We start from the raw sequence: 125,789 nt of genomic DNA, 5'->3' as shown, positions 1-125,789 counted from the left end.
AAAACATTGACAAAATATTGGTAGACAACAGCAGCAGTGGCATGCTGAATGTGGATCTATCTCTACGTGTTCAGTTAGATAAAATATTGACATGTACCTTGTGCCTCCTCAACAACTGAATGCAACATGTTAAAATTATTGCCACCCTTCTATCAAATATTTAGCTGTCTTCATCATCAATTATTCTGGTGCTTTTATAAGGAATCCATTGATCCTACATTCAAAATGTTGCAAAAAAAATAGTAGAAAAGTGGGACCAACTCTTAAGAGTGTTAAAGAATTATACTTTATAACTTGTTCAAATACTTTTCAAAATGAAAGCTAATTTTTGGCACTTTGGAATATGGGATATGGGCTATGTTCAGACTTATTTTAGGTGGTGTCCAGTAATGATTTTCAGGCTGATAGCTTAGACATCTATGTCACTCCTGGAGTGGAATTAATGTGCAAATATGATCATTCATTTTGAAAATTCTTCTTATTGAGGGAATAATGAAGACTGAAGATACTCCGCATTGCAAAATAAGAAAATGTCTTCAACTTAGGTTTAATGTGAAGCATATAAGTAGTATTGTTACGACATTGTATGAACATATTTGGTATAAGGATGATACTGTTCCTTTTTAGATGCAAACCACATCTTCATAGTTTCTCTAAAAATGTTAAATGCAACACCCTTAAAACACTTTTTGTTGAGTAGTCGACCAATAGCTGTCTTTAAAACATTCCAACAAAAAAAGCGCAGACAAACGTACATCACGTGTACAGCCCGCTGTCTGTGTCCTTTATATAAAACACCAGGACTTCACACAGACTTCCCCATTCACCTCACTCAGTAAAAAGGGACTCAGTAACTATAGTAAAGGGAAAATTGGCTCATGTCTGGAAATGATAAGACATTTTGCAACAGCCTTTCTGTTGTGTTGTTCACCCGTACCTCCTTATGACTTGCCAACGCGTGTTCTTACAGGAAGAAACACGACATAGGTTATTAGGGTTTATTGTATGTGGCTCAAGCTTGGTAGAATGGAAAAAACATTCCCATATCTTAAAAAGATTTGAATAGAGGGAGAGGCAGTGAGTGGAGTTAGAATCCAGGCTCCACATTAAAGTGGGTCCTTTTTATGCAACACCTTTGGCTTGCTTTTCTACACTGACAGGTAACATCGCTAAATCTCTCATTTTAAAAAGAAACTGTTCAGAACATGTAAGGACATCTGAAAAGTTAAACAGACCAGATTATGTGAGAATAATTACAGCATCAGCATTGGTGATATTGACAGCAGATTTAACTTTGTGTGTAATCTAACAGTCTTTATCAACAGGTGTCTCTAATTGAGACACTAATTAGACACCCCTGGTAATCCTTTGCTCTCTAACGAGCAGAGAGTTTACAGGTTCAACTAGCCGCTTGGTTACAATGCTATAAGGATGTGCAGCTTATTTCTATGGTAATTATGTGTTGTCGTTACACTGCCAACAGTGGTGTACTGCAGCATTTTTTAGTTCCTCTGAAATGTGTATGCTGTTATGCAATTAAAACAGCATTTATTAAAACGCAGGTGGATTCATTGTAAAGTCATGCACCTGTCAAATACTTGGGTAATTGTTTGCAGTCAGTGTACACACCCTTCCACTCCTGAGAAATATATGTTAGCTTCATATTTAGGTAAATGCATGGGCAGAAAAGAAGTAAATTGAAGGATATGGCTTCATATCTTTGGGCTAACTTATTCGTACAAAAAACTGACATGACCACACACATTTGTTTACATTCAGTTGATGCTACCCTGTCTTTAACTTTGATTCAATTATGTGATGTTTCCAGCATTTTGCAATTTATTCTTTTGTGGCTGACATTAATATTTTTTGTTCTGGAAAGGTTTTATAGTCAATTAGAGTTACTATAGTGTGCGAAATGGTCAAACTTAAAGCTGGGGTTGGTAGTCTCGGAAAACTAGCATGAATTTGAATGTAGCATTTCCTCATGACGTCGTCTAACTCCTCCCCTCCTCCCTCGGAGCTTCTCCAAAACGACGCCCCCCCCCCCCCTACTTGCGACCATATGATCGTGACTGATTCAAAACCAGTCTGCACCATAACATTATTATAGTGAAAGTTAAAAACACAAACAAACATGGCTGCTGTTAGTACTCACAACTGTCATGCTAAAATTATCCAGTTGTACTGGTGAAACTATATCAAGAGAAAAGCTATAATGCATATAATACTGTAACAGCTCTACTGTTTGTTAAACGTGTTCAGTGTTGATGTTCTTAATTCCTACAGTGTTGACAGTCAGTGAAGGCATCAGGAGAGGTGTAGGGTGTGCGAGCGGGAGAGAGGAGAGACGAGGAGAAGTTTTTCATCCATTCAAACATTGATTGTTGCTTTGTTGGTTGACGTGTTCACGGCCGACTGTGACCGGTTAGTAAAACTCAACGTGTTCACGAATCCCTACAGAGTCCGGACGGACGTACATATACATTTCTGTAGGACTTACTGAATGTCATTAATTCTTTTGCTTGTCAGAGCCCCCGTGGTGAGAGCTTTTTAGACTCTGATCTGTCTACAGTCCTGAGCAAAGTACCTCATCGGGTCAGAGGGGACAGGCCCGAAGTCGAGCGAGAGGGGCAGTCAGTAGAGTCAGGGGAAGCAGAGGCAGGAGACGGGGACTCGGAGGAGTGCACGCCGGGGAAATGTACGCGCAGGAGGCGGGCAGAACGGCAGGACGGGATTTGATTGGTTTAAAATTTTGGGACCCAAAACCTGTGATTGGTTGGTGTTTTCCCAGGTTTACTCCAGCTGTAGATAGCAGCTTTTCTTCGCTCTTTTTTAAGAACACATTATGCATTGATTGCCATCAGGACATAAAGATCATTTTAACCAGTATGACAAAAAGTGTATCTAAATCTGACTACCAACCCCAGCTTTAAGAGGTGGTTTGATAAAAATAAGTTATCCATGAACTGGAATAAATCTAAGTTTAGGATTTTTGGTAATAAAAAAAAGGATGATCAAATAAGTTTGGTTATAAATGGTGTTAACATTGAAAGAGTGTCAGAAGCTAAATTTCTGAGAGTGATAATAGATGATTATGATGATAGATGACTTTGAAACGTATAGATTCTATAAAGATGAAAGTGTGTAAATGTGTTGGTAAATGTCTTCTCTTCGTATTTTGTACTGTTCACTTGTTCTTCCATGTTTTAGTTATTGCTCGGAGGTATGCAGAAACACTTATATGACTAATATTAACTCTTTGTATGTGTTACAAAAAAGAGAAATCAGACTTATAAATAAGGTGAATGTTAGAGAACATACTAACAGTTTATCAGCTTATATATTTGTTGAAATTTAAAGATCTAGTTAACTTTAAAACGTAATTATTTATGTTTAAAGCCAGAAACAGATCATTACCTGAAAACTTACAGAAGTTGTTTGTGTTCTCATACAACTTCTCATGAGGAGGCTCATAGACGGAAATTTAATTTAAAAGTCCACACGCACGCACTACATTAAAGCAAATGTGTGTTTCAGTTTGTGGAGTTAAACTTTGGAATTCTCTGGATGATGATATAAAAAGCTGCTCTAATATTTTACAGTTTAAAAGAATGTTGAAAGGTAAAGTAACGGGAACTACAAACTCATCCAGTAAATCTGTATTTGATTGTTTCAGAGTTCAGTGTTACATTTGATGTTTGGTGAAAAGAGAAGGTGATTACTAACGGGTTGGCCGTCTGGATTAGTGGTAGATGATGTTGTGATTATAGGGAGGGGTAGGTATTATAAGTTCGCTTCTTCCTGCTCCAGATTGTTCATGGACAGTGTATACTCTATTTTGTGAAGATGTGAATCCAATATGTTGTGTTGTCAAACACTGAAGTGAGCAAATAAAATTCTTATGAATTAATTAATTCATTACAAATTATGTTATGTTCATGGTTAAGTACAAAACAAACAGACCTGTTAGATAGTTATCACAAAAGCATCTGTGACCAACTTGCCTTTAACAAATTTTAGACTGCAAAATCTGAGTGGAATAATTATCACAAATGCTTGAAAATGTATAATAAAAGATAAAAAAAAAACATTTTAGGAGTGGATCTATAATAAGCACTTTATGTTTGATGCTGGTTTTTGATACAAATTGAAACACTTACGGCTAAATTGGCTTTATGTTTTACACCTGTGTTGTCATGGCAGCCAGGTATTCTGTCAGTGCAAACAAAACAAGATGCTATCTGGCGCTTGGGTGTGAACACACACCATTCATTATGAATAATAGTCTGGTTAATATCTGCAAATATAAAACGTGACATTATAGGTTGAAATAGTCACGAGCTTGAGGTTCTTTCTAGCTGCTCAATGTGCACGAGCATGCAAAAGCACGTTAGCGTCTGTAAAATACAGCAGACACCGGTTTGAAAAGTCAACAAAGTAACAGCACTGAGACAGTTTCTGAAACATATGTCGTCGCCATCACCAGGGAATAAAACAGTTCAGAAAAGATTCGACTTCTTTCTCTACTCACCAAAAACAGCAACGTCGGCACCATAAACACGAGCGAAAAGAACCGAAACATCTCTGAAGAATAATTTGAAGTGTCCGTAAGAAGTGAACCGATGGAGTTCCAGAAGAGCAGTGGGCTCGGCAGACGAAGGCAAGAGGATACTTATCAAAGAGGAGGAGTGCTGTGCCACACAGACGAAGATACGCACAGCGACGTGTGTGAGACAGAGGGGGGGGGGGGCTACACCATAAGCTGCTTACACCTGCAGCTCTGTCAAAGTATCAATAACACGTTGTGTGTATCTCTACCTGAATATACTCTCTTTAACCCTTTCGGACCCTGCGTCCATTGGATGGAAATCACAGGTTTCTGGCTCTAAACCAATAAATACTCTATAATTGAATGATGTCAGCAATGCTGATTACTGATTGGATCATAATTATCCAATTACAACCATATCATGACTTTGATCACACTCTGAGAGAGTGACAGACGTCGGACAAGACGTATGACAGAGTGACTCAAGAGAGGGCGGAGTAAGTGCCCCTTTTCAATCAAAAATATGCATTTATGTTTGTTGCTAGCCAAACAAATTCCCTCTCAGTATAATTTTAAATGTCACAAGTGATGGTATTTAAAGTTATTTTGAATAAACTGCATATCATTAATTTGTAGGATTTTTTCAAAGTCTGATGTCAATTGCAATGGACATCAGGAGTTTTTAGTTGACTGTGTAAAATATGGAGCTGTTTGATGCCAATCTCTGACGGCAGCCATATTGCTTCTGTCGAGCCAGTGTGACGTAAAGAGGCGGAGTTTGAGCCTCCTAGCCAACCGCTACAGTGTTCCCGCAGTCAGCTGTGCCTCTCATTGGAAGACTCGTAATCTAAATATCTTTGAAATTTCTGCGTTAGAAAAAGATTAATTCCCCTACAGTGTGTGCCGATCGAGAAATGAGCTATCCAGACTACACTTGTCTTTTGTACCAACACCTGTAAGCTTTTCAGAGGTAAAGTACGATATCACAGTTTATTTATTAATGTTTATAAAATTTTAAATGTATATTTTTTTGTACATAATGTTCTGGGAGAGTATAAAGTCAAAGACTTCCTTTAACATCTTGTAAATGGAGTTATCCGAACTTGACTGCTTGAATTCAGATAATGAGGCAGATGAAAGGGAGATAGCTGGTACGTTTAGAAATTAAAAGTAATTTTAATTCATAGTATGGGGTTTTCATCAACTTAATGCATTATAGCCTATGTAAGATCTAAATCACATAGAATGCATTAGAGTTCATGAGTGAGAATACATAAAATCAGTTAAAAATGTGATTATTTTGTTATTAGATTCAGAGAGGGACACTGGAGAGGTTATCTTCACAGAAGAAGAACTTGAGGTGGCAGCTGAGTTTGAGATTGAGGTGATAGACAGTGTAGTGACAGGAAGGAAGAAATCAAGTGGCGTCACAAGCCATTCATTACAATCATTGACACTTCCTTTGAGAATCCTCTAATTCATGAGACCTTATGAATACTTCAAACAGTATATGCCAGATTAAATCTTCAATTTGATGGCTGACAACACAAACATGTATACCATGCAAAGTGGTACATTAGGTTTCAAAACAACTAATTCAGGAGAGATCAGAACCATAATCGGTCTCCACGTTGCTTTTGGAGTGATAAAAATGCTAAGAGTCTCCATGTACTGGAAGGCTGGGATGGACATTGATATTTCTCAAAACACTATGTCCCGTGTTCTGGTCACATTTGCATTTGGTCAACTATATACTGTACAGGAAAAACCCGTCTTTTGTGACAAATCCAACATCCACCTGTGCTTTGTCTTACACCAAAACTGCTTCAATGCTGCTCATTGAAAAATGAGAATACATAAAAACATCCACAAGCTGATGTCTTCTCCAGTTTAAGTCCCAGCTCCATTCCAAGTAAATGTGTGATCAGTTTCTTAGCCTACTATAAAATAGTATGGTAATTAGTTGGACGCTCCATGATAGTTTACTGAGGCAAAAGTGACTTCTTCAGGTAATCTTATCTAGTCATACATCATTGAAGTTCATGTGCATGTTCAGACCTCTACACAGATTCACAAATATGCAAACATCCAGTTCCAACTGTTAGATTAACTAGGATTTGATATGTTAGGTAATACCTAATTAATTACTATGGGAAAAACCCAGCCTTATTTGTCTTAAGATTTAATGAAATTTTACGCCCATCTAGTCCTGGTGTCCATTGTATGGACATGAAAAAATACTGATAAAACATGAGTTGGCAAAAAATGTGTTTTTTCCCATTTGTTTCTATGTTGCAGAGGAGTTAAAATCAGTTGGACAATTATTTTTTACCCAGCAGAAAAAATGCGGATCTGAAGGTGTTAACTATCAATGAGTCAATGAACTACAAGTGATCCAGTCTATGCATGTAAATGTGTTTGCTGCTTTATTGGGATAATACTAAGTGGATAAGGAGATCTGCTCTCTTATTACTTTTAATGCGACCCCTATCATTTTTGTTGGATTTTTAACATTGGTGTCCCTGTGAGGCACAAAGTGAGCCAGGCTGTACAAATATGTTACCTGAGGCAGGGAACACCTTTATAATCCGAACGTTTTACTATGCCAATAATAAGCTCAGTTATCAACTGTGTAGTCAGCTACAGACCAATCCAGAAGCTTAAGGAAAGTGATAGCAAATACTAGATAATCCTTGGATCCTTGATTTTAAATATCAAAAAAGTAAGCCTAAGAGATTTTAAGGGGGTAGTAGACACAAGTTATCAACACCATGATTGTGAGCACATTACTATTGTCATTCCAATCAAGAGAGACACAGATTAAAGGTCATTTATTACAACTTAATGAATAAAGAAACAGAAATCTTTGGCATAAGGACTCTGGGGATAATTTTGTGAGCATAGAATGTGTGAATTTGGCAGCAGAAGAAATCCCCCTGTCCAGATGCTGGTGGTGGTGATTGATGAATTCTAGGAATTGAAGACTTTGCAGAGACCAGGTGGAGATGGGGAGGTGGAGGGGTGTACGCCATCAATGCAAGAAGGAACTAGCTGGAGAGAGAGACATATTGAAAAAGACAGCAGAAAGTTGATTTGCTAGCGATAAGGGCGTGCCACTGAGCTTTTGGATGACAGCCGCCGCTGATTAGCCAATGACAGCTCCGGAGCATGCAGCTGGAAGTGGGTGAGCTATTGAACGAGGGAGAAGAGAGTTAAACAACTGCTGTGATTGCTTTTATAATATAATATAATAATAACTTGTATTTATATAGTGCCTTTCAAGAAACCCAAGGTTGCTTAGAAACCCAAGGTCGCTTATAGTCTTCCTGTCTGAACTTTCGCTAGAGCTACATTAGGAATCATGACACATTGTTGGTAACTGTTGATGATTAAACTGTTTTTCTAGAGAAACCACGAGCTTGGCGCGAAATTTCATGGAGGAAATTCATTGTTTGTTTTTTAAGAGTTAAGTCACATTGGATAAATAGTTTCTTCAGGAAAGATAAATAAATAGGGCGGCATTGGCCTAGCAGTCTAAGTGTTATAGACCTCATCGCTGAGGTCGTAGGTTCAATTCCAGCCTCATTCACTGCATGTCCTCCCCCACTCTCCACCCCCTACATTTCCTGTCTCTCTTCATCTGTCCTGTCCATTAAAGGTGAAAATGCCCAAAAATATAACTTAAAAGGAAAGATAAATAAAGACTGATGACATTTAATAGCATCTGAAGGTTTTCAAGTGTGTTTATTACTATTGATATATCTGTTGGTGAATTTTTGATGCATCTACAATGTAATAATGTATTATTAATTCCAAATAACTATCTCGTAGGCCTTTGTGGGATTTGGAAATAAGTGTGCATGACCCAAATAACACACCCTTTTGTACAATCTGCTTTTGGTAAAAGGGATAGTGATCTTAATCAGTTAACATCTAAACCTTGTTAAGCGACTGATGAAAATGAAAAACACACCTAGCATAGTCACTCCACCCACACTGGAAATAAACAGACAAAAGAAACATTTCCCTGGAATAGTGTATGCCCTGAAGCTTGATGAATAACGAACAAAACTTGTGAGGAGTAGCCATGTTTTAAAGATTTGTATAGGTTTTTGTGGAGATTTGAGTGTAGGTTATACTCCCTGAATTATAATCACTGAAATAATAATAGCAGTGACCACCACGGAATGACAGTAGCAGTAGGACTCAAGCAGGTAGCATGCAGTCCCCAACAATAATCTAGGAGGCTTCCAAAAAAAATCACAAAATGATAAAAAAAATTTACTGGCAGAAGTCCAGCATTAATACAGAATAAACTTTGGCAACAACAGAAAGCTATAATCTTACACATACTATCAATGAAAAGGGCGTCGTCTGCCTACACACGAACAACAGAAGACGCTTAAGTTGGAAAGTGGCTTGGTAATTAACAGTTCTGCCTTCCTTATTTTCTTTAGAAACAGTGTTCCACAAGAAAGCAACATTTTAGAGGCGTCAGGAAGTTTTGAAATTGAGCATCGAGCTGAAGAGATGCCAGTTTGCTTTCTAGTCATCTCTTAGGTACCCTTGAGTTTGGCACCAAACGCCTCCTACTCTGCATCACCCCACTAGTGCATGTCCATAGAGTCGTGTTGGAGTCTTTATCTGGTGATGTGTGTGTAGCATGTTTCAACAGAGTGAAAACATTGAATTTCTCTTCAGGCAGTCGGCCCTAACCGACTTGGTGCCCTAGGCAAAATTTGAACTGGTGCCCTTTGTATTGTAACCAACTCCAACAAGCACATCACTTGTACACTTAAAGACAACTGACATCCAGTTTTATGTTTTACAGGTTTCCTTTGTTTTGAAATAAAAAATGACCTCTAAAAGAACATTAATAGAAGGATAATAACACTGATGTTTAGCAGGGGAAAAAATACATAATTTCAAAATGCAAAATGTAATAGTAGTAGAATTTATTAAGTCATTATATTGCACAATCATTTTCACAGTGCAGACAGTTTCAACAAAGCAACAGTAATGTATTAAGTGATGACTGAAAAGGCAGAAGCAAAATGCTTATTTAAGTCTATCCTACAATTTCTATCTAATTAACCTACCAGCTTCCAAAGTGTAAGAAAACAACCAAAACAATTTAATCCAAAATTATACTAGATAAAACAATATTGTTTTTCCTTTATCTTCAAATTTTCTTCCTCACTCATTTAGTGGTGCCCCCTATGGATGGCTGTCGCCCCTAGCGTTTGCCTGTACTGCCTATGCCCCGGGCTGGCCCTGCCCTCAGGGATTGTATGAAAAAAATTAATAATAAAGCTGCTCATGAAGGCATTATAACTGAGGACTACTGAAATTGAGGCTTAATCACTCAATCAATCAATCATTAAATATATCAATCAATCAATCATTAAATCAATCAATCAATCAATCATTAAATCAATCAATCATTTAATCCAGGGGTGTCCAAAGTACGGCCCGGGGGCCAATTGCGGCCCAAGGTCCATTTATTTATGGCCCCAAGCTTCCATCTTAAATTGTGTTATTTATAGCACAGAAATTCATCACAGTTTCTTTCTACAAACAAAACTAAAGTCAATCCAGAAACATCTCAAAATGCTTCATATGGACTACCTGTCTAAAACCAAAGCTCTGGGAATTCTGCAAGACGGCAATAAAGAAGAAACACAAGGACTCTTAAAGTTGACAAGTTTTCAAATTCATGTTTTTATCATGATGTGAAAATGTTCTTGATGAACACTAAAACTTCAGAAGACACAAAAGAGGACACAAGACAAGATCAAATTATAAAGTTGTGCAGAAAAGGCACAATTTGGTGCATCAAAAATGTTCAGAACTCAGGAAAGTAATTATATAGTTCTTAAAATGTTGTCTGCTGGTCAGAAAGGTCTTAAAAAAAACATGAAAAAGAAGTGTGATGAAATCTAGATCGTGATCCTGCCATAGGAAAATAATGATACTGAATATTAAATAAATATTTCATGTATAACTTTTAGGATTCCAAAGTCTCAGTAGGAGCCACTGGCCCTGAGGTATTCTGACAACATCATATGTGGCCCTCTTTGAAAAAAGTTTGGACACCCCTGATTTAATCAATCAATCAATCAACCTTTATTTGTATAACACCAAATCACAACAAACATTATCTCAAGATGCTTTTACAAACACTGCAAGTGTAGAGCATACTCTATGTTAAATTATTAACAAAGACAGGATACGATCCAGGCCCCTCTTACTGACAGGACTCGATCTTATCTTAATCCACCATGAGCATTGCATCTCGCAGTATTTAGCAAGTTACAGCAGCAAGGAAAAACTTCCTAACAGACAGAAACCTCGAGCAGAACCAGACTCATGTTAGACAGCCATCTGCCTCGACCAAGAGAAAGAGAGAGAGAGAGAGAGAGAGAGAGAGAGAGAGAGAGAGAGAGAGAGAGAGATAACAGTGATGAGACATATAGTAGTAGTAGTAGCTGTTGCCCCTGTAGTCTGGCACATTCTTAGCAGCTGGAGTCTGGAGTCCACAGTAGCAGGCCGTCCACGGCAGCGACTCAGAGGAACCTACGAGACAAGGGAGCTCAGGGACTCCGGAAAGTTCTATGGTTATTAACTTTAATGGGACAGGGAGAGTTAAAGTAAGCGAGATGGAGGGAGGTGGGTGAGATAGGAGTTAGTCAGTGTGCCAGTTAACCCGCCAGTCTAAGTCTATAGCAGTATAACTAAGAACTGGTCAAAGCCTGAGCCAGCTCTAACTATAACTTGAAGAGGCTATGACCAAAGTCTAAGGGCTCTATCAGCAAAAGCCCTGTCACCTTTAATTTTACGTTTAGAACTTGGAACATTCAGCAGAGCACTACCAGAGGATCTGAGATCTCATCGTGGCTTATAGGAGGATAAAAGCTAAGAAACTAATTCAAATAATATTAATTAAAATAAATCCTGGAACAATGGATGGCCAATGTAAAGATGTTTAAATTGGGGTGATATGTGCACATTTTTAGGTTTGAATTCAAAGCTGCAATTTAAACTGCCTGAAGTTGGTGCATGGATTTCTGATTAAAGCAGGTGTGTTGTGAATTTGCAGGAGTCTAGACAGGAGGGAAATACAATTGTGAGTTTGAGTTTTTCAAGATCTTTAGTTGAAATATGGACCTCACCATTACAATATTCCTGAGCTGATAAAACATGACTGGACAACTTCCTTCCTTCTTTTTCGAAGATAACTCCAAGGTATTTTGCTGGTGGCTTCACATGATTTCCGATTCATTTAGCGTTTTCTTGATCAGGGTTCTTTTTAGCTGCCGGACCAATGAAAATAACTCTGGATTTTATGTAATTGAGTTGTCTGTCATCCATGATATTATTTCTGCAAGATGTTCCTGATGAATTGAGATGTTTAACTGGTCACCAGCTCTGTTGGGGAGGTAGAGTTGTGTGTCATCAGTGTAAAAATAGAAGTTGTATTTGACGATTATATTGCCAAGAGGTTGCATATAAATAGAAAATAGTGTTAAGACCCAGATATGCACCCTGGGGGACCCCATGGAGTAAACTTGCCATTGATGACACAAAATTAGCCGTTGACACAGCAAAAAAAAAACTTGTGCAAATCAGACCTGAACCAATTTAAGGTGACATCAGTAATACTAGTCCACTCCCCCAGTATGTCAATGAAGTTGGCCAAGAGTCTGTGTTTTTGCTTTGAACCGCATCAGCTCTGACAGCATACCACTTGGCCCACTTTTCAGGCACTTGATGGTTCACAAGAAACCACTTCCAGCCAAGACTTCCTTCTCCCTGGCTGCATTGTTTACAATCCAGTGTATAAAGCGAGACAAAATCTGCCCCTCTGGATATGCCTGTAAATTTAACACCATCATTTTTTATTGTTTCATTGCATCCCGATGAGTTTCACTGCTTATCTGTTTCTGGTGTGTCTGAGTTTCACTGTACATAACTATTACACAGAGGCTTCTTCAGAAGTCTGAACCTGAAGAAGAAACAAGTTATACTGCCTGTTTTTGTGCTCCACACTGACTGCTTTTCCTCCACACTGACTGCTTTTCCTGCACAAACCAAATACTGATACATGATTGAAAAATGATAGTGAAAAATCAATGTGTAGACAGTTGAGGGATATCATATGACAGTGTTGTCTGTATTGTGTTATTGCTAATAAGGCACAGACAAAGCATTGTATTACGTCCGCCTCCACTGGCATTAACTATATGTTGAAACAGTGGATGGTCTTGTTTGTCTGGTTATGCAGTGAAGCCCTCTGAATCTGTCATTGCTTCAAAGAAGTGCTCTGATTTGAGTTGTCTGACATAGTTACAACACCAGGACAAGGCAGAACTTCTAAACATTCTTCATAGCCCTGCTCTGGGATGTTTTCAACACCACCTGCTTACCAGTACAACCTCTGAAATGTCTCACATATCAAGCAGTGTTTATAGACCTGATGTGCTTATGCTAACTACAACACTCCCTAAACAGATTCTTACACAACAACCTTAGCACTACTGGAGCGACACAGACAAGCAACAGTAGTTTTTCTACTGGAAATTTTAATTCTTGACAGCAACTACCAACTCGTGGTCAAATAATGTAATCTTAAAAGGTCCTCTGACTGACAGTTTATACTATTTCAACCTCATTTTAAAGTACAAATCACACACAAGAGCTGGCTTCCATGTTGTCGTCCAAGAATGCCGACTTATGGTAAAAGGAATGCTGGTCACATGACAACAGGTGATCATGGCTTGAAATGCTGACTCTTAAGCATGTTAAATGATGGCCCTCTATACATGCTATTTTTAATTGAATGCAGTCATACATTTTATCATAACTCAAAGTCAACTTCATTATTTATTACTCCAAAACTTTCTGCGCCTTAAAGGGAACGCTTCGCCAAGTGCAGGGTGTGAATGTACTCTAGAACCAATTTTTTGTTTTGCACCCTCAATAGATAGAGAGCATTAGAACAAAAGGACTACAGAGTCAATTTACAGAATTAATTTGTTTATATATGGGAAAAATAGGAATCCAATATTTTGCTGCAGTTTTCAGGATTTATAAAATGATACCATCTCAGTGGGAACTAGAGAGGAAAGAATTATGGCTGTAATAAAATTTAATCTTTGGTTTTGGCAGCAAAACAAATGTGAAAATAGACACCTGTGTGTGTGCTTTGTTCAACAGTTGACATGAACAAACAGGCAGGGTGTGGTGTCACTTTGCTGATGAATGCAGGTGTGTCTCTGAGTCATGGTGCCAAAAAGTGAAAAAGTTTGTGATGTCAGTGCCTGGCTTTGGACTGTTGAGCCATTGTCAAGTTTCGACATGAAAATGATTGAAAGCTGCTGTATAAGCAGATTTAGGGTGATAATAAAGACAAACATATAATCTGATTCTAAGAAAACTAAAATTGTTTGGTAAGCTTACAACTCTATAACAGTGTTCACACAAGAAATGAAATGAGTACATAGTTTATATGCATTCTAATCAGAGGGATTTAAGTGTAATCAGGAACCCTAGAGATCATCTATTAAAGTAAAGAACCTGGATGAATGTAGGAATCTGTAAAGCCATCAACAACTGCAGAGTTGGCTCATTAGAACAGGGGTAAATACTGAAGAAAAACGAGGATAAATCGGGGGGGGGGGGGGGGGGGGGGGGTGCTCAATGTTTCTACATAAGTTGTGAAAACATTTTAACGTCTTAAATTTGAATCCTTACTGGGTGTTTTTATATGTATTTTAGAATGGTTTAACTGAAACTACACCCTTCACATGATCTGAGTTTCATTCATTGTTATGAGTAATCATAAGCAATGACCAAAATTGATTGCATTGTGTACAAAGTAAATCACGTCTGTGTAAAGACAACAGTATTACTACAACCACGATAGTACAAAAAAAAGATAAATAAGGGACCTGAAAGATTTTCAGAACCACTTATTTGGAGGTTAAATTTAATTTAACCATACGTACATTGTGCTAAAATCCCTTCTTTGTACTAGTTCACTATTGCAAACAAGTTGTAACTCGGGCGTGGCTCAGTGGGTGAAGTTGGTTGTCTAATCAATTGGAAGGTTGGAAGTTTGATCCCAATTTTTTCCCCAGCACCGGCAGTCACATACCAAAGTGTCCTTGGGAAAGACACTGGACCCCAAAAGCACTCCCTCTACAAATACTGGTGGTCCCTTCCTATAGGCAGCCTCGATCATCAGTGAGTAAAAGTGGTGGGAATGGGTGAATGTGACGAATAGTGGTCAGAAAGGTTTTAGGTCTGAGTAGCTCATTTCTCTGTCAGCACACACTGTACAGGGGGGGCTCTTACCTCTTACCTCTTACCTCACACTATCTCGGACTGAGTTTGGTTGTGTTCAGATTTTCCAATATGGCATCCCCTGACGTTTGGCTCCAAAACAGCGCTCAGAAACAGATGGGTGACATCATGGATACTATGTCCATTTTTTATACAGTCTATGTTCTGGACCTATGTTAACGACCCATCTATACAGGGTTGTTGCTGCATCCTAGTATCTCAGCAATGGGCTTAGAGAGCACAATGTTAAAGCATACATCATAGGACTAATTGTCCAAAGTGCAAAATTAAACATTGTTAATCATAGGTGACCACTGATACGTCATAATACATATGTTTCTTCCTTAAAAATAATTGAATCCAGGAGAAACGTTTTGAAAGATTTTTTAATGATAACTAAAGCACTAGCATAATGCTCAAATAACAATAGATAAAACCATTGGCTACAACATACAAACCTTTTTATAGTCTCTGTAAGAGCACCTCAACAATTGATACCAGTGGTAAAAGAGTAGTAGCAGTTTGAAACTTTTGTTGCTAACAAACACACATCTGTCACATCTTTCTTAAAGAAAATAAAAATAAAAAGCAGTTTTCAGATGAGGTATTTCTTTTCTTTGACCTGACTTGACATGTTAGGCAAGAGACAGGAGGAGAGGCCCTGTCCTCAGCTCACTTCACTGAGTGCAGGGGTGGAGTCATTTGGTTCAAAGACTGAAAACCAGCTCGACTGGAAACTGTATACTGCCAACCTGCGGAAGAGCATGAGCAGCCATTGGCAAATTCACACACCCATACTCACAGACACACACACACACAATGAAAGACAGAGATAGCAGCCTCAACATGTTGTGTTTACATAGCAAACCATCTCCTCTGCAAGGTTACACACCCTGTATATCACAGCAGCATTTTCATCCATGTTGCGTACACAAAACAAGACCAGGTTATCCCATAGCAAGAAATAAAGTATTTTTGTGAGTTTCTTTTTGCAGTCCAGGTAGTGTACTAGAGTGCGTTTTTATCAAGCGGAAACCACCGATATCAAAATATAAAGCCCATGCCGAAGTGTGAAAAACTGCAGTTCATCTAGTGGCTACTTGGGTCTGGCTGCAGAAACACCGGAAAACATATATACACCAATTAAAAAGAGACGATCTTTGCAGCAATAATAAACATGTTTACCACTTGATTTAAAATATGGTTTAGGTCTGAGTAGCAAATTTGTCTACCGGCACACACTGTATGGGGGGTGAATTTTTTACAAATCAGTATTTTCGAAAATATTAAACTTGCAATTTTACCTAAATAAGAACATCGAAAAGGCTAAAGGCTTGCCTCTCTACCTCACACTAGCTCAACAGAAGTTAGGTTGAGCTCAGCATTTCCAATATGGCACCCGCCGACGATCAGCGTTCAGGAACAGATTGGTGACTTCACGGATACTACGTCCATTAATTATACATTCTATGATCTATAATTCATTATTTTGAGAGATATTCAACTTACGAGTATTGCCCAAATAAGGGCATAGCTAACTAGACTGACAGACATACACCCTGTATTTGTTAGTAAAGAGGCTAAAGAGCCTCAACTCCACGTCTTTGTGTCATACTAGATCAACCAAAGTTATGTTGAGTCAGCATATCAATATGGCACCCAGAGACGATCTTCAAAACACAGCTTCAGACACAGATGGGTGATGTCACTGCTATTACATCCATTCATTCTAAAGTCTATGGGGGAAGCATGTTATTCCCTCACTCTAAAATCAGAGTAAAGTTTTGGAGATTCACAATGTCTCTGTTCTCTTAACCAGCAGTAAAACAAACTAGGCAGTTTCTTGTAAATTGCACACAGTAAATGCTTTATCCAGTAACAGTGACTAGAGCATTGATTGAATGTAAAGAGTTGGGTAAAAAGCCAAGCCTTGATTTGAGAAAGAACTTTTTAATTAAAATCTAACTGAAATTTCAAACTTCCCCTAAACGTTGATTGGCAGCTCAATCACAGCTCCCACAGTTCACATTGGGAAGTGTCTCCAGTCAAAACACTGTCTCCAGTCAAAACAATGAACCCTGAACTTCTCTCTGATGTACAGCCAGCAGTGTTTGGATGAGAGTCAGTAAGCTTAATTAGTCCTGATGGGCACGTTACAAAGCATCTCCTTCTGTCAGCATGTGAAATTGACTTGTGGTATTAAAACCCTTTGGGAGGACTACAAAAGCATTATATCAGTACAGTCCATACAGCATTTTACCATTTAAAAGCTAATACTATACTAAAGTGTACAAGTCCTAGATCTAAGATACTATTTTAGTCACTCTTAAATTAAAATCGTGATGGAATCACAGTTACATTGCCACAGCAACTTATTTAGGTGAACAGTTTAGTATATAACATAAATGCCATAGACAGTATATAGAATGGACTGCGTGGTTCCGCCTTTTCCCATTGTACGTTTACGATACCATTTTGTAAATTTGCAGCCAGAGTACACTACACCGTAGAGTATCTGGGTGGAGCCACAGTAACAAAGCTCCGCTCATACAGCGTACCGTCCTGGAGCCCTAGGCAGCCCCTCTATGCAAAAAGACTTTTATCTTTCCCACTCAATTCGTACGTGGCCCACAAAACAAAGGGTAAGTACAAATTATTGCTGTATCAAAATAAAATATCTCAACATATTGAATTTAGAAAAGGAAAAATCACAGTGTCTCGATAATAACTGCAATTAAACAAATAATCTATCCCTTGGTGGGCTGCTAGATCATATATCTTTAGCAAAAAAAAGCTAGGTTAGCACCATAGAACGTGACAGGTCTTTATATACAGGTCTAAAAGTATGTTGTAAATTGTTATCATTTAGTTGTTCGCAATGCAACAGACATCTGCTATTCTCTTTCAACTTAAAAAGAACACATATGAATAAACAGCAACTCATTATTTGTTTCTTCATTTTAGAGAGAAAATACAACCCAAAATATGGGTGAGCTGACATCAGCCACACAGGCCAGAAGTAAGTCAAAAGTCATTCTAACAGACGTTAATGTAAATGAATTTGTGATTTCTGTACGAATTTCATTTTATTGTAAAAACGAGTTGTATCTTCTAGTTTAATTACACGTACTTTAAATAACTTAGCCTTGAAATATAATTTTACATATGAGATTACACTGACAAACACACCACACAAGGTTTTAAGGAAATTTACATGTCATTTTTTTTATTGTACAAATCAACAGAACCACTCATCTTTGTCTGCGCAGACAGCTACATTGGGGAAAGACAAGCGAGGGAGTCCACTGGGACCAACCTTGGTCTGGATAACCGTCTAATGTGGTTTGGCTGGGGTGGCAAACTTTCTCCCCTTCTTTTACAAGACGTCCTGCTGATCCACTATGGCAGGAATGACCTTGGGGTCAATAAAACCACCTGGCTCGTCACAGGGATCAAGCAAGACCTTCAAGATCTCCACTGGCAGTTCCCCACGATGAAGATTGTGTTCTCTGCCATCCCCCAGAGAAGCCGCTGGAGATCTGTTCATCCTTAATAAATGGACAAAGCCAGACTATGTGAACAGTGGGATGGCTACCTGTGTTTAATCTGTTAGTGGAAGCATTGTGCATCATCCTCCGATAAAGCATAGAAATCCTGGTTGGTTTTTAAAAGTATTGTACCATGTTAAGAGTTTTAAGTGAATATAAACATTCTCAATATTTATTATAGCTTTGCATGTAAAGTACTTTTGTTTAATATGAAGTAAATATTAAGTTGCTTTGTATCACAGCTCTCCCACAGGTTTTGATTTTTATTCGTGATTCAGTATATCAGTGTTTTCTCAGTAAAAAGACTGAAAGAATAAGTGACTGTTCGCACTCTTAACTCACTAAGTGTTTATGTGCCACAACTTTTTTTAATTTTCTACCAAAAGGACTGAAGCAATTACACAAAGTTCTTATTAAAATGGATGCAGACCTGTTGCAACAACTTGCAAATTTCTATGGAATTATCCAGTCGTGTCAGGACATTGTGTGTGACAAAAAAAAAAAAGGAATAATAGGGTGTGTGTGTGGGTGTGTATGAGAGATAGCAAGGAAATCAAGGAGACTGCGGGTGAGTTGCTCAGTGTAGCTATCAGTCTGGAATCTAGATCATTGTCTTGTTTCACCAGGCAGTTTCCTCCACATTCCTCTCTCTCCGTTCTCTCTGTTCAACCTAAGCTCCTCCTCTCTCTGTCTTTCACCTGAGTGAAACATGACTCTTTGGTAATGTGAAACCTGTGACACAGTAAAGTGAGAGCTCAGGTCAGTCGCTCAAACAAAGACAACACAGTTCACAAGAAGAAAAGGCAGCTTCCGCTTCACTAGAGATGTCGGTGAAAGTATTTAGAAGGACAGAATTGGAATGTTCCCAGAAAAATGTGAACGGTCATGTTGCGTAGTTGGGGAAACAGATTTTTTTTTTTTATTGTGTAGATCAAAACATTTCCATCAGAGATGTTATTTCTCCTTGACTTCAGAGAGAAATCTAATACAAACACAGCTTACTATATACTCTTCTACTTCCTTATATTAGGATGCAAACACAGGCCTGTCAGATTTGCATAGAACTCAGTGTTGTGTCACAGGCGTCTGCAGTTTTGTGTCACCTGCTTCATTTGTCATCTCTGAATTTACAGGACACTTGTGTGCTTTGTATCTCTCACCCAGTGCCCCAGGCAGTACAGATGCGTGAAGCTTTACATCACACATGAGAAATTTTCGCTGTGTCTGATTTCTGGGTGTAGTCTTTTAGCGTTTGTTTGAGAATTTGATGATACTGTGATACATACCCTGGGTATGTTTGAATAGACAACACATCAGGGTTTCATGCCAGAAAAGTTGTAGGGCCCTGTGGCAAAGGTCTTGCTGTGAACTAGCACTAGTGAACAGTTATGTAGCAAAAAGTCATGGCTGGATATTACAACAAGTTGAGCGCGAGTCCCTGTGCATCACAAATGAGTTGTCTTACAACTGGCCTGTTTTCAACTCTTTCCCAAAACCTATGAGCCCCTAAGTTGACTCACCAGTTTCTACCATTGGTTAAAAAGCACATTGCTATGCTTCATATAGTATATGAGAGGTGGGAATAGCCAGGTGACTCACCTATTCAACACCATTGCATACCATATACCATACATATACCATGTTAACCATATCATACTATTCCATACCCTACACCATACCTTATTACCCGGCTTTCTTACTGATGCTTGATTCTGATTGGTCAAAACCCCTTGACAACAGTTGTTAACTTCACTAACATGAGCAACAGCAGGGCCAAACTGATCACAAATCATGTCAATACAATCCCCGGAAAAGAGTTCTACTTGTTGACAACATATACCAGAAACTGAGGTGAAACCATTAGTTTCCGTTAGCATAATATTGGTTAACAATGTGGCTAAAACGATAGTTTAGGTTAGCATGCTAAATCGGGAGGACAAATGACAAAGTCCAAAAATCCTAGCAACGAGTGGAGCAAGTATGTGAAACTTTAGATTACCAGTCTCTACAAAATATTTGAATCATGAGCAGTGGTGATGATAGTATCATTCTTAAAAGTTGTGGCATTTGCCTTGTTTATTTTTAAAGGTGTGTCAACCTCAGAGCTCAGAGAAGGAGAGCTGAACGAGGACAGTTTAATGTTAAATCAACCACAACAGACAGATAAGACTCCATCACCACGGAATCACTGGGACTATTTTTCAAAACCTGTATACATGAATCATTTAAAATCAATAAAATCATTTTTTAATCATTGTTTTTTGCCAATGTGTTTGTATCTTGAGTTAGCAGCCAGGCGTGTGCCAGAAAAGACTTTACAGTTGTTTTGTGTATTTCCATTGCCAGTACAGCAACAACTGCTTTACAGCACCCTATGGTAGCTCTCCGGGGACACATTGTTAAAAAAGGTGAAAACGTATATCGAAAACAGGACAATGTGCTACATTAGAATTAGTAACCCTGTGGCTTAAATGTTAGCAATGTTGAAATATTATAACTGGAAAGTGGAAACAGTCCAACAGCTGCCTCCAATATATGCAGTACGATCATTTCGTGAGGTGGTAGCTGTAGAGCTGCATTCAATTCTACTAATTTGATACAGCATCTAAAAAATACAGGTGTGCCAACTTTGCCAGTCTGGGAAATCTCTCTGCACTGATTTCCAACCAGTCTGTCTGCTTTATATCCAAAAGGCAAGGTAATGTTGCGACAAAAGTTCTCAATCCCTGTGTCTATGCGGTTAGTGGCGGAAGCTGTTGTATACTGCTCTCCTAAAAACAAAGCTATCGTGGAGACATGGTGCACAGCTTCAGCCTTGTCTGAGTGTTTCAGCATGCAGCAACACTTTCATAACTGAAACATGCTTTAAACTTGAGACAGCTGAATAACCACACATTGTTTTTTTCTACCTGGTAGTAAAAATGCGTGAACATGTTTTTAACAATCAATTACTCAATTCCCTGATTGTTTGTTAACATCCCTACGTTAAGCGATATAAATCAGCATAACAAAAACTAACTGTAATGATAGAAACCATGTTTTTTTGTTTTTTTTTCCAACTTTGTTTGTAGAAAATTTTCAACATTTTAGACAGACAGTGTGACATACAACAAGAGGTATAAAAAAGTATAATAGACATCAGTTGGCACATCTGAATGTAAACACCCTTCCCCACCCGCCACCCATTACAAGGCTATTCGACAACAGACAAGACAAAACAAAAACAAGACAAATAAACAAAAAAAACAAGAAAAATATATGTATAGTACAAACACACATAGACAAATAGCAAAATAAAATAATAATGGTAATAAATAAACGTTGCACACATCAGTCCTCTAACTCCGAGGAAAAATCTAAAGAATGTATATAGTTCAAGAAGGGATCCCAAGTAGCATGAAACAATTTCACCGAACCTCTTAGTGTAAACCTAAGCTTTTCAAGCTTCAAATTATACAGCACCTCGCGTATCCAATGTAAATGTGAGGGGGGATGGGGGAGCCTCCAACTGAGGAGAATCAACCGATGGGCCAGCAGGGTGGTGAATGCCAAGGCCTGCTTCGAATTTTTAGGAGCACCTGCTGAAGGGACGATGCCAAAAATTGCAGACAAACTATTTGGAACAAAAGTGTAACCATATGCCTTAGCGTGTCAGAAATATACGACCAAAACGTCCCCAGTTTAGCACAAGACCAAAACGTATGTACATGATACGCAGGAGATGACTTACATCTGCCACAGGAATCGCTAACAGTAGGGTAAATTTTCGCAAGTCTTGCGTTTGTGTAGTGATTTCTAAACAAAACCTTACACTGAATCAACCTGTGTCGAGCACAGATTGATGACAAGTGGACAAGAGAAAGTGCGGATTCCCACTGCTTATCAGTTAATTTAATCTTGAGACTCTCTTCCCATACGGTCTGTACAGCAGTAAGGGATGATGAAGAGGCTGCACAAATAGATCTATATAAGAAGGAAATGCATCCCTTAGCAGTCGGATCTGTGTTCAAAAGAGTATCAACCAGGGTTTCCGGAGGGCGATTTGGAAAGTAGGGAAAAAGTTTTTTGACATAGTCACGGACCTGGAAAAAGCGAAAAAGGTGATGGCTTGGGAGGCTATACTCTGTTAGAAGCTGTGTAGAAGAAGAAAAGGTATTGTTAGTATAAAGATCGTATAGAAACCATGTTTGATTTGTTTAATTTATAGTATAGCCTCTTCTCCCTCTTTTAAAAATACGGAGGATCTGTTTATGACCTAAATTGCAGCCAGTCAGCATGGGGAGCTCTAAATCTTTTGGGTTTAAAGGCTTAAGATGTTCTTTTAAAAAAAATTTGCTATGGACGTAGTATCCGTGACGTCACCCATCTGTTTCTGAAGCCCTGTTTTGAGGCGAATCGTCTGCGGCAGCCATATTGCTTCTGTCGAGCGATTGTGACAGTGTTCCCGCCTGTAAATCAATTCAGCTGTGCCTCTCATTGGAAGACTCGTAATCTAAATATCTTTGAAATTGCTGCATTAGAAAAAAACATCACCCCAGTGTGTGCCGATCGAGACATGAGCTATCCAGACAACACTCGTCTTTTGTACCAGGCTGTAAACATGTTTATTTCTGCTGTAAAGATCAGCTTATTTGAATTAGTGTTTATGTGGTTTCTGGTTCTTTCGGAGCCAGCCTCAAGCGGATCCTCGATGAACTGCATTTTTTAGCACTTCCACATTGGACTCATATTTTTAGATCGGAGGTTGCCACTTGCTATCGACGTAATACACTTGAATTCAGTTTTCATGGTTTCTGGTGTACAACAAGCAGAGAATTTAGTAGAAATGAGAACTGGCGATATGACAAGTATAGAAATTGCTGTGCCGGCTGGTGTGTAAGTGGAGTATTGCAATGCAACATGAACACTCCTATACAAAAGTGTGGTGCTCATGGCGACAAAGGCCAAGGCGGCATAGCTACTGGGCAGAACAAATGAAGTATGTTAATGCAGAAGTTTGATGTTGTGTTCACACTTAAAATAATTACTTGCTTAATTTGTGTTTATTTGAACACCAGAAGTTTTGTGTTTACTTAATTAATTTCATGCAAATTATTGACTCTATACATGGGTATCCAAAGATGCAAACCTTGTGAGAGAGGAGGGGTTCCCTTCAGACATCATTCCGGTCTGCTATCGTCCAACGAGGCTGAGCGTTGTGAGGTGAGGCTGGTTATGCTAATTGCGTCAGTGCTTGATAATCCAACCTCCTCACTCTTTTCCTCAAAGCGAGCTCTTTTTTATTCCAGATCCCCCCAATAAACAGGTTGTGTCATGAAGTTTGGGGAAGCCATGCACAGATACAAACATTTTGGATGGATGAAACTGCTAGTCCATGAGGTCCCTCCGTTTTTCGAATTAACTTAGTAATGTTGAACGTGTCACAAATTTTCGCCATTTGCGTGTATTACTGGTGACATTAGTACATCTTGTGACGCCCAATTTGCATCATACGCATCTCAGATAAGAACTTGCTTCTACTAGTGTCTTTACATTGACTTTACATGTAATCAACTCTTTTATTCACATTTGGTGGGAACACAACACAAATCGGGGTTAACTTGCGTTCGTATTGCCCTCAATCACGCCATTAGTGCCACCCCAAAGAGTTATGAAGTAGTGACAAAGAGGGTCAAATAGACGCGGAAATCTGTTTGAGCGCTGTATTTTTTTAATCAAAATATTGACAATTGGCACTGGCACATCAAAAAACTACATCACACAAGGCAGGACAATGATATATTGCCGTATCAATATTTTGCCCCACCCACTCTCACAAAGAATACATTTCTGCTCAGGCTTGGTTCACACAACACACCTAAGTAGAGCCTGGAGGATGAGCCTATAGACTGTATATAAAATGGACGTCATCTCGCTCGCCTCCAAGTGAGGCTGCCACAAAAACTGCTCCCCCTAGTGGCTGGCTGCAGTATAGGTCAAAAGTTCCGTCTCCACCATTCATTTGAATGGGGCTGTGATCAAACTTAAAAAAATAAATACACGTCGTATGGATGTTTCTCACATCCATATGCTGTGGTGATATGTAGTTATTTGACTCTTTTGTGTTCAAGGCCTCTTTTTTCTGAAAAGTTTCTTTTTCGTTAGTTATTAGAGGTTAAAAAACAGGGTTTTACATCTGGGTTTGCTTTGATTGATAACTGCCGTAGAGAGAAACTCTGTTGGACCTCGGGACGGTACGCTGTAGGGCGGAGCTTGTTACTGTGGAAACACACAAATTCCCTCAAAGCCGTACAATGGGAAAAGGCGGAGCGACACTGTCCATTATATATACAGTCTATGGTTGAGACCTGTAACACTGCATTGTGTAACAGCTGCTGTAGATTTACTGCTGCATTGCTGACATCAGTCTTTCCTCCTTACATTAGGTATGACTTGGCCATGAGCTCTTCTTTTCATGATGAACTCAGATTATCTCATCTGTTTATTACAGTCTAGTGTTCACAGTTTCCAACCCTCCAGGGCTTTAACAAAGTAACTTTGTGTGCTTTTATCCAATATGAATGTTAATTTTTTGATAGGTGTGTTGCATGATATATTAACTCTGATAGGCCTCTCTAGTTAGATTTTAAATATGAGTGCAAGTAGTTTAAGAAACCAAGTTGCAGACTTTATTGTGTACAGAATATGATCTATTAATAAAGATAACTAACTTCTGTTGAAAATAGCAGTTACCAGTCTGCCTTGACTCGGTTCTATGTCACCAATGTATCTCTTAAATGCCCTAAGATGTTGTGTACTACCAACCAAATTAAATCAACTTCTGGTTTCAGAGTAATCATGAGAACACAAACTGTTGTAGTCAGAGACTAAATAATCTATAAATGAGTGCAGACAATCATAATCTTATTCTGGTATTTGGCATCTTGAACACTGTAAGCCTCAGAGGATCAGTCCTTGACATGCTAATAACACACACATACACACACACACACACACACACACACACACACACACACACACACACACACACACACACACATACACACACACAAACACACACACATGGCTGCCCCAATAGGAACAGATCCTGACATTCAAAAGACAGAGTAAGGAAAACACAGCCTTAGTAACTTCAGAGTGAGTGGCGAGGTCCCTTAATAAAAATTTACACTCTCATTCCTAAGGAGAAAATCTCCTCCAAGAGAGGTAAGCTGTGCTATTAAATCTGTTTTCATACATGTATCAGTATCTTCTTTTCGTCTCTATGCTTGATTTATCATAACATATTTTCATCTGTCAGCTGCAGCTATAAAATCGGCCATCACTTTGCTGTGCAATGTGCGATGTCAAAAAATAATCAGACAGAAGAAAACACACCCAGTAAAATGACAGAAACATGTTTTGCAACATGTGTTAAAGTATGGTGACAAAAACTTTGTGAGGGGTTTGTACTACAAAATGATTTACTCAACATTAGAGCACTGCATGCACTGATCCACATGTTATGATGAATATGTTTGGCTCTCTGTTCAGACAAGATCAGGCCTTATCAGTGAATGTAGAATTTGGGAAACAAGAGAGCATTCCTCTGTCCTGAACACACACACTAGTGCTTATGAGCACATTCACAAAAGTCCTATTGCGCCCTCAGCTGGTGGGAAACTGCTATAACATACAATTACTCAAATACTCACTTTGTTGTAATCAGACATTTTACTTTAGTCAACAATGTAATGTTTGACAAAATCTAAGCTTGAATGTTTAATTGTCACAAAAACTGGAAACTCTGGATTTACCAACATTTTTGGATGGGAACACTTTGAGGTGACAGAATTACTCCACTTCATAGTGATTTAACTGGAGACAGAAATTAAGAGGTGGTGGCAGGGGAAATGGTGTGCATTAGTTGAAAGTTGAAAAAAACGGTCACATAACCCCTCTTTCTTTTAGAATTGATTTTAAACTACTTTCTGAAAGTTATTTCAATTGGAATAACCACTAAAATAGCAAGCAATCAATGGATAGGGGAAATAGATAAAGACATTTAAAAAAAAACAGAACAGAGGTTCCTTTAATTAAACCAAGCTTTACAAAGAGAGGGAGAAAACTAAACCACCGCTGCAGCGCAACTGTAAGGAAACAAAAAAGTATCTGGAAGACTCTTTAACACAAAATCAGAGGCTGCAAGGGACGCCTTAAAAGAGAACTCAAAGACGGGGGTAAAAACCCGTCCAACATCCAGAGAACAATCTAAGTTCTAATAAGAACAAGAGAGAAGGGGCAAAATGCAGGATACAGGCCAAATCTCAATGTCCAGCCTGAAGCACTCACTGACTTTGAGGTGCGTACCTGCTTAGTCTGTGAGGGCTTAGGGCTGTCCCACTGTCAAATCATCAAGAGTGTGTAAGAATCAAGAATCAGTACAACATCTGGGTAGTTTTGGCACATTGCAGATTTTGCTCTTGTTCACATACTACATACTACATACTGAATTTTGGCCAAATCACTACGTACTGCTAGTATAGTAGGCGGTTTCGAAAAACAGCCCATGTGTTTCCTCCCTTCTGTGTCGGTTCATTGTGCGGGATGTGTGATGTTTCATGTCTAGTAGATTCCTGTGTTCCTGTGTCCCTTGTGTTTTTTGAGTTGAGTACCTTTTTGTTTATTTATTTTGTTAATTTAAACTGTTTATTTTTTAAGTCTGCACTTGGGTCCTCCTGTTGGCTTTCCCCCAACGTGACAGAAAGAACCGACCCAGTATCAGTATGGGGCATTTGCTCAGACCGGATGTCCAGCAGCGCCCCTATCCTTTTATGTAAGCACAAATACCTTGTGTTCATTTAGCGTCTAGCTCAGAGTAGCATTGTGTTTAGGAGCGACAGATGCACTCAGACTTTGTTTTAACATCTTATCAGCTGAGATGGGAAAAGGCCAGAACAAGAGATTTATTGCCAGAATCTGAACCTCAAGGGTGCAAAATTTGTCTTGAAGAGTGTTTTGTTTTTTGTGTCAAGTAGTGCACATTGTAAAGAACAACCCTCCCTCACAGAATGTAAGCTCTGTGCAAGAACATTTATTAGCCAAAAAAGTGAAATGACAGAAAACAGTTTGGGTTTCCCTTAAATACATCAAAGCAGAGATGATCATTTTACAAACCTGCAACCCTGTGGAGATCCTTAATGCAGGACACAAGCTGAGGCGGAGATATCTGTTGTCTCTTTGCCTGCTCGAGTATCATCCCTGAGTGCATTATTATAAACATTCACATGGTTGCACATGTGGTTCTTTCAGCTTAGTTTCAGAAACATGTTCACAGATGTGCAGTTAAACTCACATCTACAAAAGTGAAAACCACAAAAATGTCAAAAGAAAGTAGAAAAACAGCAGCTGTATACGCCAGGATTATTTTACCTACACTGAAATCATTCTATCTCAGTTTTAAACATCAGGAGTTGGATTCAGATTTCAGATTCAGACATTTCAGTCGACAAGAGAAGCAGGAGACGGGTCGGCCTCAGCAGAGGAAGGTGAGGTCGCTCTTCCTGCAGCCCACCTGGCAGCACACGGTGGTCAGGATGTTGTTCATGTCCCGTCTGGTCAGCTGGGAGCCTGAATTACTGCTCGTCAGATCCTCCAGACTGTTGTGATCACCTGCAGGCAAACCTGGAACTACAGAACACATGAGAAGGTGAACACAAACACACTTCCTATCTGAAAATGTTCCCTTTGTCTCCTACAGAATGACGGCTGATTGACTTTTTTCAGATCAGTCTTGTGCTACATGAGCTCCATATACGTTCTCATTACATAAGGAAACTGTAAATGAGCATACGGATTAACTCAGCGTTATTCGTCTTCTGCAGTGTCACTCTACTCTTTGTAATCAGCACGACTGATCGGCTAACTGGGTTTGTGTGTGTGCGTGACAGACAGTGAGAGAGAGGAACAGATTGCTGCAGCCTTTAATCAGGATATGTGGACTCCTCTCACATAATCAGGTAACATACTGTATCAGACCACGGTGTCTCTGCACCGGGACACCTGTCTGTCTGCACAGCCTCTACACTGAAGGAAGTCACTGAATAAATGATATTCAGTTCATGCAGCAAGAATAACAGCAGACTTAATGAGTGGAGAGGTCCCGAGATGAAAAAAAAACATGAGTGGGAAGCTGTGGGTTGCTGAAATAACAATGTAATCCTAATATTTTGAGTGTTTGTATCTCAGTCAGTAATGTATATCAAGTGCAAATAATGCATCTTTGCACTAAAGAAGACATAAGTTCAGGGCCCTCCTCACCCGCACCCCAAGTTTGAAGAGCAGTTTTATCCCAAGAGTCACAGCAGCTCCCCCACAAACGCCCTCATGACTGCTTTCTGTGACTTTTATCATTGCACATTTGCAATCCTACTGCTTCTACCTACCCTGACTTTAATACAATTAAGAACAGTCGCCTTTATTTTGCACGTTAGTACAGACTCTGTTACCTCTACTGCTGCTGTTCCGTTTGTTTTTGTGACCGTGTCATTTTGAGTTGTTGCTGTGTTGCTCTTCTACATCACTGTTTTCTTTAAGTTGTTTCTAGCTCTTTTGATGTTGCATTGATGCTAATTATTCATTGGGGGGCTTTTACACCTGTTATTTATAGAGGAGGGGACAGTGGATAGACCAAGAAACCAGAAGAGAGTGGAGGAATGACATGCAGGAAAGTGGCCACAGGCTGGAGTCAAGCCTGGGCCATCCACAACTTAACCATTAGGCTAAATCTGCACCCGAGAGTTGCTCAATTTCATTGTACCTGCTGCAATGACACCACGAATATTCCATTATATTCTATTTTTAAAAATCTTTGCAAAACAGTCAGGAAAAAACATAGACAGTAGATGAAATGCGGCCAAGAAAAGTTTCAGATCAGCTTTATATTAAGCAGAGAAACATTTAAACACAAAAGGTTTCATTTTATAAAAAAAAAAAAAATGGATGCAAACTTCAGGATTTACTTCAAAGTTTAGATATTTCATTTTACACTTTTTTTTTTGTTTTCTTTTTGAACCTGCAGAACTTTATTCTGAATTATGATTAAACATTTAAAAATTATAATTATGTCAGTCTGAAAAGTTAAGATTTAAAGAGACCGGCTGAAAGCGGGTGCTCAGACAGTTCAGGCTAAGATGAACAGCTCCAGGTCATATTCAGTAAAATCTGGTTCACCAGTTGCATTTTTCTCATAATAAGCTTGCTTAGTTATTTGTTGTAAACAGTTTTATTAATATTTGTTTTCAGTAGGTTTAAGAAATAATTACTGACAGTGATAGCCATTCTACAGGGAAATAAAACAAAGAAGAAGAAACTGAATGCTCTTTTGAAATATACAAGTACAACAAAATCAGACTGATTTCAAAAGACAGGTCAAGTTCTTAATTAATAATCAGAAAACAGTATGCACATTGAATCTGTTGTTTTCTGTTTTTTACTAGATCAAGTGCAATACTGTCTATTTTGACCATAATGTGATCCCTTCCTAATGTTTCCTCAGTGTAAATGTTGGAGAACAAATTACAATTTCCTTGTTTTTTTTCTATGAGATTTCAGCAGTTTAAGTTTAGTTCTCATGAGAGTTGACTGATAATTAAAGGCCGACTCCTTTAAGACTACATCCACATAGACACAACAACAGATTGTTCTTCTGCACTTTAGTTCTTGCATCTTCAGGTGTGTTAAAGTGAATCAAAGAGAGCAAGTTTTTCAAAACAGTTTTAAGAAAACAAAATTACGAAATCATGAAAAGAGAAATTCTCTCACCATCCGAGTCCATGTCAGAGAGGAACCTCCTCCAGCGGGAGCCTCCACAGGTGTAAACCACGGCCCTTAGGAACTCTCGCCCGCACAGCTTCACTGCCTTCACCTCAGCTCTCACCTGCTCCACCTGCACAGCTACACACAGCAGCAGCGGTAACACCACCAGAGCCCTCATGATACCTGACCGTCTGTCCGTCTGTCTGCACTGAGGTTTATCTCTTCTCCTTGTCGGCTCTCTCTGCTGTTTGCTCTTTTCTATCTAGTGTCACACTGAAGTCTTCTGCTTTTTTCCAATGCCTACATCTCCTTTTATTATATACCATCCACCTCTTAGCATCCCTCCTCCTCCTCCTCCTCCTCCATCTAACTGGCCTCTTAGTCCATCCCAACACACACACACAGACACACACAAACACACAAACACACACACAGCCCTCTCTATCTGTCGTGTCATTTTATGTTTCCGGTCATCTCCACCATATTTAGCCCTCTCAGAGAAAGTGACGGCCATCATCCTTTTATGACCCTCGACAGACAATCACATTACCCTCCTCATCCTCTCTGTGATTATGTGACTTAAGGCCATGATTGCACCGACCTTTAGCACACCACATGGCTAATTTACTGATTCAAAGCGGCCCCCCTCTGCAGGCACACAGGTGTCGCCTGTGTTTACAACACTCTGATGGACTTTACTGCAGCATTTTGGCCATGTAAGAGGAAACAAGTCAATGTTGACCGTCCATCATGAGGGTCATTTCGATGCTGCTGATGGTGGGATGTGATACTCAGAAGGACATTTCTCTTCGATCATTAACGGTGGAGCTCCCACTTAGGATGTCAATGAAATTACATTACGGTTGGTTGTATGTACTGTTAGATGTTTTATTGTAGTTTAACAGTAACTTACTGGCAACACATTGAACGCTGATGTACAGAAACTCTGCTGTTATTATGTTTTAAAGTAAAACAGAGTGGTTCACACTTAGACAGTCTTTTTATTCTGAAGATTAGTTTTTATTAGCAAACGCCAACTTTACAATATATATCCAACATTCAAAAATATTTGTATGTTTTAAACAGGGTGATGTTTATACAAAAATATATATATACATACACACATGCATATGCACGTCAATTAAAAAAAAAAAATATATATATATATATATAAATAAATCTAATACAAATGATGATAAATAGATACCAAACAAATGAATAGATATGAAAGGGAGAGAAAAAATGCCATGTCTTAGGGACCACAAGAAACCGCTGACCTGATGTATGTGGTGCTACAGAGTCTGGCACAAATGCATGTCTTTAAATGTTTCCCATTCAACTCAACTGAATTAATCTTTGTGTATTACCTTTCACTTATTCAAGCATGCAGCCCAAAGTGCTTCACAAAAAACAGACACCGAAAATAACAGCAACAAGTAAAATGATACAAGACTAAAACAAGATAGAGGATAGTAAAAGGAAATCGTAAAAAACAAAATAAAATCATTAAAATAAAATCAGTAAAACAAGATTAGATGAATAACATAAAAATGAAATAAACTACATCAATAAAGATGATATAGAATTAAATAAAATAATCACAATAAAATATATTAAATAAGATCAGATTGTATAAATACCAGAAAAATAACATAACATAAAATAAGATAAGATTACAATACTTCAATAAAACAAGATCATATAAATACAGGAAAAATACAATAAGAAAAGATAGAACAAAATAAAATCATTACAATAATATACAATTATAAAATAAGATCAGATAACTACGAGAAAAATAAAGTAACAGAAAATAAGGTAAAATAGAATAAAATTAAATAACATGATGTTAAAAACAATGGCTATAACAGTAACAATGGTAATAACGCAGTCATGGGCTAAAAAAAGTTACTCCAGTTGAAAAAGATAGGTCTTTAGTTTATGTTTGAAAACATTCAGAGAGCTCTTAGTTTTAATGTCCAGGGGCAGAGAGTTCTTCAGTTTAGGGGAATAAAAACAGAAAACTCTCTGGCCGGCACCTCAGACAGACACATGAGGAACATTTCAATTCACACTCACTTCTGAGAGAAAACATACTTCCTCTCTGACTCACAACCGAGTACACTAGGCCTGATTTGTTTTTCTGTGCTACATTTCAGGAAACCTTGATCTGACTCTTCAGCAGAAATACCAACTCTAAATTCAGTATAATGACAAACAGGTAAATGTGATGTTTGCAGATAAAGTCTGACCTAATGAGATTGTCTGTTTCTGTGGGAGACATTCGGCCGCCCTCGTCTCTGAGGACTGAGTCTCACAACAAGAGACACAAGATAAAGGCAAGAAACAGACACACAACTAATCTACTCAGGACTACATCAGTGTGCAGCATGTGTGTGTAAGTGTGTGTGTGTGTGCACTGCATCCACCTAAAGGAGAAGACAGAGCGAGACACTGCTGTGTTTGCCATGTGGGCTGACTGTCAGGTGTCATTGACTGACTGTGGGAATAATGGTTTTAAATTGGTGACATAAAAAACACAAGATGCTATAAAGCCAGTTAAAGTGCATTAACACGGACCGCAGTACAGCTTCATGTCAACAAAAGACAGATTACATGAGACTGCAGGGTACGTTCAATAAAAACTCATCAATAAGACAAAAACTGTGGGTCAAATACGTCACAGACTCTGGGATTTAAATCAAAATATCACAACTTTGAGTACAAACTGTACAGATTGTACCTTTACAGTGGATAGGTTCCATGGTTGAGTCTGACACTTGTTGTGGCATCTTTTTTTATTACATTAAAAGCACAGATACACTGCACATCTGTTTCAAATGACAGATGCGTGAAGAGGGAAATTATAAAATAATTCAAATATCTATCTATCTATCTATCTATCTATCTATCTATCTATCTATCTATCTATCTATCTATCTATCTATCTATCTATCTATCTATCTATCTATCTATCTATCTATCTTATCCACCTTCAACAACACTGAGATAACATGAAGGTTTTATGGTGGGGGAAAGTTGACATTTAAGTTTGTTCATTTGCAAGAGAAAAAGTAGGTATTTAAATTAAAATTGCATCCTCTGTAAATGTTCTGAAGTGTTGACAGCAAAATGTGTAAAGAGGAGATTTCTTATTTTAATTAAATGCACAGTTTTATTCCCAGTTCTGATCTTAGGGCAGAAGCCGGATTTTTTATTTTTATTTTCATTTTACCTTTATTTGACCAGGAATAGTCCCATTGAGATGCAAATCTAACCTTTATTTAACCAGATAAAAGACCCATTGAGATCGAGACCTCTTTCACAAGGGAGTCCTGGCCAAGGTCCCTGCCAGGACATTGAGATCATCTGGTCAGTTGCTATTGGTCACTCCCAAAATGAGGCTTAAAACCAGAGGTGACCGAGCCTTTGTGGCGGCTGCTCCTCGGCTCTGGAACAACCTGTCCTGGCATACCTGTTCTGCAAGACAAAACATATAGTAACAAGTAACTAATACATCAATTTATAAATTAGCATTGTTAAGCTGTAAAAACATGTGCACAAGCTGATCAGATGATCCTTTATCCTAGATTTGAAATCCTCCAATTGAATTATAGAATCCAGTTTCAAGTGACCTTGAAGCTCAAACCAAGAAGAGGGAGCAAAGACATTAAAAACACTTTTACCAAAAACAGAGCGAGTCCAAGGCATGACAAAAATAACTTGTCCATGGGACCGAAGATTACAGCCACTGACAACTTTAGGAGTCAATAAGGAGCATAAATACGCAGCAGCTCATGGAGTACGGCCTTATAAAGAAAGACATACTAATGCTCCATTCTTCTGTTGTGTAAGGAAGACAAGCCTACCTTTTCATACAAGATACAGTGATGTGTGCGGAATCCCAAAGCAGTTATATATTTTTATCATCTAGTCCAATTATTATTCTTTTTAGATAATAAATAAAAATGCATTTTTAATAAACTAGAAAGGCTAACAGAAGTTAATGTACATGTTTTTGTCTTGTTCAGCAGGTCTGAATCCACCATGAAGCCCATAATGAATCACATCTGGACAAGAGTCTTCTAGCACGTCCACAGAACCTCTGCTCTCTCCCGGAGGAGCCATTCAGGATGTGCCTCAGAAACCTGACGCCGTCCCTGCCTCCACCAGCTCCAGACCTATCAAACCCACACTCCTGGTGTCTCGCCTCTACCAGCCTGCAAACCTGCGGGATGTTGGTCCATACGCCCAACTGCAAGGAGAGGTGACGTGTAAGAGCCAGAGGCTCATGCAGTGGGCTGGGCTGATCTATCCATCCAACCAAGGGTGTTACTACTACCTGCCTGCCACTTCTCCATGGAGAAGCTGGTGAGACTCATTGTTTAAAAAGAACACTGTGCCATCATCTTTATTATTTGTGTGTTTCAGTATGTTTATTAAGGAAAGCAAGATCTCCACAAAGCATCCACATAGACATTCAGTTTTTCATATAACAGTCATTTTCCAAAGGCCTGATCTCACAGTCTACAGTATCAGTGAGTTGGATTACTTATTCCTTATCATCAGGTGGAACTGTCTTCATGTGTCTGTTTTTAAGAATAAATCTAATTCTCTCTAAATGAAGTGTTTCTGTTGTCTCAGTGAACCACAGTTTGAGAGTAGGTGCTTCTTTCTTCTTCCAAAATAGGAGGATCAGTTTCTTAGCAGTGAGCAGCCCATAAGATCGAAGCTGTTTTTGAGCAACTCGGAAGTTCTTGAGCCCTTCCGAAACCCCAAAGATTATCAATCTGGGATCAAGTTTAGTCTAACTCCAAGATCTTTTGAAATGAAAATCAAAGATTCCAGTCCAGAAATTCTGCATAGTTATTCTTTTCATGATGATTTCTTAATCCATATTTTTCAGAATTAATCCTTTCTGTTTGAAATTAATTCACTTATTTTGAGATTTTATTTTTTCTCCTCTTTTGCAAAAAGCTAAGTGATAGCTGAAATATAGAAGATCACTGATTGAATAAAGAGACCACATCATATGAAGTTAGTCACGTATTATCTGGTTCGAAGGTTTAATAATATAACTGACAGTCAGTGTGTATTGCCCTCTTATCTAAAGCTGTTTCCAGCAATCATTTCACATTTGTTTTCCAGCCTCTTGAGTGTAGAGTTATCATCAGAGTCATCATCAAGTTAAGAACCACAGCATTACATCACAAGTGTAGTGGACATGAAAGTGAGGTTCGGTGTTAATGTTTTGATTTCATTTGATCACTATGTATGTAACATCCGTACTTCTCTATCTGGTAGCTCTCATTCTGTGGACACCTGTGTGTTTGTTGTGATATGCTGCATCTCTTACATCTTGATTCATTTTTTAAAACACAGATCACACGGAAATTCAGGGACAAACTGAAGCCGAAGTTTGGTCTTCTTCGAGGGTGGGAGTTCTACGTGAAGGACATGTACTCATCTGATGTGAATGAAGAAGCAGCCTACAAGACCTACGAGTCTGTGTGCTTGGCGTACACCAGGCTGTTCACCCGGCTGGGTTTGCGTTGCGCTCAAGTGCAAGCAGACACAGGCAACATTGGCGGTAAACTGTCCCACAAGTTCCAGCTGTTGGCAGACATTGGGGAGGACCGGCTGCTGGTCCGTGGAAGCTGCTCCTTCTCGGCTAACATAGAAACCCTCTCATTAGACAGGACTGAATGTCCAAAGTGTGAAACTGGCACGTGGTGGAATCAAAGGGAATAGAAGTCGGCCACACCTTTTACCTTGGTAAAAAATACCCTCATGTTTTTAATGCAACCTTCAGTAATAAACAGAACAAGCCATGCATTGCAGAGATGGGATTTTACGGTCTTGGGGTGACCCGTATTCTTGCTGCAGCCATTGAGGTGATGTCGACAGAGGACAGCATCAGTGGGCCTGGCCTTCTGGCCCCTTACCAGGTGTGTTTTTTACCCCAAAAGAAGGGCAGTAAAACGGATCAGGCAACGGTTTTAGCATAGGAGCTGGTCCACACTTTGAGAGAGACTCTGCCTCGGTTGAGAGGTGAAGTTCTGGATGACCGTACCCACATGACCATCAGGAAGAGGCTGAAGGATGCCAGCAGACTGGGCTACCCGTATGTTGGTGTGGTGGGACAGGGAGCTCTAGAGGAAACTCCAAGGTATTAGGTGATCTGTCAGCAGACCATTGAGACCATGTTTCTCAGTAAGGATGGCCTGATGGACCTCATGGGATGAGTAGAAACTATATGAATACCAAATCTGAATGTTGAAAGAAATTATTAACTTTATGCAGGAGACAATTAATGAGGTGGAGGGGTAAGGAAATTAAGGGCCTGTTATGTCTTAGATGTTTTTGTTATGCCCTTAAAGGAACAGCAGGTGGCGCTGTTATCCACAAAACATTAAACATATTGTCCACTGCTCAACTGACGGACACGAATATAAAGTCTATGGTCACTGAAGAAGTCGTATTATAGACTTTGTCATCACAATATTTCTTCACCATGATGTCATGAACGAGGCAGTCTTGATTCAATTATCGTTTCATGTTTGTCCACAAACAAAGAGCATGATTCCATGCAGGTGAGAAATATGATCCCTTGTCTGAGTTGTTTTGCTTTTGTCTTTTAGTAAAAAGAAATCAGCACTATACTGATTGCATCTTATTAACATCTCTATCCTGTCATTGGGTACATATTTAAAATACAAACATGCAGTATTCAGGTTTCATTTGCAAGTAAAAGTAAATTCACTACAATATTTATTTTGATACCTTCATAAGTGGACATGGTACAGCAGGTAAGCCGTTTTAAAAGTGACGTTTATTTATTTATTTTATTGAAATCCACATTTGATTAATGCTAGATAAAGTATTTAAACTTTTTATGTACAACTGGAATAAATGCATCATATTTCTTTATAATGTAGCTGTAAAATAACATTAAGCACACTATGGAAATATAACATAAGGACACATATGAGAAAGCACAACCATAATATTTAAAATCAATATTAAAACGGAACTGACATGGACATATTATTTTGATTTTACTTCTGGAGCAAAAAATGAAAAATAAAGAAACATAAAAAACACAATAGCTTTGATAGTTACGTGAAAGTTTGTGTAAAAAAAAGTACTGTATGTCGTCTATTGAGAGGCACCCTACTGCAGGCAAGATGGCGCCGCCACAACATCCACACCGGAAGTCCATACCGGAAGTCCATACCGGAAGTGATTCTTTAACCCCCTCTCTACCCAATGCCGGATGCTTCGAACTGGAAGTTTCTTCTTCGTGTAGCGTATTGATTGCATTAGTCTGTCGCTGCTAAATCAATTAGCAGAAAGCTAATTGTGATAGAGAGAGTGAGTGAGTGAGAGAGATCCCGCTGTGTATGAAGAACAGAATAATGTAGAGTGTTAGTGTGTGTGGGGGGAGGGGATGAGAAGGAAAAGACTGTAAGTAAGAGGGAAAATACACTCAAGCTGTACACAGAGATCTATATTCACCACAAAAACAACTGAGGCTCCCCAGAAATGTGTACTGTACATCTATCATCAGTGGCTGACAGTGGTGCCTCAAGTTGAAATATTTTAGTCCTAATATTTTATGTTGATTTGGAGTTTGTAATAGCAAAAGTGCATTGTTCTTTTTCAAGTACAACATTATCAATACAAAAGGGTTAAGACATCATACATATAACATTAAAAGAACATAAAATAAAGTATAATTCTACATTTCAAGTAGGGGTTGGATGGAAAGAAACAGTAGCTATGTATACATTTGCAGTTTTTCTAGTCATTCTAATTGAAGGTTCCAACTTCAATGTTTTAATGGACGCCAAATAAAGTGATCTTGTTAAGACATTGGTGTACATGCATCAAGCATTCAATCTGAATAAAACTGTTTGACAAGCTCAGAGTGTTTACGCCCATCTAATGTCTCAAAATAGAAGGAGAAACCATTCCCTCCGTTTGTTCTTGTGGTTAATGAACACCCCTGTCACTGTGTCATTGTAACGTGTTACAAATTATGTTAAAAAAGAAACAGTCACCACACACCTCTACATTTTCCTCCTCCACTCGCCCCTGCACCATAGATAACACTCTGCTCTTCTCTCGTGACTGTGGATCTACTCTGGATCTGTATTTCATTCATTCATTAATCTATACATGTGATCACATAGGCAGACAGCATGCAAGGTAATTTGGAACAAACACTACAGCAAACTGTACTGAGGTACAGTCAGGCTAACACAACATAAAATAGCATATGACCCAGACAAAACAAGAGAGGCATATGCAGATGTCATCACGGCAGCATCATAATCAGCTTTAAGTATTTCAACACACACTCGGAACAAAAGGCTGTGCATGGCTGAGACGTTAACACTATAACTTAGTGATTCGTGCAGGCTTCTAAGTAACTTCTCAAAACAGTAAATTCTCAACAGCCTATACACTTTTGGAGTCAATCAACTAGTCAATAATACTGATACGATTAAAATGTAAGTGCAAAAAAGTTCATAGAATTACGCGTAAACCTACGTGTTTTTGAAGGCTTTTATTTTGCGTTCACGTTCCTGTTTTTCAAGGCTTTTATTTTTGTAACTTTCGGTATGGACTTCCGGTGTGGGTGTTATTGCAACGTTTTTAGCTTTGTAACTTCCGGTATGGACTTCCGGTATGGACTTCCGGTGTGGATGTTGTGGCGGCGCCATCTTGCCTGCAGTAGGGTACTCTTGGGTCTATTGCATAAACAAATATAGGAAAAAGTTAACCTTTTATAAATATTTTTTAGACTACGGTTCATAAGACACTTGAATTATTCTGCATATTCTGTTTGATAATTATATAATATATTAATAAATTGTATTGATATACTCATCGTGTTTGTTTTCAGCGGGAGTGGAACTCACGTATCAAACGCTTTGTTGTCAAACGGACCCTCATTCATGTAGCACCGCTTATAAACAAGCTGCTGGGAAACTTCTAGAAAATGTGAAGCTGTAACATCATAAGGGTGAATTTAGTACAGCTTGTATTAAGTCATATTTGTTTAAGATTTGTACAAAATAAAAGTGAATTAAAAGAATATTTAAAACGAAGATGGCGTCTTCAGAGGCTCAGTATGACAGTGATGATGGGACTGGGAGGAGGTATGATTTGATTTTATCTTCAGAAAAGAAACTTGTGTTTATAAAAGTGAGCTGTATCAATGGGTGTTAAGCTTGCTACATGCTACATATAACTTAAATGAAGTAACTCCTCTAATTTCTCTCTGTTCTTTTGATTTCATTTAGGAGTTCAACAAAGTTCCCATGTTCACGAAAACAGCCCCTAGCTTGTCTCCAGGCCATCATTCACGATGAAGACAGAACTCCAGAGGATATGTGGACCACAGCTTGAAGTCTCTTCAGCTGCATTCAGACCTTTGGTCAGGGGAAAATGTGGGTGTAAGAAACTTGTGATTATAATAAATTGCTTCATTCCTCCACAGAGATAACAAGGAGCCTGAAAGATGAGGAATGTGTTTTTCAAAGAGAAGAACTACCAAAAGGCGATCTTGGCTTACACAGAAGGGCTAAAGAATAAATGTTGAGATCAGGAGACCAACACTGTTCTGCTCACTAACAGGGCAGCAGCACACTTCCACCTGGGTGAGGACAAGTCTTATTTACATGACATATACAGAAACAGTGACAGCTTTTCAAGAGATGAACACAAAAAATGGATGGATGCACATGGAATGACTTAGAAAGACTTAAAGCTGCTGTTGGTAGTGACAGAGTAAACATCTGTTCAGAGAGAGGGGCTTCGAGTGTCAACGCTATCCCTCCAAACCAGATTTCCTCTTTGCCCCCCCACACAGATCGGCGTGCGCAATCATGATAGTGCCGGACTCATATCAATCCGAGGATGTAGTATGGGCTGCCCCTAACCAACCAGAACAGAGGATTTGAGATTAGCTATGATTGGTCCGTCATAATGGGAAAGAGGGGAATAATAACATTGCGTGAAACAAAGGTATTTGGAAACGCAGAGATTTCGCAATTGTCTCAAATTACTCCACTTACCGATGAGTATGGATGGGTATTATGACTTTTTCTCCAAACCCAACAGAAAAAAAGTAACGTTTTTTTACACAATTCCTGCCAACAGCAGCTTTAAGAGTAAAACAAAGAAGCTTATTTTTCTTGTCAAACACATCCAAAGCTTATTTCATTGAAGGTTTTTCTGGTTCTTGTCACTCAGGTAACATGTGATCTGCACTGAACGATGCTGCAGCTGCAAAGAGGATCAAACCAGACCACCTGAAAGCCTTAATCAGAGGTAGGAAATAAGAATGAAGAAGATTTTTATTGCCAAGTAAGTAAGAAAGTAAGTAAACTTTATTTAGTATATTATAGCACCTTTCACAGAGCATAGTCACAAAGGGCTTCACAGAGAATCAATTTAGGACAAGAAAATTCAATGTGAAATAAATAAAATAATAAAGAAAGCAGACAAATTAACAACCATAATACAAAATTGCAACAGATAGGTCAAAAGCCATAACAAACAAATGTGTCTTTAGCTGCTTCTTTCAGTGGAAACAGCACAGCGTATTTGGGCTGGAAGTTTGTTCAAAGAGTTGTAGCCACATGTTGCCACATGCTCAAAGGCACGGTTACCTTTTGTTTTTAGCCTAACACGAGGCACAGCAAGCTAGGTGTCTACGTACAAGTAACCTGCATCTGTATTTGGTTCAAGAAGAAAAACTTGTGACGCAAGAAACAAGAGATGTGAATATGAACGAGGAATGTATAACAGGAAATATGAAAAGATATGAAATGTGTAACATATTGTTTTTAAAAGACAATTACAGTAGGGGGAGATGAAGGGTATGGAACAAGTTATATGTTGATCCAAAGATGATTTGTTAAGTCAAAGAAATGACATGAATGTAAAATGAAATGTTGAAGGGGTTGAAGAAAAAGGCCACCTGCCACAAGACATAGTTCGGAAAAGTCTGAAACGGGGACAGAGTCAACCACCAGTTTTTAATTTGCAACAAAGTGTCCTCAAAGTATGAAGGCAGCATGAAAGCACATGGTGATGATATGAAAAATGGATCTGAAATGTGTAAAAAATAATCAACTCCTCATCTTGTGATTGTCTCTGCAGGTGTTTAGTGTTGTATTGAGCTGCGCAACCATGCAGAGGCCCTGCAGTGGTGTGAGGAGGCACTCAAAGCCCACCCAACAGACAAGAAGCAGACAAAGACACAAACACAAGGTACAATCACTCATGGGTTCTAAAACGTTCTGATATGGTAGTTTATGTCGTGTCTTAAACTCTTGTGGTAGGGTGACCCAGCCGTGAGGCGATCGTCCAACGGAGCAGTGACCAGAAATGAGGCTTCGAACTCAGTATCAAAGTTTACACACAAAGTTTATTCATGCAGCATGAGAGAGAAGTTACAGCATACTCAAGAGCATCTGAAGTTCTCCGCTGAATGACAGAGATGCTCAATACTTTATAGTTCTTCAAATATAAGGGAGGAAAAAGGGAGGGGGGAAACATGTGTATGTGTGACCTTAATACAGTTGTTCATACGTAAGGAAGAACAAAGGGAGGGGAGAAAGGAGGGGGGGGGATAACAGGTGTGGGTGATTTGCAATCAAGGGTGAGCAAAGGGTCTTGTCAGGTGAACATCGTACCCTGGAAACAACAGAGACATTACCTCAGTCTAGTGGTTTACAAAAAGCACACGTCTGCACATATCCTATTCATCTTATGACATTTGTGGTTATCAAAAGCACATATCAACAATTCTTAAAAGCGTACGTCGGCTCTTTTATCTAACACAAAGCGTTTGGCATAGTTACCAAAAATCCCCTTCGCTTACATTCAACTGCAATATGAGACTAGGGTTGGTTCTCGGTCTTTGCAAAACAACTTATAAATAGATGTATTTACCACCTCCAAGCTGAACCTACATTGAACTTGCAGAAACTGGGGCACTGACCTCAGTCTCGCCTTTATTCAAAGATCTGCACAGATCTCTGGCCTTATGCCTTACTATTTGCTGGTTTCTTCAATAAAACATATAAAATGGAAAACATGTGAATATAATTGTTAAAAGAAGAATACATGAGCATAATAAGAAAAACATGATTATATTTAAAGAAAATGCATGATTATAATAGAGGATATTAATCAAGATTCCACACTCTTGAACTTGTTTTTGTTTTGTTCCTCAGAGAGCGGCAGAAAGAGATACCAGGAAGGCCAAGGCTAAAGAGAAAAAGTTGCACAATGTGAAAGAAGCTCTTCTAGCTGCTTTAAAGGTATGCATCCCGCTTTAAAGGTGATGCTTAAATTTCACTTCAAGTTTCTGTCAATAAGCTTCAACCTGTGAAACTGTGCTACACAATCAGGTGTGTTTTGATTAATGGGAGAGCTTCTCATCTAGGGCCCTATGAAATCTGTTTTATTTTTTTCAAATTCCATTTTTTCCATTTTACTTTTTTAGAGTTCCTTTTTTTACCCTTTGCACTTATTTTACCACCATATAGTGTGTGCTTTTTGTGTCAGTGAATAAGTGGGATGTCAGCCTCTGTACACATTGCAACAACATCCTCAACAAAGTTTCTTCTTGAATCCGCTGACTTGTTTGAAACAGCAGGTTGGCCTGGCTAGAATTAGCAGTGTTTTTCTCTGTTTTTCACATGGCTTATGGATGACAAGTGGTCATCACACGTATTTTTACAATTCCAGTCAACAGTATGTTGGCAGAATCTGCAAAAAAGCATGTCACCCGACTCATAGAAGTCATGTGGGAACTGGTCAGCTCTGTATTTTGGAGTAAGAGATGAGTTTCATAGTTTTTTTGCAGACTTATCCGGTGTTTCTGGTTGCCGCTTCGACATGTTGTTTATTTCGGGAGGGGGCGAGTGAGTGTTTGTGAGGTGATGCACCTGTGGTGCCACGAATGAGCGGTCCCGGAAACATTTCCCCAGACAATCGTTCCTCCTCCTCATGATGACAGCATTTCAGTCACAATATGTCAATTGTTCTGTGATATTCCGCGTTTAACAGTTAATTCCATTTTTATTGGCCAATTCTGTGTTTCTGTGAACGTGGAAATCATAGGGCCCTACTAATCCCTTTCATGCACCCTGAGAAGACAACCCACTAGCATCTATCTGCACCTGACACACAGTTTAAGAATGACCTAAACCAAAACTTATTCTGTGACAGGTCTTCTTGTTGAGAAACTTAATTGCTTCAGTCCTCCAGATCCTCCTTGTATTTCTGTCTCACTCGATTGTCAGTTGGGGATGCTAAAATTCGAGTAAGAGAGTGAGATGAATAAGAGGAATATGAATCACCCAACATAAAGCTTTTCACCTATTTGAGAGAATCAAAGCCTGCAGGACTGACTCAGCCCCTCTTTACCACATCACACTTTATCAATCCTTCAAATCTGACACAACCCTCTCTGTTAATCTCTTCTTTCCTTGATGTAATCCTAATCCAGGGTCTTTCCTTGCATATATCAGATGTATTTTTGTGCTCCACACAGGATCGAGACATCAAGCTCCTGCAGCCTATGAAGTCTGGTCAGCGTGGTTCTGACAGTGAGGATGAGGATGAAGGCTCCTCTGCAGTGATATCAGGGCTGAGTCTGGACGGATTCAGCTCACAGTAGGTGACCGGGGCTCAGGTGTTCCTGGATGAGCACGGCTCCCTGCACTTGCCCGACCTCTTCCTCTACCCTGAACACCAGCAGAGTGACTTCATCTCCGCTTTCTGTGAGAGCAACTGGTAAACAAAATCCTCTTGATCTTTCAGTCCTCTGTATCTTGTCTGTGTATGTAATTTAAGTCTTAAACGCAGCTCCAAAGAAACATCTTTATTTTTAAATCACTTTCTCTGTTCTCCCTCAGTCTTATGGATCACCTGGGGGTCATGTTTGGAGAAGAACTTCCACCTTGGGACATGGACAGAAAATATCGCACACAAAATTTGCAGGTTAGTGTGTCAGGGTTCCCACGCGTCCTGGAAAACCTGGAAAACAGTTGACCAGTTTTCCAGTACTGGAAAACACCTGGAAAATGGAAGAAAAAGTCAAATGTCCTGGAAAATCACATATAGTCCTGGAAAATGATTCCAACATGGCTGCGTGCGACCTGACCCGATTAACAAAACACATCCCCATTCATTGAAAGTTGAGTGCACGCTGTGCTGGAAAAGACAGCGACACTGCACAACTTTTTTCACATCTTTTCTCCTTCACTTCATAATCATGCATTCACAGAAAACGGGGGTATATTGTTTATGTTTTATGGTACATGAACCTTGTAGAGTGCTCTCTGCAGGCTGAGAGCTCAATTACTGTACTTTAGCTCAGTTGTTCTCAAAGTGGGGTCCTGGGACCCATGAGGGTCCGCGAACCATAGTGTGGGGGGTCGTGAAATAATTTGAATACATTTCTAATACATTATAAAATTGTGCTGTGTCATTACAAAACAGCATATATACCATTGTTATGATACCATTTGGTGGCTCGAAGGGATATGTGAGTCTTGTTACTGTTAATTTTCTGAAAGCGTTTAAGATCAATTACTTGAAAAGTATAAATGCTGTCATGTTGAGTCCACAAGGAATGAAATGACCCTCTGTTTTAAAGTATACAAGTGGTATTTACTTGATTCAAATTAAAGTGTTATCTGTTTATCACTATGGTACAGGTCTGAAGTATTTACATTGGTACGTTTTACAATACAAATAGTTCCAAGGGCAACTAAGAGTGCAAATGGTAGTAAGAATGTGCTTTAGTGATGGGAAGTTCGGCTCTTTTCAGAGAGCCGTCTCTTCTAACTCGGCTCCCAAAGAAGAGCCGGCTCTTTCGACTCCCGAACGGCTTTTAATTTAGGATCTTGTGTAGCCGTAGATTTTACCTTAACTTTGCAAAAACTAATGGTTTGTGTTGAAAACCCTTTTACCTACGGTGTTTTTATGAGAAGCCTTATAATTGACCAATTTTGTGCATTTATTCTGTTACAAAACCATACTCACCCTAACCCTACGGTTAGGATTATGGTTAGGGTTAGTGTTGTGATTAGGGTTAGAATTATGGTTAGGGTTAGTGTTGTGATTAGGGTTAGAATTATGGTTAGGGTTAGTGTTGTGATTAGGGTTAGGATTATGGTTAGGGTTAGGGTTAGGATAAGGGTTAGGATTAGGGTTATGATTAGGGTTATGATTAGGGTTAGGGTTATGATTAGGGTTAGGGTTATGATTAGGGTTATGATTAGCGTTAGGGTTAGGGTTATTATTAGGGTTAGGGTTATGATTAGGGTTAGGGTTATGATTAGGGTTAGGGTTAGGATAAGGGTTAGGATTAGGGTTATGATTAGGGTTATGATTAGGGTTAGGGTTATGATTAGGGTTAGGGTTATGATTAGGGTTAGGATAAGGGTTAGGATTAGGGTTATGATTAGGGTTAGGATTAGGGTTAGGGTTATGATTAGGGTTAGGGTTATGATTAGGGTTAGGGTTAGGGTTAGGGTTATGATTAGGGTTAGGGTTAGGATAAGGGTTAGGATTAGGGTTATGATTAGGGTTAGGATTAGGGTTATGATTAGGGTAAGGATAAGGGTTAGGATTAGGGTTATGATTAGGGTTAGGGTTATGATTAGGGTTAGGGTTAGGATAAGGGTTAGGGTTAGGGTTATGATAAGTATTAGGGTTAGGGTCGGGAGTAGGGTTAGGATTAGGGTTAGGGTTATGATTAGGGTTAGGGTAAGGGTTAGGATTAGGGTTATGATTAGGGTTAGGATTAGGGTTATGATTAGGGTTATGATTAGGGTTAGGGTTATGATTAGGGTTAGGGTTATGATAAGTATTAGGGTTAGGGTCGGGAGTAGGGTTAGGATTAGGGTTAGGGTTATGATAAGTATTAGGGTTAAGGTTAGGGTTGGGATTAGGGTTAGGGTTATGATTAGGGTTAGGGTTAGGATTAGGATTAGGGTTAGGGTTAGGGTTAGGGTTAGGATTAGGGTTAGGGTTAGAACCAGAACTTAATTTAAGCAAACAGAACCAGAACCAAACTCATGCAAACCCAACCATAACCGAACCAGAACTGAACCAGAACCGAACCAGAACCGAACCAGAACTGAACCAGAACCGAACCAGAACCGAACCCAACCAGAACCATACCAGAACCCAACCAGAACCCAACCAGAACCCAACCAGAACCCGAACCAGAACCCAACCAGAACTGTACCAGAACTGTACAAGAACCGAACCAGAACCAAACCAGAACCGTACCAGAACCGAACCAGAACCGAACCACCATTAGGGTTAGGGTTAGGGTTAGGGTCGGGATTAGGGTTAGGGTTAGGATTAGGGTTAGGGTTAGGGTTGGGATTAGGGATAGGGTTAGAACCAGAACTAAATTTAAGCAAACAGAACCAGAACCAAACTCATGCAAACCCAACCAGAACCGGACCAGAACTGTACCAGAACTGAACCAGAACCGAACCAGAACCGAACCAGAACCGAACCGAACCAGAACCGAACCAGACCCGAACCAGAACTGAACCAGAACTGAACCCGAACCGAACCGAACTAGAACCATACCAGAACCCAACCAGAACCCAACCAGAACCCAACCAGACCCGAACCAGAACCGAACCAGAACTGTACCAGAACCAAACCACAACTGTACCAGAACCGAACCAGAACCGAACCAGATTCGAACCAGATTCGAACCAGAACCGAACCCAAGTAAACAGATACAGAACCAAACTCAAGCAAACCGAACCAGAACCAAACTGGAGCAAACATTATTAATGTCGTCAGGTTGGCATTGAGAAAAATCTGATGCCTCAGTTTTGATGGGCTGATCCGATTTCTCCTCTCAGTGAGTATTTGCCTGGTATTCAAGAAGAGTCTCTGAAGGAACAGATGTAGTCAGGACACACAGCCTTCCCTCCATCACCTGTATCCTATATCCTCACATGTGATTGGCCGCATGGCCGCCATGCAAAGTTCTGCTGTGAGCAGGCTGGGACTGAGCACTGTGAGAGCTAAGCAGCGAAAGAAAAAACTGGGAGCCGGCTCTCTCTAGATGCGATCCGGCTCTTCTGATTCACTATAAAGCATCGGCTCTCAGAGCCGCAGCTTTTGATCATGACACATCACTAATGTGTTTAATCTGTGTTACAGTTAAGAGGGGGCCTTGGACAATTTTCTCACCTGTAAGGGGTCCCTGGCTCCAAAAAGTTTGGGAACCCCTGCTGTAGCTAGTAGGAGTGCAAACTCCCGATAGTGAAAACAAACAGAACAAAAAGAGCGACACAGCTGCACAGAAACTCCATGTTGTAGACATCACTGATCATAATAGACATCGCCATGCAGGAAGACAGTTTATATTTTTTTAAATCTCTGAGAGATCTTCAAATACAGAGTGCATCTTTACACTGGCGCGATTTTTTCAGAGTTTACAGTAACTCAAATAAAATAACGTGACATTTGCTTTGTTTTATATCGACCACTTAGCAGGATGAATATCATGATTAAGAAGGTATATTTTGAGTTTCAGTTGAGTTTTGTGGCCATTTTTGTCATTCAGTTCTATTTAGGTCATTAATGCACTGATCCTCTGATCATTATTATTATTATTTAATTATTTCAGTCAGGCAGCTTCCTGATTCCTTTGCTGGCTCTTTTGTTTTTTTCTTTGCTCATTTTATATTTATTGAGAAAAGAGAAAGCTGAGATGTTGCCCATCATTGTTACTCGGTTGCACTAATAAAGTGAAGTGCTGTACATCTGTGGTTGCATTATTCTATTATCAATTTGCCGTCATTTGTAAGTATGTAAGAGATGATTTCATTGATAGCCATAGACTACATGTCTTTCAATGTAGACTTCCACTGTCATACTAGCTTGATCATCAATGAAAATGTCCTGGAAATGTCCTGGAAAATGATCTCTGGAAAAGAGTGGGAACCCTGGTGTGTTTATCCAGTGGTGGACAAAGTACATAGCTTCATTACTTAAGTCAAAGTATAGATACTCCAGGTTAAATATTACTCTAATACAAGTGAAAGTTGCTCTGTCAAATTATTACTTGAGTTAAAGTCAAGCAGCAACCTCCGGTCTAAAAATATGAGTCCTATGCGGAAGTGCTAAAAACTGCACTTCAAGGAGGATCCGCTTGAGGCTGGCTCCTGAAGTACCGGGAGCCACATACACACCAATTCAAAAAAGACGATCTGTACAGCAGAAATAAACATGTTTACAGCCTGGTACAAAAGACGAGTGTAGTCTGGATAGCTAATTTCTCGATCGGCACACACTGTAGGGGGGGTGATTTTTAGAAAGATATTTAGATTACGAGTCTTCCCATGAGAGGCACAGCTGACTTGATTGACAGGCGGGAACACTGTAGCTGTTGGCTGGGAGGCTCAAAGCCCTCCTCTTTACATCACAATCGCTCGACAGCAGCAATATGGCTGCCACCGATGATTAGCCTCAAAACAGTGCTTCAGAAACAGATGGGTGACGTCACGGATATTACGTCCATATTTTATAGAGTTTATGGTTAAAGTACTGAAGTACTTGCTTTTAATAATGCTTAAGTATTCAAATTACTTCTTAAAATATTGTATTTTCACAATACAAATGCAGTCAAGAATACATAGGAGTACATTCTGTCACATTCTGTTAATCTAGAAACCATTACTGGAAATCTCTAAAATACTATACCATGGAATAAAAACAGAAACTAAGTTACTCCAAGCACAGACAACTTTGTTTGAAATGTTCATCTGGAATGAAACGAATGTCACGTAGCTCAACATGCTTTCTCAGGTTGGACTGTGAATGTTTGTATGTTTGGGCAGAGTAGGAAAAAGGGAGAACATTTCAAACGATACGTATCATTCTTCATTTCAAAAACCTCTAACACGGGCTGAAGATATGGCCATGGATGTTCAGGTGGAGAATTATAGCCATCATTCACCTCTAGATGAACGACCTGATCTGAGTGAAATCTGCTCTGTGTTTGGTCCACGTTCAACTGTGGAGAAACACGATATACAGGTACGACTAATCCACTGAGACAAACAGAACTACACAAACACATTTTACTGTCTTAGGGATCAGATTTCAGAAAAGAGAAGGAAAGTCATGAGCTGACTTCAAAGCAAAAGTAGGGAGTGACTAGAGCATTGATAGAAATGTAGTGGAGTAAAAGTTATTAGTTCCCCAAAAAATAATACTCAAGTAGTGAAGTGAAGATATTTAAAAAATGTACTTACGTACAGTACTCAAGTAAATTTACTTTGTTACTGTCCACCACTGGTTTTGTCTAATATATCTTTGTCCCTTAAAATATGTTTTTCCCTTGACCAGTTCAAACACACTCCCATTGATAACATAGCTGTTTGATTGATCGAGTAGAGAAGAGGCGTGGGAGCACACATCATTTCCATCAGTTCTGGTGGAGACACGTAGGAGTTCACACACAGAGCATTGTTTCAGCTGTCTCAGAAACATTCAGCATATTAAATGACCGTGTTAAACCAGTTTTATTGCCAGCTTAATTCAATTCATAAATACAAAATGTGATTGATTTTGAGAACTTTGAACCCGTGAAAGTGTTCTTGTACCTTCGTCCGGTGCTGGCAGAAGTTCTATGTCATTATTTTATGTCAGTCTCGAGTGTAGTGCCGTTCTCTCAGGCTCCCTCTTTGGACTCAAACCCTGATTCCACGATGCCCATAGGGTCTGAGACATGCCTGTAGTTATGAGACCAAAATGATGACCAGCAGGGTTATCATTCTACGGCATGTGTTAGCTCTAGTATTGCACAGTTATCGATAAAACATCTAAACCATCATAAGAATCAAAACGGATTCAAACCGACTGATGGACTCGATTAAATTCAGGGTTTGTTTGGTTTCCTCTGCGGTGAATCTTTAAAAGTTATTCTCTTAAAGTGGTGCATGTGTGGGTGTGTATGGGGCTTTATAGAGGTGTGTGTGCACATGCAAAACATCAGAATACATTATCTAAGAGGTCAACTTCAATGTTGATCTGTGTGAAGGGTGGACGAAGAGGCAAAGGCTGTGATTGCTGCTGCGCGCACACGTCAGTTGTTTCAGTGTAAACTCAGGGTTTGTTTGAGTTTGATGCATTTGCATCTAAGCGTGGGTGGGTGTGTTTGTGTGTGTTTGTGTGAAACCAAAGAGTGACAAACAGCTCACCCTTTATCTCCGTAAATCAAACATGTTACACAGTAGCAGACACTTCTTGTTCAGTTCTTCTTTATCTATGTACAGTCATGGCCAAAAGTTTTGAGAATGACACAAATATTACATTTTCACAAAGTCTGCTGCTTCAGGGTTTTTAGGTGTTTTTGTCAGATGTTTCTATGGTATAATGAAATACAATTAGAAGCATTTCATAAGTATCAAAAGCTTTTATTGAGAATTACACAGAATTCATGCAATAAGTCAATATTTGCAGTGTTGACCTTTCTTTTTCAAGACCTCTGCAATTCTCCCTGGCATGTTGTCAATCAACTTCTGGACCAAATCCTGACTGATGGCAGTCCATTCTTGCATAATCAATGCTTGGAGTTTGTCAGAATTTGTGGGTTTTTGATTGTCCACCCGCCTCTTGAGGATTGACCACAAGTTCTCAATGGGATTAAGATCTGGGGAGTTTCCTGGCCAAGGGCCCAAAATCTTAATGTTTTGTTCCCCGAGCCATTTTGTTATGACTTTTGCTTTATGGCAAGGTGCTCCATCATGCTGGAAAAGGCATTCTTCATCACCAAACTGCCCTTGGATGGTTGGGAGAAGTTGCTCTCGGAGGACGTTCTGGTAACCTTCTTTATTCATGGCTGTGTTTTTAGGCAAGATTGTGAGAGAGCCCACTCCCTTGACCGAAAAGCAACCCCACACATGAATGGTCTCAGGATGCTTCACTGTTGGCAAGAGACAGGACTGATGGCAGCGCTCACCTCGTCTTCTCCGAACAAGCCTTCCTCCAGATGCCCCAAACAATGGGAAAGGGGATTCATCAGAGAAAATGACTTTACCCCAGTCCTCAGCAGTCCAGTCCCTGTACCTTCTGCAGAATATCAGTCTGTCCCTGATGTTTTTACTGGAGAGAAGTGGCTTCTTTGCTGCCCTCCTTGACACCAGGCCTTCCTCCAAAAGTCTTCGCCTCACTGTGCGTGCAGATGCACTCACACCTGCCTGCTGCCATTCCTGAGCAAGCTCTGCACTGGTGGTGGCCCGATCCCGCAGCTGTAACACCTTCAGGAGACGGTCCTGGCGCTTGCTGGACTTTCTTGGGCGCCCTGGAGCCTGTTTGGCAACAATTGAACCTCTCTCCTTGAAGTTCTTGAAATTCGATAGACGGTTGACTGAGGTGCAATCTTACTCGCTGCTATAAACTTCCCTGTTAGACCCTTTTTGTGCAATGCAATGATGGCTGCACGTGTTTCCTTGCAGGTAACCATGGCTAACAGATGAGGAACAATGGTGTCATGCACCATCTTCCTTTTAAAGTGTCCAGTCACTCAATCGTGACAGATTGATCGGCAGCCTTGTCCTCATCAACACCCACACCTGTGTTAATGTGTGTGACACCTGTGTGTCATTGAAATTATGTTAGGTGGTCCTTTTGTGGCAGGGCTGAAATGCAGTGGAAATGTGTTTTTGGTGATAAAGTTCATTTTCAAGGCAAAGAGGGACTTTGCAATTAATTACAGTTGAGCTGATCACTCCTCATAACATTCTGGAGTATATGCAAATTGCCATTATAAAAACTGAAACAGCAGACTTTGTGAAAATGAATAGTTGTGTCATTCTCAAAACTTTTGGCCATGACTGTAAATCAGTCACTGGGGAGGTGAGTGTTGCTGTTGGATCACAGAGTGCTGCAGGTATATACAGGGTATAAATGGGTCTGTAACCTTTGAGTTCAAATATCAAATTGAAAGAAAACTCACTCCCCTGAAAAGTGAGGCGTCCTAGTGATTATAAGTGGTTAAATATCCTCATATTGAAAATTAAAAATGAACAACAACGTTTCTTGTGAGGCTCGAGTTGAACTGGTTAAATGTTAAAGACAATATCTTTGATATAGCGAGCCACTTCTGCCGTGTTGCTGTAGCTCATCTCACTGCCTTCCTCAGGGGGAAAAGCTTCATTCAATGCATACTATATTAACTTGTAGTTTAGCTCTCTACATTTTACAAGGAGTTAGCCCGACACTGTATAAACCTAAAGGGAAGTGATCAGGACGATGACCGTCTGTCACAAAAACAGCATGCTGACTTATAAAAACTAAATGATTGAACTTAAATCTTGACGTTCCCTCTTTTTCCAGCTTTACTTTGAGGGTGAGAAGAAAGAGACTCTCCACCAGGTCCACCCAGAGACCTCACTTTTGAAAGTGCTGCAGCAAAAAAGGTAACCCATGTTGAGGAAGTCTGTTTTATGTGGATGACACATTTGTTCTGTAATCCTGCCCTTTTGAGGAATGAAGATCTCTGATTAAGTTATCTGTTATCTGCACCTCGCTGTCTGGGGTTTTATATTTTAACTTCCTGGACACGCCCTGACATTAAATCTCCTTTGTCTCGATTAACTTTCGTTTTTGTTTCTGAACAGGTTTTTCATCAAAGGAGGCACTCCCAGCTTCATCATTCTAGTAAGCGGCTCACCTTTCAAGAAGCAGTTTTTATCAGGAAAGAAAACACAAGGAATGTAAAGACGAGTCTTAAACCCTGGACTGATGGTTCATATCAACCCCAAAGGACTAACTTCTGGAAAAGACACCAAGGTAAACATGTTTGTCTCCTTTCACCGAGAGCAGCACACCAGACACCTGATTCTCTGGTTTTCTTTACAAATACAAACTCAATAAAAAAAAATAACTCTTAAGACATTTTATTAAAGTGCTTTATTTGTCAAACCGATGCGCTGAAACACGTCTAGTGAAACAGAAAATTAAAACACCTAGTGTGTATGAACAATCGCTGTAAGTACTCAAAGAATATAAAAAACAAAACCTGAAAATATGCAAAAAGAGCCTCCTGACTCTGTCCTCCACTGTAGGTGGAAGAATTTGGAGTTTCATTGTTGGTTCAAATAAAGGTGATGTGATCTGGAATAAAACCTTTTTATTTATTGAAGAAGATGAATTTGAATGCTTGGAAAACTTCCTTGTTCTTCAAAACACCTTCAACAAACAGATAAGAGGTGAAGACAAGGTCATCAACCTGAACTTAGCTGTGTGGCAAACATTACAGATAATTATAATAATGATAATAATGGGTATAATAATTCCTATTATTATGATATAAAAAATAAAAATATTACTATTATTATCACCATTATTATAATTATTATAACTTGATTTATATCCTACCTTTAACAACATAACAACAAGGGTTTGCAAAGTGCTTTGACGGATACTAAAGCATATAAAAGCTTAAAAACCCAACACATTAAAAAAAAACTTACAATGAAAAAATCCAACAACTTAAGAACCCAAGAGAAGAGAAGACCTCAAACATCAAGAAGATCCAGCCAACATGATTTACCTAGACAGCATCAGAACCCTGGAAATACAAGAATCAAGACCAGGAGGACCAAACATGTGAAATGATGTGGACAATTAAAAGAAAAAGATATAACAATAATTTGTTTACTGAGTGGTGTGTTGTTTGTTTAGGTAAACATCATGACAAAACCCACTCTTCTCTGTGTGATGTTGATATGAAACCCTGCAGGGCATCATTTACCTGAAGCTAAGTGATGATTTGTTTTTTCCTGTAAGCTGGGCGGGGATTACAGAGCCCAAATAATAAGTGCCAGGTGCCTATAAGGTGTGAGTAAAACCCATGCAAATAGTCAACAAATGCAGGTATTATTAAACATCAGCGTTTTCAACACTGAAGGACTTAAGAGTTATAGGGGTTATCTGTCCCCATCAGACCCCTTTAATTTCAAACAAGGACTTCACATCTGGCAGAACATCTGCAACAAAGTCTTCATTACTTACTATAGGAGCGTGCAAATAAGGAGCGAGAGATGGATCAAGGTTAAAGGTTAAAGAGAAACTTGTGAATTAGAATTTGACTTCAATGTAACAACATACAACATAGCCGACCAATAAGAAGCCATAAAAGCTCAGTGTGAAATGGTGACGACCCCTTGTTGGTTCATCACAGCTGGGGGCATCATCATCATCATCGGAGCAGGCTGTGTGGCGAAAATGGTTTGATTCTGCACATTGATGACAGTAGGAGTTTTCTTACGGTGTTTTAACTCTCTGTGCATCTGACACCAGGAGCACCACCCGCAGCAACACGCCGCTACGATGTCCTTACAGAGAGAGCCCTGCAGGAAAACATCAACAGATGCAAATCTAGTTTTTCTTCACTCAACATGACACAGAATAATTCAGATCACACACATGCATCATACCTTAATACCGTATCTGTTTCTCATGGCAGCCCTCATAGACAGACCTGCAGGAGGTACACACATAGGAATCCCACAGAATGTTGTTACACCGCAAAAGTCAAACAGCGGGAGAAAGGTGTTCTCTCCAAATCTGCCTGACACCGTGCAGGCAAGGCAAGGACCGCACCAGAATCCATAGCAGCCTGAAACAGAGACGCAGAAACTCTTCAAGTGACTCAGCTCTTCTGAAGAACGCTTAAAAATCCCCAGTGATTAAAAAAAATACTTATTGGTGGAAGTTTAGGAACTGAGTCTTACAGGTACTGGGTTCCTCAAAGCAGTCCATGAGACCAGAGTCCCAGTCCACCAGGGGTTTATTTTCCATCACTTTTTTGAACAAGTTGCCCCGAAGCTGGTGAACTTTGAAACTGCTGTAACGTGCGGTGGATGTCTCTCTGGTCTCTGTTCACCTGCTGTGCACCCGAATTGTAGCAGCACTCAGGTAGGAGGATCACATTTAAAGTGCCAGGTGCCTATTGCTATGGTGACAAGGTGTGAGTAGAGCTATGCAAATACTAATCAAATGCAGGTTTTATTTACTGTAAGCATTGTCAATACTGGAGGTCCGGTTTTACATGTTATCTCATTAACCAGCCCTGCTTCTTATTAGTCCCCATTGTTACACTCCTTTAATTTCAATCAAGGACGACTGACAGGACATCTGTAGCTATCTGCCAGTACCTGTGTGCATAATAAAGTCAGGCATCCATGTAACAAAGTGTCCATCACTTAAGACTAGTTGAAATTTTAACTTTTGTTTAATCAACTAAGAAATGATTCACTTCAGGACATTTTTAATAACTGTTAATAATTCCTAATTGCAAAGTTGTAGCGCTTTGAAGAACGTTGATGAAATAATTTAAACTTTATATGTACATGAAAATAGTGTAAAGACAACACATCAAATTTTGGAACAGAATTTTTAATTAATAATATACACATATCGAGTTTAAATGATCCACAAAGAATCAACATCTATTCAGCATTTTACACAGCGACCCAACTTTGGAAATAGGGTTGTACACTGACCACTACAGTTTATGTAAGTATTGAATGACCATGACCACTACCTAAAACAACAACAGATGAAAAAAGTGATTACAGTTGGAATTGATCAACTTATGGATGTAATTGTATGTACTGTTGTGTAGATTATTTGTTCAGTATAGTGATGGGAATTCCGGCTCTTTTTAGAGAGCCGGTTCTTTTGGCTCCCAAGTGGCTCCTCAGATTTTTTCTTGTTTAAATTAATGTATTACCTAAAATAATGTAAAATTATATGTAAAATGAGTTACTAATGTAAAAAACATAAATGATATCAAATGTTTATTATTTATAAGGCTTTATTTATACACTCGACATGGAGCAGAGTGCTACAATATTAAATCATAAAGTACAAAAACAAGACCCATCTCAATTAGACAAAAAGGTCCAATCTCTGATAAACTTTTTCACACCTTCATTAACAGCAGGTTCCCTTGGCTATCCTTATTCTTCCTATAGCACTGATTCCCAGTTGGCAGGGAATGTTCTCACCACATTGGCTAACATTACCTGTATAAGTTCTGATTATGTTTCAAGAAAAGGTTTCAGTGAAATATTCAAAGAACATCTTAAGGATGTTTATCGATTTAAAAAATGTTCTTTATTTGTTAACTATCAATGGAAGAATAACATTTTGTCTTTAACATTCAGCTGGTGTTTGATAATATCCTTTAAGTAACAGACAATGTCTTGAGTGTAATATTTAAAGAACATCTTAAGGATGTTTTAAATAATGTTCCTTTATTGTTTACTTTTAATGGAAGAAGAACATTTTTAGGTAAAAGATTGTTGAATGTTTTCTTTAACATTTTCACATAATGTTTCTTGATTACAAAGGAGCAACATTCTGAAAGCAACAGGTAAAACATTTTTTCAGGATGTTTCTGATGCCTCAAATCACTTAAAGTTTTCATTTAAGAATATTCCGGTAATATTTCATTAGAACAAAGAAAGTTTTATCTTTATCATTCAAAGGATGTTTGATTACATTCTTAGGATCTTTGGAATGTATTTAGAGTACGTTATCTGAGATCATATTGTGATCATAAAGTAAACTTCCTGCTGACAATGTTTCAAGAACATTTGAGCATAATATTCGAGCACTGTTGTCACTTAACATTTTCTTAATGTTTTTTAGAGAGTGTTATCCTAGAACATTCTTTGAACACAAAGAAAACTTCCTGTTGAAAACATTACAGTAAACTTGATCTGTAACATTAAAAGAACGTTTTTAGAGCAGCTGGGTTGATATGCAGTTCTAATGTCCATGGCCTGGATGACTGAGAACCTTTGACCGACACTTCTAATGTGCCTTTGCAGGTTTTTTGTGGAGCCTGACTGATGACACTTTCACTTTGCACAGTCAACACTCTGCCTTTGAAATGCGTCCAAACTTGCGTTTCCTGCAGTCGCTCGTTTTCTCACCTTTCCAATTGTCTCCGTCTTTAGTCACGTTCTCCCTCTCGTCTCCCTCCCTCCTGTAGAGATGTGACTGCCACGAGCGAGTCGGTCTTTTGAACGGCACTTTTAAGTGAACGATGAGAACCGATTCGCATTTGCGAGCCGTTCACTTGGGAGCCGTTTTTATATGCAGATTCCCCACGCTGCCTTCACGTGTCACCTGCGTGCCCCATGAGTCTTTTGTTCACACTTAATTATTGGCCCAATCTCAATGTCCGCCCTGAGCCCTGAGCCCTTCTTGACTTAATTGGCGTCAGCCGGAAAGTGATTGAGGGAAGGAGGCTGTTAGGGCTCAAAACCTAGAACTGGAATGGGACAGCACTTTGAGACTTTGCAAGTGACCTGCATGACGTCACTAGCTCACCTTAGTGATATTAAGAATTTTTATTGCACAATTTTTACTTTCCTCAAATTCAAGGTGCTTAACCCAGAGGAAAATTTTAGTAATTTCTATACTTACATGCAAACTTTTTTACCTGTACATTTCATTGCAACACATGCTTCTTTTTTACTGTCACACTTTTTTAAATTTCATGTTACGGCGTTCGCTTACCCTTCCAAGCTTGCAGGCTTCCCCTTGGAATCCTGGGTTTCACGACACAATGCCATGAACTATGGGTAATTCCCTTACGCTAAGTGTGCAACAATGCCCACTTACGGAAAGGAGGCATGAAGGGCTCAAAAAGTCACAGAGAGATCCCTCACACACTTGATGATCTGACAGTGGGACGGCCCTAAGCCCTCTTGGACTTAGCGGGAACGCGGCTCAAAGTCAGTGAGTGCTTGAGGGTGGACATTGAGATTGAGGCCATTGTCTACACTTTGTTATTGTTTACATTGTTTTGATGTGGATTGGAGTCAAGGAGCTGAGCTCCTGTTTGTAAAGTAGTTCAGGTGTAAAAACACAAGGTGGGGTAGTACAATTTTGCATTCACATTTTTATAATGTCCTAATATTTTATTAAAAATCATCAGCCGGTGGCCAGACCAGGCAGCTGAAAATGTAAAATTATTTAAGGACTTCTGTTCAGACTAAAATTGCGGGTGTGGCACACTGTCAAGTTTGGAGGTTTTCTTGGCAATCTGCCAAAAACTTGGAACATTTGCACCACCTAAGCAAGTATATACTCTCAGATCTTGCTTTCGCATCATCTTGCGTGCGCTGTTTTGAGGCCAATTGTCGGAGGCAGCCATGTTGCTGCGGTCGAGCGATTATGACGTAAAGAGGCGGGCTTTGAGCCTCCTAGCCAACAGCTACAGTGTTCCCTCCTGTCAATCAAGTCAGCTGTGCCTCTCACTGAAAGACTCGTAATCTAAATATCTTCGAAATTGCTGCGTTAGAAAAAAATTCACCCCCCGTACAGTGTGTGCCGATCGAGAAATGAGCTATCCAGACTAACTCGTCTTTAGTACCAGGCTGTAAACATGTTTATTTCTGCTGTAAAGATCGTCTTTTTTGAATTAGTGTGTATGTGGTTTCCGGTACTTCTGGAGCCAGCCTCAAGCAGATCCTTGATTAACTGCAGTTTTTAGCACTTCCACATTGGACTCATATTTTTAGACTGGAGGTTGCCACTTGGCTATGAGGCTAAAAGTCTGCCTCTTTACGTCACACTCGCTCCACAGCAGTTATGTTGAGTTCAACATTTCCAATATGGCTGCCGCCACCGATCAAAATCTATAATCAACAGTTTACACAGCAACCCAACTTTTTTGGAAATAGGGTTGTATACTGATCATTATAGTTTGTATATTGAATGACCATGACCACTACTTCAAACAGGAAGATGAAAGACGTGATAACAGTTTGAATTGATCAACTTTTGGATGTAATTGTATGTACTATTTTGTAGATTATTTGATCAGTAATCTCTGACAAAGTTATGTTAGGAAAGACATTTGCACCTCACTGTCTAGGTTTACTTATTCCAACTTCCAACACGCGCTGACCTTAAATCACCTTTGTCTTGATTCTTTTTCGTTTACATATAAACAGGTCAAAGGAGGAACTCCCAGCTTCATCATTCTGGTAAACGGATCACCTTTCAAGAAGCAGTTTTTATCAGGAAAGAAAACACAAGGACTGTAAAGACGAGTCTTAAACCTTGGACTGTTGATACACATCAACCCCAAAGGACTAACTTTGTTCTAGAAAAGACACCAAGGCAAACATGTTTGTGTCTTTCCACCAGTAGCAGCACATTATCAGTATACATGTTTACAAACTGAACACCTGATTCTCTGTTTTTCTTTACAAATATAAACTCCAGATTAAAAAACACAACTCTAAAGACATTGATTTAAGTGCTTTATTAGTCAAACTGATACGCTGAAATAAGTCTAGTGAAACACAGAAAATTAAAATGTATGTACAAACAATCGCTGTAAGTGCTCAAAGAATATAAAAAATTAAAAAGACATGAAAATAGGCAAAAAGAGCCTCCTGACTTCATCCTCCACCACAGGAGGAAGAATCTGCAGAAACCAGTTTCATTGTTGGTCCAAATAAAAGTGATATGATCTGGAATGAAGCTTTTTTTTTTATCTATTGAAGAAGATGAACCTGAATGCTAGGAAGACTTCCTCATTCTTTGAAACACCTTCAACAAATAGATAAGAGGTGAAGACAAGTGACTATGCTTCACTTTAGAATAAGGTTTCATTTCATCCACAAGTCATTTGTTGTTTTTGTTTAGGTAAACAGCGCCACACAAACCAGCTTTTCCACTTTGCTTAGCTCTTCTCTCTGTGATGCGGTAAAGAAACTCACTAAGGCATGAATTACCTGGAGCTATTTAATGATTTGTTTTATTCCTGTAAGCTGGGCGGGGAGTAACAGCGCCCAAGTAGAATGGCATTCAAAGCGCATTCAAAGCGCCACGCTTCATTGTCGAATGTGTCGGCGCTTCACTTTAGAAAAAGGAACCTAAAACAACACGAATAAAGCATGTAGAAAACTTGAACCTAAACTGGACACTGATAACAGCCAGAGTTGATTCACTCAATACACAACTTTATATAGAATATACACTTAACATGATTATAAAAGAAAATGGCATCATACAGGAACTCAAAAAAGTGATGTCATAGAATTTAAAGCTACCGTTGAAATCATGTTGTCCAGATATTTATTTGTAATAATTGTTTTTGTTTAATAATTAGTTCTGTCATTATAAGTGTATGGCTACTTCAAATGATGAACTCTTGCATTTATCAATAATAATAAGCAATATATAAGCCATATTTGTCCCAAAGTATGATTCAGTGAATCTGACTTAGAAGACTGTTGTTGTTTTTTTTCTCATTTGTATACCTGGATACAAATACACCTTGTTTGCATATCACCAGTTTCAGTTGAAACCAGTTTTTGTCCCCTGAAAGGCAGCTCTGTGGTTTTGTTTTAAAGAGAAATTTGGGACTAACATGAAGAGTATTTGATTTAATGAGCATAAAAATACATTTTAATATTTTTATTCAAATTAGAGGTAGTCATATTATAAGAACTTGTTATTATGTTTAATTTTTTTTTATCAAAATGCGCCTGGATTGAAACTTATTCAGTCATTCCTCATACTCTGCAGCCAAGTGGACACATTTTACCATATTACTTTTTTGGTTAACGCTGAAATAGATTTTGTCCTCAGTGACAACACAAGCCAACACACCACACAACAGACCAATAAGAAGCCACAAAGCTCAGTATGAAATGTTGATGACTTCTTGTTGTTGCATCACTGGTTGGGGCTGCATCATCATCATCGGAGCAGGCTGTGTGGCGAAAATGGTTTGATTCTGCACATTGATGACGGTGGGAGTTTTCTTACGGTGTTTTAACTCTCGGTGCATCTGACACCAGGAGCACCACCCGCAACAACATGCCACTGCGATGTCCTTACAGAGAGAGCCCTGCAGGAGAACAGTGTCATAAAAATAAACTGATGTGAATCAAATTTTCTTCACTCAACATGTCACAAAATAATTCAGATCATGCATACATCATACCTTGATACCATATCTGTTTCTCATGGCAGCCCTCATAGACAGACCTGCAGGTGGTGCAAACAAAGGAATCCCAAATGCTGCGAACATAGCCGGGCTGCAAATGTCACATAATGGGAGACAACGGTTCTCTCCGAATCTATTTGACACTGTGCAGGCAAGGCAAGGACAGCACCAAAATCCATAGCAGCCTGAAACAGAGCGACAGAAACTCTTTCAGTGACTCAGCAAAGAAAAATGACCTTCAGTTAAAACAATACAGATTTATGGAAGTTGTGGAATTTATTCTTACAGGTGCTGGCGTTCTCAAAGCAATCACAGAGACCAGAGTCCCAGTGATCCTGAATGTTTGATCCCATCACTTGTTTAACAAGTTAAGCCAAAGATAAGGAACTATCTATGAACCTGTGGACATGTTCAATTGAGAAGAGAAGACAAAGCTAAGACCAATATACAACCAAAACTGCATAAAAAGGATACATTCTGAGAGTAATCCATAAATTCATTACCAGAAATATATTTCTTTGAAGTCTGTTGGTACGGGCACAACAGCACGTTAGGTAACATGAGTGAAAATGTGCTTTCCAAACTTAGTTACTTTAGAATTAATTTAAAGTTCAGTTCACTGTAAAGATCATTACTCATGTGAATTATAATCCCTGATTTTAAATGATCTGAAACAAAGTAGTGCTGTAAGTTTATTTTTCTTGCAAATGAAAACTAAAAACTGAGATCTCTTTTTCATTTAAACACCATTCAAGAATTTTGAATTTATTTATATGTATTTATATTCCCATACAAGTCCCTTTTATAGGTCTTTAACACAACAGTCTGTCCCAGTATAAAGTACTCCAGCTGTAATGTCACAAAACTGCCCTCTGATTAAATAAATCTCTGATTCTTATCCTGTTTTAATTCTACGAGTTAACTTTAACGACAGGTAGGATAAACTTTCATTTAGCTGTTGGGATTAAAGTCTTAGTAGCAAACTTGGAAGTCTTACCTGAGTTAGCGTGTTGACCTTGGTGGCAGCTCTGAAGCGAATGAAATAAGAAAGCATTGTGTCTTGGATTGGTAATAGTATCTACTGCATGTTGGACAGCTGGAGGAAGAAATGCTGCCAAACCTGAATCCATTGTTACAAAGGAAAGAAACTAAAAGCAAAAGGGAAATAAATACATTTAAGTTATTTAAAATTTGTACAGGTTTTTTAATTTCCTGCCAGTGTAAGTTATTTAAATATTTTTATTTTAGTCTCTTTAGTCCTTTGCTCTCAGAGAAAACAGAGATGCAGTAGCAGGTCAGAGGTGGCGACAGACTCCCATAATTCATTGCTCAAGGACAAGAATTCAGAAGAATAAACAGGCGTGGGTTCTAGCATTCATCGGGAATCAAGATTTTGGTCTCTGTGACCCAGTCTCTGACATCTGATGACACGTTAAGGCCTCAACAACACAAAGCCGTTCCCTTGCCATGCTGCAAAAGAAACATGGCCTCAGTGTCATAATCTTGTTATCACTGATGGAAGAGGAATAACAAGTGTCGTGTAATCCTGTGTTATGTTGCATATGTATGCTAGGTGATGTTAAAGTGTCATAAATACATGTTATAAATAGTACATTGAAAGTCAGTCATAAAGAAGTTTTTATATCTATGATGTTTTGGACAAACTTTGAAAAGGCCTTTGTGAACTTCAGCTTTGATTACACCTGTCCTAAACATACGCTTCACTTCAATCAATCTTTATTTATAAAGCACCAAATCACAACAAACGTTATCTCAAGACTCTTGCCAAACAAAACAGGTCTGGACCGTACTCTATGTTCTGTTATTAACAAAGACCCAACATCAAGTCAGGATAAGATCCAGTCCCATCTTACAGACAGGACTCAGTCTGTTCTCATCTTAATCTACCATGAACAGAGCACTTTGTAGCAAGTTACAGTGGCAAGGACAAGCTTCCTTTAACAGGCAGAAACCTCCAGCAGGACCAGACTCATGTTAGACACACATCTGCTGAGACCGTGTTGGAGAGAGGGATAGAGGAAGATAAAAAATGAGAGATAGACAGGGAAGAGTAACAATGACAATATCACCGTCATCAGTTGGAGTCGGACTGTAGCAGCTGGAGTCTGGCACCCACACAGCAGCAGGATGACTACAGCAGAGATCCAGAGGAACCTACGAGACAAGGGAGCTCAGGGACTCCCAGAGAGAGCAATAATTAGTAACTTTTATGAGAAAGAAAGACTCGAAGTGTCCTTGGAACTGGAACACAGATTATAAATCACTCATGTGACTCACAATTATTATTCGCACCACTTGAGGGCACCATTATAGGAAAATTGCTCACACATGGGAATCTTAACGGGTTTGAAGGATGAGTGTAATGCTGCAGTACAGCAAAGCACAAGAAGGAACAGTCAACATTGGAAGAACTGAAGACTTGAGGATTGAGGAAACATGAAAGCATCTTAAGCAGTGTCTATAGGACTGGAAAGTCAAGTACATCCGTTTTTCTATAAACCAGTTGAGACAAGGAAGTGATTTAAAGACTTGTTTTAACAGATTTCTTATTCATTACTTTTTTTATAATGATGTATGCTTGCTTTGGTAGCTATTCATACATACTTTGCTGCCATCTTCTGGCTTTTTCTGTTACTACATTACCTCATGAACAGGGGCGGAGATAGACTCTCAGCGCAAAGGGTGCGGAGCATCCTCAAGGTGCCCTTCTGATAGTCAAATTCACAACTGTAAAACAGCTGATATATTTTCTCCCTTACTTATCAATAAAAAACACAAATTCTCACTTATTGATCCAAGACAGCCCATAAAATGCAACAGGTTGCTTGTCAAGTTCAAATGTTTCCACTGCACCGAGGACAGCACACAGCACTCTACTGCATTGATTAATGAAAGGTTCAGCACTGATGCAGATGGACAGCAACAGGCAGGTGCATTGTCCATTACTGTCTTTCTCAGGAAAAACATAAACATAAAATAGACACAGCTGTCTACAACACAGTAAAGTGTATTTAAACATAAAAAAGACAGAGCGGTTTCAGCACAATTTCAAAGGCAGTCTGCAATACCTCAGTAGATGACACATAGGTGCCGAGATCCTTTACAGTTACAGTTTGGCTATTTCTCAATGTCTCTAACCCTGGCTCTAATCATAACCCCAACCCTAATCATGACCCTAATCATAACCCTTACCCCAACCCTAACCCTAACCTTAACCCTAATAAAAACCCCAACCAAAACTCTAATAATAACCCTAACCCTAATCATAACCCTAATCATAACCCTAACCCTAACCCTAACCCTAATCATAACCCTAACCCTAATCCTGACCGTAACTCTAATCAAAACCCCAACCCAAACTCTAATAATAAACCTAACCCTAATCATAACCCTAACCCTAACCCTAACACTAACCTGTCATAACCTTAACCCTAACCGAAATCATAACCCTAATCATAAACCTAAACCTAACCCTAACCCTAATCAAAACCCCAACCCAAACTCTAATAACAACCCTAACCCTAATCATAACCCTAAACCTAACCATAACACTAACCCTAGTCATAACCTTAACCCTAACCCTAATCATAACCCTAACCATGACCCTAATCATAACCCTTACCCTAATCCTAACCCTAATCATAATCCTAACATTAATCCTTACATTAATCATAACCCTAACCCTAATCATAACCCTAACCCTAATCATAACCCTAACCCTAATCATAACCCTAACCATAACACTAACCCTAGTCATAACCTTAACCCTAACCCTAATCATAACCCTAACCATGACCCTAATCATAACCCTTACCCTAATCCTAACCCTAATCATAATCCTAACATTAATCCTTACATTAATCATAACCCTAACCCTAATCATAACCCTAACCCTAATAACCCTAATCATAACCCTAACCCTAATCATAACCCTAACCATAACCCTAATCATAACCCTAATCCTAACCCTAACCCTAATCATAACCCTAATCCTAACCCTAACCCTAATCATAACCCTAGTCATAAACCTAAGCCTAATCATAACCCTAACCATAACCCTAATCATAGCCCTAACCCTAATAACCCTAATCATAACCCTAACCCTAATCATAACCCTAATCATAACTCTAATCCTAACCCTAATCCTACCTTAACCCTAACCCTAATCATAACCCTAACCCTAATCATAACCCTTACCCTTACCCTAATCCTAACCCTGATCATAACCCTAACCCTAACCTTAACCCTAACCCTTACCCTAACCCTAATCATAACCGTAACCATAACATAATCCTAACCCTAACCCCAACCCTAACCCCGATCATTACCCTAACCATAACCCTAATCATAACCCTAATCATAACCGTAACCATAACCCTAATTATAACCCTAACCATAACCCTAATCATAACCCTAATCATAACCGTAACCCTAATCATCATTTGGCTTTGTTTTTGACATGGAAAACTTTTACGTTTTTTTTAATGATTAATCGATAATTGATTGTTAACTTTTCCAAAGATAGATGATGGAAAATACTTGAAATTTGCATCCCCTAGTCGTAGAATAGGATGCAATAATAATCATGGCCGAATGATATAGTTAATAGAACTTGGCTACTTGGTAAGGTGTAGAAAAAATGTGCAGTCCATTTGTAGCCTCCAAGGCAGTTACTAGTGATTTGTTTGTAAACGTTCAAATTATTTAGCAGTGCCCCTTTACTTGGGCATATGTTGAGCATGGTTGTGGTTTGCACGCCTAAGCTTAAAGCATTTCATGGGCCCATTTTTAAACATAAGATAAATAATCTTGAATGGTCATGCCATATGCGTTTTCAGGTGTGTTAATGTGTTTATGGATTTCTGGGGATTATTAGCTGAACGACAACGGGATGTTGCTTTAAAATGAAAATAAATGCGTCTGTGTGAGTGTTTTTTAATTACAACGTCGACCGTGGACAGGGACAGACATCAGCTGTTCTGGTCCTGTCAAAAAAGTAGCTCAGTAGGGGGCCCAAGTGTTTTACATTTGAAAGCCATTATTTCACTACTAACTCTTACAATGAAGCAGAAACTGTTACATTTTTAAGTTATTCTGCTAGCAGAATAGCAACTTTGCTAACCTGAAACAAATGCCTCCAGTTCACTGTATGTTGATGCTGTTAATCTACTTTCTGGAAGTTTTTCCTTGAAAAACTGAAAGTCCATTTCATGAGTCCACAAGCTAATTAGCTAGCTAGCCACCTGTCCAAGAGGTTCAGGATAAATGACAGTCTTATTAGTTGATACCTGTTCCCTCTGCTCCTTCCTCCAGGAGTGTTATCAGAGTTGTTGATAAAACATACGTTTTTTATTTCATTTATGTGTTTATCCCTGTTCTCATATATTTATGCATTTACATTGTACCTTTGTGCCAGTGCCTAATGACATTTATTGTGTGTTTTCAGACTCCAATATAGAAGAAATAAATACTGTTGACCTTACCTCAGCTTAAACAAATCCCTATCTCGTCTGTCATACCTGTATCCTGCTAAACATAGAAAGGACTAGCCCTACTTACCTCTTCAACAGCATAGTGTAAGGGCTATAGACAATAAAGATAAGGTTTTATAAAAAAAAAAAACATTGATCAGGAAATTCTGATGGTTAAAAAATCCTTAATGATGGTATTTCTGGTTTAAAATTATTTGTGCTGTGCATCTTCACTAAGATGTAAAAGAAAGATATTTCATGTAAATACAGATTTAATACAATAATCACTAACAGGTTTCTTTCTAACAAGTCTTTCAGAGGGTCAGTCAAAAACAGACAGACACAATTCTGTGTATTATTTATTTATCAATACTAACCTAATCAATTCCTCAACATACATGTAAACCTACAATAAATCATTTTGAGAATACATATACATTAGTTCAATTTTACTGAGTGATTGTTAAAAATAAAAACTTATCATACTATATTGTGCCGAAATTTACCCAGCATGCTCTGAGGTAAAACATCTACACCTACATAATTCAATTCACATTACACATCAAATTTCCTTCACATGGCAGAACAGACCAATCACAATCCACAAAGATCAGTATGAGTTCATGATGATTCCAGGCTGGCCCATAAATCCAGAAGGAGGAGCGTTTCCAGGAGCCATCATCATTGGAGGAGGCTGCACATTGACGATGACAGTGGGGTTCTTCTTTCGGTATTTCAGCTCACGATTCATCTGACACCAGGAGCACCACTCACAGAAACAGGATGTGGCGATGTCCCTACAGAGCGAGCCCTGTGGAGTACCAAGCAGATCAATTATGCTGTTTTAGCTGCATTCCTCAGCTATTATCTGATGTCTTTCAGTGCGTCAAATTATGTTTCTATAACCTCAAGAAGAGTAAACTTTTTTAACCAAACCCAATAACAGGGAGGGAGATAGCATATGGTATTAAAATGATCTATAAATGTAAATCTAAAAACCTTTAAGAGCTTTGCTTTGACATCCCAAACTGATATCAGGTGCAAACACATGAACCCAGGTTAACTCTCACATGCAACAGGTGTCTAATTTGTGTTGCTTGTTGTGAGCTCCATGTTTATATGTGTTATAGTACATGAATACTTGACTTTCTTATTTACCTTGATTCCATATCTGTGTCGAATGCCAACCCTCACAGACAGGGCAGCAGGAGGCACACACAGAGGTAACCCACAGGCTGCTGTTATAGCAGGACTGAATATGTCACACAGCGGCAGACAGCGGTTGTCTCCAAATTTCCCTGAAACTGTGCAGGCAAGGCAAGGGCAGCACCAGAAACCATAGCAGCCTGGAAACCACAACAGATTTACTTAATATTATAGAGGTTACGAAAAGCTGTGGCTTAGATTAGCTGAACAGAACTTCTAGCTTCACAAAGTTATATAAAAAATTTGAAATTGATTATGTTATTGAAAGTAGTCGCACTGATTCTTACATGTACTCATGTCATCACAACAGTCAAAGAGGGTGGTGTTCCAATCTGTCGGGGGAAGTGTTGCAAATGCCATTTTGAATTCTCCTGCAAACACAGAGCAATTAACACGTTAGCATAAATATAAAGGTTCAGCAAGAAACGCAGTAAACTAGGTTTAGAGAACATTTTTACAACAAAGTCATCACATCAAATTATATTTTATATTGCCTTGTGGTAATAACTTGAGTAGAATCTCTAAATATACACATCTATCATTAAATAAAATAAAGAATAAGTCTGTTAAATTGTAAAGAACATTACAATAGTCTGCCAAATATCTCATGGATGTTTTCAGATATGCCCCTTTGTACTTTTCTGAAGAATATTGAATGTAGAAAACAATGCTATATGTGGTTTATTATAGTTTAAGAATTTTAAATAACACTTTTAATGAAGTATTTGCACTAATGAAACACCTTGATAACTCGGTGGAAAAGAAAACTAAGGGCCCCTTCCCATATATATGGATATTCAATGATTTATCTTTGTGGGCCCTTCTCATATAAAGGTCCTCTATGCTCAGTAAACCTGTGTTAATGTCAAAATAAAGTTATAAAATGTTTGAAATACGAAAAATATCTGTACTGATACTTTTCTGTTGATGTGGAGGACTTAATATTACATCTTTTAACTTGAAAACCCTTACTGTTGTCGGCTGTGTGTGTGTTTTATAACAATGCAATGTTGTAATTGTGACCTGCCAAGGGACTGCAGATGTGAATTAGCTTTAAGATAACTCTAGTATAATGCACCAAATGGTAATATTTATGTTCAATATTTTAAATGGTTCATTTATAAATAAATATAATAATAATAATTAAAAATAATAAAATAAAATAAAATAAATAAAAATACAATAAGGTGACCTCATGAATAGAGTAATGGAAGGCTATGATCGTGTTGTATAAGCAATGAGCTGCAGCAACGCCTACTTGACTTCTCGTGCCCTCATTCTCTGTAAACATCTAGATAGACAAGCTTTCTCTCCCCTCTAAGACATCTCTAAGAATCACAGCAGTACTGCAAACAATCACAATCAGAGTGAATGATAATTAGCCATCCATTGTCACTTTAAATAAAAACACCAGAAACAGATTGGTGACAAAAATGTATCTACACTGCTGAGTGACCTAAATTGGCCTTTTATAGGCCATGCATACATTAAGGAACACCCTGATTTAAAAAAAACAACCCACATTTGTAATCAACTAGCTGCTTGAATGTTGAAGAAACTTTCCAATGTGTTACTACATTCTATAAGCATCAACGTAAGAACTCAAATTGGCTGGAACATGACTAACGCAACCTGTCAGATACATCAACAAGTCAACTATTTCACTCTTTTTTTGAACCTCCTTTCTTCTGGATCATGCGAGCCTCCAAAGTGTAAAATTAACCTTTAACTTTGTCCTACTTTTCAGGTGAAAATCAGATACACTTCAAATCAAATCCAACAATCTGACCTTACCTGATGAAGCTTTGAGCCTTGTCGTCACCTGTGAAAGCTTTTAAAGAATAGTTCTCGACTTAGGAGTGGCATCACATATGTGAGCATGTTGAGCAAGTGTGCACAAACAATGCTGCAGAACCTGACCCAGAGACAACTCATAGCAGCAGTGCACAGTTTAGAGTGATGCCTCCATTGTTTTCAAATTAATACAGGAGTGGCGAGTAAACACAGTTTCAAAATAGCAGTAGGAGAGTCATGCTCACACACAAACACCAACGTCTTCTATTTTTCAATCCCAACACAAAGCTGATATTTTCCTTGACTCACTGGTCAGACTGGTGAGCGCATATGAAAGGGTCACATTCCTTCACATTAGCATCACAATAGATCAGAACAATCAGATCAGAAGGTGATCAAAAGTTGATCCAAACCTCGTAGTGTCAGTGCAGCTTATTTGACATTAAGATCTTTCTCCATTGGCACAGACAGGCTGATAAATTGGTAACCAGAGGAAAGAAATGACACCCACCTTGTTCATGGAAACTATTTTCCTCAGGGCAGTAAGTGCAAAAGGCTTCACATAATTGAGGGGTACCTGATATTCATTTTAACTTCATTACTTGGGGCTAAACAAAAAACTGAAACACAATATGTTTAATCCAGAGAGGTACCAGCTACGTATATTACATATTAAAGCAGCATTGTTGAATAATTTGATGAGCCACAAGCTATTCCTGCCAATGCTAGCATTTAGGCAATTCCTTGCTAACATTACTTAGACATGAAGTATGTTAATTAATTATTTGTTTTTAACTTAAATGAAATTGGTTGAAGAAAAACATCTTTGACAACCAGTTAGCTACAATCAGACAGCAGATAATGCTATCAACAGAGCAACTCTTAGCTAACATTATGCAGCTAGAAAATATTATTTTCTTTAATATATTAGCTTACAATAAAAGCCTTTTCGACGGAGTTGTGAAATTTCTGATTATTAATTAGCTTTAGTTGGCTGGCAAACTAAATTGCCTAGCTAGCAAATGGATGGATGCAAATGTAAGTTCCTGTTTAAATGTGACTAGTGGGTTAGCCTAACCTAGCTAAAACTAACTAGCAAGTGGGTATTACATAGTTGTGTGTTCCAAACTTCAGTTGTGTTAACTAGCTTTGAATAGGGTACTAATTTCAAGATAGTTAGCTCCTTGCTACTTCCTAGCTAATAATAGATGCTACTGTATGCAGTTGTTTAACTGGGGTCATCCCTATGTTCCCACAGCCCTATGCTGCCACATTTCTAGGACATTTCCAAACATACACTACCAGTCAAAAGTTTGGAAACACCTTCTCATTAAAGGGTTTGTATTTATTTTTATTATTTGAAACACTGTAGATTAATACCAAAGACATCAAAACTATGAAATAACATATATTGAATTATTTAAAGTGTTAAACAAACCAGAATATGTTTTAGATTTTAGATTCTGTAAAGTAGCCCCCTTTTTCCTTCATGACAGCTTTGCACACTCTTGGTATTCTCTCAGTCTGCTTCATGAAGTGGTCTCCTGGAATGGTTTCTGATTAACAGAGCCTTGTCAAGAGTTCATTTGTAGAATGACTTGCCTTCTTAATGTGTTTGAGACCATCAGTTGTGTTGTTCAGAGGTAGGGTTAGCACACAATGGATTGCCCTATTTGACTACTGTTATAATCCAGATTATGGCAAAAACAGATTATTTCATAGTTTTGATGTCTTCAGTATTAATCTACAATGTTGAAAATAAATAAAACAAATAAAAACCATTGCATGAGAAGGTGTGTCCAAACTTTTGACTGGTAGTGTAGGTCTTGTGTTCCTACATTTCCCTTCAATTAAAGCCCTATCCTCCCTCAAGACTTTTTGGAAGCACCAGATTAAGCTAAAAGATACATTCTGGGTCTGTAGTCCATTGCTACTGGATAATAGGTTAGGTGTAACTGGCTACCAAATTGGGAGAAAGGGGGATTCAAATCTGATACAAATGTATAGAAAAGGAAATGTGGGAACAAAGAGACTAATTTTTTTTGGGGGGGGGGGGGGGGGGGGGGGGAACTTAGAAATGTAGGAACAAAGGCACGCTCCTGTTTAACTGTAACAAGTCATTAGAGATGTGGCTTTGAAAGTTTTGTTCCATGTGTTGCTTTAACTTGAAGAAGTTCAATCTGGATTGCTCTGTGCTATGTACCAGCCGCATGTTTACATTCTCCTTTCAGCACAGTACTTCTCTAAATTTTGCAGTTTTGCGACTCTAAGTGAGTTGTTAAAGTCACATGCCTATACGTACCTTTACGGTGTCACTTGTTGCTTTCATCATTCCTCCAGCCCATAATAGACATTCACAGTCTTTATTATGTCTTACTTCTTTGGCTTTACGTACGTAATGAACCTCATTAGTCCATGAATTGTACTGTTCAAACTAAGCATATAGTATCTTTACTGTCTGATTAGCTTACAGTTTTCTAATAATATGCAAAATTAATTTTACAAGCAAATACTCTTACTTTACCTTGTGTCAATCACCCTCAGTCATGTCACATACTTTGTTGTAAATGATAAATGGACTTCTTTCTGACCGCTCAAAGCGCTTGTACACTGCTCGTCACATTCACCCATTCACACCACATTCACTCAATGAGGGACCATCAATATTAGCTAATCGCATTCATACACATTCAAACAGCTGAAGCAATTTAGGATTCAGTGTCCTGCCCAAGGACACTTTTGCATTTGATTGCAGGAACCCCTATCTTCTGACTGAGAGTTGAGCGACTCTACCACTGCGCCCTGTGTTGTGTTGTTGTGTTTTATATAAAAGGAAATAAACACACAAGGGCTGCTTCTCTTCTTCTCTCTTTTATACATGAAAATAGGCTTCTTTTGATGCTTAACCTCCAATTACACAAGGAAGTCCTCCAAACCCAAAGGGCAATGAGCTAAGTCAATAGATTACTATATTGATGACTGAAATCAACAAAGGGTTTTGTGTATTTTAGTTGTAACACTTTTGTTCACTATCTTTATTTTTCACACTACAAAATCAAACATTGTTTAATCAATATACACTTGGCTAAACTAATATGTGGTGTCAATATTGGCAGCAGGCATAAATGTCTGACACAAACTGGAACAGTTATTCTCTTTTTTCTCAACAGCAGTCTAAAATGAAGACATGTTCTAAAAGTGTTTTAAACCTCACTGGAGAGAATACATGTTTTCCACTCAAAGACTTCCTCTCATGGTATTGTGATGATACTGGTGAAGTACTCTTTCAAACACACTGATTGAAAGTCACCATGAGTTGGTGTCCAGTTGGATTGAGATCTGGGTTACATATTTACACTCAATAAAGCATTAAGTGCAACGAATGTAGGTGTTGAAATGTTATAATTAATTTGTCACATAACCATATTAAAAATCTTTTTTACACCAACATCTTATTTTCATCAACTAAGCACCATCTTAACTGTGTTTACCCCCACCTGCTGGTTTTCAGGGTGGAGTATTTACAGTAAGTGTTCCAGTGATGGTGCAGTATTTGTATTTCAACTCTTAACTCAAAGAGCCATGAATGTTTCTTTTAGATACGCCTAACCTCCCTTTCTTCAAGTCAATAATGCTCTCACAAGTTATGACCATCCTTTTTATACAAACCTTACATTTCCAACCAGCTCTTAATCATAAAACATGCTTTAAGTATCCTTTGCTGTAATACTATAACTGTAGGTTACTCTGTCGATCCCACATTTCCTGAAGTTTTTCACGTTCATTAGATAGATTCAATTTGCAGCTTCAGAACATACAGTTACAGAACAGACAGTGTATTTATAGCGCTTGCTAGTTCATTTTTGTCATTAATAACTGTGCCAGAATATCTATTAAATGCACACTTTGCTTCATGTAACAGAGTAAGACTTTGATATTGGTCTCTTCTTATTAATTTGTTTAGGCACCACAGTGTCCAGCAGCCTCCTCACCAGGCTCAGTCTGCAGGTCTTGATCAGAGCCCGTGATAACTCTGTCACCTCTGCTGTGTGAGACCTGTACAGGCATCGAAGCTCAGCTTTCACAGTGTCTGCAGGGTACCTCTCCTCTGCCTTTTTCACTGCCTGCTCCAGCTGTGTGGTGGCATGGACGGGGTCAGGGCCTCCCTGCATGAACAGAGCAAGGAGAGCCTGTAGGAGGCAGCGCAGAGCTGTGGTGTCCATGCTTGCAGGTCTCTCCAGCTCCATAGCCCGTTTGAAGCAGTCTGCAGCATTCTGCTCCTCGCCTTTCAACAGGAGGCAGCGTCCACGGAGCACATGGAGGTCCGGCAGGCTGTCACTCAGCTCAAACTGTAGAGCATGAGACAGACTCACCAGAGCACAGTTCACTGCCCCTTCATCCACCAAAAGACTCTCCTGCAGGGCATCTACACCCATGTAGTAGTAAACCTGAAGGGAAGGAAATGATTCATCTGAAAACCCTGTGACTGTAGGAAATCCATTCATGTTGCTCATGAGTAGCAGTTTGTGTTTACCTGTGCCATTCCCAGGTGAGTCCGCAGACACGGGCGTACAGTCAGAACCTTGTCCAAGTCTTTTCTGGCCTCAGTTAGCTTCTGGCGGTCTGGGATTCCACCATTACCCTGTTTTGCAATCTCCAGATCCCGGATGTAGAGCATCATATTGATCTAAAAGGAACACCTTAATAAACATGTGTACAATGCACCATTTTTGGAAGTCCTTATTATTACTTTCCAGTTTTGTTTTGAGTTAGAAATGATTCTATTACTTTAAAAATATTAAAAAAATGTAAAAATAACAGCATGCACCAAAATAAACACATTGAGTTGCCACATGTCAAAGATTTAGTGCACAAATATCAGTCTTACATCAGTTTAAATAGGTGCATTTACTAATGATAGGTGCTGCAGTACCTTTGCACGCGTGCAGTAAGCCTGCCAGTTGAGCTCTGGGTCTGGGAGGACGTTCAGGGCCATGTTGCAGATCCCTGTGGCCATCTCATGTTTGCCCAGCAGGAAGAAGATCTTTGCCAGAAAGTTCAGGGTGAATGCATCATCACTGGCCAGGTTTATGGCCTGAGAACATAGACAATGAAGAGGAGGAACTTAGTCAAATGCCTGTTTTGGTTAGCAGTGAGGATGTGATGTCTGTTCTGGGACTCTAACAGCCAGGTCCCTTCTGTGCATGCCTCGGCCGCACAAGCAAAACATGTCAGAGCAAAAGGAGGCGGTCTCATTGCTTCATATCTCACAGTGGGTGGAAATGAAGACACGCTGTCCTGTCTTAATGCTCAACATACATTGTAACCTAATAATGTTGCTCCATAGCACAGCCTGATAGTTGGTGAAGGATCTAAAAGTGTGGGTGAACTCACAGTTCCGTAGCAGGACAGAGGATCAGAGGCGGAGTAGCCACAGTCGTGTATGGACATGGGCACCGTGCTGAACTCCTCCTTCCTTTCCAGCATGAGGCCGACATAACACCAGGCAAGAGCTGAGAGGAGACATCAGAATCAGATATTTGAACAGGTTGTACCCTCAAGCTTGTTTTTATCTCTTAGATTAAAGACGGTGAGTTGTACCTATGAAAAAAAATCTTACAACATATTTTGATTTAATCTTAAGGCCCAAAGATTGTAGCACCTAAACCTAACACCAGCAGCACTGCAAATGCAACAAATGGAGGGAGGGAAACATACCATGTTGACCTTTGTTTTGTGTCTTCTCAGACTGTAATGATTCTTTAAGGAGTCTCAGTCCTTTATTGAAGTGAGAAAGTCTGGAGTACTCAGAGTCCTCTTTGGTCTTTACTATGTCGTCGAGTCTGAAGGGAGAAAATAAAGAGGTCGAGGTTCATACTCACACACGAAGTAGTGCAGTGATTATTTTTAGATTGCAGTTTTGTACCTTATGTAGATGGTTGCCATTTTAAAATACCAGCTACGCTTTTCTTCCAACGGTATCTGAAAAACAGTGACATATACAGGAAGTTGGTTATTTGGGACTTAGTATGTTTGTGAATAAGAAGTGTAGGGCTTCATTCTGAGTATAACTGTGTGTGAATGTTTCCTCCTCACCAGATCCCCCCCATAGTCCAGGGCTCTTTTGTACAGTATCAGTGCTGCCGTCAGTCTCTCCCTCAGGTCTTCCTCAGCGTCCAGCTCCACATCGTAAGGATACACGTAGGCTTGTTCAGCCAGGCAGCGGGACGCCAGGACCCGGGTCTCCTCCTTAGAGGCCTCACCTGCATCTAACCCCATGAGTTGGGACACTTTCTCCACGCATTCCCCCGCATCCACCTCCCTCCTCAGCTTGTCATAGACGTAGCCCAGGTTGGCCCAGGCATTGAGGTTACCAGGGTCTTCTTTACAAATGCTCCTGAAAGCAAACAGAGATAGTGGGGTTAGCGACGCGACCATCAATGTATTTTGTTGTGAAAGTTGCTGGAAAACAGTTAGTTATATTTCATCCTTTTTTTGACAAGAACACTCAAACAGACTAAAAATGGATCACCAGGGAATAATGAATAATGTTCATTGTCCTCAGCGGTTAAATCCTGCTAAATCCGGTTGCATTACCATGAAGTTGACCCTCAGGAGGAAAGTGTTACAATACATTAATATCAGCTCTGAAAACTGAAACAATTTTCAGTTCTGCTGATTACTTTTACATATTTATACATACATACATTAAATTGCTAAAACCTCTATCAGCCTCAGCTTTATTTGTGTTGAGTGCTAATTAGCTGCTTTTAATTTTGAGTAATTCATTTTTAGCCCTGGACTTATTATTATTATTATTATTATTATTATTATTATTATTATTATTATTATTATTATTATTTTAACATAATTTACTTATATTTTATATTTAGTTATCTATTTATTTCTTGTATTTATATAATCTTTTTAACTTAAACAAATTTTTAATTTAGCTTTTTCCCATATTTATTTTATTGCATTGATTTTATTTTATTTTCAAGTATTTTTTATGAGTATGCTTTTTATTATTTTACCCATTTCTGTTGTTTTCTTTCACAGTTCTTTTGTGAAGCACTTTAGGCTGCATGCTTGTATGTATGAAAAATGCTATATAAATAAAGTAGGGAACATAAATGTGCTAACATGCCTAAGAATGTGGACATGGTAAACACACATCAACATGAAGCATTGTCCTGTGGGCATGTTAGCAATTAGCTGGAGGCACTGTATGCTAAAGTACAGCTTCAAAGAGCTATTAGCTTACCTTTAGAGCTGTAAGAGGTATCTAACCACTGATCCATGCTGGTTCATATAATTTATTTGATCTTTATACATCTTTGTTGAAATTATTGCTGTATACCAAACAAGCTATTTGTTACCTAGCTTAACGTACAACAATGTGTTAGTTATGCAACATAGCTCATTAATGATATTGTCAACTAGATAAAGAGTTGATGGTTTTACTTTATTTGCTGGCAGTTTTTAAATGTAATTTTTCCCTTTCCTGCTACTGACCATTCAATCGTGGTTCTGTGTTACCTCTCAGAGTTTAACTAAAGACACATTGTTCAATAGTAGAGCGATAAATGAGCTTAAGAACACACCCAGAGTCAAGTTAAGTAGAAACATGCATCACAAGTTTATCAAGTTGAGTCCTCTTGCTTGGTTGAGAATACTGAATAAGCAGCGTTTCCAATGATGGTGTCCCCTCACCTGAACATTTCCTCTGCTGTGTCCAGCTGTTCCAGATGAAAGGCCAGCAGGCCCAGCAGATTTCTGACGGCGTACAGTAGACACCCAGCCTCAGCCTCCAGCTCTCCTCTCAGACTCTCCTGTTTCAGGTAAGTGTCCCTGAGTCTCAGCTTCACTGGCCCCACAGGATCACAGTTCAGGTTGAGCTCCAGGTGGAAGTGACCAGGGATGTAGTCCATGTCCTCCATGAGAGACTCAATGTCCTCTGTGCTGTCTCCCTCCATGGCCTCCTTCTCCACCTCCTCCACCTGATAGAAAATAGAAAAGTCAAAAACAAATCTGCTTGTCTTTTATATTTTTGCTTTGAATCCTGCAGAGAACTACCTGTCTTCCTGAGCCTACAGTTGAATCTGTTGTGAAATAATCCAACCACCCACTCTTCTTGTCACGTTGCAGACAGGTTGGGCAGGTTTGACTTGGGAGTGACAGGGAGTGGAGTGTATAGCTAAGGGGGAGATAGTGTTTAGCTCTGGATACATTTTTCAAAGCTTTATTATCCAAAAATTATTAAATTAAAGTCCCACATTTGATTCTCATCCGTGAATTGTTACCCATTGTCCCTATTTTCTTTTCTCCCCTCAAAAAGGTGATTGCATTTCTTTGAGTTGTCTTGTTGTGGCTTTTTTCTTCTTCTTTTACCCTTCAACAGAGGCACCAGAAGACATTTCTTAAAGTCCACTTTGACAGGTTGATATTTGTGTCTTGAGTTGTGTAAAAATGTTTTTGAAGCTTTGTTTGTACCTCTCTCTGAGTCGGCAGAAGCTGCCAAAAGAATGTGAACCACCAGGATCAGAGTGATTAAAACACTGAAGGAAGCTCCGTGAAACACTGTTTCTACTTCATGTAACTACTTTAGATGAAAAAACTCCAAATCAGGAATTCACTCAAATTAGAAAAATGGAGAAACATGTTCTGCATGGTGACATCTTGACAGAACATGTAAACAGCTTGAAGAGGTATGTACTCCACAAAGAGATCAACGAAAACAAACATTGTCTGTGAGTCTTAATTTTCATGCGAGTCACTGAGCTGTCTCACAAGATCAGATAAACACAAGATAAGCACATTTTTGTTTCTGATTACTGTCGTGTTCATATCCATTCTCTTCCACCAGAGGGAAAACTTGCATTATGATAAACTAGACTGACAGGAGAACTAAAGGAGAGAGTGTTTAGTGTTATAAGTCTTGGATGAAATGCCTTGTATCAGCTGGCTTTACAGACCCACATCAAACGTGTTTCCCCAAACAAATGAAGGTGTTCTAAAAACAGGGGCATTTTTCCACAAAGACTCAGTTTAAAGCGGTTTAAAGAGACCTTTTCAAACATGCTTCAAGAGAGATCAGCCGACAGCTGTGGGCAACATTAGCCTAAATCAACATCAAACAAGCCCAGCAGCATTGCATTTAGTGGGACTTAAAGTGGATAGCAAAAGTCTACACACCCCTGTCAAAATGCCAGGTTTTGTGATGTAAAAAAAAGAGACCAAGATAAATCATGCCAGAACTTGGTCCACCTTTAATTTGACCTATAACGTGAAAAATTAAATTCAAAACAATTTGAAATATTTCAGGTGGAAGAATAAAAAATAAAACACTAATATGTGTACACACCCTTTAACTAATAATTTTTTGAAGCATCTTTTGCTTTTATTACAGCACTCAGTTTTACTGGTAGGAATCTATTAGCATAGCACATCTTGATGTGGCAATATTTGCCAGTTCTTCTTTACAATAAAGCTCCAAATCCATCAGATAGTGAGAGCATCTCCTGTGCACAGCCCTCTTCAGATCACCCCACAGATATTGTATTGGATTCAGGTCTGGACTCTGCTGGGCCATTCCAAAACTTTAATCTTGGTCTGCTGAAGCCATGCTTTTGTTGATTTGGATGTATGCTTTGTTTCGTTGTCGTGTTGAAAGGTGAAATTCCTCTTCATCTTCATCTTTCTAATGGAAGCCTGGAGGTTTTGTGCCAAAATGGACTGGTGTTTTTAACTGTTCATACTTCCCTCCACCTTGACTAAGGCCCTGGTTCCAGCTCAAAGCATGATGCTGCCACCACCATGCTTCACTGTGGGTCTGGTGTTCTTTATGTGATGTGCAGTGTCGTTTTATGCCAAACATACTTTTTGGAATTCTTTGGAGCACAAAATTCTCCACTTCAAGGTTTAAAGGTGCTTCAAAAAATCTCTCCATGAAAGGGCATCCTGGCCAGCATTTTCTCCACCTAAAAGACTCCTTAAAGGGCACGCCTAAAGAAATTCAGCATGTTTTCTTCACTAGTGGGTACTAAAACACACATTGTCCAATATCAGAGTACCCTATAGAGGTCACTTTATCACATTTTCTCCACTGGAAGGGCACCACTGAAGGCACTTCATCAAATTTGCTATAAAGAAAGATCACCCTTCCTCATATTTTCTCCAGAAGAAGTGGGTACTTAAAGGTGACATATTACACTCTTTTTCATAAAAAAAAAATATATTGGTCTGAGAGGTCCCCAAAACATGTCTTTAAAGTTTATGCTCAAAAAAACACTTTGAAATCAGATTTTGGCATGCCTTTAAACCCTTCCTTTTCAGCCCTGCTCAGAACAGGCTGTTTTCTGTGTCTGTGCCTTTAAATGAGAATGAGCTCTCTGACCCCTCAGGAAGTGGATGTGGCCTCGGCTCTCCAGCACGTTGATCTAATGTTTACATGTTGGCTGAATATACACGGCTGCTCACAGACCCGCGTTACTTCAACCCTCTGAATTTGATCCAGAATCTGATCCTGACGGAGAGGCGCCTGTAGCAGGACCTTTCTGAACGATTGGTCACAGATTTGTGTTTCTTGTTGTTTTATTTATCAGTATGTCGACGTGTGTCCTGGTACACAACGACAAACATGTAGCTATGTGGCTATGCTAACTAGCGCTAGCACTTTTCCATGAAAAATAAAAATCATCCATTAGATCTTCAAATCTGCAGACGTGGGGAGTAAAACTGACCTTTGTGTTTATTAAGACAGCCTACAACTAGCATGCCCCCCTCCTAAGCTCTTTGTCAGCACACGTGTGTGCAGGTAATGAAAAACAGAGGAGGGGTTGAGTTGTATTTTATACAGTCTATGGGCTGAACAAGCTCCAAGCTCTGACTTCCGTTACAGACTGGATTTTTTAAATACGTTTCCTCAACTGAAAGGCCAGCCAGGGAGCTTTTGTTAAGTTTTCTTCAATACATGGTACTCTTTAAGGCACATCCTCAGGATTTCTATACTGCATGGGCACTCTTATGTGGAATTTATCCAAAATGGGTGCTGAGAGAGCACATATGTAATGTAATCCCCCCACTGAATCCATCAGTGAAAATACAGGAGAAAAAACACCTTAAAATATGTTTAATAATTCAAAACAGTTCATTTCAGGTATGACTCAGATTCTTTGAACAGTTGAGGAGAAAAAAGCACCTTGGAGGAAAGAGGAGTGAGTGTCTGAAAAAGGAATTGGCAAGAAGAGACCACAGCTGGCAGCAGTGAAGCATCAGCTCACAGATCTCACAGGTCATGGAGAGGACAGGCGTTCACAAACATGAGACTTCTTTTTCTTATGTGGCTAGAAACTTGATCACCTGAATCAAACCCACACAAACACAAAGGGAACATGCAAACCCACACACGAATGCCTCAGTGAGCAGTGATGAACCACCTCTCCAGCCTGTGATTCACTCAGATGGACCTACTACCAGAGTGTGTGTCATAATGTGTGTTTAGCTCTGCAAATTTGCCTCCTCGTGGGCAGCTTTTCCATTTGTACAATGTGGGTGTACAGAAAACTGAAACATTTTTCTCCTCTCTGCAACCGTTGCCATGGTGGCGATCCTCGATACGAGGCTGATTGCATGGTAACATAATGATTACAGATGCTTGTTTGTATGACTCTGCAGCTTTGAAGCCAAAGACAGTATTTGAAACACCATTTTGATCATTCGGGCTCCAATTTAGGTAGATTTTGCATCTGAGCAGCGAAATGACAACAACAAATGTGTTACAGGAAAAATAATGACCTCTCATAACCCCTGTAGCCTATATAGTACCCTCCTGTAAAGTAGGATTAGGATAAATGTCCCACATAAAGGTCCCTTTGCTGTCAAACTAACCCCTTTTTAACCTACTTCACCTCAGTGGGGTCTGTCTCAGTTTCTGGTTCACAGCACAGCAACACACAGACAGTCAGAGATAAGAGCAGAAATGGCAACCTTGCAGCATTAAAAGTCGTCTGGCATCCTTCTCTATAGAAACATTACATTTACACTGACAGGAGTATAGTTGGGTAGATTCAGGGCCCCTCACGAGATGTGACACTGAACACAAAAGATCATAGGATCACAGGAAAGCCTCATTAATCCAGACTTTATACCCTCCCTCTCTCTAGGCTTAGGTCTTCTCTGTTATTACTACCTTTGTTACACATTCACTATCTGGCTGTAAAAGCAATATTAAAAATTGAATTTAATGGTTGTATTAAGCTGTATGCTCCCATCTAAAGGAGCCTTAATTTGGATCAGTAGCCTTTATACCTCATCTGAAAGACAGATTCAGCCTTAATCCACTTCACATCCTGGATCCTGCTTTTAACGTTTTGATATTTAATGCTAATGCCCCCCTTTTTTGTTTTACCGCAGACACCCCTTTATCCTCCATTCCACCAGTGAACACTTGTGCATTCGATTAGTGCTCACGCTAAAGCCACTTCATCACCGTTGACTATGACTGTCTCTTCATTTTCAGTCAGCTTCTCTCTGAATGAATGTTCACATAAAAAGCTACTCTTCAGCTTCTCTGGGGTCTCTCTCTGACTGCAGATTTCACAGCTCAATGTGTCTTTGTACTTACTGCCTCTGTGTGAAAACAGGCGTTTATGGTTAGCATGCAGCAGTTTCAGACAATCTAGCAGAGCATGTTAAACAAAGATAACGACTGATGATAAGGGTTTGTATGGTTTCAACGTCCAAACTTGTATTTCACTGCAAGATTTAAAGTCTTCGGCGTTGTTGCTGCAACAAACAAGTACAAACCTCCAAAACTCTTTATTAGCCCTCATTAAACCAAAAATTAACTCATTCTGACACTGAAGAAATTTAAACCAGCAACTATTTTTGCTTTTGCTTGAAAATAACTGAATAATTTATGCAAAGGATGTACCTCACTCCTCTCCGCTTGAGTAAAAGTACCCTAACTCATCTTCTAAATGTTACAGATGGGAAAACATTTAAAGGTCAAAAGTAAATAAAGGCTATGTGCATTTACTCTATAGGACAGGTGCGTAGGAGAGAAGTGAGAAGAAGCACACAAAATTTTAGTTGCAAGAATCCCGCACACTGTCCAACTTGAAAATAAGAAGTGTAATGGCAACGTTTCAGTGCTAGACCTTCATCAGGCTAAAACCTGGTTGTTTGCCTGATCCACAGGGTTTGAGACAGAGTAAGTGCAATGAGAGTATTGTGATAGTCTTAAGTAACACAGACATCTGTCGTACCTCATTACACTGATTAGGCTCTTCATCTATCCCATCCTGTGGGGCTGCGCTCAGCTTTGTATTGACATGATTGGAAATCTCCACTCTTCATTCAAGCTTCTATAATTTCTACTTCAGCATGAAGTTGCAAAAATTAAAAGTTTAGTTTTTGATCAACCTGCAATTTTTTCCAAATGAGGAACAGCTTAAAGTAAAAATAAAAGTTATTTTTAATTTACAGAATAAGGAACCATGTAGCCTTATCTTTATGTTCAATAAGATCTCCTTATATGTTGAATTCAAGAACACAGTCTGTAGTATCTGTGCCACAGACTTTGTTCTGCTGTCTTTGTTCGCTGAAGAGATAATCATTACAACAGGAATACATGTATGTCTAAAATCTGTATATTTTTTCATGGGCAAGTTGGCAAATCTATTAGTGATGACTGTTTCCTTACTGTTGTCCGTCCTTACAATGATTATTCTATACATATATAAGGGACGGGAATACGACAATACACAGTGTAAAAATACAATTATATTAAAGGTAATAGTCATATATAACAAATATAAACAATATATAAACTTTCTACTTATGCACAGATAAACTTAGAAAGATAAGTATAATGGACTTCTCCAGATTCAAGATTCAAGAAAGCTTTATTGCAGAGTGAGCTTGCACACACAAGGAATTTGACATGGTGAATGGAACACTGATACTTAATAAGACAGTGAGGACACAACAAGACAGTAAGGGCAATAAATATATAAACCTTAACACAAACCTAAAAATTCTAAATACAAATAAAAATACTATCTGTCTATCTACAAAGAAAGGTTTAGAAGTACTTTTAAAGACATGAAATAAGTTAAATTAGCCTAAAACATAGAGCACGTGTAGTAGATGAATATAATAATAAAATATGTTATGGAGTAATTTACAATATTGCACATGGATATTGAGGTATTGCACATGTATGATATATCACAGGAGTCTTTTGTGTTTTACAGTGTGATTGTTCATGTGGGGTACGGCCTGATGCCAGAGCACCATCAATACTTCTTGATGATTTTGTTTAACTAGACATTAAAATGAAATGTTTCCTTGAAAAGATGATTCACTCATTTTATACAAAACATTTATACAAAATTTGTTTTATTGTGGTAGTACACGACACATTTTCCATCGTGTTATTTCTGTTCTTTTATTTTGAAGGTCACACCGGAAGCTTTCTGATATTGTTGTCGCTGCTTTGACAGTGTGAGTCTCCTCTCTCACTCTGCGGCTGCTGCTCGCTGTCATCATGCAGGTGGAATCTGCGCAACGGAGCTCCATGTAAGACAATCCGACCAGAACCAGCAGCCCTCCCCGGCCTGCAGTGACCACACACCGGACTCTGGACTCTGGAGATTGGCCTGTTTTTTCTGTAACTTAAATCTTGCATTGCCTTGACTTTGTTGAGATATCTTTAATTTCAAACCAGATGCCAGAACAGCTGATCTGACATTACCCTGCAGGAGCACCAACATGTTGTTGTGTTGATGCTGTCAGTGTCTCTCTTAGCGCAGTCTAACTCAGCTGAAGTCGCAGAGGATGCCACACAATCCTTCAGGCACTGACTATTTCCCACAAACAAGACGGACGTAATCTTTGTCCTGCGGATTTTGAGGAGTAAACCAGCGAAACGATGGATGAAGGCACCGCCACAGAGACCATCCCGGATCTGAAAGACATAGAGGTGAAAATTGGCCGGAAGACCCCCGAGGGTTTGCTCAGGTGGATGCGGGAAGAGGCGTCCACTCTCCGGGGAGATGCCAAGCTGAGCACCGCATACGATACCAGTAAGGAGACGGGGAGGAAGAGTCTGGATGAAAAGATCAGAAAACTGAAGATGGAGATGGTAAGAATGTGTTTATCGATTGTTTATTCGCGTGTGTGAGTGGCAGACTTGTTTCCAAGGATGAAGCAGTGTTTGAAAGCAACACAATACATTGATGCTGAAGAATTTGGACCAGCTCTGATTCATGGTTCACTTTTCTATAAATTCTAAAACTGAGCCTATCAGTAGATGGATTATTCATATTTCAAGACTTAAATCAATGAATACAGCAGCCCAGAAGTATTGATGATCCAGCGATAAAAAGAAACAGGACTGTCAAACATAAAGATTAATATTGTCAAACCGTAAAAAAATTGTATACAGTAGATAATAAATGTCAATTAAATCATATTTTGATCTGACTGCAAGCCATTTCATAACAAAGACGTTTTTATTTGCCACTGCCTTCCTATCTGAGCATACTTTGGGAAATATATTATTTTTAAAAAATACTCTGTGGAGGATACTATAAAAATATAATAGTGTCACTTTCTAAGTTAATGTAGACCTTATTTAGTGATAATGATGCAGCAGCTGTCATTGTGGCTCCCAAGTGTCACTAAAGTCAATTTATCCTACCTTCTGGGCAGAGGAAAAGGGCTTACTGTCTATCTTGCAAGAAAGTGCAACTCAAGTCTTCACCAGTTTTGTTTCTGTACAGTAAATATGCAGCTCAAGTGAGAAGCTGTTGAGCTAAGCTTGGTATAAAGGCTTGAAAGGGGAAAACAGCTTGGGATGGTCTGTTCAAAAGTGACAGTGTTTGCTTATCACCAACTGTCTGGCTAATTACTTCACTCGTATGTTTATTTTGAATTTAAAAAAAGAGTAAAAGCAATATGCTGTGGTTTAAAGGGGGGTTATGTTGCTTGCAATCTTTTGGCCCAGGGGGTGGCAACTTCCTGGAGTCTTGTCATCAGTGACTGCGTTCACATGAACTTGAGTATCCCGGTTGTTAGCCTTATAATGGTTTGTTCATATTAGATATATGGTATTCACATGCACAGAGAAACTTAGTAATCATATCCCTGTATGCATTATAGATACTTGTATCTTTTCTGATTACTGCATGCTGTTTGACCAGATGCCCAAGATGACCACTGAAGCACACTGCGGGCTTAGAACTATTAAATGCCAACAGTATGTTTAACATGTTTGTTAAACATGTGCTCACCTCCTCTGCCATCATGTAGGACAAGGAAGCAATAGGTGAGATAAGTAGTGGCACACAACTAATTCATCACTTCATAAGTTAGGCGCTCTCAATGCTACAGTGCCTGTGCAGATAGTCCCCAGCTCTTAAAAACGGGGTAAAGCGCATACATGCCAGAGTCTCTATCTTCTTTGCTTTCGGAGTTCTCCAGGTAGCAAATCTGGTTTCTCAAAAAAAGGTAAGGGCTAATCATAGTTTCTGTAATCATGTGTGATGTATACATGCACAAACACAAAAACAAGAAAAAAAAACAAGGCCCGCCTCTTTACCTCACACTAGCTTGACAGAAGTTAGGTTGAGTTCAGCATTTCCAGTATGGCACCCGCCGATGATTGGCTTCAAAACAGGGCTTCAGAAAGAGATGGGTGATGTCACGGAGACTGATGGGATGTCCATTTATGATACAGTCTATGGCTAGGATGCAAATATCCTCTCTTGAATTCTTGTAACAGCATTCTTTACTTGATTGAAATGAAGAATGTATACTATAATTGAAAGTGTAACTTATTAAGAAAGACTTTCATTGCAGTTCCAAAATTGCCCAATTTTGGCATCCTGGGAATTAGGCCTACTAGCTGGGGCTCTAACATAATGGATCTCACGTTCAATCAGCAGGTAATTCAAGCTGCTCATCAACATGCAAACAGCTGCACAAAGGCCTGTACTAATTTGAATTGATTTTCCATCATTTGTCAGGTGGTTAACTCTCTAATCACATCGTTTTTACTAACTGGTGGCATTTTTTTTCTGAAGTGTGGCATCGCTTTGTTCTTATTATCTCTAGAACACAAAGGTATCTCTGGGTGCCTTTTTTCCAAGCAGTAAATAATTTTCACATGTAGATTTACAAATTGTAGTCCTCTGTTGTACTCGGCCTGCCAAGTCTTTTCTCTGACAGTTGATTATTTTCCGTTGAGTGGTTGATTCGCTCCATTCAACAAACATCTCTCTTTGTGTTTGTTTACATGGGCCCTGCCTCATCTAAACAGTGGAGGTCTGCAGCAGTAATGAACCACTTTACTCTTTTTTTCCTCTCTGTGATCATTTATGTCATACATTCCTCCGGCTATGACACACGCAGCCACCGAACTCCCAAACAATGAGCAAGTCATTCAAAAACACTTAGCTGGATTCAAACATCCACAACACATTATCAGGTTGTTCATGTTAGAAATAGAAGCGTATCTCACCTCAGGGATGAGCATAACTAGCCCAGATGCACTTTAGAGGTCTGAGTAGGAAACAGTGCTCTCACATTGTAACTGAACACTTCCTGAAATCAGCTTTACTCTTAGGTGTATGGATCTATAAATACATCCATCCAACCTTCCACGTACTCTCATACTCTCATTCAGGTCAGGCTCTAAAGGTGTAGCTTACGTCATGACTATAAAGTAAATAAGCATCACAACTTGTTAGTTAAAAGAGGATTTTAAACTCTATTACAAGACAGTGTTATAATGACTGAGCTGATGTGTGTGCATCCACCTGTCTGTCTGTCTGTCTGTATCCATCTCGCTTTTTGTCTCTCCTTCTATCCCACTTTATCGGCCAATAGCTGTAGATAGCTGCTCATCAAGGAGTCTGGTTGTGTTCGAGGTTTCTGCCTGTTGGATGGAAGTCTTTCATTCACAATGTTGATAAGTGCTTGCCTATGGTTGATTTCTGTTGGGGCTTTCTAAAGACTAAAAACAGAAATGCGAACTGCACACAAGTAGGAGTTGATTTTGGTCTTGTCTTGGTCTCGCCCTGCCTTGGTCTTGTCTCAGCCTTGATCCCTAAAAGTCTTGGTCTTGAGATAACGTTTGTTGTGATTTGGTGCCGTACAAATACAGACTGATTGATTACGACATTACTAACCAGTGACTATGATATGGATGGCAAAGCGTTTTGTAATTAACAAATTATGGCTCCTTTTATGCACAAAATGGAAATGAACACAAACAGGTGAGACAAAAAATGCATTTTTAGTGTTTGGGTTCCCACTCAAGATCTCAAATTAACTAATATAACAAGGAAGTGCCACTAGTCCTCTTTAACATTCATACTTGTAGATATAGAGGAGCAATTACTGTCACATTACAAAGTCCTTAATGACACCAGGATAGCTAGCAGGTCCATTTTATTTCACAATCTGAAAAAAGTAATGGCTAAATAAAACAAATACTTGTTTAGGAGATTTCGATTCCTCCCGGTCAAACAATTATAAGCTATCAAAATTGGATTGTTAAAAGGAAATACAGTATTATAATCTACAGAAATGTCTTCCAGTTCAAACTGTATGGTTGATAAATTCACCCAATTCTGATTCACAAAGCTTTCAGGGGTTTTAATATATCTGTGAAGAGCAGAAGGCCAGAATGATTCCTTTTAACAGTTTTTATCAGGTCTGCTGCAAAGAAGGACTGAGAGAGAGAGATGTGATGAAGAGCCACTTTCTCACTAGAGGGGAGGGAAACTGTGCATGTGTGCGTGCGTGTGTGTGTGTGTGTGCAGGTCTTTTATTCATCTGTGCGAGTGGCTCAGTGTAATGGGAGTGCAGAAGAAGAGCTCTGAGCACTGCACTTTCATCAGAAATCTGCTTAGTAAGATTTGCAGTAACACGTGTTTGTGCACAATAAAGATCGGCTCACATGGACAAATGCATTTTCTCTGACACTGAACACTTTGTAATGCTGATTAAATCCACAACCACACGCAGCATTTTGAGTAGTGAGCTAATATCCTCCTCTTCTCGTTTTCATGTGTATTTTGTCTGTGTGCTCTTGTGTTGCACAGTCATCTTTTAATCTGTATCTGTAACTACTCAGCATGCTGATGGCGAGCTGCAGCATCTGTCTACTGTAAGATCTAACGTGTGTTCGTGTGTGTGTGTGTGTGTGTGTGTGTGTGTGTGTGTGTATGTGTGTGTGTGTCTGTGTCTGTGTGTGGTGTGTGTGTGTGTGGGGGGGCCTTGTTGACACTGTCACCAGCAGTAATGAATTGTGGCTCTGCTTCTTGTTAACTGTCAGCAAAAACAGGATGATAGTCTGCATCTCCTTACTGTGTGTTAAACTGGAACAAACAAACAGCCTTTAACTTTGATGTCACTTTAACGTGATTAGAACAGAGTCATCAGTGTAAAGGAAAATGCTGGACACAACAATGTTTCTTTTGCAAAAACTTAAAGCGAAAGTTTGGAGGCTTTTGATACCATGGAGCAGTTAACTATGTAGTTTTGTCTCGGCAAGGCATAGTTTGCACAATGGTTTCAATTAGGGATGCAAGATATGTGATCAGTACAATAAATTACTGGCTGAGGCAGGAATTTTCTTTCTTTATTAATCTGATTACACTTTTTTTTTTTTGACTTAAACAACCAATGAAAGTTGCTTTAATTTACGTATTGATACTGACGACGGTAAAAATGGCGTCACCAATTGGCTGTTTTTCACTGATTTGGAGAACACAATGAGTGTCGATGTAAAACATTGAGTGGAAACTTCAGAAAACTCTTTATTTAAGAACAAACTTTGCAGCAGAATACTTTTAAAATCATGAGATGACTGACAGTTGTCTGTTCAACAAGTCAGTCCAACATGATATGTGTTCATCGCAGCTTAGCGGGCAGGTCATTATTATTGTTATTAAGAAAGACTGCATATTTCTTTTCTTAGTCCATAAAACTCAAAAAATATTTTACAAGATGTCTTTAAAATTTGTGTTTTTGAGGGCTTCCCTTTCAAAGATCAAAGGTATCTTGTTTGGTAGGCTAGTGTTGAGAAATGAAGCCGATGCAGAAGTGTAAAAAACTGCAGTTCCTGGGGTGCCATTGCCTAGGGGTTGAAAATCGTAACCCATAAACAGAGGCTATAGTCCTAGTCGCAACAGTCGCAGGTTCAACCTCCGGCCTCGATCATTTTCTACATGTCTTCCCCTGCTCTCTGCTCCCAAGATTTCCTGTCTCTCTTCAGCTGTCCTATCTAATAAAGGCAAAAAATGGCCAAAAATATAACTTGAAAAAAAAAATCAAAAACAAAACTGCAGTTCCTTGAGTGTCCACTTGAGGCTGGCTGCAGAAGCACTGGAAACCACATACATGCCCACTCAATGATGACCATGTTGTTGTGGGGATTGTATACCTTAATTTTGAAATATTAAAATAGCTAGTATGCCTTTAGTGAGGCTGTCTGAAAGTTAGGTTAGCGTAGTTAGTGCTTTCAATATGGTAACACAGAAGGCTTCAGAAGTCTGTTTCAAAAACCAATGGGTGATGTCACAGAGACTTAATCCATGTATTATACAGTTTAGGGCTACATTGTATGAGTGTTAGGGAAATAGGGAGCAACAGATCTCAAAAATATGGGTAATGGCTAAATATATATATAAAAAAAGATGTACTATATTTATGAACAGTATTTTGGTGATCATAGAGGTATTATTATATGTTGGCTGTCTGCTAACATCCACCCTCAGTCACTCTCTCAGCGCTAAGTAAGGAACATTTTACAGCACAACGAGCTGGAGGCACATAAATGTCGTTATTAATGCTTTTAGTGTTTCTCTTCATTCCAGTGGAGGAGTTTCAAAGCCTCTGTCTGACAGCAGACACCTTCTCCTCTCATCTAAACACTCTTGCTGGATGCTGAGACACTTCTCACAAGACACAAGACTGTCAGTCTGCCTCAAACACTCAAACACACACACACACACACACACACACACACACACACACACACACACACACACACACACACACACACACACACACACACACACACACACACACACACACACACACACACACACTTCCTGTCAGTAGTCTTGTAACATTCTGTAGAACACACAATATTATTTGATTATTTGATTTCATCAGATACTCAGTACATTTTATACAAGATCAGCTACAAAAGGGAGACATAAAGGATAAGTGCTGTGTTATTTCTCAGGGTATATTCTTTGTTTCTCTCTCTGTCGTTCTTGTTCTCTGTTGTTCACCTCTGGGCAGAGGAATGACAGTGCAAAGTCAGCTTTGAGGGCAGAGCTAAGCTGCAGGGATTCAAAATCTACTCTCAGTATTCTGTCTACTACTGTCAGCTTGCTGGCTTTCTCCATAAATACAGTTCATGCAGGAGTTTGTATATTTAAACCACTGCCAAATGACTTCAGCTCTGTTATTGGAAGCTGCAGCTGGATTCAGAAAACTATTTTTTAAACCTCCTGTGAGGAGTTTTTAGCTGGTTGTACATCACACTGAAATATTATGATGCCCCTGTATAACCCAAAGCAAACTAGATCATCTGTAATAAAACCGATAATACCTATAAAGAAATGTTTAATGCTTGTTAACACTGCTGCAGAGTATGTGGCAGACAGTGATTTACAGCATGCTGCAAAACAGCCTTTGTGGAAGTTTTCCACAGCAAAGATTGAAAGTTAAAAGACAGCAGGATGAGACTGTAATTCAGAAAACCCTCTTCAAGCATTTAGAAAATGAGATCATCAAAGAAACAAGAGGTTCTACTTTGTGTACAGGGGGTGCCAATATCAATTCAAACAGGAAGTTCCTCACATGAGCTTCAAGCAAAGTTATTGTGTTTGTGGGTGGAATTTGTGTGGCCAAGCACTGCTGTTGGGATTTTGGTTGAATTCAATAAAATCAAAATATAGCCAAAAGTTTTGTTTTTCAACAAATTTTTGCAGAAAAAATTAAACAAAACAAGGATTTCTCCAGGTTTGACCAAGTACACCTCAACATATCTACAAATTAGAGATGGGCATTTCAAGACAAAATACTTTTCAATAATCACTGACATCTATTCGGCTATTATTCGTAATTGAGCGGGACGAGGTGCTGCTGGTAGCGGCCGCTGGCAGCGTCTGTCCCGTATATGTTTACATTTACAGTCATGCTCAGTCTCAGCATTGTTCTCCGTTTCTGAATCTCACACCACTACTCGCGTATTTCCAGCGATTGTCGATCATGTTTTCAACTACTTTCGCTATCTAATGCAGTTAGCATTCTTCTTCTTCTGTTACTTAAAGCGGTTAGCGAACAGCTTTAAGACGCTCTATAGCCACCCTCTGGCGGGAATATTGTATTACAACCAGGCACCGGTGAAAACGATGAAAACAGTACTTTCAAAATGAGATAATATTTGCATTAACTCTTCGATTTTTAATAAGTGAACAAATATTTGAGCATTCCAAAATCATGTCCAATCCCTAGTAAAAATGTGAGGAAGTTCTACAGACAGTCAATTCTAGCCTGTTGTCCTGCATGAACACTGGTTTCCTGACAGAAGAAATCTCATCCTGATATCTTTAAACTGTAAATATATCACTCACTCTGAATCTCTATCATGGAAAAGGTCAACATGGACTGTCTGCAGTGTGATGTTTATCGTTTGGTGGGAGCAATACCAGGCATCGACTTCATAGAGATAGTCACTCTCGTTGCTGAAGGCTTCATCCCCTGTTTTAAGTGGTGTAGCAACATCAATATTAATTAAAGGTAGTCAGATTTGTTTTAACTAATAGCTTCCTAATAGGAAGTATGAGGTGGAAAAGGAGGGCCAACTTCAAAGCTGCTACGTGTATCAGTTCTTGTTATAAGCGGGATAAAGAATACAGTCAAATCTTCTCTGTTTGGTATTTAAAAACTGTGAAGAAATAATACTTTATTTAGTCTCACTTGCTTTATGCTGCAACCTCCAAAACAAGAATACAACAAAGGGAAGAAAAATAGATGCACCGATGCTCTCATCAGTCTGATATAAAGGAACAAAAGATAAAGAGAGTCTTACAACAAGGCTGACATTTCAGTGAGCATTCAGAGGTGAGCTCAGACAGATGGAGCAGTAGGGGGTTCAAGAAGAGACATGGGTGACCTTCTGCTGTGGGGCCTCTGCAAGGACAGCGTGTGTCTGCACATGGCCACAGTTAGATGGGAAGGTGAAATGACAGACAGTGACACCAAGGTAGAGAGAGAGTGAGAGAGAGAGAGAGAGAGGGAAGAGAGAGAGAGGGAAGAGAGAGAGAGAGAGAGAGAGAGAGAGAGTTGGAGAGAGACTGGTGTTTATTTTGCTGCTGCATGAGAGAGACCGAGCGCGTTTGAGCCGTCCCTGCTGGCTGTGATTCAGCAGTCTGTTCAGTCGCTGTGTGACATTGAGAAGCTGTTTCCACCACATGGGAGACCCTGTGCGTCACCAATCACGCTTCAGCTGTGCGTGAAATATCACAATGTTGTGTATCATCTGTAAACTCCAGTGTTTAGACTCTCAGTTTGTCAGCACATGATTGAGAATGCAAAGGCAAGATGATTCTGGAGCAACTTGCTGCATAATTTTGCATGCTGATGATGGAAAACTGGTGGACTCTACCATCCAAGCAATACTTTAAAGATGATTCTGCTTTAATAAATGCTGGGTTTTATTTTAATCACTTCACCAATTGTAATTTTTCACATCCTGGCCATGATAGAATTGCACTCATCCAAATAATTGATGAGTTCATCGCCACAACAAAGACAGGTGGGGTATGACGCGTGAGTGGTCTGCCAAAACTGGTTGTAATCAAGCCAGTGATATGATTAATGCAGATTTCAATGACCAAACTACAAAAATATGGTACCTTAAAGATCCTTTAAGGCACAAATTTTTTGCAACGGTCTTTTTGCATTTATTCTGAAAGGAAAGCTTGAGAGAGCCAGGAAATCTTGAAGGAAAGGCATGCACCAAATCATGCCAGGACCAGGTAATGATCCAACAACCAGTGTGTGAGGACAGTAGCCTCTGTATATATGCGGCAGCTCATTTGAAGAAAAGGTACACGCCCTTCCTCCCAGTTACATTTCCCTGATCCTCTTAGGGGATATCAAGGCGTTCCCAGGCCAAATTAGATAAAGGTACATGTGTCAAGAATCCCTCTAATTGAAGGCTCCAGAGTACCCTAATAAGATGTCCAAATCACCTTTCGCCTGGCTACTTTGGCATGAAGAAACACTAGACTCAGAGCTTCTGAGCACATGACCATGGGCCAAAGTTTGAGAGTGGATTGAGGAGTAGATCTAAAGCTCCCTCTACAACACAGCTGTTTGATACATCAACCTCAGCTGTATGGATGGACACAAGAGATATCAGGTCAGACCATTTGATTTCATACAGTGGCTCGCAATTGACCAACAGAAATAAAAATGTCCTTAAAAGATGAAATATAATGGAAAACTAAAGTCAAACAAAAGAACCCAAATAGTAAACTTTCAAATGTAAAAAAAAAAGAAAAAGAAAAAGCGCCCTGTCTTTTGTGTGATGCTCTTAACGGTACTTGATTCGTTTAGTAGTGGTGGCACGTTCAGGGTCTTACTTGTCTCATCTGCTTTCAAAGAAGCAGAAATAGGTCAGTTGGAATCAGGGATTTAAGACACTTTTTCTTCAATTCCCTGATGCAGAGATCAATGAAGTGTTTCCATCAGCCATCCTTTCTTTGTATTCAGAACAAGACTTGTCCTAAAACTCAGCTACACACACTCTTTTACACAAATACAGATCATGACCAGTTATTGTCAACATTGTGCAGTCAGTACATGAAATTATTTGACTGGTTCGTGGGTAAAGTAGTTCTTATTGCAGATGATGAATTGTTCTATCTTACAGTTCATCAAATTAACTGACAAAGGCCGGTGTGTTTGGTCTAAATGTGTATTTCATTTATTGTGTTTTCTTTAATATTCATGTGCATCTAGAAATTAAAGAATAACTTGCAACATATAATACATATTGTTACAAAAACAGTGTTATGTAGAGCTCGATGTCATGAAAACATTGTTGATTATTCTGCTATTAAAATAAAATATGGTTTGATGTAAGACAAATGCTTGAATCAGGCAGATTTATTGTGCACAGAGAATGAAACTGAGCTGCATTTTGTTCACAGTGTGCACGTGAGCTCTCATGGACCAGATATAAAAAGCAGAAAATGAGCTTTCCAGGCTCCTATGGATCAGCCAGGAGCTGCTTGGCCTCCTGCCTGAGCAGGAACACTGAAATCTGTTTAGTCTGTGTACTGACGGCACAAACAGCAGTAAAACATGATGGATGGTGTCTCAGTCCCCAAAGCTGCAGTCCTAAATGTCCTCCTTCCTGCCCTCTTCCTGACATGTGTCTCATGACGACCTTTGACCCCAGTTTGATCCCGTTAGATTTGACTGAATGCTCTGCGTATTGAGCGTATGAAGATAACTCAAATAACTCGGGGTGCATTTGACATGTATTCAAACTGTTAGAACAATTAAGTGTTTTTAATCCAAAACCAAAACACTATGAAACACACGTTGCAGTAAAATACATTTAAATTTACATTTCCTTACTTTTTAAGTCATTTAATTTGATCTTCTTTTTCTTAAAGTCATGTTTTTTGGGCATTTTTGCCTTTATTTGATAGGACAGCTGAAGAGAGACAGGAAATGTGGAGAGTAGAGAGTGGGGGAAGAGATGCAGCAAATGGTCAAAGCTGTGAGATGAACCAGCAATTTCTGCGACAAGGACTAGATCCTCTATCTGGGGAGCGCGCTTAAACTGTAAAAATTTGAACCTTTTGATTAAAAATGCTGATTTACTGATTACTGACCCATCGGTTGATTGAATTTAAAGACATTAAGTGTAATTTTACATGTATTCATTGTATATTTTCATTCTCAGAATATGGTTATCAGCCTTTTAAATGTGTATGAACCACCAAAATGTGTCTACATGTTATTGTGAACATAACTTGTTATAGCTTGGTCAAGATACTTATCCTAAACAACTGCCCTTTCCTCCTAAAAATACCATTTGAGGGAAAATGCAGCTGTCCAGCCAGAGAGGCAAAACACCGAGGTGTGAAAGAAACCATGAATTTAGTGGCTCTAATCTTGTCAGAGGGGCCCGGCTCAGCAGCCGTGCGAGCAGACCGTTGGAGCGCTCAGCTTCGTTAGCATTGTGCCACCTCAGCGCTGACAGGCAGAGAGCTACTTTTACTGCCACCCTCATTAGCTCGCCCAGTTCTCTGCCAGCCAGAAACCTCAAACCTCAAACCTGAACCCCACCCCACATGTCTGACATCGCCCCGGGACGTCAGCGGGTTTACAGCCACACATAAGGGCAGAAAGATGGTGTTTTTTCAACTTAGATTTCTTCTCTGTGTTTGAAACTACTCCCTTCAATGATGTGTAGATGTGTTTGTTTATTTTATGTACAGTTGAGATTCAAAAATGGGATTTAAAAGATGTCAGAAATTACCCCCCCCCCCAGCTGATATTGAACTGAGGAGGGTGAGATGTGTAAGCAGTCTCACCAGCAGCAAACAGTACATCTTGTCCTAAAAGGTGGAGTGGTTTCACCAACTCTGCACAGATATGATGGAGGACTATTATTTTCTGGCATTTCTTGTAGACTAAAGAATCCCAGGCTCTTCAGCACATTTAGAGAAAGCCTGTTTTTCTTTTCTGTAGAGGCTTTGAGCAGCATTGTGGTTCATAACAGAAAACCACACTGACTCACTCTGCAGCACAAGGATGCAGCCCTCCACTGGACTGATCCAGTGAAGGTAATAGTATGCAGGACAGAGACATAGATGGTCAGGCAGATTGCAGGAATCAATATGTTCCAGCCCAGTGCTTTATTGACATACAACCTGAAGGGTCACAAGGGCATTATAGGAAATAACAAAGGTCTAATAAGGCTTGGTGAGGTCAGAAACCAAAGGTCTTGGTCACATATTGTCACCAACACTGGTCTGACACAGTCTATTAGAATCATGCTTTAACTTAATTTGTTTACCAAGTGATGATTGTGCCTTATCTCTGACTATGTATTTTGTCTGACACTATATTTTGCATAACATTGGATTATAAAAATGCAGACTAGGCTAATCTTCTGTCTACCAAGAAACTGGCAAAGGGGTGGAGCTAAAGAAGTTTATACCCTGCAAAAGGTAGTATGCAAAGCTATGCATAACTCTTTGCCTCAATGTAATAAAAACAAATAAGTAACAATAAATAAGAAAATAAATCGCCTACTGTGCAGTATGTGGGAGTAAATGGGTTAGCTAACTAGACCAGCTTATTTGTAATACTGCTGGAAAAACATTCGTTTTAACATGGGTGCTAATGGGGCTTCCTTGGAGATGGCTGGGGGAGTAGAGTTAAGTGCAATGGTGACATTTTTCGCCTATATACTAATGGGGATCAATATGTAAACGGACGTCTTCACAGTATCAGTGAATGAGTAGAAAGCTTAAAATAGTAGGAAGTAGCTGCACTGCGTGAATAGAGAGTTCATTACATTTGTGAAAATAGAATTAGAGTAAGTTAGTTTCTATAATAGTTGTAATGCTCTTAATAAGTAAAGGTTTTATGAACTTTCTCTAACATGATTAAAGAACATGTTAACAAGTTGCTTCAAAAGCTAATAAAATACAAGCATAAACATGTCAGCATTGTATTAACACTTATTTAGCCCACTTATTCAGATAATCACATAAGACCGTTATCAAATAATGCTCCTTACAAGAACCTTATGATGATGTTTAGTATCCAAGTCCTTCATAAATGGTTAGAGAAATTTCTTTGTTTCCAAAGTTTATAACTGTGACAGAACAGACTTTAGAAGAGTAAAATCCTACGCTCAATTGTGCTTGTAATCTACAACCACCCATAGTTATGTGCCACAAAAGACGCAGACATAGAAAAACAGATCTGCAGGGACAGAAATACTGACAGACAGGAAAACTAATCAAGACATAAATGACTGCGCGGAGGGAAAGAGATACTAAAGGGCTTAGAGCTGAGCTTAGAGAGGGTCTGGTTATCTGCAGAGGGGAGTGAATATCATCAGGCTGAGCTTTGACTGTTATATATCACCTCCTGGCCCCTGCACCTCACCACAGACTTCTGCTAATGTAGTCTGAGGAGGAATTTTCCATGACCGCAGCCTTCTTCTCTCTCTTATTCATCATTTAGCTATTTTGACTGCCAACATACACACACATGTAAGTGTGGAGTACCAAGTGGCTGTCATACCTCAGTAATCATGACTTTATTTATCACATTGGATGACATCGTTTCTAAATATATTTATATTCTTCCTCGAACCCTCTTTTCTGTCGTCAACTGTTTGTCCCGCCATCTTTTATTGTCATCTCTTTGCTACATCCCTCCAAGTTTATCTTACTTGTTTCCAGATGAGGTGCAGTTTATACTCAACCTGCCAGCCTCTGTTATATTTTACTTCCAATTATGGTAATCGGTCAAGATTTAACAACAACACGATGGTGTTGGAGCTGATGCTTGAAACAAATATCTGCAGAGGCCTGATGGGGCTCTTGGTTCACAGTTTGTCTGGCTCTCATGCAGAGTATTTTGTCCCAATTAGGAACTACAAACTATCAGAAAATGAACACTATGAATAACCAAACAATTCAACTTTGAACTTATTGACTGAGTACAGTAGTATCAGCCTCTGATGCTACCTAAGATTTGATATTTGGTATCTGACAAACAACAACCGCCCAGTACAAGCTGTGTGTGTAATGATTTACAAATCTAGCCGTATCAATGATAGACTCATTTCCTCGCACTGGTATCTGAAGGACTCTCTGAATCTGCCAATACTCAAGACTAGGTATCTGAATTGGTATCAATAATCTAAAAACATGGCAGCAAACTCCACCTCACTCTCTCTTTGTAATAACTTTCATATCTCTTTGTTCCTCTGCAGGCTCACTTGCGCTCAGTGGACGTGAAGATCTTGCAGCAGTTGTTGGCAGTCCACGAAGGCATTGAGGCGGTGAAATGGCTTCTGGAGGAGCGCAGCACCCTGACAAGCCGTTGCAGCAGCCTCACAAGCAGTCAATACAGCCTTGGTGAGGGCCCTGACACCTCCTGGAGGGGCTCCTGGAGCAGCCTGCAGGACCCCAACGACAAGCTAGACAACATCTCCATTGGCAGCTATCTGGACACCCTGGCGGATGACATGGATGAGTACTGCCCATCCAGCTCAGAGTCGGTCATCTGCTCTACCACACCACTGGTCTCAGAGGTGACTGTTGGAAGCCGCACAGGGGCCACAGTCACAGCATCTGGGGCAGGAGCTGGGGTGATTGTGAGGTCTGGTGCTGGTGCTGGAAGTGGGATTAGGGTGAATGAGAATGGAACTGTTGTTGGAAATGAGACAGAGGTAAATGGTGGACTGGGGACTGGTGTGACCTGTGCTACCAATGGATCTGTAACAGTAAAACCAACAGTCAGCTCTCCCCAAGTCAAGTCTGAGGGCAACAAGCAAGACGCTCCAGTCTGGACCAAGACTGCAGAGACTGGCAAAGGAAGCTCAGTTTCCAAGGGCAACACCAAGACACAAGGCGCGAAGGTCAATGGAGTCCTGGAGAAACCGATCATGCAAACTGGCAGCCCAGTCCGCTCCAGCCTTAACGAAAAACTGGGAACCAGCCAGAGCCCTAAACTCAAACCGTACAAAAACGGCAAGATTGACTTGGACACTTGCAAAATGAACGGCAAAATGCACCTGGAGTACGATGCGCATTGGCGGTGGGTGCAGTCGCAGGAAGATGTGACGTTTTTGTGAGAAGGATTGGAGCCACAATTGAACAGCCTCTTCATAAAATCAAAGACCAGATCACTGGATATATAAGAAAAGCAAACTGCTGTTGAAAAATGCACATAGTGAGGCTGTCCTTGTTGAACAACACTGGGTCTGAAAGACTAAAAATACCTTTTTATGTCCCACTGTTCCCTCCTGTGACTGCACTAACTCGCTAGAAAACATTGATGTCAGTATTAAGGCGGATGCACATTACAGGATCTTGACCATATCTAGCCAAACAGGGCTAACTCGAAACACTTAGGATATATCAATTTCAAAATCCTGTATTCTAGTTTTCCTCTCAGGGCCTTTCTAGGCATTCCCTGATTTACTCTCATTTCATTTCTTCTTTTCTAAAGCACAGTGAGATGATCATCTAGAGAGCTAGCATGTCTTCAGATTGCTTGTCAAAATAAATAAACCAGTGTCAATTCAAAGATTTGAATTATGATTTGACCTTTTTACCCACTTATTCCCATAAACTGTACATCCTCTACTTACACCATAAAATCTCAGAGGCATAACAAAGATGTCTGACCCTCCTTAACATGTATTGCACTGGGATATCCTTATACACCTTCATTTGTAGAAGACCAAAATTTCCCCGTCAACCCATTACCCAAATAAAATGAACTGTATAAACCCTTCAACCTGGATCATTTAACTGAATATTTGAGGGTGTTATCAGTGCTACTTCAGTATATATAAGGAGTATAACACAAGTATAAACAAGTTCCTATCCCAAGTCCTCAAATACCCATGCTTCATCATGCCCCTGCAGTGTTACCCTTAAATTCTGTTTTATGCATCCTTGGGACAGAAAGCCTTTCCGTCTCAGTTTGGTTGGGTTTACAGTCAAACTAAGACACGATATGATATGATACGATACGATACAATATACTTCATCATCCACTTAGGAAAGTAAGTCCTGGACTTGAGGACTGCTTATATTTGGCTTCCTCCTCAGTAGTTAACAGAAAAAACAGAAACAACAACAACAAAACATTTCTGTTGGTTAAAGAAACTTATCATGGAGCAATCCAACAACCAAATTGTGCTAGATCAGGGGTTCCCAAAGTGGGTTCTGGACCTCTAGGGAGTCACGAGATGCCTTCGAATTTTTTTTTTTTTTTCAAAGAAATCTAAAATTGTATATTTCAGCCATAATTGTAAAAAAAAAAAGACAGAAATAGTAATTTAATCTGAAATAAAACCATACAAATAAAAATTTTTCAATAGTTATCCACCTTTCTTTGTTACCAGATGACTCCTAAATTGAGAGTTATTTAACAGTGAATTAACAAAAGCATCTGTAGCAGCAGGTTAATTCATAACTGCACAGTAAAAACAGCCACATGTGCACGTAGGTAGGCTAATTTCCTGCAGACCAGCTAAATATAGCATGAAGCAACATTTAATCAATCAATCTAATCTTTGGCACCTTTATTTTGGAGGTCCCAAGCTGAAAAGTTTTGGGAACCCCTGAGATAGATCACCAGGAAAAAACTCTGAGTGTCTAAAATCTTCCCAGGCTGAGTCACTTATACAGATGCTAGGGAGTACCTTATGCATCTTCATCCATAGCGCTGGTGTATGAGGACTTGGGAGTTAGAACAGTTTGTTTTAAACAAGCTTGTGGTGAATTTTGTGGGCATGTTTGTCTCTGAACTCGTAGCTACATGAACAAAAAAGTAGAGGATGTGAAAATAGAAGAGCGTAATGAGATCACTAAAAGTTCCCCATATTGAGAAATAATGTACTCACTGTTAGCCTTTATGTCTTTGTGGAGCTAATATCTTCAGTGCTTAACCAACCCTCTGCAATATTGTATATTCACTGAATTGCAATACAGCTAGTTTGTGAATCAGGTACTAATTGTGACTGGATGTAAGCAAATATTGAAATGGCTTTTTTTTTCCTTTTTAAACCATTATAGTAATGTGTTTAACAAACAAATGTTGTGCCTGGTTGGTGTAAACCTTAACTAAAAATGCCTGAATGTTTCCTTCTAAAATGAATGCACTGTTGATAGGATAATCTGAGTTTTTGAAGTGGTTTTGTTTGTTTTATTTTTGGCTCCTGCCGGCCTCTGCTTGCGTGTACAAATGGCTAGACCAACAGTCTGTGTGTGAGTGTTGACTTTAAAAGTGTTATGTTGGCTGGGTTGAATATTGCATGCCCTGTGCTGAGAGCTTTATTGGTTAAAATCATGACAAATGCGTGAAAGACCCAATACAATCAGAGAAGAAAAGCAATATTTCTTGAATCCTCTCTACCAGCTTACATAAGCAGCGTCTGCTCAGCAAATGAAATCAAATATTATTGTGTGTTCTACAGGATGTTCCAAGACTACTGACAGGAAGAGAATGTGTGTGTGTGTGTGTGTGTGTGTGTGTGTGTGTGTGTGTGTGTGTGTGTGTGTGTGTGTGTGTGTGTGTGTGTGTGTGTGTGTGTGTGTGTGTGTGTGTGTGTGTGTGTGTTAGAGACAGATGCTGACTACCTGCCTGAGCACAGCTGGCCTGTCAGATTTGGATAAGAATAGATGAGTCCCAAAGGTTTTGAAGTGTTTTCAGCTCATTCATCACAGTGTTACTCCATCGACCAGTCTGCAGCCAGAAATATTAATGTTGAAACACTTTTGATAAAAGAAGTGGAACATATTACATAATCAGTGTTACTTTCTATGCTGCAGTCTCCTCTCTCTCTCCCGTATGTCCTTCTGAAAAAAGGTGTATCTGATGAATAACTGTTCTTCTGAAACCTCCTCCAATAATTGCAGAGCTCAAAATCAGATCATTTTTTCACAAACACTGTCCTTTAAGTGCTGGGAAATCTTTAAAATGTTCCAAAACTAGTGCCAATACAAGTCACGATGCTCAAAATTTCTCCCAAGACATTTTTTTATATGTGATATTAACACCTTTCAGTCAGTACCAGTTCCTTCTTATTTCATTCATAACCTCCAGTTGACCGTCCAAGCCCTAACCCCTTTTGTTTGTGTCTCTATAACTGTCAAGCTTTCGTTCTCACATAGCACATGTCTGGAGCTAATGAGGACAGCTTTGAAATACTCACTCGTTAAATAACAAGTTGGGAACCTAAAGCATGATCGACAAATGAGAGTTGAATTTATAGACAGCATGAAAACTATACATGGCAGGTTCCAATAGCTACACAAGCTTTCTTGTTTCGTTAAAAGCAGAAAAGGGAAGAAGGGAGCTAATTTAACATCCAAATCAAATCATCAGTTAGCATCTAACACACGTTTGGCAAGACATGATTTAGTTACGGATGTCCAGATCAGCTGTTTTGACCCCTGATCACAATCAGATTTTTTTATCTTGGGTATCAGCCGATTTTTTTTGCTGGGGTCCTCAATATCAGTTATTATATTTCATTCATTATGAAGCTAAAATACTTATATAGTTCAAAAGGTGCATCATTTACTGGACTTGTCTTTCTTGCTAGCTTGGATTCACCCATGTCTTAACTGCGCACAGTGGCTCAGTCTCAACTGGGCAGAGGCATCAGTCCACAGCTTCTAATAGAGTGCTTTTCATCTCTATCTTAAACTGTTTCCCCTTTCTAGCTTTAAATACTCAGACGCTGCTGATGTTTCATTAACAGGGTTGGTAATAACAAGCTTCTCACTTGCCGCAAATTGTGCTAAATTTTCATCAGATGATGTAAATGACTAGGCTGAGACGATTGGCTCAAGTTCCCGATCCCAAATCAGTAAAAAAATGCCCAGATTAGCTCAGACCCAATAGTCCAGTATAGGATTGGGACATCCTAAAATGTAGTAGTTGCGGTAACTATTTGTTTGTAATATGATCTACATTGCTGGCTTGTTTTCAACCAAAACATTAAAAATCAGCAGCAGCCATCTTGGTAGTATACAAAAACACTTCCAACAGTGAGCTTCTGCACAGTTAGGAGTGGAATGAAACCGAACCTTCCTTAGACAAACACTTGTGACTGGCCTTGCCTGTTTCGCAGTATCAAAAAAAAATTGTTCTGAAAAACTGCAGCATTATCCAGCAGTGTCTACTGGCTCAGACCAGAACAGAGCTTCTAATGTTAGCTTTAACTCTGATAGCATCTGGGATGGGATGCTTCGCAGAGAGCATTTAAATTTGATGTGCAACCAGCTGCCTGAAGCTGTTGCTTTGCCTTGGAAGAACTTCTTAGCTAGTTAGCTATGCATGCGAGCGATTGTTTGGAGCATGAATGGATTACCTACTGTACACTGTGTAATCCTGGCTTTACACGTTTATCCTAATTGGTTGTATTACAGCTCATTGTAAACAGCTTCAACATGTGGAGAGACCATAAGCTTGACAGGACTGCTGTCGCTAAGTCAGAAGCAGATTTAGCGAACAGTTAACTAATGGATTAGCTCCCTTTCACTACAGAGTAATCTACCTGTAACTATCTGTTAACATGTTTGGTTTGGAAAAACCTACAGATATGCCAATCATCAATCAATAATCAATAATTCATGCTATGTCTAACTATGAAGAAATGCTGTCTTATTAGGCAGCTACAGTAAGATGTTAAACTCAGCATCTTCATTCATTTGAGCCACTGAAGTGTTTCCTGCCTTCTTTTCATCCTTCTTTCCGTCACCACTCTGGTTGGATGAAAATGTTCCTCCGTTGCCAACACACTCATCATGCACACACAATGCCCTCTCATTGGAGACAGCACCATAAAGCCGGCACCACAGAAGTGACTGTAGGCCAGTCTTGGAGACGGACTAGGAAAAAGTGCTCAAACTGGATCATGTACTCTTGGACAAGTTGTAACATTTTTAAAGATCTATCTCCCCATCTTTTGCTTTCCCTCTAAATCTCACAAAAAGAGATGAACAAGTATGTCAACCAGTGCATATCATCCAGCAACAGTACAGACATGAAGTCATTTGATACCTCTCCTTTTTTGACATATGTGTTGGCTGCAAAGCAACACTTCGTGCCAAAGAGACTGTCTGCTCTGCTAGTTTGTGGTTTTCTTTCCCAAATTTTCACAGAGCCATATGGAAAAAAGCCCTGCGTTTTACTGCAGGGAACAGACCTGTAAAACACATTACATTAAGCTATATTGTGTCTCTCTAAAGCTAAACTGTAGCTTAATGCAGTAATGTGTTTTCACTGGGTGCATACAGTTTAAAATTGGAACATAAACATTGTTTAAAACCACTAACTGGCAGAGATTTAATGAGTGCTGACAGCCTAGGTGCCAGGAGAAAATCGCCTGTGGCCTCATTGTTTATGAAAAAAGGGCAATAACTTCTGTGCGCACAGAGAAGAATGGACACGTTATAAACTGGCAAGCTTGTACAAAATACCTGAAAGCCTCTCATTGCTTTGCAGGCTTTATTTTAGCCGCTATGAAGGTTGACACAATCCTGAAATCCTTCTGTCCTGCCCTCTTATGATGTCCAGGATTTATCACATGCCCGGTGCGTGAAGTGTTTGCCTTCGCTTCAGGTGCCAGGAACCCTCCCGGCTATTCTGGGCACAAGACAAACAGCATGATTACATAGATGAGTGGATACCCACACGGTTGCCATGACGATGAGACCCAACTGGCCTTCGGCTCTGGTGGCAACATAAAACAATGTTTAGTGCAGAGCCATTGGCCGTATTAGCGGGTCTGTTTGAATGTCAGCAGGTGAGATGAAAGAAATGAGAGGAGGGGAGATAAGAGGTGCTATGCCATTTTTTTTAAAGAGGGGGTATTATGCTAACTATGCTATGCTTATACTACTTTATAAGGTTTTATATTAATCGCCTGGTAGCCTTGTAGAAGCTTTACATTGTTTACAGCTCAAACAACTCTTACTTATCATCTGTCCTCTTTGAAACACTTCATTTCAGTTACTGTCTTTTTAAGGCCTCCCAAGCATTCCAGAACCCAGCATTCTAGAAGCCTCCTTCACTGTTGCCTATAAAAAGTTGCGTTTCTTCTTTTTAAAATGACAAATTAGCCTTTTTAAGCAGATTCGTCGACTGCTGATGTCACGATTTGAGCAAATCTCATGTCAATCTCACCGAATTCTGGTTTGACTTTTTGAACAAGCTGTTCAGAGCAGCTGTCTCATTCTGGATTACTCTGGGATAACTCTTTGCATGTTCACCTTTACTACTGAACTTTGCCCAAGTTCAGCATTGGCAACCAACATAACTTAATGTGATTTTTTAAAATATAAAAAAACATAATACCACCTCTTTAACCACCTCTAAGGATATGTGTAATAAGTCAAATATACATGTTAACTGCTTCCCATGTTAAAGGCGCACTTTACAAAAGTGTTTTTCAGCTTTGGTTTACTATGGTTTACCTTTAATTCACTTACAACTGCTGACTTTAAGGATATGAGAAAGCTTACAATTCCATGTTTAAGTAATCTGACTGTGAATGAATTACTGCACAACAGGATGAAAACCAATAAATGGGACATCTTGGAGGCCTTTAAAACAAAACAAGTGAAAGTATAATGCTAGTTCTACTAATACTAGTTCTACAGTAACTGATGCACAAAGAATTGGTTAAAGATCTTTTGGCCGTTAACAAAGCTGCTCCCACTACAATTAAAAATTTGGAGGCACAATCAGCTAATACATGAAAGTCATGCAAGATGACTGGGGGAAAGTGAATGAATGTCTGCTGCAACAAAGGAACCTAGACGTCCAATTCCTAAATATTGCTTCAAGGTTAACTGAATGATGAAATACAAATCAAATATCTTATACCTTAGATGCACAACATGAGATGAAAAAAACAATCCAGAGTTTAAAATGACCTCCAAATGTACATCAATCTTGTCCAGTTTTTAATACAAAACACCAAATTTCAATGTCCCCATTGACTTCTAACAATGTCATTGTCTTATTAATCAAAGGCTAAATTTTCCACTACCACACAGAGACAATTTGGGCTTCAATCATGTTATCAATGAGATGTAAGAAACGCTCAGGGGAATTCATAAACTGTGGGAAGTTCTTCAGAGGCAAGTTACTCTGTGATAAAAAAAAACAACAATTATTTGAAGTTAGTTTAATGACATTCCTCAACATCTGAGGGGATCAAAGTTTTAGGGAAAGTATTTCTTGTCACCATTAGTAAACAGCTCAGCCACCCACTCCATGAAGCATCTTAAGCAAGTCTAACTTTCTTAGAGAAACTTAAACACTGTCAGACTGGTTGTGTCTCCATGGAGGCAGAATGGAGGGATAAACAGTGAGCCGAGCAGCACAGCATGCAGCTAAGAGGAAGCTTCCTCCCCCGGTGTCCTACTGTTTTCTTCCTTCCTCTTCTACATACACAAACACACACACACAAGCACAACTAAACCCGGGACTGACGTAGGTCTCTTGGTACCTGACAGCTCCTCAAAGAGAGCCACTAAGCTTTTTCTCTCCTTGAAACTTATTCATTCTTTATCCCTTTTGTCATCGTCCCAAAATGCTCAAAGAAATGGGAGTGAACTGAAATAAACCCCACTGAGTGCACACTGGGCTCTGAACCTGGTCCAAATTTTTACTGAGGCAACAACGATCCTAAAGGATCGAAAGATAAAAGCCACCGACTGCAGTTCACTGGATCAGTCAAATCAATATCTTGCTTGAGTGAGTGGAACTGCTTTTATTTCCATGGTACCATGCTTTTCTATGATTTTGTCATGCAGTGTGTCCAGAGAAAAAAAATATTTTTTTCTTTGTTAAGTGGAAAGGTTCACGAAATAACTGATTGTTTATTGATGTGCAGAAAAATATTATGCAGTATGTAAATTATACAAGCTTATCCAATGATTAAAGATATTTTAAATGTTTATGCCTACTTCTTTATTACCTCATAAATAGAAAAGTTGGTGATGGGAAGAACGTTGCTTCTGCTAAGAGCAGTTTGACATCTCAATCTTTTGGACAAATCAGCAACTATATTGAATATTTCCCCTGGGATAAAGCAGATTAGAAATTCAAACCCATCAGCAGCTGTTTTCTCTCCTGACCTCTTCATGTAAACGACTGAGTGCTTTTAATGAACCGGTATAGATATTTCAATCAATACTTGGCCCGGCTCTCCTCCCACAAAGGTTTAGCAATGCAGATTCGATAGCACTCAAAAAAGCAACTCAATGGCTATTTCCCAAAATCAACTACAAAGTGAACAGTTTGTGAAATGTGTGAAGACGGGGGGATGGTAAACGATGCCAGCAGTGTTTGTATAGCATTGTATCAATGTTTCTTTTAAAATATATTTTTTTAAACTGTGATTTTGGTGATGATTATAACTTCTAGGGTAAAACATTTCTACCTCTCCCAACCTAACAAAGCCTCAAACTGGCTTCCACTACACACAGATTGGATGGATGGATGGATGGATGGATGGATGGATGGATGGATGGATGGATGGATGGATGGATGGATGGATGGATGGATGGATGGATGGATGGACGGACGGACGGACGGATGGATGGACGGACGGATGGACGGATGAATGGATGGACGTATGGAGCAAACATGGCTGGATAGATCTGAAAGACAGGTAGATGGCTACATATCTAGGCTTTTGTATCCCAGGGGAGATTAGATTACTATATAACCCATTGACAGTTAACATTACAAAAAACAAAAAAAGCAAAAACACACACAAACACACTTAGTGCTGAGTGTTGACAGCAATGTAATAAATCCCACTAGAATCTTATGGAAAGTGTCAGCCTATGATCTGATTTAAAGGAGTTATAGAAAGATAAATAAGAGGTAATATCCTCTTAGCGACTAACACTATAAACTGTCTAAAACATGGACATAGTCTCTGGGATGTCACCCATTGGTTTTTGGAGAGACGGTTTAAAGCACAGCTAAGGTGGGCACCATGTTGGAAATGCTTACTCAGCCTAACTTTTGAGAGAGTTGAGAGACAAAGAGTTGGAGCTGAGGTAGGCTTTTAGCCTCTTGGCCAACAGGTACATTGACCCACCTGTCTGTCAACTCAGCAACACCCCCAATTAAGCAAATGTATGTATAATATCATTATAACGGATGTGTTATTAAAAAAAAATCGCCCCATGTACAGTGTGCATAAATAAAGAATTGAGCTACATACCTGAAATAAGGCAATCATAAGAAATTCTGCAGTAAAAATGGGCATTTTGACAAAAGACCCAAAGAGGTTTCCTTTGTCTTTGGAGCCAGTTTTTTTAAGATTCTGCATTGGTTTGCATAACACCCAAAAATTGTCTGTAGTGGGATGACCAAGTAGCTTCTAAAATTCAAATAGTTTAAGCAGTTGCAGATAGGCCAAGTTAATACTTTTAACAAAAACTATTGTATGCATCCACATGTACAAAGAGATATTACACCTCCTGGGATGGCAAGCTTAAACCTTCTAATGTCACATATCAAACAGATTTAGCTGCATTGTGGTGTTTGATTGTAAAGAGCTCCACAGATCAGACGATGTAATCCCATGTGTGTATTCAGTGTTACTTATGTCCCCCCGCCTTCTTATTAGAGCTTAGCAGTATTAATGGGAATGTGCTTTAATGAGGACAGACATAACAGCTTTGTGTAATCTGAAAACAACCCCAGGATCCCCTTTGTCTGTCTGCTTTTACAGTCTCACTGGGATGTGTGAAAAGAGGATGATGGGATTTTTCTTTCAAATGTGAACATTAAGCTGTAGGAGTTGACAGATTGAGGTGATGATGGCAGGATGTGTGGGCGAGAAGGTGGTGTTGGTTGTAATAGGACATGTGTGATAATGCCCTGTGGGTGGGTGAAAGCCAGGACACCCTGCTGTCAAGGCCTAAATGTGGAGAGTGCAGGATTGTCAAACCAAACTAATGATGTGCAATTTACAGAATTTCCTACAGTAGATAATCTATGTCACACTCAGGGAGCAAAGATGATTATAATTCAAATGCAGTGTTGAAGGTTGGTGAATCATTTAAATATAGAAAGTCTACAAATCTGAAACAGTTCAGCCCTGCTTGAAAAGATGGTGGATAATTAAAGCTTTGAGCAGGCCCAAGCACCAGCGTGATGTGGTCCATGTCGGGGTGTGGAGCAGTCACAGAGCTTGCTAATGTTGTGGTGTTTTCACAAGAGAAAGAACAGTCACAACGTATCTGAATTTGAATTTGTTTTTAATGCAACATGAAATTTGAACATACCCAAAGCTCTTCATGCTGCTCAGGGGAGAGGGGACTGATGAGAGAGGAGGGGAATCATAGGAGCAACATGCCCATATACATGAGAACAGCCTTCACAGAAGTCTTCAATGACAGAAAGGCCCCTGGATCAAATATGACACACTGATTGGAAGTTGCAGTGAACTGAACTACAACAAAACTTCCTAGTCCTAGTTGCAGGTTACGTTTTTTGATAAGTAGCTTTGTCTGAAAAAGATGAGTTAGTAAATCATTTTTATGTTGTAATGTTATATAAGACATAAGGATGCAAATTGGGAGACAAATCTTGAAAACCTCTGGCAATATAAAAAAAAGCCAACTATCCCAATTGCTAGTTAACATTCTTGTTCGCTCGATGCCATGCCTGTATTTGATTATAAACCAACAGCTAATACTTAAGAGCAAGTTTAAGTTTTCAACTTAACTCCTAGCTTACTGAGTTTTTAGCAAGCAAAAAGTAAGGTTAGCTAGGGATTTATGCCAATCCTGTCACTACTTATATCACAAACAAAGGCTAATGCTAGCTAGAGAATGGTTGAATACTAAAGTTAGCGTTTTCTATCATTAACTCTGAGGATATTAAGATTGTTTTGAAGTACAATATGGCCACATGTCCCTCTGCACTGGACAGTCTTTTCAGACAAGTGGGAATCACTGAAATAGTCATTGGTCAGATTCCCCATGTTTGTACAACTTGTAAACTGATCCAATCTTAGGCCTAAACTTTATGAACATTTAAATGCATGAAAAAAATAGAACATCTGCCCGTATTGTGTGTCAACACATTTCTCATGTAGTATCCACTGAGCTTTTAAGCTGTGCTGACAATGTGCAGCTCTGTAGAGATAATGTACTGCTGTGTATAGAGCTGGTGTCAGTTTCAGACATTGATTTTTACTGAACGAGGAACGGCGGTTTTGTCTGGTAGTGCACAGCTCAGCTAATTGAAGCAGGCTAAGTGTTTGCGGCTGGTGTTGAAGCCTGTATCAGGGCAGACTTCTGCTTTAAAACAAAACACCACAAGAAGCCGTGAGACTCACTGATGCTAAGCAGACTGTAGAGCAGCACATTTTAACATGCAGTTCATCAACTAATTATTCAAATGCCACTGCTTCAACCTGTGCTCTATGCAGAGACCCGACAGGCTGCTTTTATTTCCACTTGAGTGTGTTTTTTTCCACAGTGGGTGGCAAGTGTATGAAGGGCACGCAAACAATGTGGGCAGGCTGTAAAAGCAGTGAAACAGTGGGAAGGAGGAAGGTTTCCTGCTTACAAGACAGGGTGGAGGACACAGGAGAGACACAACACGAGGAGGTGATGGAGTAAACATGTTAAAAGAAATTAACTACATTTGGAGAAAATGCTTATTTGATCTTTAATGGAAAATTAGACCTAAACTTCTAAGTGACAGCTTAAAGGGAGTGCACCGTTGACGATTGTCTGATATTTATTTTTAGACCACTCTGAAATCCTCTGAAGACATTCACTGAAATACATCCATGTAACTGAGAAGAGTTTGAAAAATACAGAGCAAACAAACGATATAAGCTAACAATGAAAAACATGCTTGATAATGTGGGTGAAGCGGCTCAGCTTGTAAGGTGCTGCAGAGACTAAATGGGGTTGTGCTTGCGACGCGTCTTGCCATTAAATCAAAATCAAAGTTCAAAGTAAGTTTTCTATTTATTAAGAAACACTCAAAATAAATCAATACCAAAAAAGATCGAAATAAACAATGAAAATGACCATGACGGTGGCGGTCAACAAAAAATACTCAACCCCACTCACCCTCTATGTGTGCACCTCCCGCCCCCAACTGAACAGGTAGGTAAAAGGTTCACCACACCCATGAACCCAAAACTGGAAATGAAGTAAGCAATAAAAAAGGAAATAATCATGGTTAACGAATAAGACAGAAAATGAACATTGTGGCCCCTACAGTGGGCTCTAAGTTAGCTAGCAATGTGTATGATGGACAAGACCAGGCTTGAGATTAGGCTTAGGTACTGAAAACTAGTTCCAAACTTCTTAGATTTGTGGAGTCGATAAGGAACATGCATTTCAGTTCAGCTTTTCGGTTCTTAACGGAGACATAAATCTTTTGGGATTAAACCTCAGTAAGAGTCCACAGAAAGTTTTTCTCATCTGGCAGAACCTGCTATGTTGGCATATCATTACGTCAGTGTGATGCAGCATGTCAATAAAGTTGTGAGTAGAGGATCATGACGGACCGCCGCAACAAACCATCTAAAGACATTCACTTCAACACAGCGTGAATTTGAGGAACTGCTCTGTCTTCAATGTGCTGCAGTCTCATGTTCACAAAAACACAGCTGCCACAGCTGTAGTAACGTCCCATCACACTCAGGTAAAAAACACAGCTGAGCTCACGTTCCCATTAACAGGCTAACTTTTTTTCTTGTACAATTGTTTATTTTTTACTCTCCAAAAATTATGGAATCGTAATCAGGAATCAATAGGAACTGGAATCCATAAGCAGAACCTGAAATGATAAAATGGAAACAATACCCAATCTACTTGAGATGAGTGCAGATATCATGAAAGGCAAATATAATTGAATGCACTGACCACTTGAATGGAGACAAATACTGTGTCTGAACTGGAGAATATACTAACAACAATGTGCAGACAAAAGTTAAAGACATGAAAGCTCAGTTTAAGTTACTCATGTTGAAAATAGTTGACTTAGAGTTCAGGGGAGGGCAAAACGACCTGAGAATCACATACAAAAAGCGAATAGGGGACAAAAAAACAATATATATATTTCAAAATCAAACAAGAGTCGATACTTTTCCCAAGATGAATGACAGACAGTTGCTGGCCTATATAACAGGGATGTAAAGTTTGCAGGGTTCTTGTTTTAGTTGGTTGTGAAACCATTAATTAGGCAAAATAATACAGTATATAATAATACATGGGAACTTCTGATGCATGTACATGCACACCACAAGCATACATAGACCTTAATCCCTTGGCAGATCCAGTGAAAACATGGATGTGCTTTCTCAGACACCCTATATTCTGTCAGCCTTCCAATCAGGTTGAGGTTCATGGTTATACTGAGCTATATACTACAGCCACACAGCACAGCCAATTTTCATGACAGGAACCATTCAAAATAGTTTAAGTCTCCCAAAAGTGGAGGAGAAACCACCACAGGCTTTCCTCTGTGCAGCCACAGTGTGGTGTGAGAGGAAACCACAGATCAGGACCTCTTTATTCCCAAGGGTTGTTTCTTAACCAAACATCACTGCTGCTGGGATGAGATAAATATTTTCAGGAGCGAGTCTTCAAAGAATCTCAAACATGATACTGATTTTTTTTGTATATTTGTAAAAGTTGGGCCGTTACAAATTGAGTCAAAATTCTAGTTTCATATTTCTTGGTTCTGTGCTGAAGCCCGTCCAAATAGAGAGAGCACAAGCTCACAGAGCTAAACTATACTGAAATGCAATTTGATACAGCTTTTATGAACATTCACACAGGAATCCTGGGATTTAGATTCTCCATGCTTTGTGTCCAAGGGCGGAGATTTAAGAAGACACAAAGAGATCATGGCTTGACTTTGGGTGTAGTATGAAGAATGCAGTACTGTATGTATAACAGAGACAAAAATGATAGACTATGTTTAAAGGAGGATTTGATGCGTATGAGGTTAGCCATTTTAATTGAAGCTTAAGTAATGTAAGGGGCAATATCTTTAATTACCCCTGACAGTCATTTTAGTCAAGTGTGCTATCCTCAAAGTTTTTTTTTCACTAATACCTCCTCAGTAGTAAGGTAATTAGCCCCCTAAAGTTGGAAACTTATTATGTAAGTAAGTGATACTAAAGTGGAGATCTGGACTTTCACAGGAAGTTATGGGGTCTTAGCTCACTCAATAGGGGGCTGAGCTTAATACTGATAAGGACTGATAAGCAAGATTATTATGGAGCTAAAACTCTCTAAATAACAGGTAACAAGTCCATCACTTTGAAAGACCCTCTTTCATATCACCATTGAACCATGTGTACAAATGTGGATGTGAAAAAATGGCATGTGCAATAGTAAAAATGAATTATGTTCAAAAACTCTACCTGTGCAAATGACAATAAATGTCCCTGTACTCTAACTAAGCATCTACACTTCTCCAGAGCAACTATTTTTTTTATTGATAGCTAGGACAGTGGGGAAATACACGCAGTAAAGGGTACGTGTCAGAGCTTAAAGGCTCTGTACATGGGGCATGCAAATTAGATGCTGGGCCCAAACGGCAACAGTTTAAAAACATCCCAAAACAATTAAATAGCAGATTTATTTCAAAGGTCAACACAATCATTTGAATCGTTGAGCTCTTAAATAGATGCAACAGTATCAACACAACAGAAAAGTAGCAATTTCTTGTCTATTTGGATTCTTTTCACTACAAATGAGTGAACAATAATTATGAAGACTCTTCATAACTCTCATCCGACACTGTAGCTTGTTGCCATCAATACTTGGGTCTCATCCTCCCCCTCTCAATAACAACTACTGGGATCCACTAACAGTTTATCAGGACGTTCCCAGACGTTGGAATGTGCTCCATCGTCCCACGAGCCGGCTGCTACTGTAAAGTGTTTTTACTCCAGAGGTCTCTGGGCTCCATGGGACGCTGAGGGAAACTAACAAAGGGGCAGAAATAGGCCGTGGTGTTCCCATCCATTGACGTAATCAGACATGGGTCAGGGTCAGCAGAGGCCTGGCTTCTTGGGAATAGTCGTAGGAGTTTCCAATGACTACTTGAAGATTTTGCGGTTAAGTGTAACTCATAACATGGTTGCGGATGAAGCCATCTGTTTTGTGTTAGTGTGAATGTGTTTGCATGTGTTGTTAGTTTCTCTGCTGGATTTCTGCAAACATGCAGGCAGATTTTACTTGAGTTGGATCACTCTGCTGCAAGATGACAGACAAGACGGGGCCAATGAAAACAACAGACATACAAGGGGATAAAGATGAGATTTGATGCTGACCTTTCAACCCACAGCTTTATCAATTCAGCTTTGTTTGAAGACTGGGGCTGGGGATTTCATGATCAATACTTCACTCAGAATGAAGCCTCTTCCTAGATACAATCTTATCCTATTTGATTGATCAATATTACTCTAAGCTCCTTGTATTGTCAGATCAGGCCAGATAGCAGTAGAGGAGGCTTAGAGAATAGTTGAGACTTCTCTGAATTGACCTTTTCTCTGTATTTGTTATATTTATTTCAGTTTTAGTTGGTCAAAATGTGCCTTTCTTTATCTTTTTATCTGGGGTGAATGCTAATTCAGTCTTTACTCTTCAAACTGAATCAGGGATTGGTTAAAAAAAATAGAAAATTGTGAAAGACTCATTCACTTCTCCTATCGAAGGGCACTATTACCAATGCTATTACTTTAAATGAAATCTCAGTGAGACGGTGCCGTGAGATAGTTGAGATAGACCGGGTAAATAAATGTTATTCACTTGCACAAACATACTTCATGCCACCCCCGCATCAGTCAGTGCCCCAGTTGGATAACCCCAGTCACAAAAGCCTGGACCTGCCCATGGTCCTGCTGATTTTTTATGTATGTTATGCATCCTCTTTCATCTCTCATCCCATCTTATTTGTAAACTCTCTGTTATTAGAATGAAATCCCCAAAATATATTTTATTTGTGTCTTGTATTTGGCTCACAATCGAGGCCTAATTTGGACTTTTTTGTTTTTTCCAATATTTTCCACCTCTCTGCATGTTTTGTCATAGTGCCTTAACAAAGCTGTGTTCAAGGCCTCTAAATATGTTGTTTATTTACTGCACATTTCAATACCTTCAAAAAGAGATTTTGTTTTTCACCTAAAAATAATTATTTTAGGTTGAGACATTTGTGTATATATATATTTCTGGTCTCCTTCACTTTTCAATGAAAACAGATCAGTCAGCTGAGTTAGAAAGGTGCTTGAAGGCCCCTATTCCCTTATCAACACAGATATTTTCAATCAATCAGTTTACCTCTCTGCATAATTCTGAAGGAGGAATAGAAAAAACTTGATGTGCTGGCAAATTTCTTAAAAGGAGTGGACAGGTACTTCATGAAAATCCCTCCCTGAATCCTAAATTACATCTTTTTCAGGAGTGATGTTTAAGAAAAAGTTTAAGTCAGCTTAAATAAATGTAAATACAGAACGATGTGAAGCTGAGGGGGTTAAAAGAAATCATGACTGCAGTGATTTTGCTGTTACATGGTTGTATGGGTCTCTGGAGAGCAGTGACATAGCTTTCCAGTAATGCATTAGAGGAGTGCAACACACCATAAAGAGATGATGTACTGCTGACACAGCTGAGGGAAATGTCTCACACACATTTAGCCATGTGTATCTGCTGCTCTATTGGCCACACAAAAACAATATGGATTCATACCAGTACTTCACTGTCGTCTGCCATACCCACTGTACTATATTAATCTGTAAGTCAACTGAACTGTAAAATACCAAAGTAACTGTGTCAAACTGTTGTACATGTTGAAGTGGAAAGTAGGATATCAACCCCTTGGCTTAAAATCTACTTTGGTTGCTCACAGATCAAAGGAATACTTCCAGAGAGGGGGGAGTGGGACAGTAGGGAACAAGTGCACAGGAGCCTGGGGTGTTGCCGTACCACATGCCTGTTGTGGTCCTCAAACCAATTAGGGCTTAATTGAGTGTCAGAGTGAAAGGGGGCCATACGCCTGAGCCTCTTTCACCCTGTTAGCCAGAGACAAGCATGCTTTGTGACACACGTAGGGACTGATCCAAAGGCATTTCATCCATCCGACCCACTTACGAAAAAGGCTGCCCCAGGTCTCTTTCAAAGCCTCATGTGCATCTCACGTTTTACCATACAAACAAGTGGACAAATGGGTTATGCCCTGCAAATGATTGGCTTAATGTGTTTGGTTGAATGTCAGATTTTCCCCCTATAAACATGTGGGGTAATGGTCTTTTTCCCTCCTGCACATTGGGATAATAATGGGTCACAATCAGCTGGACGAGCTCTCTGATGTCAAACAACACAAACAACACAGAAGTTTATTTGTTACCGTTTAGTTTGGTTGACCCAGTTGTTCTGTCTCCAATCAACCAGAAACAACAATGTAGGATGGTTGTGTGAGCTAATGTGATGGTCTTTAACCTTTTCACTGCAATCAGATTACTATTTGGGATTGTTAGTGCATTCACATGCTCATCATATTGTCTCATTTCCCATTTTAGGAAATTGTTTTTCCGATTTTGCAGTGACAATAGGACTTTAAGAAATAATGGAAGTTACAAAAACTGTTAACACACTATTAACAATGAATTTCCTGTTACAGATTGTAAAGCTTTGGTTATTTCACTTGAGGGATTGCTGGATTCTCAAGGTTTTAAAGTAGGTAGTGCTAAGGGGTATGATGATGTCATATAATTCAGGGTTCAGCAACTATTGAATCAAAGTAAAGGCTGATTTATACTTCTGCGTCGAATCGACGGCGTACCCTACGCCGTAGGTCCGCGTAGCTCCCGTACCTACGCAGAGGCCTACGCACGTAGCTGACGTGCACCTCCTCCAAAATGTAACTACGCGTAGAGCCGACGCGGACCGCAAGCTCTGTGATTGGTCCGCTCGACGGCTTTGTCTTTCCCGCATTCACAGCACTTCCGGGATCGGCCACACATCGGCCGTGTATTTCATCTCCTCCTCTCTATTCTTCATGTAATCATGTCTGTATGATAAACAGCAACATGTATCAGCTGTCGATTAACATAACACGCTCTGAATCGATGTGGAAAAGTAAACAGAGATCGTAGCAGGACCAGAAGCAGGCGACCGGCTATCAGAGAGACCGCACTGCCCTCAGGCGTTTCGGCGGAGAATTGCTGCGCGACACGGACACACCGACGCACAAGTATGTGGGGCTCATGTCCGCGTCAGCCCCTGCTGCGTAGGGGCGACGCAGAAGTATAAATCAGCCTTAAGATACACCTTATCACTGGCAATCAAAACAAATCAGCCACACCAAATCCATGGTAAAGCTATTCTAAAGCTGCTTGTGTGATAATAGATATTCAGTTTCAAGGTCTGCAGCCAAGTTTTCAAAGGCTTTAAAAGTAAAGTTACACTCCTTAAGATCTCTGTTTCATCCTCTGAATCAGCACTTATACAACAAGCAGGTGTGTGTTTGGACCTTGGCCATAATAACTGCTTACTTGCAGCGCAGAAGCAAAAATTGTCTGCCAAATGGGGCACCGATTTGTCCGAGTAGTTAGGTCACATGCTCCATGTATAGAGGCTGTAGTCTCCCCCCGCTCTCTCTCCTGGTTTCCTGCTCTATCCACTGTCCTGGCCTCTCCAAATAAAGGAACCCCCAAGGCACCCCCAAAAAATATATACATATATAAAAATTGTCTGCCAAACAAAAAAGTCTTTCACACTTAGCTCATCTTCTCAGGCAGACAGACTGAAAATGCAGTCACCATGGTTTGACCTCATTCTGTGGAAAGGGAATGAACAGACATGTACTGAAATAAAAAGCTCTAAGACTCATACTTGTGGTATTTTGAGTTCTGCTTGTGTGACAATTGTATTCATTGTCAAAACAGATTTCCTATCATAATAAACCTGGAAACTGTATGACAAAACAATGAAAGAATTGTGATTTCAAGTGTTGACCAACGCATAAAATATATCATAGTTGTAATGTTAAAAATAAAAAGACACACATGGTGGGGAATGTCTTAAGAAGCCTCTAGATAAAAAAATATTTTAGGCAGACAACAACGAAACACAATTTCCCTACATAACAAATACTATTAAAGGGATAGTCCAGTTTTTTTTAGGTGAAGTCGTATAATGTACTGCCTCATGGTTGCAAGGCTATTAACCAAGGCAGACAGGCTCAATCCCACCACCTAATTTAGACCACTTTAAGAAACCCTGACTCAAACATCCCTCTGGGTATGTGTGCGCTTCATTTAGACGTTTTCCTTCACTTTTTTTCTACTGTAAGGATTGACAGTGAGTAATACTCCCCACTATTATTGGAAACATCACAGGAAGAATCTTCTTCTAAAATTAAATATATTGCCTGTTTGATGATAAGAGATGACAAGCATCAAACAGCTCATGTATTTACGAGTCTTTCTGAGAACAACATGCATTTCTCCCCAAATCCTCTGAGGCCTCCAGCACAAATCAGGCCCCATGTCTCAGGGGTCAGCTCAGCTTCTGTCCACATGCTTTTTTCCCCCCCTCTAATTCTCTGTCCTCATGGTTGCCTCTACTTTCTTCCACCTGCTACTACAGATACTTTTACCTCAGCTGTTTCTCTTCACTTTTTCTGTGTGCATTTTTCTTTTCCTTTTGTCTCGCCTTCTCTGCATGAATGTTGACATCGATTTCCCTGAGCTGCAGTTGAGCTAAGATTATAGATTACAGGCAGAGAGAGAGGCTTTACATTCCCAGAGAAGCCAAAGCTATCCAACTTGTGCTGTGATGCCTGACAACAAGGCCAAGTTTTTTTTTGTCTTTCAGCGTTTACTAAAGGAGAGAGAACAGCCAACCTGGCTTACAACTCCAAACCAGCAGAGGCGGATTTCCCTCATTTCTTTGTGGCAGTGGAGTTCTGTGGTGAACTTGCAGCATTCTGACCTTTACCCCAGATGTTAAGGCTTTCAAAGCTAGCATGGATAAACAGCAGTAGCTAAAACCCTTCACGATTGCTGCTCTAATTAAAGCCAGGCGATCAATGAAGGATTTACAATGTCAAGCTGCTAAATCTTTCTCCTGATTCCCATTAACAGGGTAAGGGTGATGTCGGAACAATCACACACACGGGCTCGTCTCCAAGGTCAGTTTGTTTTTTCAATGATGGATTACAGATGAAATGTAAACGTACAAATAAGTCCTGGTAAAAGACGTTGTTGTGCTTTGACAGTTAGAATTTTTTTTATCCTTTTGATACCTCTGATTGATTTCAGCTCAGGTGGAAGTTTTCTTATCACAGGTAATCACTGACAAGCAAGTTCAATTCCCATTTTAGCTGCCTGGATTACCAAACTTATCAGTGTTTTGAGATAAATAAGTTTACAAGAGACGCAATATAAGAGTAGCCACTAACAGCTCATATCACAGAGAACCAACACTAAACTGAATGCTGCAGTTTCTTGTTGCTGTTCAATCCATTTTAGTATCTTTCAGCTAAGTGCGTTTTTTGCCTGTTTTGGTGTTTTTGGTTCAAACTTCTTTTATCTAAAGGCTAGTTAGTCCTGTTACACAGAACATGTCCATGCCAACTGTGCATGCAGAGGGTGAGTCTCTCAAAGTGGTAGTTACTGGTTTTTACTATGATTCTTTGAGTATTTTTAAACCACTCTAAAAGGCCTTTAAAGTTGTGCCAACAAGAAGTTGTTGTTTTCCCCTGTGCCCCAGAGCAGAGATGATTTAGAAAATACCATTTCAAAATACATAAACACCCACAGTGGGGTTGAATGGCTGAAAAATGTCAGATGATTTATTGTAAAGGGGCACTTAAGATACGATCACCCCCCACCATTGAATGTTCAAATCATTATTGAAGACTCTCTTCTCTTTGGCCTTCTCCTTGAGATGAGAACATTAATATACCTACAGATTTTACTTTTTTAATATCAATATGTTGTTTATTATTGTCTTCTTGTACTTTTTACCTTGTTAAGCACTGTGGCAAACACTGGTTGTTTTAAATGTGCTATACCTTATGAATAAAGTTGACTTGACTGCTGAAAAATGAAGCCAATGAAGGTGTGCAAGAAACTGCAGCTTTCAAGTGTCAACTTAAGGCTGGCTCTAAAAGCATAGGCATCCCCATTGGGTTTCATATTGAAATCCCCATTTTTACAGTAGAAATTAGCATGTTTACAGCCTGATACAAACAGATGTTTTGGTCTGGATTGCACTTTTCTTTATTCACACACTGTAAGGGGCGTTATTGTTTTTTAGAACTCATTTGTTTCAAAGATAATAAGATTACAAGTTTTGTATCATTAGGCATAAATAGGGATACAGCACAACACTAAAGAACGCGCAGCTCTAACTCTATGCCTTTTTCTCGGTTAACTGAAAGTAAGGTTGAGTCCTTATTTCCAATATGGCAACCACCATCATTGGGCTTCAAAAGCCAACGGGTGACATCACTGAGACTACATGTTTTATACGATCTATGCTTTTTACCTTTAACCTCTCAGCCACCAGAGCAGAGCTGTGCATCAGCATTTCCATCCTATACTCTCTGCCTCCTCTGTTGTTTTCCCCCCTTTTTTCCACCTCCCACCTTCTTCCTCCACAGCCCAGAGGTGGTTCAATCGCTTCCAGATGACAGCAGCATCCCAGTCAGCGATAAATCAGTGAGGACACGCAGGTTTGTTTTTGAAGAGGGTTGTAACACCAGACAGATATTTCTTGGGCATGAGCATGGTCTCATTCGGGTTTGTGCTTCCACTTTCAGATGGATGGATCCTGGAAGAATTGGTGATGAGGAAAAATTATGAGAAAGGGAAATAAGTTCAAGAATATAATGGAGGTTTATGAATAATAAATGTAAAAGGTCATAAATACATTCACATTATTTGTCATTTACAGCCTCACATGAATACAGAACCGATGGGGAGAGGGATTCTGTGAAGGATTAGAATTTGTGTTGACATTTCACAGCTTTATTCTGCATGTATTAGCATTTAATAGCCTCAACAGTTTATGGCCTAGCATGAAATAATATGAGCCAGGAACATCCAAACTAATCAAAATGAGGATGCAGTCTTATTTTAGACCTGTCAGTTACTGGTGAATGAATTTAAGCTCAATCTTAAGAGGGTGCTTCGTCTATTTCCTGATATTTAACTTGCTTACACCAACTCACTCATGAGGCTTTCAAAAAGCTAATCAGCTCAAAAGAATCTGCTATTATGGTCTTATAGTATTATAAGGAAGTACCTAAGACCCTTTCTAAGTCTAAAATACTGTTAAAAACGAATGTATGTGTATCTGTGAAGGTCACCCACCTCTCACTTTCTCGATTGAAGTTCAGTGTGTCCATGCTGAGGCGAATTTATCCCAGCTGAGAGATCAGCAGAGCACCAAATAACTTTCATATGTGCCACATTTCCCCTGCAGGCGATCTTATCTCACAGCCCTGCTGTTGTGTTCAGACCAGGAAGCAAGCAGGTACTAAGATCTGCACACAGGGGGCTTCTGGGAGAATCTGGGTCACTCAACCATGACCAGACATAACATCCTCACCGGTAGCTTGCTTGATTCAGGATTTTTTTGATCATGAAGAGGATGTAATTCTGTCTGTGACCAAGTTGGAAACACTTGTGTCTAATGGTTTTCAGGTTGGGATCCTTTAAGTCATGAAGATTAACCTCTAAGCACATATCAGGAAACACAATCCCCAGCTGAGGCCATAAACATAACCTTCCCCTCTCTCTGTGGTGTTTCCGCCTCTCTTTTACCATTTCGAACTCAAGCTTGGCATCAGGCTGCCGTGCCGTCAGCCAGCAGCTCCCTGCACCACCATGTCCTTCTATGGAGAACAGAAGAGACCCAGAGCAGAGGGCCTTTGAGGATACAGCTTCTCTTACAGCACGGACAGAACTGACTTACAGAGCTTGAAAAGTGCCACTTCTCTGTCTCCTTGTGGCTGCACAATGTAAATGCATCTGTGTGACACAGTGATCATATCTTTACAGTCTTTTTCTAAAGTCATGCAAAGGTTTTGGAAGTTGAGATTGCATTTATACTTAACCCAGGTTGAATTAAGTGTGTTAAGTAATTTCTACTTCTTCTCTTTAAAGCACCCTTTTTAAGAAATATAGACTTTTAATACATTTGATAATCTGATTCGGGAATGCACTCGACAAACAAATTTTGTCATTTACTAAAATGTTATTTTTTATGTCAAAAGTATCACTTACCTTATTAGAGATAACCTGGCTGACTGCTACTACATGAGGAGTAAAGCAGGGCTTCAAATCAAGTCCTCCGTTTGCTGTGTTGATTAAATATAAAAGCACACATATATATTAGTTTGACAGTGAAACATTTGCTTTTTCAATAATTGTTTGAACTGTCACTGAAATTAATATCATCAACTAATTGACTGACTTTGTTTTATTTGAAACAACGTGTTTGGGTAGTAAGATTCTCAGGTAAGCTCTTGTATTTTTGTATTCGTATTTTGTATTTGTATTTGTATTTGTATTCAATGCTGCTCATGCGTGCCTTAAATTGCCCCCCGGGAACAAATTAAGTTTTTTGAATTGACTTGAATTGAATTGAAAGGCAGATTTAGACACTTTTTGAATATGGAAAAAGCCTGCCTCTCTTAGTCCCACATAATGGAAATTAATAAAAACTTTAAAAAATAAAATGAAAATAAAGCATCATCAAAAAAGGATCTGTATTGGGTAAAAAGGTTTTAAAAAAGTTAAAGAATTGTTACAAAAAAGTTTACCCACCACCACATTAGTTCCATGCAGCATGAGGTTCAGCTAACACCTCAGTTATAGTGACCTCTAGTGGTGTCTTAATGTTCTGAGTGATCTCCATAGTAGGAAAACTAACAAACACACAACACTCAAATTGAGTCAGCTCTACCTTTTTTGAAACTGCCAAATTAAAAACAAAAATGACAACAATAATCAAAATGTCTAAAGAAGTATTAAAGGACAATCCAAGGAGTTAGAAGTAATTTTGTTGTATTGACGTTCTGCAGCCACAAGATGTCAGAAACGTACAGCAGATCCAGACCAAAAAAATGTGCACATTCAAGTTTTCATGCTTTGGTTTATGCATTGATCCAAGAATATACGTCTAAATCAGTACATATTTGTGATTTTTAAATACAGGAGGCTTTATGCTCTTTATTTTTATTGGACAGGTTACTTAAAACTATCACATTTAAACAGGATTAAGAGGGTCAACAAACCATGGTTAATTCAGCAACAAACATGCACTCATGCCTGATTTCTGTATGTTGTGTCACAGTTAAATGTGTGTTTTATTGTTTCTTGCTGCCTTTTCTTTTTTCTTTTAACTTACCTTTTTAATATTTCACTCTCTAGTGCAGGGGTTCCCAAACTTTCAGCCCGCGACACCCAAAATATAGGTGCCAAAGACTCACGACCCCCACTGTCCCTTAAAGTGATTTAATGTGGCTTCATTTAGCTGGTCTGCAGAAAATGTCCCGACCTCTATGAGCATGGAGCAGTATTTCCTGTGCCTTTATGAATTAAACTACAGCTACTGATGCTTTTGATAATTCACTGTTCACTAACCCTAAACTTAGGAGTCATCTGGCAATAAAGAAAGGCAGAAAACTCATTCCTTTTTTATTTTCAAGGTTTCAATTCAAGTTCAGCTACATTTTTTGTCAATATGTTTTTTTTACTATGATGGGTAAAATGTACAATAATTTAATGACTTTAAAAAACACACTCTGGGAGACATCATTTGTGAGGGAGAACCCCTGCTCTCAGCATTCACTACAAACACTAGGAAACTTGAAACAACATTCCTCAGGTTTATTTGTTTATACAGTCAACTAATTCATTTAAATGGAAAAAGGGATATGACTAGAGAAGTGTTGCATTTCATCCTACGCCCTTTTTGAACACATTTTTGTTATAACAGTCTTTGCAGTGAATGTGTTGTAATAACAAATTGCTTTGCTTACCTATAAATGTTTTTTTTTATTAATTATTACTCTTAATTTGTCTTTGAAGATGTCTGAAATAAATTGAACTGAATTTAGTTTGTGGAAAAGTCGCCCTATAGACCAATCATTTTTCTTATTTGGAGCTCAAAGGACGCACATCATAAAACACTCGACGTGGGGCTGATGTGGGATTTAACACACAGAACTCCTCCTGCTAACTTTGCCGGCTATGCTCGTGTAGTGTTACCTGTAGCTCACACTAGACCCGAGCACACATGCTAAATGACAAATGTAGCTCACTTTCAGGTGGTGATGCTAACTTACCTTTAAACAGTTCTGTTCTCAACGTCAGTCCTCGTCTTCAGGTAGACTTTCTGGTCGCCTTGTCTTCACAGTGCTAGCATCCTCAATGCTACATTAAGAGGCGGGGTGTGTGTTATCATGGCTAACAACCAGTTTCCCTCAGTGTTATCATAATAAAAGTAAAGCGTCTATACTCGGCCGTCCAACTTTGACAAAGTATGTGTCACTGAAGTTATTCTGTTCTTGTTTTTGCTTACGAACTATAGCCTGAGATGTAGGACTTTGTTTGTAATTTATTTCACAAACAACCATAGTTTTTGGGATGCTAACTCTGACCACTAATCAAATCAGCCACCAATGAAAGTTCAACGTCGTCTCACTCGCGTGCATACGTCATTACGTAAATTAACGTTCGGCTACATGTATTTATTTTTTTATTCAACGACATCCTTATTATACAGTGTATAGAGGATATTCATGAGCGACTGTGCTTTTTATTATCTTAAACAATATTTGTATTTATTTAAAGATCATTCTAGTTAGTTTATTTCCATAGTCCATACTTTTGGCTTGAGAAAAGCACAATGGTAATTTTTCCAATCAAAAGATTCAGCAAGCTTAACATCATTGATCATATGATTGGTTTATGTGGTTGATGTGAATCATACCAAGGGATTTTGAGCAGAGGATGGACCCTGACTGCATATAATATTGAACATAGCCTATATATTCATAACACCAAAACAGCATGATTCAAACATTTCAAAAGTGGTAGGACATGGTTGCAGAAACAACTTTAACCATTCATCGTCTTC

The 125,789-nt window shown here is 39.3% G+C and overlaps 7 protein-coding genes and 3 long non-coding RNA genes across 16 annotated transcripts; 5 read left to right on the top strand and 5 right to left on the bottom strand.

Moving 5' to 3' along the window:
- Positions 1-27,497: 27,497 nt before the first annotated feature.
- insl5a (insulin-like 5a) lies at positions 27,498-30,583 on the bottom strand. Its single transcript, XM_034702789.1, has 2 exons — positions 30,247-30,583; positions 27,498-28,113 (listed from the first exon to the last, which is right to left on the bottom strand). Exons 1-2 carry the CDS (start codon positions 30,416-30,418, stop codon positions 27,959-27,961), a joined length of 327 nt encoding a protein of 108 aa, XP_034558680.1. The 5' UTR covers positions 30,419-30,583; the 3' UTR covers positions 27,498-27,958.
- A 139-nt stretch (positions 30,584-30,722) lies between these two features.
- On the top strand, positions 30,723-36,500 carry pars2 (prolyl-tRNA synthetase 2, mitochondrial). The gene is given in 5 exon segments (XM_034702697.1): positions 30,723-31,102; positions 32,400-32,461; positions 34,272-34,611; positions 35,623-35,965; positions 35,968-36,500. Coding segments are annotated over 3 exon segments (888 nt in total). The 5' UTR covers positions 30,723-31,102; positions 32,400-32,461; positions 34,272-34,599.
- ttc4 (tetratricopeptide repeat domain 4) lies at positions 36,435-53,207 on the top strand. Its single transcript, XM_034702707.1, is given in 10 exon segments — positions 36,435-36,833; positions 39,152-39,407; positions 39,552-39,908; positions 40,504-40,581; positions 41,416-41,526; positions 42,495-42,581; positions 43,820-44,061; positions 44,184-44,268; positions 52,654-52,736; positions 52,938-53,207. Coding segments are annotated over 6 exon segments (678 nt in total). The 5' UTR covers positions 36,435-36,833; positions 39,152-39,407; positions 39,552-39,908; positions 40,504-40,581; positions 41,416-41,445; the 3' UTR covers positions 53,038-53,207.
- Positions 53,208-53,210: 3 nt separating this feature from the next.
- Positions 53,211-57,457, bottom strand: LOC117826595 (placenta-specific gene 8 protein-like). 2 transcript variants are annotated; one of them, XM_034702768.1, is made up of 4 exons: positions 57,267-57,457; positions 55,056-55,276; positions 54,759-54,940; positions 53,211-54,671 (listed from the first exon to the last, which is right to left on the bottom strand). In XM_034702768.1, exons 2-4 carry the CDS (start codon positions 55,120-55,122, stop codon positions 54,462-54,464), a joined length of 459 nt encoding a protein of 152 aa, XP_034558659.1. In that variant the 5' UTR covers positions 55,123-55,276; positions 57,267-57,457; the 3' UTR covers positions 53,211-54,461. The 2 variants fall into 2 exon arrangements, with proteins under 2 accessions (XP_034558659.1, XP_034558667.1); XM_034702776.1 differs by having other exon boundaries at positions 55,056-55,210.
- A 2,993-nt stretch (positions 57,458-60,450) lies between these two features.
- On the bottom strand, positions 60,451-61,702 carry LOC117826622. The gene is made up of 3 exons (XR_004634075.1): positions 61,593-61,702; positions 61,304-61,491; positions 60,451-61,207 (listed from the first exon to the last, which is right to left on the bottom strand). It is a non-coding gene; the product is annotated as an uncharacterized LOC117826622 (long non-coding RNA).
- A 5,523-nt stretch (positions 61,703-67,225) lies between these two features.
- On the bottom strand, positions 67,226-71,082 carry LOC117826571 (cornifelin homolog). 5 transcript variants are annotated; one of them, XM_034702728.1, is made up of 6 exons: positions 70,735-71,082; positions 70,310-70,323; positions 69,799-69,835; positions 68,292-68,375; positions 67,957-68,144; positions 67,226-67,609 (listed from the first exon to the last, which is right to left on the bottom strand). In XM_034702728.1, exons 2-6 carry the CDS (start codon positions 70,316-70,318, stop codon positions 67,409-67,411), a joined length of 519 nt encoding a protein of 172 aa, XP_034558619.1. In that variant the 5' UTR covers positions 70,319-70,323; positions 70,735-71,082; the 3' UTR covers positions 67,226-67,408. The 5 variants fall into 5 exon arrangements, with proteins under 5 accessions (XP_034558619.1, XP_034558629.1, XP_034558611.1 ...); XM_034702738.1 differs by lacking the exon at positions 70,735-71,082 and having other exon boundaries at positions 70,212-70,702; XM_034702720.1 differs by lacking the exon at positions 70,735-71,082 and having other exon boundaries at positions 70,310-70,702.
- Positions 70,206-74,522, top strand: LOC117826612. The gene is made up of 2 exons (XR_004634069.1): positions 70,206-70,340; positions 73,763-74,522. It is a non-coding gene; the product is annotated as an uncharacterized LOC117826612 (long non-coding RNA).
- Positions 72,651-125,355, bottom strand: ttc22 (tetratricopeptide repeat domain 22). 2 transcript variants are annotated; one of them, XM_034702664.1, is made up of 11 exons: positions 124,996-125,355; positions 122,930-123,003; positions 77,875-77,995; positions 77,512-77,798; positions 75,895-76,195; positions 75,725-75,780; positions 75,517-75,641; positions 75,193-75,311; positions 74,732-74,893; positions 74,333-74,485; positions 72,651-74,246 (listed from the first exon to the last, which is right to left on the bottom strand). In XM_034702664.1, exons 4-11 carry the CDS (start codon positions 77,772-77,774, stop codon positions 73,710-73,712), a joined length of 1,716 nt encoding a protein of 571 aa, XP_034558555.1. In that variant the 5' UTR covers positions 77,775-77,798; positions 77,875-77,995; positions 122,930-123,003; positions 124,996-125,355; the 3' UTR covers positions 72,651-73,709. The 2 variants fall into 2 exon arrangements, with proteins under 2 accessions (XP_034558555.1, XP_034558563.1); XM_034702672.1 differs by lacking the exon at positions 77,875-77,995.
- On the top strand, positions 84,289-107,588 carry lurap1 (leucine rich adaptor protein 1). Its single transcript, XM_034702683.1, has 2 exons — positions 84,289-84,946; positions 98,870-107,588. Exons 1-2 carry the CDS (start codon positions 84,734-84,736, stop codon positions 99,731-99,733), a joined length of 1,077 nt encoding a protein of 358 aa, XP_034558574.1. The 5' UTR covers positions 84,289-84,733; the 3' UTR covers positions 99,734-107,588.
- Positions 119,638-121,554, top strand: LOC117826617. Its single transcript, XR_004634070.1, has 3 exons — positions 119,638-119,826; positions 121,303-121,374; positions 121,462-121,554. It is a non-coding gene; the product is annotated as an uncharacterized LOC117826617 (long non-coding RNA).
- Positions 125,356-125,789: the final 434 nt, after the last annotated feature.

The sequence above is a fragment of the Notolabrus celidotus genome, chromosome 2, assembly GCF_009762535.1.
Source record: "Notolabrus celidotus isolate fNotCel1 chromosome 2, fNotCel1.pri, whole genome shotgun sequence".
NCBI classification, from domain to species: Eukaryota; Metazoa; Chordata; class Actinopteri; order Labriformes; family Labridae; genus Notolabrus; species Notolabrus celidotus.
This window is presented reverse-complemented; position numbering and strand designations above follow the sequence as displayed.

Excerpts from the sequence above, each read along its gene's own strand:
- LOC117826571 (XM_034702728.1), bottom strand. Across the intron at positions 68,376-69,798 it reads AAGGCTCAAAGCTTCATCAG|GAGAATTCAAAATGGCATTT; the intron begins GTAAGGTCAGAT and ends CTGTGTTTGCAG. Across the intron at positions 68,145-68,291 it reads TTGTGATGACATGAGTACAT|GCTGCTATGGTTTCTGGTGC; the intron begins GTAAGAATCAGT and ends TGTGGTTTCCAG.
- ttc22 (XM_034702664.1), bottom strand. The coding sequence starts at position 77,774 with ATGGAGGGAGACAGCACAGAGGACATTGAGTCTCTCATGGAGGACATG. Across the intron at positions 75,781-75,894 it reads TGGACTATGGGGGGGATCTG|ATACCGTTGGAAGAAAAGCG; the intron begins GTGAGGAGGAAA and ends ACTGTTTTTCAG. Across the intron at positions 74,486-74,731 it reads CTTACTGCACGCGTGCAAAG|ATCAATATGATGCTCTACAT; the intron begins GTACTGCAGCAC and ends TGTTCCTTTTAG.
- LOC117826595 (XM_034702768.1), bottom strand. The coding sequence starts at position 55,122 with ATGGAAAATAAACCCCTGGTGGACTGGGACTCTGGTCTCATGGACTGC. Across the intron at positions 54,941-55,055 it reads CTTTGAGGAACCCAGTACCT|GCTGCTATGGATTCTGGTGC; the intron begins GTAAGACTCAGT and ends TCTCTGTTTCAG. Across the intron at positions 54,672-54,758 it reads GAAACAGATACGGTATTAAG|GGCTCTCTCTGTAAGGACAT; the intron begins GTATGATGCATG and ends GTTTTCCTGCAG.
- lurap1 (XM_034702683.1), top strand. The coding sequence starts at position 84,734 with ATGGATGAAGGCACCGCCACAGAGACCATCCCGGATCTGAAAGACATA. Across the intron at positions 84,947-98,869 it reads GAAAACTGAAGATGGAGATG|GCTCACTTGCGCTCAGTGGA; the intron begins GTAAGAATGTGT and ends GTTCCTCTGCAG.
- insl5a (XM_034702789.1), bottom strand. The coding sequence starts at position 30,418 with ATGAGGGCTCTGGTGGTGTTACCGCTGCTGCTGTGTGTAGCTGTGCAG. Across the intron at positions 28,114-30,246 it reads CTCTGACATGGACTCGGATG|TTCCAGGTTTGCCTGCAGGT; the intron begins GTGAGAGAATTT and ends TGTGTTCTGTAG.